At 40.7% G+C, this 144,179-nt stretch overlaps 6 protein-coding genes and 2 non-coding genes across 10 annotated transcripts; 4 read left to right on the forward strand and 4 right to left on the reverse strand.

Moving 5' to 3' along the window:
* The first annotated feature begins 11,422 nt into the window (after window positions 1-11,422).
* Stfa1 (stefin A1) lies at window positions 11,423-19,646 on the forward strand. The gene is made up of 3 exons (NM_001082543.1): window positions 11,423-11,536; window positions 14,741-14,842; window positions 19,445-19,646. Exons 1-3 carry the CDS (start codon window positions 11,471-11,473, stop codon window positions 19,568-19,570), a joined length of 294 nt encoding a protein of 97 aa, NP_001076012.1. The 5' UTR covers window positions 11,423-11,470; the 3' UTR covers window positions 19,571-19,646.
* Window positions 19,647-39,631: 19,985 nt separating this feature from the next.
* Cstdc3 (cystatin domain containing 3) lies at window positions 39,632-46,992 on the forward strand. 3 transcript variants are annotated; one of them, XR_876057.1, is made up of 3 exons: window positions 39,632-39,867; window positions 40,455-40,638; window positions 45,468-45,524. XR_876057.1 is itself a non-coding variant. In XM_156070.2 (3 exons), the coding sequence occupies exons 1-3, from the start codon at window positions 42,314-42,316 to the stop codon at window positions 46,926-46,928; spliced, it is 297 nt and encodes a 98-aa protein (XP_156070.1). In that variant the 5' UTR covers window positions 42,295-42,313; the 3' UTR covers window positions 46,929-46,992. The 3 variants fall into 3 exon arrangements, 1 of the variants encoding a protein (XP_156070.1); XM_156070.2 differs by lacking the exons at window positions 39,632-39,867; window positions 40,455-40,638 and adding exons at window positions 42,295-42,382; window positions 46,803-46,992 and having other exon boundaries at window positions 45,468-45,569; XR_876058.1 differs by lacking the exon at window positions 40,455-40,638 and having other exon boundaries at window positions 45,468-45,530.
* Window positions 46,993-55,755: 8,763 nt separating this feature from the next.
* On the forward strand, window positions 55,756-55,859 carry Gm24437. The gene has a single exon (XR_003951980.1). It is a non-coding gene; the product is annotated as a U6 spliceosomal RNA (small nuclear RNA).
* Window positions 55,860-55,939: 80 nt separating this feature from the next.
* Window positions 55,940-68,607, reverse strand: Cstdc6 (cystatin domain containing 6). The gene is made up of 3 exons (NM_001001332.2): window positions 68,506-68,607; window positions 57,196-57,297; window positions 55,940-56,122 (listed from the first exon to the last, which is right to left on the reverse strand). The coding sequence occupies exons 1-3, from the start codon at window positions 68,566-68,568 to the stop codon at window positions 55,997-55,999; spliced, it is 291 nt and encodes a 96-aa protein (NP_001001332.2). The 5' UTR covers window positions 68,569-68,607; the 3' UTR covers window positions 55,940-55,996.
* A 25,049-nt stretch (window positions 68,608-93,656) lies between these two features.
* Cstdc5 (cystatin domain containing 5) lies at window positions 93,657-101,845 on the reverse strand. The gene is made up of 3 exons (NM_001082546.1): window positions 101,711-101,845; window positions 98,487-98,588; window positions 93,657-93,860 (listed from the first exon to the last, which is right to left on the reverse strand). The coding sequence occupies exons 1-3, from the start codon at window positions 101,774-101,776 to the stop codon at window positions 93,735-93,737; spliced, it is 294 nt and encodes a 97-aa protein (NP_001076015.1). The 5' UTR covers window positions 101,777-101,845; the 3' UTR covers window positions 93,657-93,734.
* Window positions 101,846-120,464: 18,619 nt separating this feature from the next.
* Gm24218 lies at window positions 120,465-120,569 on the forward strand. Its single transcript, XR_003952063.1, has one exon. It is a non-coding gene; the product is annotated as a U6 spliceosomal RNA (small nuclear RNA).
* Window positions 120,570-120,725: 156 nt separating this feature from the next.
* Window positions 120,726-125,367, reverse strand: Gm7260 (predicted gene 7260). Its single transcript, XM_011246069.3, has 3 exons — window positions 125,284-125,367; window positions 122,253-122,354; window positions 120,726-120,848 (listed from the first exon to the last, which is right to left on the reverse strand). Exons 1-3 carry the CDS (start codon window positions 125,347-125,349, stop codon window positions 120,726-120,728), a joined length of 291 nt encoding a protein of 96 aa, XP_011244371.1. The 5' UTR covers window positions 125,350-125,367.
* A 12,853-nt stretch (window positions 125,368-138,220) lies between these two features.
* Stfa2 (stefin A2) lies at window positions 138,221-142,638 on the reverse strand. Its single transcript, NM_001082545.1, has 3 exons — window positions 142,525-142,638; window positions 139,405-139,506; window positions 138,221-138,427 (listed from the first exon to the last, which is right to left on the reverse strand). Exons 1-3 carry the CDS (start codon window positions 142,606-142,608, stop codon window positions 138,302-138,304), a joined length of 312 nt encoding a protein of 103 aa, NP_001076014.1. The 5' UTR covers window positions 142,609-142,638; the 3' UTR covers window positions 138,221-138,301.
* Window positions 142,639-144,179: the final 1,541 nt, after the last annotated feature.

A 144,179-nucleotide genomic window follows, 5' to 3' on the forward strand; every position in this document is an offset into this window, starting at 1 on the left:
TTGGTTCCAAGGACTCTGGCCAATTGGCAGAATTATATCAGCTGATACAGACTCACATACTAAGCTAAGACACATGGTGGGACAAGACCTGTGGAGTATACATGATGATTGGAGGGAGTATAAATAGGGTTCAATGAACACTGAAAGAGCCTGAGATTAGCTGGCTTGCTTGCTAGCTAAATGTTTCCTGTTCTCACATCTTTCCTGATCTTCCCTTCATTGAGAGAGGGACAGTGGAGAACTTTTCCTGGTGTTCCTGTTGGCCTGAATTCAGGGCATTTTGGCTGAGGTCTTGTTTTTCCTGTTAGGTCTGCTGCTGCTGCTGCTGCTGCCACCGCTATCCCAACACTACTGAAGTGGACTTCAGGTATATCCATAGAGTGTTTGCAAGTGGATTAAGCTGTTGCTGCAGACCTGTGAACTGTACTGCTGATGTCCTGACAATGCAGATGGAATTTGCTCCAAAGAACCATTTCTAAACAGATCCACTTTCTTTCTTTTCCACTACCTCTGGTAGGTGGTGGGACAAAAGGGAGGTTAAAGCATATAAGAACCACCATTAAAAGAAGAATATGTCACACAATAATAGTGGGAGACTTCAACACACCACTTTCATCAATGGACAGATCATGGAAACAGAAACTAAACAGGGACACAGTGAAACTAACAGAAGTTATGAAACAAATGGATTTAACAGATATCTAAAGAACATTTTATCCTAAAACAAAAGGATATACCTTCTTCTCAGTACCTCATGGTACCTTCTCCAAAACTGACCATATAATTGGTCACAAAACAGGCCTTGAAAGATACAAAAATATTGAAATGGTCCCATGCATCCTATCAGATCACCATGGACTAAGGCTGATCTTCAATATCAACATAAATAATAGAAAGCCAACATTCACGTGGAAACTGAACACTACTCTACTCAATGATACCTTGGTCAAGGAAGGAATAAAGAATGAAATTAAGGACTTTTTAGAGTTTAATGAAAATGAAGCCACAACATACCCAAACCTATGGGACACAATAAAAGCATTTCTAAGAGGAAAACCCATAGCTCTGAGTGCATCCAAAAAGAAATTAGAGAGAGCACACACTAGCAGCTTGACAACACACCTAAAAGCTTTAGAACAAAAGGAAGCAAATTCACCCAAGAGGAGTAGACGGTACAAAATAACGGCAGGAAATAATCAAGCTCAGGTGCAAAATCAACCAAGTGGAAACAAGAAGAATTATTCAAAGAATCAACCAAACGAGGAGCTGATTCTTTGAGAAAATCAACAAGATAGATAAACCCTTAGCCAGACTCACTAGAGGGCACAGGGACAGCATCCTAATTAACAAAATCAGAAATGAAAAGGGAGACATAAGAACAGATCCTGAAGAAATCCAAAACACCATCAGATCCTTCTACAAAAGGGTATACACAAAACTGGAAAACCTGGATGAAATGGACAAATTTCTAGATAGATACCAGGTACCAAAGTTAAATCAGGATCAGATTAATAATCTAAACAGTCCTATATCTCCTAAAGAAATAGAAGCAGTCATTAATAGTCTCCCAACCAAAAAAAGCCCAGGACTGCCGCAGACCTTCTAGGTCCCAGTGTCTGCGTGGAACGGGGTCTCTCGATGCGGGTGGGCAAAGCGTGGATGGATGACAGACAGACATACACGCAGGAGAGTTTGTGTGGAATCTGAATGTAATTTTTCAAATCGAACATCAGACTTTTTATGCAGAAGACAACAAGGTAGTTGGGTGACATACCCACAAGGTACAAATGAGGTAACCGGATGCTTAATGACTCTTACACAGAACAGAGGAAATGAAAATGCAAAGACTTGCAGGAACTGGGCAATAAAATAACTGAGACAGAGTCAGCCCTATCTAAGGTCAGCTATAGTCTTAGAAGCCAGGTGTGAGAACTTTTCACTCCTAGGGCAAGGGCTTTCACACCCAAGTCATGGTTCTAACTAGGGAGTTCCGTTCTAGCTAACCATCTCATGAATAATGCAATACTCTAAAACCACAGCTGGATCTACTTCCTAAACCATTGTAAATTCCTGTATATAGGTGTAACTCAGCTATAATTCTAAATATCTATTCTGGTTTCTCCTACGGTCAGAAACTTCTTTCTTCCTTAGTGATGGTAAATTCCTGTGAAGGGCAGTGACCTAACTTTTACTCAAAGAGATAGTGTAATACCAGGGGCAATACTGAATTCCAAGCCCAAGGTCTTGCTAAGGACGAACTAGGACTGTTGGAACACTGGCGGACGGCTTTAGCTATGTCAGAATTCAATCTTAAAAGGCACTTATGATAGGAAAATAAATGAAAGAGAGCACGTGGATCCATACACTAGACTAACGCGGGAATGGAACGCGGGAATGAAAAATTACTGTATGGGTAGGGAGCGCTAGACTCCAGGAGGAGAGCTTCCTTGAAACTCTTTTGCCTCATGAGTGACTTTTAAGCCTCTCGGCTTATCCAGTTGACTCGACCAGAGAGCGTAGCACAGGACCAGATGGGTTTAGTGCAGAGTTCTATCAGACCTTCAAAGACAATCTAATTCCAGTTCTTCACAAACTATTCCACAAAATAGAAGCAGAAGGTACTCTACCCAACTCATTCTATGAAGCCACAATTACTCTGATACCTAAACCACAGAAAGACCCAAAAAGATAGAGAACTTCAGACCAATTTCCCTTATGAATATCAATGCAAAAATACTCAATAAAATTCTCGCTAACCGAATCCAAGAACACATCAAAACAATCATCCATACTGATCAAGTAGGTTTCATTCCAGGGATGCAGGGATGGTTCAATATACGGAAATCCATCAACGTAATCCAGTATATAAACAAACTCAAAGACAAAAACCACATGATCATCTCGTTAGATGCAGAGAAAGCATTTGACAAGATCCAACACCCATTCATGATAAAAGTCTTGGAAAGATCAGGAATTCAAGGCCCATACCTAAACATGATAAAAGCAATCTACAGCAAACCAGCAGCCAACATCAAAGTAAATTGTGGGAAGCTGGAAGCAATCCCACTAAAATCAGGGACTAGACAAGGCTGCCCAGTTTCTCCATACCTACTCAACATAGTACTTGAAGTCCTAGCCAGAGCAAATCGACAACAAAAGGAGATCAAGGGGATACAAATTGGAAAGGAAGAAGTCAAAATATCACTTTTTGCAGGTGATATGATAGTATATATAAGTGACCCTAAAAATTCCACCAGAGAACTCCTAAGCCTGATAAACAGCTTCAATGAAGTAGCTGGATATAAAATTAACTCAAACAAGTCAATGGCCTTTCTGTACACAAAGGATAAACAGGCTGAGAAAGAAATTAGGGAAACAACACCCTTCTCAATAGTCACAAATAATATAAAATACCTTGGCGTGACTCTAACTAAGGAAGTGAAAGATCTGTATGATAAGAACTTCAAATCTCTGAAGAAAGAAATTTAAGAAGATCTCAGAAGATGGAAAGGTCTCCCATGCTCATGGATTGGCAGGATCAATATAGTAAAAATGGCTATCTTGCCAAAAGCAATTTACAGATTCAATGCAATCCCCATCAAAATTCCAACTCAATTCTTCAACGAATTAGAAAGGGCAATCGGCAGATTCATCTAGAATAACAAAAAACCTAGGATAGCAAAAACTCTTATGAATGATAAAAGAACCTCTGATCGAATCACCATGCCTAACCTAAAGCTGTACTACAGAGCAATTGTGATTAAAAAAAAAAAAAAAAAAAAAAAAACAAACCTGCACGGTACTGGTATAGCAACAGACAAGTCGATCAATGGAAAAGAACTGAAGACCCAGAAATGAACCTACACACCTAAGGCCACTTGATCTTTGACAAGGGAGCTAAAACCATCCAGTGGAAAAAAAGACAGCATTTTCAACAAATGGTGCTGGCGGTTATCATGTAGAAGAATGGGAATTGATCCATTCCTATCTCCTTGTACTAAGGTCAAATCTAAGTAGATCAAGGAACTCCACATAAAACCAGAGACAGTGAAACTTATAGAGGAGAAAGTGACGAAAAGCCTCAAAGATATGGGCACAGGGGAAAAATTCCTGAATAGAACAGCAATGGCTTGTGCTGTAAAATCGAGAATCAACAAATAGGGCCTCATAAAATTGCAAAGCTTCTGTAAGGCAAAAGACACTGTCAATAAGACAAAAAGGCCACCAACAGATTGGGAAAGGATCTTTACCTATCCTAAATCAGATAGGGGACTAATATCCAATATATATAAAAGAACTCAAGAAGGTGAACTCCAGAAAATCATATAACCCCACTAAAAAATGGGACTCAGAGCTAAACAAAGAATTCTCACCTGAGGAATACCAAATGGCTGAGAAGCGACTGAAGAAATGTTCAGCATCCTTAATCATCAGGGAAATGCAAATCAAAACAACCCCGAGATTCCACCTCACACCAGTCAGAATGGCTAAGATCAAAAACTCAGGTGACAGCAGGTGCTGGCAAGAATGTGGAGAGAGGAACACTCCTCCATTGTTGGTGGGATTGCAAGCTTGTACAACCAGTCTGGAAATTAGTCTGGTGGTGCCTCAGAAAATTGGACATAGTACTACTGGAGGATCCTGCAATACCTCTCCTGGGCATATATCCAGAAGATGTTCCAACTGGTAAGAAGGACACATACTCCACTATGTTCATAGCAGCCTTATTTATAATAGCCAGAAGCTGGAAAGAACCCAGATTCCCCTCAACAGAGGAATGGATACAGAAAATGTGGTACGTTTACACAATGGAGTACTATCAGCTATTAAAAAGAATGAATTTATGAAATTCCTAGGCAAATGAATGGACCTGGAGGGCATCATCCTGAGTGAGGTAACCCAATCACATGATATGTACTCACTGATAAGTGGATATTATCCCAGAAACTTAGAATACCCAAGATACAAGATACAATTTGCAAAACAAATGAAACTCAAGAAGAACGAAGACTAAAGAGTAGACACTTTGCCCCTTCTTAGAATTGGGAACAAAACACCCATGGAAGGAGTTACAGAGACAAAGTTTGGAGCTGAGACAAAAGGATAGACCAGTAGAGACTGCCATATCTGGGGATCCATCCCATAATCAGCCTCCAAATGCTGACACCATTGCATACACTAGCAAGATTTTGCTGAAAGGACCCTGATATAGCTGTCTCTTGTAAGACTATGCCAGGGCCTAGCAAACACATAAGTGGATGCTCACAGTCAGCTATTGGATGGATCACAGGGCCCCCAATGGAGGAGCTAGAGAAAGTACCCAAGGAGCTAAGAGAATCGGCAACCCTATAGGTGGAACAACAATATGAACTAACCAGTAACCCCCGGAGCTCGTGTCTCTAGCTGAATATGTATCAGAACATGGCCTAGTTGGCCATCATTGGAAAGAGAGGCCCCTTGGTCTTGCAAACTTTATATGCCTCAGTACAGGGGAACGCCAGGGCCAAAAAGTGGGAGTGGGTGGGTAGGGGAATGGTGGGGGTATGGTGGACTTTTGGGATAGCATTGAAAATGTAAATGAAGAAAATACCTAAAAAAAAAAAAGATTATTGTGCTGCAACATCTTTAAATGAAGAGGGGAAGTCATAGGGCATTGTACAACAACAACAAAAAGAATATGAAAAATTAAAGTTATACCCATGCCCCTCTCACAGCAGCTACATATTGCTATTCATTCTCCTGGTTGCCAAGGCTTCTCTCCTATCACACATATACCTGATCCTGTCCCCACTTCTTTCTTGATTACCTTTACTGGGTCTGTCAGTGTGTCATGGGTGTTCTTTACATTTTGGCTAATATCCACTTATCAGTAAATACATACCATGCATGTCCTTTTGAGTTACCTCGCTTAGGATGATATTTCCTTGTTCTATCATTTGCCTGAAAAATTCATGGTGTCTTTGTTTTTAATAGCAGAATAGCATTCCATTGTGTAAATGAAGCACATGTTCTGTATCCATTCATCAGTTGAGGGGCATCTAGGTTCCTTCCAGTTTCAGGGTATCATGAATAAGGCTGCTACAAACACAGTGGAACACAACTGACATGTTTTTTCCTTACCTAATAAAGATAATATCTGAGGGTCATCCCAACATTTATAAAGTATGAAATGACTTTCAGTTTCTGAATACAGTGTGGGATAATTAAATCAAGCAAGTTAATTCATTCATCATTTCAAAAATTCAATATTTTAAATGAGATGATGGATAAGAACCCAAGGAGGAGAGTTTCTGTCTTGCAGTGTCACGTGCAAAGAGTCTAAATGAAGAAGAGTTTGACCTGTCTTCTAAGAATTGAATGAGGCCAACATCCAGCATGCACCAACTGGGAAACTACATTGAGATGAGGTTAGGAAAAGGCTGAGCATCAAGACTTAATTGTGCATTGTATGAGGTTGGGTTTTGTTCTCTCTCTCTCTTTCTCTCTCTCTCTCTCTCTCTCTCTCTCTCTCTCTCTCTCTCTCTCTCTCTCTCTCTCTCTCTCTCTCTGTCGCTTGCTTGCTCTTCCCTATCTCTCCACGTCTCTCTCCTCTCATTTCTCTTCTTAAATTAATAAGAAAATTCTGATGTGAACTATCCAGAAGTATATTATCCAGTTTGTATTTACAAAGTCACCCTGACTACTGTGAGAATAACATATGGCTCATGATAATTTTTAACAAGAAGGGGCAATGTTGGCTGATGGATCATATTGGGCAATAAGAAGTTAAGTAGAACCCTCTCTCTGACTTCTGCACTGAGCAGCTCACTGGATGTCTGCCAGTGACTTTAACCAGGCAGGAGGAGACTCCAGTGAGGACCGTGCATCAGTCAGAGTGCTCAGGGGGACAAGACCCGTGGGATGCAAATAGACACAGGAAAGACTTCATTGAGTCAGCCTTATTAAAGCTGCAACCTCAGCTGAATCACACCTGAGAGGCTGGAAAGTCGGAGGCTGCCTGGTTCTTGAGAATGACTGCCTAGGCTGTTAGAGTATTCCCACGGCAGCTGAACTCCTTGCTGGAGAGGCCAGCAAGTGAGTCTACAAGGCCTCACCCAGGAGCTCTGGCTGATGTGGAACTCACTATGTAGATCAGGCTCTCATTGAACTCACAGAGCTCCACAGACCCTCAAGCCCTGAGATTAGAGGCCAGTGACATCACTCCTGCCTGACAACCTTTGAATGTCAACATCTAGTTTTCTGTAGCTGGCCATAAAATAAAGACAATAGGTGCAGGAAGAGACAGTTCCTTTCTGGCACCAAACACACGAAAGGTCCCTGGAGATCTTCTTGTCTTTAGTTCATGGTGGAAGCCTGGAAATGTTGGCTCTGACTTCAACAGAGTAAATCAACTCAGAGGCAGAGGGAAGGCAAAGAGATCAGAAGGCAAGCTTCCTTCCTTCTGCCAAACTCTTCTTATCCAGACCCCCGCAAAAAGCTGCTCCAACAGTTGGGGTGGTGGCTCTGCCCTCAGAGGTTAAGGCAGTAGGTACAGTTCTTCAGGGAAGGCTCTCTACTCAGCTGATTCCAATTGTTATCAATCCAGAATTTTCTACATTTGTAGAATTACTACATTCCAAATTGATATTAAAACCAGTCGAAATAGGAGTCAGTTAACATGCAAGGGGATACCAAGGCTACAGCTATGACCAAACACAGAAAATACTTCATAATCAAAGCCACAGTTTTGTCTGGCCCAGATTTTAATGGCCTGAAACCCAAGTCACATGTTTTGTGAGTGCAAAATCTGGCCTCTTGTCTTACCCCATTGATCCCTCCACCTCCCCCCCCCCCCTCTCTCTCTCATGTGTGTGTGTGTCTGTGTCTGTGTGTTTGTGCGTGTGTATTTTGTTCTCTCTGTCTCTCTCTAAAAGAAACGGTGAGTATGTATATTCTCTAACTCTCCCCTCCCATCCCCCACTATATCGTAAAACCATTCTTTTCTTACTGTGATGTCCATTCCAATTAGCACTGGCTGCAAGAAGGCTGACTGATCCTGTTGGCTTGGTATTATGTAGGTGACCACAGCTGCAGTAAGTACTTGTATATGATGGCCTTGTCAGTGAGTACTTGCGTATGTGGGCTTGTCACACAAAGAAGACAGTGTGGCATAGTCCCCCATCTCATTCCCAATTGATTTTCATATCTTATCATACTCAACACCTCCCTGTGCTCTGCCAACATCAAGAGCAAACATGTCTTGGCTCTTCCTGCACTTGTTGTCTTTATTGTATGGACAACTACAGAGAAATAGCTGTTGAACATTCAAATTTGTCAGCCTGAAATGGGTACTTGCCTTTAATCTCAGCGCATGTAGGTATAAGCACATGGAGGTTTATGAGTTCAAGGCTAACCTGATCCACATAGTGAGTTCCACACTAGCCAGAGCTTCTCAGTGAAACACTGTCTCAAAACAAAACAAAACAAAACAAAACAAAACAACAACAACAACAAAACCAGAATTATTATTTTAAAGAAAAGTGTGTCAAAGAAGCATATTTCAAAGTTTTGACTCAGTGCAAAATGAAGCATTTAATGAATATCATGTAGGGGCATGCAACAGGGTAAGATTCATCCTCTTCTTTCTAGGGTTCACACTCCTATGACAAAAGGCAGCAAACACACACAAACAAAGTGGAATAGGTTTATGTAATCAAAGATTTAAATGACACAGGAAACTTTGGAAATGACCCGAATACCCAAGAACAGCTGCCCATTTTTCATATTTTTATTTGATCAAAAATGGACAGTTAACTGTAGATGTGATTGGACAGGGAGGTTTATGGCCTACTGGTGAAAGACTGGCTAAAGAGAACCAGCAAGGCTGGTCAGGCTGGTCTGCTCAGATTTTTGGTCTATCTGTGAGAAGGCCCATCTCTATGGTATTAGTCAGAACCCCTCCTAAAATGAAGATTTTTATGACCTACTACCAGGCAAGGCTGGTTAAACTTCTGCTCACAATCATCAGCATGGAAGGGCAGGCAGGGGAAGTTTGAAAAGGGTTTCTAGGCTTTATGGTTGTCTTCAAGGGATCAGGTACGGTTCTATGATCCACCATGGCAAGGAATATTTTTTCTTGGGCAAACTAAGGATTGAAACTAGTACCTTGAGCAAGCTTCACGATGAAATGTACAGCTGAGCTATATCCCCAAACTTAAACTGCCATTTACTGAGTCTGGACATCAGCAAAGAACAAAAACAAACCATTTAAAATTGGCAGACGTAAGTACTAGGCATAGAGTCACATGCTAATAATCCCAGAATTTGAGAGGCAGATTCAAGAAGATTATGAATTCAAGGTCAAGATGGGGAATATGGGGGTTCAAGGAAATATTATGCTACATAATAGCAAAGCTCTCTCTCTAATTAAATCGGTTATTAGAAATCTGGTTGACTATCATAATGGGTAGATAATTTTGCCCACCTGACAGGATTTGGTTAGAAAGACCTTGGATACAAACCTCACTGTAGATTATTTGATTTGGGGTCTATTGAGATGGGAAGACCCATTTTATATAAAGGTGACACTATACCATTGTCCTACACTAAATAAAAAGAAAATGAGCTGAGAGCCAGCACTTATCCTTCTCTGCTTCCTGACACCAGACACATGAGACCAGTTGCCTCATGCCTTCCCACCATGAAAACCTACCTTGGAAATCATGAAACAAAGTTCCTGCTGTTACTGAAGTCCTGGCCTCTCAGTGCTTGAAGGTCAATGTTTATGAGACGACAGCTAGTAGGGAAGAGGCCAGGATTTACCCAAAAAGCACTGCTTGGGCAAATGACAGCAGAGGGGGTCTCATCCACAAAGTTCCATCTTGGTCAACTCATAGGGTATAAAGAGGTTGTATAGGGGAAAGCACAGAGCAGAAAAGGAAGCATGCAGTGTGTCTGCATCATTCAGGGCACATAGCTATGTTTCCTTCTTCTCCAAAGCATCAGAACATATCAACAGACAGCGGCCCCTCACGCCAAGTCCTTTTTTGCTTCTTTTAAGACAGCTGTATTCCTTTTTTGTAAGTCAAAATTCACAGGAGTTTACAAAACTCACCCAGTGAGGCTGTATCAGTTTATGCACAGGATTTTAAAAAAAAAAAAGGCCTAATATTCTGATGTTATATAAAGATTACCAGACATTCTGGGTTCTATACATCTAAAGAAAGGTGATTTAGCAGGATTATTTTCTGACAGTCTTAGTCCAACAGTAAGAAAGGGCTTCAGTTGGTTTTAGATATGAGTATTTCCGTTTAATTTTTAGAACTGTTTAAATAAGGAAGAATGCAATAAAATAACAGACATCTATGTCTCTGTAACTCAGAACTGAGCATGTCTACCCCCTTTCTCTGTGGTGAAATCACCCCAGTGGGCAGGGATGGGTGAGCAGCAAGCCTCTGTCCCTCTGCTGTGCCCTGTTCCCTGTTATCCTTAGAACTTCCCTCTTGACACCCAGCAATTCTTCTAATGAGAAGCTTTACTTTATACATGGGTGAGATATTACCTGACAAGCTACCTACTGACTGTAAACCCATTACTTAGGAAGCAGAGGCAGAAGGATCAGACATTTAAGGCCATGTCTGTAATCCCAGTGCTCTGCACACGAAGTCAGAAGAGTCTGAAGTTCAAAGTTCATCGTGTGTTTGAGGACAGCCTGGGCTATAGTGTGAATTCTAATCCAGCCTGGTTTACATGCAAGCCTTTCTAAAAAAGGAAAATCAGAAGGCTTTGTGGGGCACATCTTTTATCCCAGCACTTGGAGGCAAGGACAGGGACTTCTCTGTGAGTTTGAGGCTAACCTAATCACAGTGTGAGGCTGAAGACATCCAGGGCTATCCAGAGAAACCTTATCTCAAAAAACAAAACCAAACAACAACAAAGCAAAAAGATAAAACAAGAGAATCAAAAGCAGCAGAAGAAACGATAGCGTTTGCCATCTTATTCTTCATGTTTGTGGAAAAACATATTAAAAACTGCAAGTAAAAATCACCATAGACAGTTTTATTATCCCTATAAAGTTGGGAAGATCCTGTGCAACCAGCCTTGATATTATTAGGTATTTTCTTTAAAGATCTCTTTAAGCGTTAACTTATTTAGAAACACAGGTTATTCGTGCCCTTGCTCATATGACACAATATGATGGCATTATTGGCACAGAGACTGCAGGGAGGAGCCATGCTTACCACACCTGAGTCTGGGCACACATGCTTCCTCATGTCCCCCACCACATTTACCCCCAACTCCACTCAGCATTTCCTGTAATGGATGCAGTAAGACTTGCCTAAGGCCACACTCATTTCCCCATTCCCTCAGATAATGTGGAGATAAGACACTAGAGGAGGAGCTTTCGGATACCTTTAAAACCCTGAGTCTCAGTGCTTTGCAGGATCATTTCTTCTCAGTGTCCAAGCCAGCAAAGAAGCAACGCATCAAGATGAGTCTTGGAGGTGTTTCAGAGGCAAGCCGTGCCACACCAGAAATCCAGATGATTGCTAACAAGGTGAGTGGATGTACTTCAGGAAAAGATGTGATTCCAAATCAAACTTCCAAAATTTGATTTATAAGTTGGCCCTGCATTAAGACTGTGGGAAATGACAGAAATCAGAAATACATGATTCTTTTCAGACATTTATACAGATAAACAATGAACAATGCACGTCAGAGAAATTTTTTTTTTTTAGAAAATTTATTATTATTATTATTTATTATATGTAATTACACTGTAGCTGTCTTCAGACACTCCAGAAGAGGGAGTCAGATCTCGTTACGGATGGTTGTGAGCCACCATGTGGTTGCTGGGATTTGAACTCCGGACCTTTGGAAGAGCAGTCGGGTGCTCTTACCCACTGAGCCATCTCACCAGCCCCATCAGAGAAATTTTTAACAACCCAAAAATAAAATCAGCCTAATCACACTTTATACTGGAGCCTCAGTTTCCCCAAGAGCTGAAGGAGAATTCATGCTGGATCATCTCTACACCTCACACGTCTGATCCCAGGAGCTCTAATGACTGATGAAATTTTCCAGTCACTCTAGTTGAAGCTGATATATGGAGGCTCCTAAGGTTGTTAAGGAACTCTGGGCTGATTCCAGGATGCTACACCCACCAAACTATCACAGGCAAAATAGAACTCAATGTTTCTAGCAAGTTCATACATGTTGCTTAACTATCATCTCTATAAAAAGATGTATCATGTCACCTGTTTTCGAAAGAATTATGAAGGAAGGTTTGCAATCTGTCACTTTGTTTTCTTACATCATGTATTTGTCATTTCTGAAACTGAAACATCCTGGAGGACCAAATCAGTGTGGTTTGTTATTTGCTTATGTGTTTGTGTGTTTGTTTGAGATTTGGTCTTGCTAGATGGTCTAGCATGTAGGTAACTCAGGGTAGCCTCAAACACAAGGCATTCCTGCTACCTCAACTTCTCAAGTGCTGAGATTACAGGCATGTGCCACCATGCTAGGCACCATCAGATTTTATACGAGTAGAATAGATGGGAGCCTTCATGCTTAGGGCACTGAACATTCTGGGAGGGGGGGAGTGATGACAGGGCTAAAATTCAGTGACTAGATATTTGAGGGTAAACAGTTTTCAGTCATAGGTTTATTTCAATAAATATCTTGGAGCATTTTATTTTTGAGGAAGGTTAAATCTTTAAATCTTCATTAGAATCCTCACATCAAGTTGGTGTTCTCAACATTAAATGTGCACATGAGTTACCTGTTGTTGTAGGCAGAAAGCAGATCTGACTAAAGAGGACTCATTTTCTTCCAAGGTCTCTGGAAGTGTAGGCAATCCTATCCATGATTTCACTTTTCTGTAGGACCAGATATAGCAAGCATCCTGGAAGGACTGAGGGAGATGTGGCCTCAAAATAGGATGACAATGAACAGTTATCCATTTCACCTGTGAGAAGAAAGAGCTAAAAGGACTAATATTTACCGTACATAAAAAGTGTTTCAAAAACAAATATGCACACATGAGTCACAGTTAACATTTCTGTTCAGTGAAATAAAAATCTTCCTGGTCCAGGAACCAGGGTTGTAGGGGATAGACAGGAAAATATAGTTATCTGAAATAAATCATTTACAGCAGATTTTATTGATTTTATTAATAATTGGTCATCTGGTTATCTAGAGAAATTATTCTTTTGAAGCAGGTGTCTTCCTATTTTTCACAGTAGTCCAAACCTCACAAGTTCCACTACTTCTTTAGCCTCTTGCCTCCCAAGTGCCAAGCACTACTGGAGGGTGACATTTTTTGAACATGATACTCTCATTAGTTTTTTGAGAATTTCATAGATACATCAAACATATTTTGATCACACAATTTTTAATTTAGGAAGCAACTAGAAGGGCTTATCTTGATAATTATACCATCTGTGGATGACATCTTCAATAACAATATTTAATAGAAGAGTGTTCATATAGATCTAGAGAAGCAGATTGAAACATAGGTATTAATAAGGTCACCTCACCTGGGAAGGAGCTTTGCTGTTTTAAAAGCATTGGTTTCTGTCCCACCTCTCAGTTGATCTTCAGCATCCTCAGAAAGGCAAGGATGGATCCTATCCTAGTTTTAGATGATGAAACCAAGACTTAAAATGCTTAAGAGTCACCCAGAGGAGACACTAACTGCCCTTTCCCATTGGACATCCTTAGTACACTGTGGAGCTCTGCAGGAATGAGGGGAGAGAATGCACCAAATTTGTCTTCTCTGTGGAAACCAGGGCCTCAGGCTTAAAGCACCATGGGAGATGCATAGTTAAGAACCATTCCATAGGGACATTTCCTGAGTCACTCCTAGGTATTGAGCATCTGGCTATAAACTGTAGAAGCTACATAAGGCTGAAAGAAAAGGCCTATATTACCCCCAAATTAACAGTGTAGAAGAAATCAAAATATCCAGGAAATATAAAATAAGTCTTAATTAAGTACTGTTTCATGCACACCAGTTTAAGACCTAAAAGAACATTAGACACTGCTGCTAACTCCCTTACTGTCAGTTAAACAGGTTCAGGGTGGTGGCTCAGCTCCCAGATGTCACTTATCTGTCCTGTCTTGCAGGAGACAACGCCCACTAAAGTGTTGAGAGGCAGGGAAGCAGGTGGTAAACTGTGTATTTTTAGGAAGCATTTTCTCAATCACAGCAACCATTCCCCTAAAAAGAACATGACAGCTCATATATTATGAAACATACTTATTAAATCAGGAAATTCAGTCTACCCCTCTGAGATTATGGTCTGTTGGGTCCCCACACAGTATCAGGCCAGAGGGAGCTACTGTATCTCTAGAATGATCTGACGGATCCAGAGAAAATCTCCATTATGTGCTGTTTACTTTGTATTTACTGATCAAATAGAGACATGCTTATTAGGCCCTTCATTGCAAATCATAACTGTAAAGTGAAGTGTGTGTGTGTGTGTGTGTGTGTGTGTGTGTGTGTGTGTGTGTGTGTGTTTTAATTGCTGAGAGAGGATTCAATCGGGAGCCCCAACTAGCCTGGAACTTTCTATCTACCCAAACTGCTCTTGAATGAAATTCTCCTGCCTCAGTCTTTCAGTGTCTGAGATTAGAGGTTAGAGGTTTGAGCAGCCAACCCAGGCTCCTCAGCATCTCTAAGGACTCTCAGCAGTATGAGGTTCCTAGTTTTGTGAAGCTGATAACCTGAGTCAACACAGCCTTACTTTCTCCTCATAAGGTCAGACCTCAGCTTGAAGCAAAAACCAATAAGAAATATGAAAAATTCGAAGCCGTTGAGTATAAAACTCAAGTCGTCGCTGGAGAAAATATCTTCATTAAGGTAGACACCACCCTCCCTCAAGCACTGATGCAGTTGTTTCCTGTAGCCCAACTGTACCTTCATTTCTACCACTGGTCTTTAATTACGCCACTTGTAAGTGGAAACTCCCAAATCCATCTGATGACAGGATATTTTACCTTGTGTCTCTTTGTGAGTACAGAAAGCTTTCTTATGTGGTTCCTAATTTCTAGAACCCTGTAGAATATAGTGGTGTAACAGCTCAGACATTGGTTTGCTGCCAAGGCTGTTTATTCTGTAAGCTAGATGTTGAGGCTAACATTTCAGTGTATGGGAATTGGCCAGTGTCTTAGAGCATTTTCCAACTCAAAACTTCCTAACTTGATGTGTGATCCAATTACATGCACTTAAAGAAGAACTTCAATCATTAGTTGAAAGAATAATTCAAGCCACTTCCATCTTTTAAATAAATAGTCATTAGTGTAATTTAAATGATATTTTAAATTATTTTTCATACATGAGTGTTCTGTCCATATGTATGCATGCATGGCAGAAGAGGGCATTATAAATGGCTGTGAACCCGCATGTGGTTGCTGGGATTTGAACTAGGGACCTCTGGAAGAGCAGTCAGTAGCCTTAACTACTGAGCAATCTCTCCAGCCCCCAAATCATTCTTTTCATAGCTCAAGCAGGTCTAACTGATGGCACTCCAGCAACAGTATAAAGCCATACTTATAGCATTTTATAAATACATTTTAGGACCTGGAGAAATGACTCAACTGTCAAAAATGAATGCAGATTTTGCTGAAACCCCAAGCTCAGTGTCCAGCACCCACATCAGGTTGCTCACAATCAGCTGTAACCCAGCTGTATACCTCTGATCTCTGAGGGCACCTGCTCCTATGTGAGCATAGCCATACACAGACACACAGCCATACACACAGCTTTTCTTATGTTAAAACAGATTTTATATGAAAAATCAAATTAAATGGTTTTCTGACATTCTTGTGATATCAAGGGAAATAATTCCAAAACTCAACTGTGGATAATAAATTATAGCTGTATTTATCTCTATGTATTAAATAATATCAATCCTGATTACAAAGATAACAGAGAGTCAAGTGCCTTTACCTCCTCTGCTTTGTCATCGGACCAAGGCACAGTGGCATTTGTTTCTTTTTTAAAAATAGTTACTTAAACTATATGTTTTTAATGTGTTCCGTTTTTTTGGCTTTTTTTTTTTTTTTTTTTTTTTTTAATGACATGAGCTGAACTAGCCAGCTCAACATGAGCCACTCTCAAAGCTGGGTTGTATATGAGGACTGGACCAGCTCAGTTCAATCTAATTTGAGTTCCTGATATGTTTGAGGCCCAAAAAAGCACGTGAGCTAACCCCAGCTGTGTCCTCAGAAGGGACTGGTCCCTTCCATGATCTTTACACCTGAGAAAAAAATTGGGGGGGGGGGGAGGGAATGATTGTATTCAAAGACAGGAAAATTTCCACCAAAATTGGGATCATTTTGATAACTTTGATTATCTAAATATGAACATTTCATATCAACTCCCTCACATATTTCATTAATACAAAAAATCATCAGAAAATAATGTTGGTAATTTTTTCCTTTGACCACTCTATTTCAATGTGATTTCTTGCTCCTCGGCCTGAGTCCCACCCCTCACCCCTGGTTCTCTCCTTTACCCTCCTTCTGCTATTAAGCCTTAGTTTCCTCCTTCCTTCCTCCAGGCTGGCTATTGACCCCATTGCTCTCAGTCAGTCTCTAGATCTCATTTGTTACTGGTAGGGTTTTCTGTCTTGAATCCCCACTGAGAGAATGGTAGAGGACCACAGGCTTCAATGTTAAGTTGTCCCGGGGTTGACCTTTGTTCCACCTCTCCTGCTTGTTCAATCTGTTCATACTTGTTCCAAATCTACGTGATCCCAAGATCTTCTGTAAACCTAATAACCCTGTACCCTGAACAGAAAGGATAGTGGGCTTAGGATATGCCAAGTCCTGTCCTACAAGCAGGCCACACCCCTCTTCAACCAATCCTCACACACACAAAATAAAATCCATGAAACAAACCTAAGCCACTTTTACCTTGTTACCACTCAGAAAATTGATCTCTGGAAATGTAAATGACTCTGGAAGTTCACACTAATGCAAGCACAAGCACAAAGCCCAGATTTCCCTCTGGAGTAATGACTGTGCTGGCTCTGGGAATATCAACCAAGTTTGCTAAAGAGGAGCTCTTTTCCAAGTAGGAAACAAATGCTTTTAAAAAGATCCACTGTAGAGTGAGGAGAATACAAACGCTGAGCATGGGACACACCTGTAATCCCATTCCTCTGAAGAAACGACAGGATTCCCAAGTCTAAGGCTAGCCTGGGCTACACAGACAGATCCTGCCTCAAATTAAAGCAGACCAACAAGAGAAATAAAATGATGTACATGTTGGCACCTAACAGATCTGGGTGCCAATTTGGGCTCTGCCACATAGTCACTGAGAGCTTTATGGGGGAAAAAAATTACAACTCAATGTTTTTGGCTTGTGGTGCTTAGGGTGTTTCAGTTGCAGTTTGTTTTGTTGTTGTTGTTTGTTTGTTTTGGTTTGGTTTGTTTTGGTTTGGTTTTGGTTGTTGTTTTGACTCAGAATATCATGTGTCTCAGGAGGTCCTGGAACTCAAACTCCATATATAATTGAAAAATGACCTTGAATTTCTGCTCCTTTTGCCTCTAATTCCCGAGTGCTGACATTATAGGCACTCAACACCACTGGGCATATGTGTTGCTGGTAGACCAAACCCAAGGCTTCATGCAAGTTAGGAAAACACTCTACTAAGTAAGCCGTATCTCCAGCTCCAGGAAAATAGTATCTTTAAATCTGTTTCTGGCATCATTCTGACATTGGTAGTGTAACATATTTTTTCCAGACATACAGGAAGAAATCAGTGTGATCACACACATTTTGTATGATGCTTACAAACACTTTTATCATACTGACATAAACTAATTGTAAACTGTGGTCAGTAGCATTTTAATATTAAGGTAGGAAGGATATCAGAACACAATGTCTACTGTAGAACACAAAATTTTTATTGTTCTAATAAAGAAAAAAGTAGCAGTTCTTATTGGGATGGTATAGGATCCAGGTTCATGACCAAACTAACACTGGGAGTGTTACCCTGATGGTGCCCAGGCCTCTTTATTTTTACTTTAGAAAAGGAGGCAGCCTTGTGGGCATTCATAAAGTAGGTTTGCAACACAGCAGAGATATGGGGACCATACAGTCCATATTTTCTAAAGCAAATCTGAGTTTCTTTTCCCTTATCAAACTATATGACAATTTTTCTCCCAACTTAGAAGTCAGTAAAGAGAATCACCAGAAATACAGGCATTCCTGTGCTCCTTTCTAGGCATCATGAAAAGAAAATATAAGTCTGGAATGTAATCTGTGCCAAGATTTTAATGAAAAGTCTAATAGATTAAATCTAGATGGATAGATAGATTAGTGGATAGGAGTGCTGGCTGTTCTTGCAGAGGACTTAGGTTTAGGTCTTAGCACCCACGTGGTAGCTGACAAGGAACTCTGACTCCAGTTCTAGGGGATTTAACCCCTCTTCTTTTTTTTTTTTTTTCTTCTTTTTTCTTTTTCTCATATTTCTTTTTTTTTTCCTTTTTTCTTTTTTATTAGGTATTTTCCTCATTTACATTTCCCATGCTATCCCAAAAGTCCCCCATACCCTCCCCCCAACACCCCTACCCACCCATTCCCACTTTTTGGCCCTGGCGTTCTGTACTGGGGCATATAAAGTTTGCAAGTCCAATGGGCCTCTCTTTCCAGTGATGGCCGACTAGGCCATCTTTTGATACATATGCAGCTATATACATCTTTTGATACATATCAAGCTGGGGTACTGGTTAGTTCATAATGTTGTTCCACCTATAGGGTTGCAGTTCCATTTAGCTCCTTGGGTATTTTCTCTAGCTCTTCCATTGGGGGCCCTGTGATCCATCCAATAACTGACTGTGAGCATCCACTTATGTGTTTGCTAGGCCTCGGCGTAGTCTCGTTAGAGACAGCTATATCAGGGTCCTTTCAGCAAAATCTTGCTAGTGTATGCAATGGTGTCAGCATTTGGAGGCTGATTATAGGATGGATCCCCGGATATGGCAGTCTCTAGATGGTCCATCCTTTCGTCTCAGCTCCAATCTTTGTCTCTGTAACTCCTTCCATGGGTGTTTTGTTCCCAATTCTAAGAAGGGGCAAAGAGTCCACACTTGGATCTTCCTTCTTGAGTTTCATTAACCCCTCTTCTTAAGGCTTCAGGAATTGCATGCATGTGATGTCCTTATATGTAAGCAGGCAAATCATTTATATAAATAAATTGAATAAAATATTTTTTTATAAAAGGTTTTAAAAATAAATCTCAGAAATATGTTTTCTACTATATAGTTAGCTGCACATTTTCCCAAAGTACAAGTTGACAAAATTTCAGTTCATTGGTGCTGCCTTGGCCCAAAAGTGTTGTTTCAAGAGAGCTTTGCGTATCACAAGAAAGTTGATCTGTTATATAATTGAGGTCCACGTGAATAATCTTTCTTTCTTTGCTTCTTTCTTCTTTTCTTCTTTTCTGTCTTTCAGATGGATGTAGGTCATGGTTGTTTCATTCACATAAAAGTCTTCAATGGACCTACTGGAAAAGATAATTATGAACTTCATGGTTACCAGACTGACAAAACCATGGATGAAGAGCTGACCTACTTCTAAGCAGCAAATTCTAAAGTGATCTGATTCCTCTCAGTGGAAAGAGATTCAGCCATGAATAAAGAAATATTCCTCAACTAACTGTTTGTCTCCCTCATTACTCAGTATTGTATTGACATTTACTTCCTAGACAATTGTTTTTAAACATAGAATGTTTCATGAATTTGTGTGTCATCTTTGGGCAACAGCCATGGAAATCTCCGTATCATTTCAGTTTTTAATATACATGCTGCCATACAGAGCACAGTGTTCATGGTTCAGAGTTGATATTCTACAAAAAATACTGGAAGCCTTAGAAAACCTACGGCTCAGTTGCAATTGCATAAAGGATCTTTTCACCCCTTCCTCACTGCAAGTGCATTGATGGCTGTCAGGGAAGCTCACTCCTTGGTCCCTTTAGTTGCCCAGAACCCAGCATGTCATCTGTGCCTTCATATTTGAAAATTAAATTTGTATTTTACAAGTCTTGTTTTGATACAACCATAACTGATAAGTAAGCTGCTCTTTCCCCTCCCCTAGGCTTCCTGTGCACTTGAGAGTCAATTCAGAGTTTTCCATCACCTACAAATGCTTCCTGGTGCTCAGTAGTGCAAGTAGTAGTGTACACTTCCCATAAGGATATTCTCTTGTACAGCCAAAACCCAACAAGCAAGAGCAGGAAATGAGCACTGATGGCACAATGACATCTAAGTCTCCCGGTGCCACTGAAGCTTCTCTAGTTGCAAGATTGTCCTTTATTACAGAGGTCCAGTTCAGAGTCATGCATTCCACCTAATTTCTGTTTTCTTTTAACATACTTTTTAATTAATTAATTAGTTAATTAATTAATTTGTGTGGGTGTGGATGTGGATGTGGATGTGGTTTGTATAGACAACTACAGAGAACTAGATATTGACATTCTAAGGTTGTTAGCCAGGTATGGTGGTGCTTGCCTTTCATCTCAGCACTTGAGAGGCAGAAGCATGCGGAGCTCTGTGTGTTCAAGGCTAGCCTGATCAACATAGTGATTTCAACACTAGCCAGAACTTCTCAGTGAAACACTGCCTCAAAAAAAGAAACAAAAATAGTTAAAGAAAAGTGTGTCTCAGAAGCATATTTTAAACCTTTGCCTCAGTGCAAAACAAATCATTATAATGACTGTCCAGAGGCATGTATGAGGATAAGACTCATCCTCTTCTTTCTAAGGTTCACACTCCTGTAACAACAGACAGCACAGAAAGTAAAAGTGGGATGGGTTTATGTGATCAAAGTTTTGAATGACACAGAACACTTTGGAAATGGAGTCCCAAATATTTAAGAGTAGTTGTCCATCTTTAATGATTTTAATTGTCCAAAAATGAAAGGCTTACTGCAGATCTGACTGGACAGGGAGGTTTATGACCTACTGGTGAAAGATTGGGTAGGAGAACTGGCAAGGCAAGTCTGTTTCAAATATTGGTCTATTTGTGTAGAGGTCCATCTCTGTGGTACTGGGCAGAACCCCTCCTAGAATGAATATTGTATGACCTCCTACAAGGTAAGTGTACTGGCTAGTTTTGTGTCAACTTGACACAGCTGGAGTTATCACAGAGAAAGGAGCTTCAGTTGAGGAAATGCCTCCATGAGATCCAACTGTAAGGCATTTTCTCAATTAGTGATCAAGGGGGAAAGGCCCCTTGTGGGTGGTGCCATCTCTGGGCTGGTAGTCCTGGTTCTATAAGAGAGCAGGCTGAGCAAGCCAGGTGAAGCAATCCAGTAAGAACATCCCTCCATGGCTTCTGCATCAGCTCCTGCTTTCTGACCTGCTTGAGTTCCAGTCCTGACTTCCTTTGGTGATGAATAGCAGTATGGAAGTGTAAGCCAAATAAACCCTTTCCTCCCCAACTTGCTTCTTGGTCATGATGTTTGTGCAGGAATAGAAACCCTGACTAAGACAGTAAGGAAGGTCAAATCCTAAACTAAAGGGCAGGGGAAGTTTTGAACAAGGTTTCTAGGTTTTATGGCTGTCTTCAAGGGATTGGGTAGGATTCTATGATCTGCTTTGTGAAAGACTATTTCTTTCTTGCTGACACTAGGGATTGAACTTAGTGTCTTGAGCAAGCTTGGCAAAGAGCTCTACCACTGAACTATATTCCTATCCTTAAAGTATCGCTTACTGATTCTGAACATCAGGAAAAACAAGCCAGTTAAAGTTGGAAGATGTTAGCCCTGAACACAGAGGCACTTGCTTATAATACCAGAATTAGAGAGACAGATTCAAGAGGATTTGAGAGAAAGATGAATGAGTTCAAGATCAAGATGGACTACATGAGGAGATCAAGGAAAGCCTGAGTGTGCTACAGAAAGGCAAAGTTCTGTCTCCAGTGCAATCATCTATTGTAGTCTCCCCTCCCCCAGCCTGAAACCTGCTTGCTCAGGGGTGGAGCTTTCTGCTCAATAGTTCTGCCATGCCCACTGCTGGAACCTGCCGCTTTGCTGTTCGGAGCCGTGCACGTGGTCACCCTGCTATTGGACCTCAAGATTAATTGGCGGGAATCGGGCCCCCTTCCCCTGCTTTATAACTGCGTGCAGAACAGTAAAATTGAGCTTTGATCAGAATGCCTGTCTTAGCTGCATTTCTTTATCTCGCCACCTAGCCCCTTGTCTCTTCCAGGTTTCCAAAATGCCTTTCCAGGCTAGAACCCAGGTTGTGGTCCGCTGGCTGGACACAACAATCTATTAGAACTCTGGTTGACCATCATGATAGTTAATCCTGTCAACATGACAGGATTTGGTTAGAAAGACCTTGGATACAAATATCTGCACCTCACTGAAGAATGTTTGATAGGCTCTCAAGCAAAGTCCCTTTTCTTCTTTTTAGACAACCTTATTTCTTTCCTGTAAGTCAAACCTCACAGAAATGTACAAAACTGACAAAGTGTGTCCATTGATGTACAAGATTAAAAGAAGCCTAGATTCTGATGTTATATACAGATTATCAGATACTGTAGGTTCTGTAAATCTAAAGACGGGTGATTTAAAAGTTGTTGCTGGGTTTATTTTAACACAATTTCAGCCCCCTGGTAAGAATTTTAGTTGTTTTAGATATGCATATTTCATTTTACCTTGTTTTTAGAATTATTTAAAAACAGAAGAACACAATAAAATAACAGACATCTATGTCTCTGTCACTTAGAACTCAACATGTCTAAGTGACCACCCCCTTTTCCTCCGGTGGCATCACACCAGTGGGCAGGAATGGGTGAGCAGCATGCCTCAGTCCTTTTACTGTGCTCTGCTCCCTTGCACTTCCCTCTTGACACCCAACACTTCTTTAAAGAGAAGCCTTATGTTTTAAAAGGTTGGTCTATTGACTGAAAAGTTACCTAAATACTGCAACCCCATCACTTGGAAAGCAGTGTCAGAGGATATAAGGACACAACTGTAATCCAGCAGGAAAGTAAAAATTTCAATGTTTATAGTGAGTTTCAGGCAAGCCTGGGCTACAGAGCCAGATCATCCTGGGCTAATTTCAATCCCCTCTAAAGAGGAAGAGAGAGAGAGAGAGAGAGAGAGAGAGAGAGAGAGAGAGAACGAACACTGGACCTGGTGGCATACATCATTAATCCACTTCTGTGGGCCAGAGGCAGGCAGCTATCTGGGAGTTCAGCCTGGTCTACACAATCAGTTCCAAGACAGTCCATGGTTGTATACACAGAAATCCTGTCTCAAAAAATAGGTAAAAACATAAATAAATATAAAAATAAGAGATAGTATGGGTGGGGAAACTACAGCAGTAGAAGAAATGAAGGTGTTTGCCACTTTCTTCATGTTTGGGGATAAACATTTTAGAAAGTAAAATCCTTTGTAGACAGTTTTATTAACTTTTTAAAATTGGGCTGATTCTAAACAACCAGCCGTGACATTACTCAGTATTCTGTGTAAAGAACTCTCCGAGGTTTACCATATTTAGAAACTCAGGTTGTGCATGTCCTTCCTCCTATGACACAATATGATGACATTATTAGCACAGAGAGTGCAGGGAGGAACCATGCTCACCACACCTGAGTCCGGAGCACACAAGCTTGCTCACTTTCCCCAACTCATTTCCCCCAAACCCACTCAGCATTTCCCCTCAGGGATGCAGTAAAACTTGAAGGAGGCCACACTCATTTCCCCAGTTTCTCTGATACTGTGGAGACAAGACGTTAGAGGATTTCATGGGACTATTTAAACTCTGAGTCTCTGTGCTTGCCAGATCATTTTCTCTCAGTATCATGACCAACCAAGTGTCAACTCACTAGAATGGTAAAGAGAACCATCCTAGAGGATAAGAACAGTTTTCTTTGTTGTCTGTTTGTTGCTTTGTGTGTTTCTTTGAGACTTGGTCATGGATTATATGGTCTAGAGTGTAGGTAACTCAGGTTAGCCTCAAACAAAGCCACATCTCCTGCCTCAACTTCTCAAGTGCTGGGATTACAGGCATGTGCCACCAAGCTAGGCACCACCGGATTTTATGTGATTAGAACAGATGGGAACCTTTATGCTTAGGGTACTGAACATTCTAGAGGGGGTCACAGGCCTAAACCTCAATGACTAAATATTTAAAGGTAAATAGTTCTCACTCATAGGTTTATTTCAGTAAATATTTTGGAGCATTTTATTTTTGAGGAATATTAAATCTTTATACCTTCATTAGAATCCTCACATCAAGGTGATGTTGTCAACCTTAAATGTGCACATGAGTTACCTGTTGCCCTAGATAAAATATTGATCTGACTGAGGAGAGATAGACTGGGCTGCATGTCAATGTTTCTTCCAGGTCCTCAGAGCTACAGACTCACCTACTCATGATTTCACTATCCTGTAGGACCTTATATATCTGGCCTGAGAGAGATGGGAGTACTAATGGGATACTAAGGAAAAGTCCTCTACTTCTCTTTCAGAAGAACAAGATGACAGGACTAAATAAAATAATGTGTACAAAAATGATTTCAAGCTGGGCAGTGGTGGCACATGCATTTAATCCCAGCACTTGGGAGGCAGAGGCAGGCAGATTTCTGAGTTCAAGGTCAACCTAGTCTACAGAGTGAGTTCCAGGACAGCCAGGGCTACACAGAGAAACCCCGTCTTGAAACCCACCCCCAAAAAACATGATTTCAAAAACAAATACACACAGATGAGGCATAGTTGATATTAATGATGAGTGAATAAAACAAACCCAGTAAGGGAGAGACAGAAAAATACAGTTATTTGATGCCATGGGCAAATCCAGTTGGGGTCCCTCAACCTGGGGAGAATCAGGGTTCCAGTACTCAGGTGGGCAAGGAGTAGGCAAGTGACAAAAAGAGGAACACAAGAGAATCCTGAATCTGAGTGAGCATCAGACTTATATAGTTATTACAAAAGAAAACAAGGAAGCTAGGTGATACATCAGCCAAGATACATTGAGGTCATCTGATGCATAATGACTCTTTATACAAAACAGAAAAATGCATGCATAAAAGTGGCAGGAACCAGTCACTGATTACAACTGAAATAAAATCAGCCCTATCTAAAATTAGCGTATTCTTAGGAGCCAGGTGTGAGGGCTTCATTCTCTAGGTGCAAGGGCTTCACACCCTAGCCACAATTCTAGTCTATTGTATAACCCACCAACAGGGGTCCCTTAGTAAACACCTAATTCTTCTGGGCTTTGAGAAAGTGTGCACCAGGGAGGTACCATTTTTGTTAACCTTTCCATGAATAACACAATACTTCTTAAACCACAACCCACCTCCTTCCTAGACCACTATAAATTTCTGCATATCAGAGTGACTATTCAAAGTGTTTGTGGGGAACTTCCATTTACCAGAAGAGCCCACCAACTTTCTTCTATTATGTAATGTAGAGTGCCATACATAACTGTAATGAGAATTCTAAGTTTACTTTGTTGAACTTGCCCTGAGATTTCTAACTCTTATCCAGTAAACTGCAATGCCTGATTTCTTTAACTATCTCTTTCAACACTGGAGGCATTTTGTTTGAATAAGTAACATTCTTATGAAATTTTAAGCCCAAGGTTGGCTCAACAATTGACTAACATGTTGTGACACCAGTGGAGGCCAGGAAACAACATCCAATCTAACTTGGCTATTTTTCAAATCATTCCTTGGGGGCACTTATAATAAGACAATATTGAAAGAAAGCACACCAAACCCTTTACCGACTATCACAAGGACAAATCTGGACCACATCCATGTTACAGGACGCTAAGGACCACCACGAGACCAATTTCTGTGAAAATTTTTGTTTCAGTACTGTGACCAAGCTTTTGGGCTTATCAGACTCCACTGGAGTGGGTGTGGCAATTTGAAATAAAGATGTTACTGCAGATTTTAACAATTTTTAAAAATAGTTGATCATCTGGTTATCTAGAATAAGTATTCTTTGGTACAGGGGTCTTTTTGCTTCTAGCCTCCCAAATAACAAGGACTACAGTAATTTGTCATCCTTCCTGGCTAGGATAAATTTTTTTGTCACTTAATAAATATTTTAGTAATCTAAGTTCTAACAGCTATTACAGAATTTAAAATTGCAAAACACTGAAGTTCTACATCTTTTATTCAATAGTAGAAAGTAGTTAATTTTTTTTTTTTCATTTTCATGAGGACAACATTTAATTGAGGCTAGTTTACAGTTTCAGAGGTTCAATCCATAATAATCAAGGTGGGAACATGGCAGCATCTGAAGGTTGTCCGAAGAATGTTGACTTCCAGGCAGATAGGATGAGGATCTTTTTTTTTTTAATTGATGATTATATTATCTTATACCTAATGTTTCCAAAATTTGACTAGAAAAATTGCAGAAATTATCAATAATTTAGCAAATTGTTATGATACATGATTGACTTAAAAATTTATCAGTCTTAATACATATGAGTAACCAGCATGCTGAGAAAGAGATCATGGGCACACTCCTCTTCCCAGTTTCTCAAATAAAATAAAATATTTATAATATACAAAAGAGGTTAAAAAAAAACTCTACAATGAAAATTCTAAATGTGTGAAGAAAGAGATTAAGAAACATACTAGAATTTGAAGACCTCCCAAGCTTATAGCTTGTTAGAATTAACATTGTGAAAAAAGACCTTCCTACCAAAACAATTTACTGATTCAATGAAATCACAAACAACATCCTCATCTCATTCTTCACATAAATAGAAAGAAAATCCTCAATTTGATATGGAACAACAAAAGACCCAGAGTAGCCAATTAGTCCTAGATAAGTGTTTGTTTATATGCATTCTGCTCGTTCTAAGTGCAACTGTCTAAGACCCCAACTTTTATACATTTGTTTCTCTTGTATCATTGACTTTTTAGTCAGTTGTACTTTCAATTGTCCATTGTACACATTTGTCTTCTTCTTCCACAGTTAGGAATCTCAGAACTCACTCTTAACTTTTATGAATATTAATCTATCCAACCAAAAAATGGGTATTGGTTGTATATGATTGTCTTAGAAAGGGTGAAGGAGTTGGAGTAGAAACAAATGCAATCTTTATGGGTGCCTTGAAAACCTGGTGTAATTTGATAACTATAAATTGTTATATGATGTTCCTATTTGGGTTTTCTTCTCTAGATTTTCAGTTTCTGACAAAGAAGCTCCAGTGTGTTTACTTTAGTCAATTCCAGGGTAGATACCACAGATATTCCAAATTAGTTTGAGAAACATGGGTAACTTGATTACTGCCCTCTTTCCAACCAAGGACTGCAAGTCTTGGAGGACATTATATACTCAGGGTTCCAAAATCACTTGAGACCTGGAATGTTTTGACTAGAATCTGTAGCACCTAAATGCAGATTGATATCATGACCTTTCCATTTGAACAAATGTTTTTTAGAGGGGTCATTTGGCATATTGAGGTGAATAGTCTGGAGTATTTGGTTGTGTTTTCATTTCTTCAGATTGCTTATGTTACTGGTACTGTGTTCATGTGAATCCCATCTTTCTTGGCTTCTTCTTAAACATATTTATTTGTTATAACAATGCATCTCTTGATAAATCAAAGTTTCTTTTCATATAAATCATAGTTGTGTGTATTATTCTAGTTGAAAGTAGATTTTGTTTGATATTAGAATGGCTACTCCAGCTAGTTTCTTGGGACCATTTGCTTGGAAAATTGTTTTCCAACCTTTTATTCTGAGGTAGTGTCTGTCTTTGTCACTAAGGTGAATTTCTTGTATGCTGCAAAATGTGGGGTCCTGCTTACGTATCCAGTCTGTTAGTCTATGTCCTTTTATTGGAAAGTGGAGTCCATTGATGTTAAGACATATTAAGGAAAAGTGATTGTTACTTCCTGTTGTTTTTGTTGTTAGAAATGGAATTGTGTTTGTGTGGCTATCTTCTTTTGGAATTTTCTAGGGTATAGTTTCCCTCCTTGTGTTGGTGTTTTCCACCTATTATCCTTTGTAGGCCTGGATTTGTGGAAAGATATTGTTTAAATTTGGTTTTGTGATAGAATATCTTTTCTCCATCTATGGTAATTGAGAGTTTTGCTGGGTACAGTAGCATGGGCTGGCATTTGTGTTCTCTTAGGGTCTTTATGATATCTGCACAGGGTATTCTGGCTTTCATAGTCTCTGATGAGAAGTCTGGTGTAATTCTGATAGGTCTGCCTTTATATGTTACTTGACCTTTTTCCCTTACCACTTTTAATATTCTTTCTTTGTTTAGTGCATTTGGTGTTTTGATTATTATGTGATGGGAGGAATTTCTTTTCTGGTCCAGTCTATTTGGAGTTCTGTAAGCTTCTTGTATGTTCATCTCCTTCTTTAGGTTAGGGAAGTTTTCTTTTATAATTTTGTTAAAGATATATACTGGTTCTTTAAGTTGGGAATCTCACTCACTTCTATACCTATTATCCTTAGGTTTGGTCTTCTCATTGTGTCCTGGATTTCCTGGATGTTTTGGATTAGGAGCTTTTCACCTTTTGCATTTTCTTTGACTTTTGGGTCAATGTGTTCTATGGTATCTTCTGCCCCTGAGATTCTCTCTTCTATCTCTTGTATTCTGTTGGTGATGCTTGCATCTAGGACTCCTGATCTCTTTCCTAGGTTTTCTAACTCCAGGGCGTCTCTCTTTGTGATTTCTTTATTGTTTCTATTTCCATTTTTAGATCTTGGATGGTTTTGTTCATTTCCTTTACCTGTTTGATTGTGTTTTCCTATAATTCTTTAAGGGCTTTTTGTGTTTCGTTTTTAAGGGCTTCAACCTGTTTACCTGTGTTCTCCTGTATTTCTTTAAGGAAGTTATTTATGTCCTTCTTAAAGTCCACTATCATCATCATGAGAAGTGATTTTAGATCTGAATCTTGCTTTTCCGTGTGATGGTGTATCCAGGACTCACTACGTTGGAGGAATTGGGTTCTGATGATGCCAATAACCTTGGTTTTTATTGCTCATATTCTTACTCTTGCCTCTTGCCATCTGGTTATCACTAGTGCTACCTGCCCTTGCTATATATGACTAGAGCCTGTCCTTCCTGTGATCCTGGTTGTGTCAGAACTCCTCACAGTCCAGCTCTCTCTCTCTCTCTCTGATCCCGTGATTCTGGGATCCTCTGGTCCTGAGATGCTGGGTATGTCAGAGCTCCTGGGAGTCAAGCTGGGTCTGTGACCCTGAGATTCTGGTGTGACCAAAGTTTTGGGATCCTGGGCATGTTAGAGTGCCTGGGAGTGGAGCTTCCTCTGGGTGTTATGGGTGCAGAGCTCGGGTCCAAGGTCTGCTCAGGGCTCTGGCCCAGACTGGAAGGAACCCTTGCCACTGTTTGGGTGTGGTTCCTGCAGCCCTGGATCCTGCTGTTCCCAGTTATTCCTGGTATGGTTGGGATAAATGTTTTGTCTTCCTCACCTCTGAGGTTCTTTGAGGATATCATACATACATAAAACATATTTTGAGCATATAAATTTTAAGGTAGGAAGCTATGGGAAGGCCTTATCTTACTATTGACATCATCTGAGGATCACATGTTCAGTAATAAAATTAATTTAGAATTGCGTTCTTGAAGCTCCAGAGAAGCAGAATGAGACATAGATATTAACAAGGTCATCTTAGCCCAGGAAGGAGCTTTGCTGTTTTAAAATCCTTCATTTCTGTCCCATCCCTCAGTTGATCTTCTAAGCCCCTAGCCAGGCAAGGATGCATTCCATCCTATTTTGAGAAGACAAATCCAAGATTCAAAATTCTTAAGAGTCACCCAGATAAAAAACTAACCTGCCCTTTCCCACTGCACAATTTTAGCACCCTGGGAAGCTTTGCAGAATAAGGGGAGAGAAATCATCAAACTTGCCATTTTGAGGAAGCCAGGTCCTCAGACTTAAATTACCATGAGAGATGCATAACCAAGAACCAGTTCACAGGGACATTTTCTGAGTCTCTCCTTAGGTGTCAAGCATCAGGCTACACACTGTAGGAGCTACATAAAGGGCTGAAAGGAATGGCCTCTGTTCTTTCAAAATTAATAGTGTAGAGGAAATCAAGATAGCTAGGGAATGTTATAAAATAAAACTTAATTTGTTATTAGACGCGTTCTCACGCCCGGCCAGGAAGAACACCACAGACCAGAATCTTCTGCGGCAAAACTTTATTGCTTACATCTTCAGGAGCAAGAGTGTAAGAAGCAAGAGCGAGAGAAAACGAAACCCCGTCCCTATTAAGGAGAATTTTCCTTCGCCTAGGACGTGTCACTCCCTGATTGGCTGCAGCCCATCGGCCGAGTTGACGTCACGAGGAAGGCAGAGCACATGGAGTGAAGAACCACCCTCGGCACATGCGCAGATTATTTGTTTACCACTTAGAACACAGCTGTCAGCGCCATCTTGTAACGGCGAATGTGGGCGCGGCTCCCAACATCTCCCCCTTTCCTTTTAATAAGAGCAAATAGGCCACCCATATTAATGAGAGTGGAGATAGAGGTCAAATCCCCAGTGTGTAGGTAAAGGAGCCATGTACAGGATTAGCTCTTAGGCTCACAGGCTTTTACCCAGAGCAACCCTGACCTGCTCCCGTGTCGTTTTGCCTGGGGGAAGGGAACTAGGACACTGAACCTTCATGAAAGATGACATGTCTCCCTAGAATAGGCTCATATATGCCGCAGAGCCTTTCCATTGCAGTGCTTAGCCGTGCAACTCTCTCGGGCTGCTGAAGCACACTCACTCTATCCCGTGCAATGAGTCTAGCCTCGTGAGATGTAAGAGCTGAGTGGCCAGCGACCTATTGCCTAAGCATAGATAACCATATATCAGGGGGAGCTCCATGTTCTAGTCCTGCAAGCGCCTGGGCAATAACCACCTTGTCTCTCCTAGTTTGGGCCTTAAGCTTACAGACCAATCAAAGAAGCAACACTAATCCACAGCAAAGTGTATCTCCAAATAATATTAATCCCACCCATTTTTTAAAGAAAGAAAATGCTGAGGAGATCCAATTGGGTAATCCTTTGGTCAGCGACAGGTCCAAGCGCGTGGAGTTGACCTGAAGTCTCAATTCCCGAAGGATCTGTTCAAATTCAGCCATCCAATTCTGTAACATATACTGAAAAAGACTTTTTGACAATTTAGCTGCCCTAGTAAATTTAACATACTGAATGGAAATAACACACAATCCCGGAAACTTTTGTTCACATCCCTGCTGAGTTATTTGTCATAATACATCTAGTTGTTTCTGGACAAGATCTATGAGTTGATTAACCAGCATGAGACCTCTCTGTATCTAGACATTAGTTGAGGCCTGTTTATCTATGACTGTAGTCACCGAGGCTGACAAAGTGTTAATGGTGTCAGTCGTCTGGACCTGTCCAGACAGAGCCAAGGCTGTCTGAATTAAGGCCAAACCCAGTTCCCAGTTAGTGGTAAAAAAGCAAGAGAATACTTGAGCATTATACATCACCGTCATTGGGAGTGGAAATATCGACATTATCCCCCAACGCTGCTCTCTCATTGGACAAAATAAGGCCCAAATGCTGCATAATATCCCTTCCCCAGAGGTTAACCGGGAGTGGGAGCACATAAGGTATGAATTTCCCTTGCTGTCCTTCAGAGGATTCCCACGTCAAGGCAATGGAGCTTATAGTGGGACATGATTGATAACCTAGGCCCTGTAATGAATGAGATGACTCTGTGGTGGGCCATGCTTTGGGCCACCAATGTGTAGAGATTATACTTTTATCTGCTCCGGTATCAAGGATGCCTTCAAACTCTTTTCCATTAATCTTAAGGCGGAGCTTAGGTCTATCATTTAAAGATACAACCAAATAGGCAGAATCATTTCCTGAGGAGCCCATTTTCTTTATCTCAGGTCCTGCAGATTTCTCCCTGGTATTATCAGGGAGGAGCAGCAGCTGAGCTATCCTATCTCCTTTACTAATAGAAAAAACGCCCTTAGGGCTTGAGCACAGGACCTGTATTTCAGGGGAATGTTGACAATCCATAACTCCAGGGTGGACTACTAAGCCCTGCAAGGTGAGTGAACCCCGGCCGAGAATAAGGCCCATGGTTCCCGGGGGCAAGGATGGTATAGGCTCCACTGGCACCGGCTGAATACTCATTTGAGGCATTAATAGGAAGTCGGAGGCGGCACGCAGGTCCACCCTTGTGGGTCTTCCTGGGTCGCCTCTCTGACTGCTTCCTGGGTCCTGACAAACCGGTTCCCATATCTTTGAGGGCCCTGGGACCGAGGGCCCGATGACCCGTTTTTTGGCACATAAGCTGATTGACTATCAGGTGGGGGAAGGACTCTGCCCTTTATATCCCTCACAGAGCGACACTGGTCAGCTCTATGATAACCCTTGCCACACTTAGAGCAAAGAGTGAGAGTCCCTCCCTGTTTATCTGGAGCTCTGCAATCTTTCTTAAAATGCCCAGGCTTTCCGCAGTTAAAACATGTCCTCTGATTATTTCTGCCCATGGAGCGGTTCTGAGATTGGAGGATGGCGGCCGCTAAGCCTGCATTGGTGAGAGGTCCCCCAAGCTCTCGACAGACCCTGAGCCAGTCTTGTAAGCCTTTGTTCTTTCTTGGGGCTATGGCCGCTCGGCACTCCTTTGTGGCTTGCTCATAGATTAGCTGTTCTATCAGAGGCGCAGCTTGCTCTGACTCTCCAAAAATACGCTCTGCTGCCTCTGTCATTCTGGCCACAAAATCTGAGAAGGATTCCTGAGGTCCCTGGATTATCTTTGTTAACTGACCAGTGGTTTCACCTGCTCGGGAGAGCGCCTTCCAGGCCCTAATAGCCGTGGAAGAAATCTGGGCATAAGCTCCCCAATGGTAGTTTGTCTGATCAGCAGAATAAGCTCCCTGACCCGTTAACAAGTCAAAAGTCCAATCTCTCTGCTCTGGAGTCAAAGCAGCTGCGTTTGCTCGGGCCTGCGCTTGTGCAGTTTCATGCCAAAGAGCTCTCCATTCCATATATTTGCCCATACTAGGGAGAGCGGCTTTTACAACCGTTTGCCAGTCAGCAGGAGTTAGTGCCATGCCGGCGAGCCTGTCTAACTGCACCAAGGTAAAATTAGCATTGGTTCCGTATTTACGGACCGACTCGGCAATTTCTTTAATTTGTAAGTATTCTACCGGAGCGTGGACACGCCCACCCTCGGCTCCTTCAAAGACTGGAAATGCCTGTTGTATTTTCCTTTGTTCCTCTCTGGGAATGAATGAGTCTGCGCACTGCCTCTCTGCGCAGGGCTGACGCACTACGCAGGGCGGGGACTCCGCATAGGGCGGACCTTGAAGCCGACTGCCCTGAGGCCAATCAGCAAACTGGCCTTCGCCAGCCGCTTTTGGCTTCCTTAACTGATTAGCTAGCACTTTACCTGGCTGGTACCCTTTTTTCTCATAATGAGCTGCTTCTTCCTCCCAGTCTGTTTCTTCAGAGGAGAATTCTTCATCTGCTTCAGAGCTACTAAGAGCTGGCTCCCCGAGCCCATCCAGCGATGAGCACAGGCTCCTTTTCCTAGAGACCTCCGCTAATTGATCTTTCTTCTTTTCCCTTTTTCCTCTTTTTCTTCTAATCTCTCTCCAGGTATTCCTACCTAACCTTAACTTTTCCTCGGGTTCAAGACCCTTGGAAAGGCCTGTATACTTATTTTGTGTACCATATTTTCTCTTTGCTCCTACTCTCTCTCCCCGCTTTACTTCTGATAGATTGTCCTGAATTTCATCTAGAATCCGCCCTGCCTTAACCACTTGATAACATGTGAAAAGGAACAAAAGGGCTTCTAACACTAGAAAAAATTCAAGGCCAAACATTTTCCACTTTACTTCTGATAGACTGTCTTGAATTTCCTTAGAAAGTTCAAGATCAGACTTACCTCGTAAAGCTGTACTCACTGGTACTCTCGTTCCCCAGCTGAAAAGTTCTGAATTCATACAGTTGAATCCTTCTTAACAGTCTGCTTTACGGGAACCTTTATTACCGCGACCCGCAGTTCTGGTTCTGGAATGAGGGATCTTCCTTGCGCCAGTCCCGAGTTTTTTCTCGTCCCGGAATTCGGCACCAATTGTTATTAGACGCGTTCTCACGCCCGGCCAGGAAGAACACCACAGACCAGAATCTTCTGCGGCAAAACTTTATTGCTTACATCTTCAGGAGCAAGAGTGTAAGAAGCAAGAGCGAGAGAAAACGAAACCCCGTCCCTATTAAGGAGAATTTTCCTTCGCCTAGGACGTGTCACTCCCTGATTGGCTGCAGCCCATCGGCCGAGTTGACGTCACGAGGAAGGCAGAGCACATGGAGTGAAGAACCACCCTCGGCACATGCGCAGATTATTTGTTTACCACTTAGAACACAGCTGTCAGCGCCATCTTGTAACGGCGAATGTGGGCGCGGCTCCCAACATTAATTAAGCACTGTTTCATGATCACAGGTTTAAGACCAAAAAGGACATTTGGCACTGCTGCCAACCCCTTTACTGTCAGGTGAGCAGGTACAGGGGTGGTGGCTCAACTCCCAGATTTCACTCATTTGTCCTGTGTTGCAGGAGAAATCCTGAGGGGACAACTTCCACTAAAGCATTGGGAAGCAGAGAAACCAACAGCAAACTGTGTACTTTTAGGAAGCATTTTCTCAATCACAGCAATCATTCTTCAAAGAACATAACAGGGCAGATCTTACAGAAAGCCCTTGTTAAGTCAGTCTATTTTATCAAGATTATGGTCTATTGGGTCCTCACACAGAGTCAGGCTAGAGGGCATTATTGTACCACTAGCATGATCTGAAGGAGCCCAGAAGAAAATCTCTACTGTCATTTACTTTGTATTTACTGATCAAATGTAGATGTACCTATTGTGCCCCTTCATTGCAAATCATGACTATATTGTTGTTTGCCTTGTTTTGTTTGTTTGTATGTATGTATGTATGTGTGCGTGTCTGTGTGTCTTTGTGTGTATGTTTTGTGTTTTCAGGAAGGATTCAATAGGTAGTCCCAACTAGCCTGGATCTTTCTATGTACCTCAAACTGTTCTAGAATAACCTTCTCCTGCCTCAGTCTTCCAAGTTCTGGGATTAGAGGTTAGGAACTTGAGCATTCAGCCAAGTCTCATTAGTGTCTCAGAGGAATCTCAGCAGGATGAGGTTCCCAGATCTGTAACTCAGGCAAACTGAGTTAACACAGTCCTAACATCATCTCCTACTTTCTTCTCCTAAGGTCAGATCACTGCTTGAAGAGACAAACCCATGAGAAATATGATAAATTCTAGGCCGTTGAGTATAAATCTCAAATCATTGCTGGACAAAATTACTTCATTAAAGTTAGATGCTGACCTCCCTGGACCACACTGATGTGACTGTTTCCTGTTGCCCCAACTGTAGCTTCATTTCTACCAATGGTCTTTAACTAAGACACTTGCAAGTGTTAAGACCCCCTTTCGGGGACCCCCACTCTAGTCTTGGGTGAGAGAGAGCACCCAAAAATCCTTCTTGCTGTAAGCACATGATGCAGTTTAATGTCGGAGCTCCGGGTCGAAATGTATCTCACGCAGGAGACAGCGGATTCAACCCTGAGGCTCAAAAGCTAGGGGTTCTTATGGGGTAAAGGGCTTAGGGGTGGGGAATTCAGCATAGTGACACATGGTTGGCTTATTCATACATCAGCAGAAAAATTACATGTACGTGCAGGTCAGGGTGTCAGCAGCAAAAGAATACATGTAGGTCAGGGTGTCAGAGTTCTGTGAGTTGGATGTTTATCAATGTTAGCAGAGTACCTGGTCAATTTATGACTTTCAACTGCATCAAAGGGAAATGGGCAGAGGGAGGTGCCGGGCCAGATGGTTGTTGACTCAGTTCAGATAGCCCTGTTATATCCTCACATTCCTCTTTATCTTTATAGTCAAGCTGTTCCCAGGAATGCTTTAACTACAGGGCATGCTCGGGTTTGTTCCTGTTTGTTCTCAGCCTCAGGCAGCCTCTAGGCTCACAAACAACCAGCAATTTCTGAGTCCTTTATATGACTTACAGGTCTTGAAATTTCATCTTTCTTTCACAAGGGGAAGACCCCAAATTCATTAGATGACAGGATAGTTATCTTGTTTTACCTTGTGAATACTGAAGTCTTTCTTCAGACCTATGATAATTGAAATGAGACTCTAAAGGGTATCAATGCCCTCTGCTATATATTTTTACATTATTAACACAGAAAATATTTTCAGTTATTGATCTTGCCAATTCTCTCTTTTCTTTGAAGACTTTATTAAATTCAAGTTTAAAATTTCTCTCTATATTTGTCAATACTCAGTTTCTTTCCTTTTTTCAACATCTATGTATGTTTACTAAACATTTCTTATTTCTCTTTTATTGCTTCAAGACATAACATTTACTTCAGTACTTAAGCTCCTCTAAACTGTTCTTTGTGTACTGTCCACTCTGAGCATACATTACTGACTCTGAGATTTGGGATTTCAGCTTCTCCCACTCTAGCTGATACCTCCCTTCATGTTCCTGTGCCTCAATTCTCTCCTCTGGGTCCTGTGTCTGGAATTCATGGCTTTAGCCTGCATCTCATGCCCCACACTGGTGCACAGAATATTGCAGGGCTTTCCTGGGACACTGTTTGAGGTTTCATAAAAACATGGTGACATCTACAGTTTAAGGCTGTTGGCCTTTTGTTGGGGCAGCCTCACAGGTAACCGCTAACTTAACAACTACATTGTTAACCTCTAACTTAACATTCTACATGTTTCTAGTGGCACACTTCCTATCTCTGTCCTTTCTCCTTTTAGTCTTCCTTTTGCATCTGCCAGTATTTCTGCCCAGAAGTTCTGCCTGTCCTACTGCCCCAGCTTAAGATGCCAGCACTTTTTTTTTTTTTTTTTTTTGCCAAAAGTCACACTCCTTACTCAACCAATTGCCTTTGGAGTCCACTTGACCTTCTCTACTACCTGCCTTTCAGTTTTGAACAACTGAGAAGGTGACAAACATATACATATCCTCCTAGGCTGGCATCAATGCAATTAACAATTGAAAACACAGGAACACACTCTTTGTTTCTTGTTTTCATTTTTTCTTTTGTTTTTATTCTTTTTTAATTAATAAATTATTTTATTTACTTTAAACCCAAATATTGCCTCCACTTCTGGGTCATCCCTTGCAGAGTTTTTCCCCCTAACTCTACCCCCTTCACCTCAGAGAGAGTGGCCCTACCTTGCTTTTCCCCACCATGGGGCATCAAGTCTCTCTACAGGTGAGGGCCATTCTCTCTCACTGAGGCCAGATGTGGCATCCCTGGGGCCTTGGACCAGCCCTTGTATACTCTTTGGTTGAGGCTCAGTCTCTGGGAGCACCCAGCATCCAGTTTAGTTGACACTGTTGGTCTTTCTGTGGGGTTGACATTCCTTCAGTTATGTCAATCCTTCCCCCAACTCTTCCATAGGGGTCCTCGACCTCTGTCCCATGTTTACCTCTTTGTATATGCTCCTGTCTTGATCAGCTGCTGGGTAGAGCCTCTCTGAGTACATACATACTAGGCTCCTGTCTACAAGTACAACATAGCATCAGTAATAGTGTAAGGGACTGCCCATTGAATAGATCTCAAGTTAGACCAGTCACTGATTGGTCATTCCTTCAGTGTCTGCTTCACTTCTCCCCTGTATTTTTTTTTTTAGACAGGAGCAATTTTGAGTCAACATTTTGTGGATAGTTTGGAATCTCCATCCCTCCACTGGGGATCCTGTCTGGCTACTGGTGGTAATCTCAAGTTTCATATCCTCAAAGTTTGGCATTTTGGCTAAGGTTACCTACACTGAATCCTGGGAGCCTGCCTCATCCCAGGTCTATGGGTCTTCCTAGAGATCCCCCCAAACAACCCCCCACCCCTACCCTAACTCCTAACCCCCAACCTCCAACCTCCAATCCCAGCAGTTGGATATTTTTATTCATTCTCCTGGCCCTCTGGACCTGTCTCCTGTCTCTCCTCATACCTGAACCTGCCCTTCCTTTCCCCACTCTTTCCCATCTTCCACCAATATCCTTCCCACTGTGTGTCTCCCATGACTAATTTGTTCCACCTTCTAAATGGGATTTAAATATCTTCACTTTGGCCTTCCTTCCTGTTTACATTCTTTGTATCTGTTGGTTGTATCATGGGTATTCTGTACTTTTTGGCTAATATCCACTTATCAGTGAGTACATACCATGCATGTCTTTTGGGGTCTGGCTTACTTCACTCTGAATGATATTTTCTAGGTTCACCAATTTATCTGCAAAATTCATGATATCCTTGTTTTTAGTAGCTGAATAGTAGTCTCTTGTGTTAATGAACAACTGTTTATATATGCATTCTTTTCTTTACAGACATCTACATTCCTTCCAGTTTCTGGCTTTTATGAATAAGGCTGCTATGAACATAGTGGAGCTTAATGGGCACGTTTTTTCAAAGCCAATAAATACAATATTTGTGGGCCATCCCCAAAATATATGAAGCAGAAACTGGTTTTCAGGTTCTGAATACTGTATGGAATAATTAAATCAATCAAGTTAATCCTTCTATCCCTTTATATATTTAACATTTATAATGAGATGATGAAGAACCAAGGAGAAGGGTTTCTGTCTTGTAATGTCAAGTGCACAGACTCTCAATGGAGAGGAGCCTGAGATATCTCATTTGAATTGAGTGAGGCTAGCATTTAGTATTCACCAACTGGGAAACCACATCGAGATAAGGTTATTCCAAGGCTGAGCATCAAGGCTTAATAGTGCATTGTATGAAGTTGGATTTTGTGTTCTCATTCTCTCTCTCTCTCTCTCTCTCTCTCTCTCTCTCTCTCTCTCTCTCTCTCTCTCTCCTTAAATCAGTGAGAATAACATCATTCATATTGTGTTTACTAAAGGTCACCCTGACTACCTTGAGAACAAAGGGCACCTGTTTATTTTTAACAAGAAAGGTCAATTTTGTCTGATGGATCATATTTGGATATGAGGTAAAGTATGATCCTCAGACTTCTGCATTGAGCAGTTAACTGGATGACTGCCACTTCCCTTAACTAGGTAGGAGGATACTCCAGTAGGGAGTGTGTATGAGTCAAAGTTCTCAAAGGTACAGGAGCCAGTGGGATGCAAATATACAAAGTAAAGACTTCGTTGAGTCACTTCATTAAAACTGCAACATCAGTTGAATCACATCTGAGAGTCTGAAAGCTCAGAACCAACTGGCTACTGGGTTCTTGAAATTGGCAAACTACAGAGAAATTGATGTTGACATTCAAAAGTTGTCAGTCATATATGGTGGCCCTGGCCTTTAATCTCATTGCTTTAGAGCCAGAGAACTGTGGAGTTCTGTGAGTTCAAGGATAGACTCATCTACATAGTGAGTTCCACACCAGTCAGAGATTCTAGTGAAACACTGTCACATTAATAAGGAAAAAAAAAAAACTTAAAAAAAAAGTGTGTCAAAGAAGCATATTTCAAACTTTTGACACAGTGCAAAATGATTCATTATAATGAATGTCATGTAGAGGTATGCAAGAGGGTAAGACTCATCCTCTTCTTTCTAAGTTTCACACTTCTATGGCAACAGACAGCAGAACAAACAAAGGTGGGGCAGGATTATGTAATCAAAAATTTAAATGACAGAGGACACTGGAAATGAAGTCCCAAATACCCAAGAGCTCCCCATTTTTAACAATTTTATTTGACCCAAAATGGACAGCTAACTGCAGATGTGACTGGACAAGCAAGTTCGTGACCTACTAGTGAAAGACTAGGTATAAGAACCAGCAATGTTGGTCTCTTCAGATTCTTGGCTTATCAGTGCGGAGGTCCATCTTTACAGTACTTGGCAGTACCCTTCCTAGAATGAACATTTTCTGACCTACTACAAGGTAAGGCTGGTTAAACGAGCTGCTCATGGTCAAGACCTACATGAATGGGAAGAGGAAGTTTTGACCAATGTTTCTAGGTTTTATGTTCAAGAGAAGAGTTTTATGATCCACCTTGGGAAAGGCTATTTTTCTTGGTGATACTAGGGATTGAACCTTGTGCCTTGAGTAAGCTTGGCAAAGAGCCAACACTGAGCTACATTCCCACTGTCTCATTTTCTGAGTCTCAACATCAGCAAAGAAAGTTACAGGAACAAGCCATGTAAAGTTGGCAGATGTTAGCACCGGGCGCAGAGGCACACGCTTATGATACCAGAATCTGAGAGGCCGATGTAAAAGCTCATGAGTTCAAAGTACATGGGGTGTTCAAGGAAAGCCTGTGCCTCGTAATAACAAAGTTCTGTCTCCAACAAAATCATTTATTAGAATGCTGGTTGACAATTATGATTATTAATCCTGCAAATTTGATGGGTTATGGTTAGAAAGTCCTTGGATACAAATCTTCACCTCAGTGAAGCACATTTGATATTGGGTCAACCGAGGTAGAAGGACCAATTTTATATATAGGTGACATTACACCATTGTCCTAGACTGAACACAAATGGGAAAATGAGCTGAGAGCCAGCACTTGTCACTCTGCCTCCTGACACCAGATACATGAGACCAGCTGCCTCTCAACTACCGCCATGCCTTTCCCACCATGACAAACGTACTGCGGATTCATGAGCCAAAGTTCCTGTTGTCACTGAAGTCCTGGCCTCTCAGTGCTTGAAGGTAAATGTTTATGAGATGAGAGCTACTAGGGAGGAGTCCAGAGTTTAACCAAGGAGCATCGCTTGGGCACATGACAGCAGAGGGGGTCTCATCCACAAATTTCTTTGTTGGGCAACTCATAGGGTACAAAGAGGTTGTATAGGGGAAAGCACAGAGCACAAAAGGTCTGCATCATTCAGGGCACATAGCTATGTTTCCTTCTTCTCCAAAGCCTCAGAACATATCAACAGACAGATCTTCAAGCCAAGTCCCCTTTCTTCTTTTTAGAAGGCCTTATTCCTTTTCTGTAAGTCAAACCTCACAGGATTTTACAAAACTGACCCAGTGAGGCTGTGCCAGTTGATACATAGTATTAAAAGAATAAGCCTAAAATTCTGATGTTATACAAAGATTACCAGACACTGTGGGTTCTGTACTTGTAAAGAAAGGTAATTCAGCAGGTTTCTTTCTTTTTTTTAACAAGATTCTCTCAGTACCCTCGTAAAAAGTATTTTGGTTGTTTTTAGATATGTGTATTTCACTTTTATCTTAATGTGTATAGTTGTTTAAATACAGAAGAACACAATAAGATAACATATCTATGGATCTGTCTCTCAGAACTGACCAGCCCTATCTCTCTCTCTTGGAATCACCCCAGTGGGCAGGTATCATTGAGTAGCAAATCTCTGTGCCATATTACCTGTTATTCCAAGCATGTCACTCTTGATACACTGCAATTCCTCTAAATACTAGCCTTACCTTTTACATGGTTGGGATATTACATGAAAAGTTACTTACTGGCTGTAATCCCATCACTTGGGAAGCAGAGACAGAAGGATCAGACATTCAAGGCCATTCCTGTAATCCCAGATCTCTGCAGGTAGAGGCAGAAGAGAACAAAGTTCAAGGTTCATAGTGAGTTCCAGGACACGTTGGACTACATGCAATGCCTTCTAAAAAAAAATGTATATATATAAAATTATCTGCATCCGGCATGCTGGTGCATGTCTTTAATCCAAGCTCTTGGAAAGCAGAGACGGGGATCTTTGTGAGGTTGTAGCCAACCTGGAAAGAATGTAAATTCCAGGATAACTCAGAGCTGTTTCACAAAGAAACCAAGTTTCAAACAAACAAACAAACAACAACAACAAAACAACCCCCCAAAACAAACAAACAAACCAAAAATCTAAAACAAGAGAATGAACAGCAGCAGAAGAAATGAAGGTGTTTGCTATTTTATTCTTCATAAAGAAAAAAATAATATTTTTATGGTGATAAATATTTTTGAAACTATAAGTAAAATCCATCGTAGACAGTTTTATTATTTTTATAAAGCTGGGTGGATCCTAAGCAACCAGCCTTGATATTAAGTATTCTCTTTAAAGAACTTTTCAAGGTTTAACGTATTTAGAAAGTCTGGTCATACATGTCTTTCCTCAGATGACACAACAGGATGACACTCTGACACACAAGCTTGCTCACGTCCCTCACCACATTTCCCTTCAACTCCACTCAGCATTTCCTCTACGGGATGTAGTAAGACTTGCCTAAGGCTACACTCATTTCCTCAGTTCCTCTGATACTGTGGAGATAAGACATTAGAGGAGGAGTTTACAGATACCTTTAAAACCCTGAGTCTTAGTGCTTGCAGGATCATTTCTTCTAAGCATCCTGCCTAGCAAAGAAGCAACTCATCATGATGATGCTTGGAGGTACTTCAGAGGCCAAACCTGCCATATTAGAAATCCAGGAGATTGCTGACAAAGTGAGTCGATGTACTTCAGGAAAAGATGTGATCCCAAACCAAACTTCCAACATTGGATTTACAAGTTGGCCCTGTGTTAAGAGTATGGGAAATGACAGAAACCATGAATACATGATTTTGTTCAGACATTTATACAGATAAAAGTGGAACATTGAGCCTTTTAGAGAAATTTTAAGACCCCAAGAGTAAAATCGACCAAGCCACACTCTTTACTGCAGCCTCAGTTTCCCCAGTAGCTGAAGGTGAATTCGTGCTGGATCATCTCTACACCTCACATGTCTGATCCCAGGAGCTCTAATGACTGATGGAATTTTCCAATCACTCTAGTTGAAGCTGATATATGGAGGCTCCTAAGGTCGTTAAGGAACTCTGAGCTGATTCCATGATTCTACATCCATCAATCCATCACATTCAAAATACAACTAAAAGTTTCTAGCAAGTTAATACATGCTGCTTAACTATCATCTATATAAAAAGATGTATCATGTTGCCTGTTTTACAAAGGAGAAATGCATGCAAATTTTGGAGGGAGGTTTGCAATCTGTCAGCTTCTTTTCTTACAGCACATTGCTTTTAACCTTGAAAGCAAATCATCCTGGAGAACAAGATCTGTTTTGTCTTTTTGTTTGTTTGTTTGTGTGTTTGTTTGAGACTTGGTCTTGCTAGATGGTCTAGCATGCAGGTAACTCAGGCTAGCCTCAAACTCAAGGCATACCTGCTGACTCAACTTCTCAAGTGCTTGGATTAAGGTCATGTGCCACCATGCTAGGCACCATCAGATTTTATGTGAATAGAACAGATGGGAACCTTCATACTTAAGGCACTGAACATTCTAGAGGGGGTCGCAGTCCTAAAATTCAATGACTGCGTATTTAAGGCTAAACAGTTCTCACTCATAGGTTTATTTCAATAAATATCTTGGAGCATTTTACTTTCGAGGAAAATTAAATCTTTTAAATCTTCATTAGAATTCTCACATCAAGTTGGTGTTCTCATGAATCACTTGTTGTTGCTCCAGGCAAAATACTGATCTGACTGAAGAGGGTCAGATAGGCCTGCATGTCCGAAGTTCTTCCAAGGTCTCTGGAAGTGTGGGCACTCCTACCCCTGACTTTACTTTCCTGTATATATATCGACCAGATATATTGAGCATCCTAGAAGGTTTGGAGGAGATGGGTCCTTAAAATAGGATGTCAAGGAAAAGTTCTCCATTTCACTTTAAGAAGAAAGAGCTAAAAGGACCAACTAAAATAATGTACATAAAATTATTTCAAAAAAATATGCAAAAAGGAGGCATAGTTGATACTTATGTTGACTGAAATAAAAATCCCCCTGAGATGTCCCAGGACCAAGTCTGTAGGGGGATAGACAGGGAAATTCCGTTATTTGAAATGAAGACATTACAGCAGATTTTCATGATTTTTAATTGTTGATTATCTGGTTATCTAGATTAAGTTTTCTTTTGAAAAGAGGATTTTGCTATTTCTCAGAGTGGTCCAAATCTCACATGAGCAAGTAATCTTTTTGCTTCTAGTCTCCCAAATAACAAGAACTATAGGAGTGTGTCATCCTGCCTGGTTAGGGTAATTTTTGAACATGATATTCTCATTAGTTCCTTGAGGATTTTATACATACATAAAATATATTTTGATGATATAGTATTAAGTTAGGAAGCTACTGGAAAGGGTTTTCTTGATAATGACACAATCTATAGACCACATCTTCAGTAATAAAATTAATCTAGAAATATATTCTTGCAGTTCCAGAGAAGCAGAATGAGACATAGATATTTAAGGAAGTCACCTCACAAGGGAAGAAGCTTTGTTGTTGTCAAATCCATGATCTCTGTTCCACCTCTCAGTTGATTTTCAAAGCTCCCAGGCAGGCAAGGAGGCATTCCAACTTATTTTTAGAGGACGAAACCAAGTCTCAAGATGCTTAAGACTCAGTCAGATAAGAAACTACCCAGTTCTTTTTCACTGCACAGCCTCAGCACCCTGGGGGAGCTTTGAAGGTATCAGAGCAAGGGAAATGTGGCAAATACGCCTTGTTTTTGGAAGCCAGGGCCTCAGGCTTAAATTGCCATGAGGGATACCTTGCCAAGAAGCAGTTTACAGGGACATTTCCTAAGTTTCCCTTAGGTGTCCAGCATCTGACTACAAACTGTAGAAACTACATAAAGGCTGAAAGAAATAGCCCCTACTCCCCCAAATTGAACAGTGCAGAGGAAATCAATCTATCTAGGAAATGTTATAGAGTAAAAGTGAGTTTCTCACTGTTTCATGATCACAGGTTTAAGATCAAAAGGGACTTTAAGCACTGCTGCCAACCCCTTTACTGTCAGGTGAGCAGGAACAGAGGTGGTGGCTCAGCTCCCAGATGTCACTTATCTGGACATCTGGGAGAAAGCCTGAGGGGGAAACTCCCACTAAAGTATTGGAAGGCAGAGAAACCAACAGTAAGCTGTATTTTTAGGAAGCATTTTCTCACTCACAGCAATAATTCTCCCTCCAGAGAACACCACAGCATAGATACTACTGAAAGTCCTTGTTAGGTCAGGAAATTCAGTCTATTCCTCCAAGATGATGGTCTGTTGGGTCTCCATACAGTATCTGGCCAGAGTGAGTTATTGTATCCCTAGAACAATCTGAGGGAGCCCCAAGAAAATCTCCACTATGTGTTGTTTATTTTGTATTTTCTGATCAAATATAGACATACCTAATGTGGCCTTTTATTGCAAATCATGACTATATAGTTTTTCGTTTTAATTTGTATTTGTGTGTGTGTGTGTGTGTGTGTGTGTGTGTGTGTGTGTGTGTGTGTGTGTGTGTATGTGTGTGTGTGTTAGGGCAGGATTCATTCCATAGCCTCAACAAGCCTAGATCTTTTTGTATAACCCAAGCTGCTCTTGAAGAACATTCTTCTGCCTCAGTCTTCCAAGTTCTGAAATTAGAGGTTAGAGGCCTGAGCAGCCAACCCAAGCTCATCAGTATCTCTGAGGACTCTCAGCAGGATGAGATTCCCAGATTTGTGAATGAGTCAGCACAGCCCTAACTAATGTCATCTCCTACTTTCTCCTCATCAGGTCAGACCACTGCTTGAAGAGAAAACCAATGAGAAATATGAAAAATTTGAAGCCGTTGAATATAAATCTCAAATTGTCGCTGGACAAAATTACTTTATTAAGGTTAGACACCAACCTCCCTCAAGCATTTATGTGAATGTTTCTTGTTGCCCCAACTGTACCTTCATTTCTACCACTGGTCTTTAATTAAGACACTTGCAAGTAAAAGATCCCCAAATCCATTGGATGACAGGATATTTATTTTATGAATACAGATAGCTTTTTTAAGACCTACAATAAGAAGTCAATGTGATCTGTCTCTGTCTCTCTCTCTCTCTGTGTCTCTCTGTCTCTGTCTCTCTCTCACACACACATGCATAAGTACACATATGTGCATGCACTTATATACCCATAATGCCAAAAATAATGGTAGACTTTGTTTAGTAGCACTTGAAGATTAAGAGCACAATACCTTCTCTAGAATACAAAACTTTTATTGTTCTGATAAAGAACAAAGTGATAATTCTTATCCTGATGGTCCCAGGTTCACGCCAAAAACAAACAAACAAAAACAATAAAAAACTAAAACCCAAAACCAAAACCAAAAACCACTGAGAGTGATACCTGATGGTGCCTAGGCTTCTTTGCTTTTATTTTACAAAGGAGGCAGCCTGATGGGCATTCACAAAATTGGTTACAGCACAGCAGAGTTATGGGAAACATACAGTCCATATTCAAATGGAATTCTAAAGCACATCTGAGGTTCTTTTCTTTCATCAAACTAGTTGCAAATTTTTCTCCCAACTTAGAAGTCAGAAAACAGAATCACCAAAAACACAGTTCTAGGCATCATGAAAATAAAATGTACCTCTGAAATGTAATCTGTGCCAAAATTTTAATGAAAAGTACAATAAAGTAAGTCAAGATGGAGAAATGGATGAGTGAGTAGGAACTCTGGCTGTTCTTACAGAAGACATGGGTTTGGATCTCAGCACCTACTGGAAGCTCACACCTACCTCTGAGTCCAGTTCAAAGGGATTTGATACCCTCTTCTTGTGTTCTCAGGCACTTCATGCATGTGATGTACATAAATAGAAATAAATTGAATAAAATCTTCTTCTAAAAGATATTAAAAATACATCTAGGAAATATATTTTTGGCCATACTGTCAGCTGCTCTTTTTCGTAGTATAAGGGATGGGAGTTCAGTTTATCTGTGCTAGCTCGGCCAGAAGAGTTGTTTCAGATGATCTTAGAACATCAAGTCTTGACAAGAAGGGAGATCTGTAGTACAATGGATATCCATGTGAATAATCTTATTTCTTTGTTCCCTTGTTTTTTCTTTTATGTCTTTCAGGTGGATGTAGGGCATGGTCGTTTCCTTCACATAAGACTCTTCCAAGGGATTTCTGAAGAAGATGACTGGGAACTTGATGATTACCAGGTTAATAAAACCAAGAATGATGAGCTGACCTACTTCTAAGCAGCAAATTTTAAAGTCAACTGAAACCCCTCTCATTGTAAAGAGATGTGGCCATCAATAAAGAAGCATTCTTGAAATAACTGTTTCCCTCCATCATTACTTAGTATTGTGTTGACCTTTATTTCCTAGACAATTATTTTAAAATATGGAATATTTCATGAATTTGCATGTCGTCCTTGGCACAGGCCATGGTAATCTCTTGATTGTTCCAATTTTTAACCTACATGGTGCCAAAAAGAGCACAGTGTGCATGGCTATGATACCAACAATGGTACCATGAATGAATAATACCAACTGGAAACCTTATAAAAACTATGTGATCTGTCTCTGTCTCTGTCTCTCTCTCTGTGTCTCTCTGTCTCTGTCTCTCTCTCACACACACATGCATAAGTACACATATGTGCATGCACTTATATACCCATAATGCCAAAAATAATGGTAGATTGCAACTGTGTAAAAGATCTTCTCATCCCTCCCTCACTGCAGGTGCAGTGGTGGCTGTCAGGGAAGCTCACTCCTTGATCTCTTCATTTGCCCAGAGCCTAGCATGTTATCTGTGCCTTCATAATTTGAAATCAAATTTGTTATTTTTCTAGTCATGTTTTGAAACAATCATAACTGATAAAGAAGCTGCCCTCTACCCCTTCCCTATGTTTCTCTAGAACTTCAGAGTCAATTGCAGTGATTTCCCATCACCAACAAATAGTTCTTGGTACTCACTAGTGCAAATACCCATTAAACACTTTTATTGAATAATTTATATGCCATAAATTCCATGCAGTTCAGATATTTCAAGTGTTCTCTTCAGGGATGTTTAGCACATTCACAGATGCATGCAAATCTCACCATGTCAAGTTCACAATCTTTTCCTTTCCACACCCAACTAAGAGCTGTCAATCTTCTAACTTCCTCCCTCTCCCCTTACCCCTCACTGCTAAGAAGCCACTGCTTCCTTCTGTCTCCATTTGCCTATTCTCTACACTACATACCTGCCACAGATCCTCTTTGGTTCCTGTCTGCGTAGAACAGGTCTCTGGTTGCAGATGGACAAGGAGTCGGCGAATGAATGACAGGCTCAACACAGGAGATTGTGTAGAATCTGAATATATTGTCACAAAGTGAACACCAGTCAGAAAACAAAGGGGTAGGATGTCACAGCAGGCAAAGTACATTGAAGTTACCTGACACAAAACAAAGGAATGACTTCAAAAGGACTTACAGGAACCAGGTAATATTTACAGTAAAGATAAAACTGCCCTGCCTAGGGTCAGCTAATGACAGCTAAGGATTTCACACCCTAGTCACAATTTGTGCTATTCCCTTGAGCCTTGTGAAAGCTAGCACCAGGGGGTTCTGATCTAGCAGACCTTCTCATGAATAATGCAATACCACAACCCCCCTATTTCCTAGGCCCTGATAAATTCGTGTATAAGTGTAACTTGGCTGTTCTTTTAAGTATCTGTGGAGAATCTCCATTTGTCAGAAGAATTCACCAACTTGCTTCTAATATGCAATGTAGCCTGCTATACCTGGCTGTAGTGAAGATTCCTGTCTCAGTGGGATTCCCTAACTTTTACATGGTAAACCCACTTATTAGCTAGGCCATTGTGTATCCCTTGTTTGGGTAAGACTGGCTACTGTCCCAAGTAAACACTCTGCAGACCAGCCCTGAGCTATTCCGACTCCATTCTTTGTAATGCCTAATTAGTTTCACCATTTCTACTAGAAGTAAATTTGAATGTTACTGAATAGATAACCTTCTTACTGAATTCCTAACTGAATTCCAAGTTTGTTGGCTTCAAGGATTTTCTGGGACGTTGGAACACTGGCGAAGGCTTAGCTATGCCAGAATTCAATCTTAAAAGGCACTTATAATAAAATAATACTAAAAGAGAGCACATGGATCCATACACCAGACTAACACGGGGATAGGGTATGAGAATGCCAAGGTCCCAGGAGGTTTGAGTTTCTCTGAAACTCTTTGACTCGTGAGTGCTTCCAGGCCTCTCGGCCTGCCAAGAAGACTACACTGGAGTGTGTGTAGCACATGCCTATATATCTGTGAATACATACATATGGAATCATTTCTTTGATCAGTTGTAGTTGTTATTTTTTTCTATGAACAATTTTAAATATTCATTAATGTAATATCATTTTATACCTTTTTATACTTAGTAGGGCACTTTTCGTATCGTACTATGCAAATACATATGTAATTAATATATTTGTATAATATGTTTGGTTAGGTTTTTTTTTGTTTTGTTTTTTTCTTTTTTTTTTTTTTTGAGATAAATGGCTGCTATACGTAGCCCAGATTAGTCTTCAATTCAATATATAGCCCCGGTTGACTTCTAACTCATGGTCCTCCCATCTCAGCCCCATGAGCACAAGATTACAGACACGTTTTACTTTCCCTCGCTCACATTTTCATAATCTTATTATATTTGAAAATTATAAATATGTATTTATTATTGCAGGGCTTTCATGGGATCCCACTTGAGGTTTATAAAGACATAGAGAAATCTATAGTCTTCTCTGCATCTGCCTGCATCCTGCCCAGACATTCTGCCAATTCTCCTGCCCAAGCCACCAGCCCTGTATTATGCAAAAAGCCACATACCTTACTTGAGAGTAAGTCAGTTGGCTTTGGGGACAGTTTGCTTTTCTTTTTGGAGCAGTTGAGGATGTGGCAAATATTTATGTATCCTTCTAAACTGATGCTGAGTTAATTAACAATGGAAAGCACAGGAACACACTTTCTCATAGCTGGTGAATATAATATGTGAGGGTCATCTCAACCTCTCCCCCATTTAGTAAAAAAGGGCTTTGTCTCTAATAACAGTAATTTATATACAATTAGAACAACTATGAGAACTATTAGGCCAAGAATTACTTTCACAGTGTTTAATCTATTCATATTTGGCAATTTTGGAGCAAATATTTCAGTATCTATGTGATATATTTCATTCCTTTTATATATCGTAACTAATTTTCCTATGACTATTTATGCATTACAACCTCTACCCTTTACAACTTGCGTTTACTGATATTAAAACACCTTTTTAGACCCTAAAACACTTCCTTAGATCCTTTACAATTTAAGCCTTTATATCTTTTAACCTTTACAAATTTTATATCTCTTTTGTTAGTTTTTTTTTTTTTTTCAGTCTGCTAACAAGGAAAACTGTAAACCTCTAACTAACTGGTCTTCAACCTTATCAGAGCCCTGAGGGTAAATCTTACCTGAGTAAAGAAGTACAGAGCAAGCAGCCTCCAAACCTGTAGAGCTGACAGAGACTTACTGGATAGAGGCTACCTGGATAGTCAGCTAAAGTTCCTCTGTTTTGTGGGGCATCAATCTTTAGACACCAGGCTCAGAAGATCTGACAGACTTTTTTTTTCCCCAGCAGGAACTTGGGTGGACTGTCCCATCTTGTCTAGGCAAAGTGGGACAATCAATTTCCCAGTGTTTTGGTCGTCCAATATTGGGAGCTATTAAGACAACACAATTGTCCTGATCTCTGAATTGGGCCTCCCCCCCCACCCCCAGAAGAAAAGAGGGTCAAAAGTGGGCCACCGACGCACCGGTCTGAGAACAATTACAGATTGTTCCAGCCCTAAGTCAGTGCTGGATGTCCTGACCTCAAGATGTACCCTGATACCGCCAAGTTCCTGCTTCCCCTTGTAACTGCCTAAAGAATGTCCAATTCTATTGCCCCACCCCTCCCGCTGATAAGTACCTGTACTTCCCCTTTTGCTTGTGCAATTCTACTGCCCCATCCTTCCTGCTGAAAGGCACTTCCCCTTTTGCTTGTGCATTTAAACCTTGGGCCTGGCTAATACAGTGGAACCTTGATATTACTCAGAATGTTTCCCTGTCGTGCTCTACACAAGGTTCTCGTCTCTCTCTATCCCCCAATTTGGTTCTTAGGAGAAGGTCCCCTTGAGGCCCTCGAATGACTGGACCTGCTGGACAGGTCAGTCCACAGTTTGAATGGCATACTGTCAGCAGTCAACATAAGGGACAGTTTATTGTACAGGGGCCAGATTTACCACATTTGAAACAAACTCCAGGTGGAGATTTGCTGTACCCATCATCTCCATGGGAGGAGATTAGGGTTGCTGACAGGAGCTGACATGTCTGTCACAAAACAAAAACAAAACCAAAAAACCCTTTTTAATTAAAACATTCTAAATGTCATATTCTTCAGATCTCTGAAGTATTTGAGGACCATCTCTCTATCTAAAGTATACCTAATTAGACAAACCTGTTTCTATCTAGTTACTTATTTTGGCTTAACTCTGAAAAAATATGCAGAAAGCTAAATAAAGCCTACTTTTTCAATCAACTACATTAGTACCAACCATGAATATTAGTTCTGAATGCCTTAGAGACTACAGCTGTTTATAGGTGAGTGACAGCTAACATGTATTTCTTTTTTCTTTTCTTTTTTCTTTTTTATTAGATATTTTCTTTATTTACATTTCAAATGTTATTCCGAAAGTTCCCTATACCCTCCCCCCACCCTGCTCCTCTACCGACCTACTCTGATTTCTTGGCCCTGGCGTTCCCCTGTACTGGGGCATATAAAGTTTGCAAGACCAAGGGGCCTCTCTTCCAAATGATGGCCAACTAGGTCATCTTCTGCAACATATGTAGCTAGAGACACGAGCTCTGGGGGTACTGGTTAGTTCATATCATTTTCCACCTATCGGGTTGCAGACCCCTTTTTCTACCTCACTAAAAGGACCCTGATATAGCTGACTTGTGTGAGGCTATGCCAGTGCCTGGCAAATACAGAACTGGATGCTCACAGTCATCTATTGGATGGAACACAGGGCCCCCAATGGAGGAGCTAGAGAACATGTATTTCTTAATTATCTTTAAAACCTTATGGTAGTAGCTTTCATAAGACTAGGACTTTAAATTACATTTAAATGAGTTGCATTCAAGTTATAGGCACATATATCTTTAAACAAGAGTTGAATCATATATACATTAAGGTGTAGCAAACACAATGTTGAATTTCTATCATCATAAAAAAACCCATACCAATCTGAAATATTTGAGATTTGTTGTCCCTTTCTTAGTGCAAAAGGAGATACAATAATCTATCCGTCTTTTCCTAGCTTGGTGGCCTGGAGCTACCTCATTTTATAAAAGTAAAGTGATATGGCCCCTACTGACTTGACTTGGAGCCTCCCCACCATGATGGCGCCATGGTTCAGTCTGCTAAGGGTGCATGGGAAGAGCTAAGGACTTCTTTTATAAGCCACTGGACCTTTGTTAGGCTCACTGCTTTGGTTTGGAAGGCAGGGATTTTCTCTTTGGGCTTGCAGGAACAACAGAGAAGCATCTGGCAGGACACAAATAAAACAGTATTCTAGAAAAGAGAGCTAAGAGACCTCCTTAGGTTTGGAGAACCTCAAGAGAAAGGTAAACTAGCTCCATAGAATGATAGAAAGATTTCTAAGGAGCTACAAGTTATAGTTGTAGGTTCAGGCTTGTAAATAGATGTTTTGTATATAGTTAAGAAAATAAAGATAGCTTGTTGTAAGGTTTGAAATAAATTAACTCGTGCGTAGTTAATCCAATTATGGAATGTAGCCAATTAATATCTCCTAGCAATTTTGAAAAATCATTAAGAATTTTTAATTGATTTCTTCTGATCTATACTTTCTGTGGCTGGATTTTCTGAAGATCTATCTTATGTCCTAGATTATTGATATAATCCCCTCTTTGTAATTTTTCAGGAACAATTTTTGATCCCCAACAAGGCAAAATTATATTTACTTCAACAAACATTTTTTTGTAAAGTATCTGCATTAGAATCACCCATCATGATATTATCCATATAGTGATAAATTATAAATTGAGAAAATTGTTTACAAATTATTGTAATGGCTGCTGTACAAAATATTGACACAAAGGAGGCTGTTTAACATTTCTTGTGGCAAAACTTTCTACTTGTACTTTAAAAAAAAATTATTGATTTTATTTATATGAGTACACTGTACCTATCCTCAGACAGACCAAAAGAGGGCATCAGATCATATTACAGATGTTTTTCATTCCATCATGTTGTTGGAAATTAAATTCAGGACCTCTGGAAGAGCAATCAGTTCTTTTAACCACTGACCCATCTTTCCAGAGCCCACATGTCTGCCATATATGTCTTTAATATTCCTATCTGACCTTCTGGTCCTATTCACTTAACCCATTTTAGACTCTGTTTCACCTGAGATCTTGCCCCAAGACTGTGTAGATACATTTGAAGTGGCCAAGTTGGACTCTAAAAGTCTTGTGATATTACTGTTACATCTAGTCCAGTATGCACTAGCCTTCGATCTTAGTTCCTTTTAATTGTAAGTTCAACTTTGGTCTCTAATCATTTTATATCACTTTGCCAAATATGTGCTTCCTGTACTTTTAAAATCTCTTGTTCTCACAGTCTCAGGTACTGCAGGATCTTCAGTTTTGTGCAAACATGGCAAATTCCAAGAACCATACCACACACAAGTGGTCCTGCAAATGACACAGAATTGGCATCAAGAATCCCTGGTCACAAAGGTCCAAATATTAAGGGGGTTGACTCCAAGTTCCTGAGGTACATGTATATGCTTTGCCAAGAATCACAACAAGAAAGGCCTGAAGAAGATGCAGGCCTACAATACAAAGGAAGTGAGTACATGCACAGAGGGTTTCAGGACCCTTGTGGAGCTGAAGGTCATCATGCCTAAGATGCCAAAGGGCCCCAGCCACAGACTCAGCTGTCTGATTTTCATTGCTCAACCCAAACCTGAGTAGTGGATTAGTAGCTACATGGCCAAGGGGCAAAGGTTCTGCCAACCAAGATCCAAGGTTCAAACAAGGCAGAGGCCACAACTCCAGCTTAGTCTCAGGCTTCAGCTCCAGCTCAGGTTCTCAAAGGTGTGCAGACCCCTGTGAAGGCCCCATAGAAAAGGCTCCTGCCAATGTGAATACAGATGGTCTACTCTGACATACCTACACACAGTTTGCAAATGACCAGTGTCCTATGCTGTTTTAACAAATAAACTTGAGACAAAATATGATTTTTAAAAAAATTCTCTTGTTCTATCCATCAGAGCAGTTAAATGTAGAACAACACTGTCTGTCATTATGTAAGGGTTGAATGATACCCTGGACTCAAATAGTATGTAAAAGCAACGAGTGTTTTATTCTGCAGAAGTCCAGCCTGGGGGCTCCCATTTCAATATGAGACAACCAAATGAGCTCACAGGCTCAATTTAAAGCACATTAGGGAAATTTAGGGTAGGTTTATTTAATCTTGCTCCATCTCTAAGGGACATTCCAGAACCATTAACCAGGGGTGGGGGCTGGGATCTGTTGCTGGGGGAGGTCTGGAACCTTCTGCTGAAACGTTAACCTCACTAAGGTCAGGTGGAAGGGCAACTTCTGATGGCAGGGAAGTTTCTGACTAGCTGCCTGAAGCCCTTTTTCTAGTAACTAAATTACATGGACTTGCCTGGATTGAACAGTTCTTGTGCCTAGTGTCCTGAACTGACAATGTGAGGTGCAAACTGAGTGACAATTCTACTAGCTCAGCGAGATATCTTTATTTTCTTAACTATATACAAAACATCTATTTACAAGCCTGAACCTACAACTATAACTTGTAGCTCCTTAGAAATCTTTCTATCATTTTATGGAGCTAGTTTACCTTTCACTTGAGGTTCTCCAAACCTAAGGGGGTCTCTTAGCTCTCTTTTCTAGAATACTGTTTTATTTGTGTCCTGCCAGATGCTTCTCTGTTGTTCCTGCAAGCCCAAAGAGAAAATCCCTGCCTTCCAAACCAAAGCAGTGAGCCTAACAAAGGTCCAGTGGCTTATAAAAGAAGTCCTTAGCTCTTCCCATGCACCCTTAGCAGACTGAACCATGGCGCCATCATGGTGGGGAGGCTCCAAGTCAAGTCAGTAGGGGCCATATCACTTTACTTTTATAAAATGAGGTAGCTCCAGGCCACCAAGCTAGGAAAAGACGGATAGATTATTGTATCTCCTTTTGCACTAAGAAAGGGACAACAAATCTCAAATATTTCAGATTGGTATGGGTTTTTTTATGATGATAGAAATTCAACATTGTGTTTGCTACACCTTAATGTATATATGATTCAACTCTTGTTTAAAGATATATGTGCCTATAACTTGAATGCAACTCATTTAAATGTAATTTAAAGCCCTACTCTTTTGAAAGCTACTATCATAAACTGTTCTGAACCATAAAGAAAATATGTTAGTGGTCAGTCACCTATAAATGGTCATATCATTTAAAGTGTTCAGAATTAGTAATCATGATAGGTGCTAATGTAGTTGATTGCAGGAGTAGGCTTTATTTATTTATTACAACAACATAGAAAGATCAAGTGACACCTGGGAGTAGATATCAGTGTGCCATCAGTGTTCATTTCCTGGTCTTAATTGTTGGGTTTTGGCTATGCAAGAGACTGACCTGGTGGGAAGTGCACATTGCTATTTGCAATACTGAGCACTAGGAAGCATTTGCTTGTGAGGGGAAATCACTGCCAGTGACTCTTAAGTGCAAGGAAGCATGGGGGAGAGGGGAGGAGAGATAAAATGCCAAAATCATTTTCAAACATGAAGGCACAGATGAAATGCTGGGTTCCAGGCAGACGAAGGGACCAAGGAGTGAGCTTCCCTGACAGCCATCAATGCACTTGCGGTGAGGAAGGGGTGAAAAGATCCTTTATGCAATTGCAACTGAGCCGTAGGTTTTCTAAGGCTTCCAGTATTTTTTGTAGAATATCAACTCTGAACCATGAACACTGTGCTCTGTATGGCAGCATGTATATTAAAAACTGAATGATACAGAGATTTCCATGGCTGTTGCCCAAAGATGACACACAAATTCATGAAACATTCCATGTTTAAAAACAATTGTCTAGGAAGTAAATGTCAACCCAATACTGAGTAATGAGGGAGACAAACAGTTAGTTGAGGAATATTTCTTTATTCATGGCTGAATCTCTTTCCACTGAGAGGAATCAGATCACTTTAGAATTTGCTGCTTAGAAGTAGGTCAACTCGTCATCCTTGGCTTTGTCAGTCTGGTAACCATGAAGTTCATAATTATCTTTTCCAGTAGGTCCACTGAAGACTTTTATGTGAATGAAACAACCATGACCTACATCCATCTGAAAGACATAAAAGAAGAAAAGAAGAAAGAAACAAAGAAAGAAGGAAAGGAAGAGGCAAAGTTTTTGAATTGTTTCTCTTGATATCACAAGAATGTCAGAAAACCATTTAATTTGATTTTTCATATAAAATCTGTTTTAACATAAGAAAAGTTGTGTGTATGGCTGTGTGCCTATGTATGGCTATGCTCACATAGGAACAGGTGCCCTCAGAGACCAGAGGTATCAGATCTTTACAACTAGGGTTACAGCTGATTGTGAGCAACCTGATGTGGGTGCTGGACACTGAGCTTGGGGTTTCTGCAAAATCTGCATTCACTTTTGAGAGTTGAGTCATTTCTCCAGCTCCTAAAATGTATTTATAAAATACTATAAGTATGGCTTTATACTGTTGCTGGAATGCCATCAGTTGGACCTACTTGAGCTATGAAAGAATGATTTGGGGGCTGGAAAGATCACTCAGTAGTTAAGGCTACTGACTGCTCTTCCAGAGGTCCCTAGTTCAAATCCCAGCAACCACATGTGGGCTCACAGCCATTTATAATGGGACCTGATGCCCTCTTCTGCCATGCATGCATACATATGGACAGAACACTCATGTATAAAAAATAATTTAAAATATCATTTAAATTACATTAATAACTACTCATTTAAAAGATAGAAGTAACTTGAATTATTCTTTCACTAATGATTGAAGTTCTTCTTTAAGTGCATGTAATTTGATCACACATCAAGTTAGGAAGTTTTGAGTTGGAAAATGCTCTAAGACACTGGCCAATTCCCATACACTGAAATGTTAGCCTCCACATCTAGCCTACAGAATAAGCAGCCTTGGCAGCAAACCAATGTCTGAGCTGTTATACCACTATATTCTACAGGGTTCTAGAAATTAGGAACCACATAAGAAAGCTTTCTGTACTCACAAAGAGACACAAGGTAAAATATCCTGTCATCAGATGGATTTGGGAGTTCCCACTTACAAGTGGCGTAATTAAAGACCAGTGGTAGAAATGAAGGTACAGTTGGGCTACAGGAAACAACTGCATCAGTGCTTGAGGGAGGTTGGTGTCTACCTTAATGAAGATATTTTCTCCAGCGACGGCTTGAGTTTTATACTCAACGGCTTCGAATTTTTCATATTTCTTATTGGTTTTTGCTTCAAGCTGAGATCTGACCTTATGAGGAGAAAGTAAGGGATGATGTTAGGGCTGTGTTGACTCAGGTTATCAGCTTCACAAAACTAGGAACCTCATACTGCTGAGAATCCTTAGAGATGCTGAGGAGCCTGGGTTGGCTGCTCAAACCTCTAACCTCTAATCTCAGACATTGAAAGACTGAGGCAGGAGAATTTCATTAAAGAGCAGTTTGGGTAGAAAGTTCCAGGCTAGTTGGGGCTACTGATTGAATGATTGAATCCTCTCAACAATTAAAACACACACACACAGACACACACACACACACACACACACAGACACATACACACACACACACACACACACACACAGACAGACACACACACAGACACACACAGACACACACACACAGACACACACAGACACACACACACACACACACACACACACAGACACACACAGACACACACACAGACACACATATACAGAGACACACACAGACAGACACACACAGACAGACACACAGACACAGACACACACACACAGACACACACACACAGATAAACACACACACACACACACACACACACACACACACACACACACACACACTCTTTATAGTCATGATTTGCAATGAAGGGCCCAATAAGTATGTCTATATTTGATCAGTAAATACAAAGTAAACAGCACATAATGGAGATATTCTCTGGATCTGTCAGATCATTCTAGAGATACAGTAGCTCCCTGTGGCCTGACACTGTGTGGGGACCCAAGAGACTATAACCTCAGAGGGGTAGACTGAATTTCCTGATTTAATAAGTATGTTTCATAATATATGAGCTGTCATGTTCTTTTTAGGGGAATGGTTGCTGTGATTGAGAAAATGCTTCCTAAAAATACACAGTTTACCACGTGCTTCCCTGCCTCTCAACACTTTAGTGGGCGTTGTCTCCTGCAAGACAGGACAGATAAGTGACATCTGGGAGCTGAGCCACCACCCTGTACCTGTTTAACTGACAGTAAGGGAGTTAGCAGCAGTGTCTAATGTTCTTTTAGGTCTTAAACTGGTGTGCATGAAACAGTACTTAATTAAGACTTATTTTATATTTCCTGGATATTTTGATTTCTTCTACACTGTTAATTTGGGGGTAATATAGGCCTTTTCTTTCAGCTTTATGTAGCTTCTACAGTTTATAGCCAGATGCTCAATACCTAGGAGTGACTCAGGAAATGTCCCTATGGAATGGTTCTTAACTATGCATCTCCCATGGTGCTTTAAGCCTGAGGCCCTGGCTTCCACAGAGAAGGCAGATTTGGTGCATTCTCTCCCCTCATTCCTGCAGAGCTCCACAGTGTACTGAAGATGTTCAACGGGAAAGTGTTGGGAGCCGCGCCCACATTCGCCGTTACAAGATGGCGCTGACAGCTGTGTTCTAAGTGGTAAACAAATAATCTGCGCATGTGCCAAGGGTATCTTATGACTACTTGTGCTCTGCCTTCCCCGTGACGTCAACTCGGCCGATGGGCTGCAGCCAATCAGGGAGTGACACGTCCGAGGCGAAGGAGAATGCTCCTTAAGAGGGACGGGGTTTCGTCTTCTCTCTCTCTTGCTTCTTGCGCTCTTGCTTCTTGCTCTCTTGCTTCCTGCACCCTGGCTCCTGAAGATGTAAGAAATAAAGCTTTGCCGCAGAAGATTCTGGTCTGTGGTGTTCTTCCTGGCCGGTCGTGAGAACGCGTCTAATAACAATTGGTGCCGAATTCCGGGACGAGAAAAAACTCGGGACTGGCGCAAGGAAGATCCCTCATTCCAGAACCAGAACTGCGGGTCGCGGTAATAAAGGTTCCCGTAAAGCAGACTGTTAAGAAGGATTCAACTGTATGAATTCAGAACTTTTCAGCTGGGGAACGAGAGTACCAGTGAGTATAGCTTTACGAGGTAAGCCTGGTCTTGAACTTTCTAACGAAATTCAAGACAGTCTATCAGAAGTAAAGTGGAAAATGGCTTTACAAGTTATGTTTGGCCTTGAATTTTTTCTAGTGTTAGAAGCCCTTTTGTTCCTTTTCACATGTTATCAAGTGGTTAAGGCAGGGAGGATTCTAGATGAAATTCAGGACAAGCTATCAGAAGTAAAGCGGGGAGAGAGAGTAGGAGCAAAGAGAAAATATGGTACACAAAATAAGTATACAGGCCTTTCCAAGGGTCTTGAACCCGAGGAAAAGTTAAGGTTAGGTAGGAATACCTGGAGAGAGATTAGAAGAAAAAGAGGAAAAAGGGAAAAGAAGAAAGATCAATTAGCGGAGGTCTCTAGGAAAAGGAGCCTGTGCTCATCGCTGGATGGGCTCGGGGAGCCAGCTCTTAGTAGCTCTGAAGCAGGTGAAGAATCCTCCTCTGAGGAAACAGACTGGGAGGAAGAAGCAGCCCATTACCAGCCAGCTAATTGGTCAAGAAAAAAGCCAAAAGCGGCTGGCGAAGGCCAGTTTGCTGATTGGCCTCAGGGCAGTCGGCTTCAAGGTCCGCCCTATGCGGAGTCCCCGCCCTGCGTAGTGCGTCAGCAATGCGCAGAGAGGCAGTGCGCAGAGAGGCAGTGCGCAGACTCATTCATTCCCAGAGAGGAACAAAGGAAAATACAACAGGCATTTCCGGTCTTTGAAGGAGCCGAGGGTGGGCGTGTCCACGCTCCGGTAGAATACTTACAAATTAAAGAAATTGCCGAGTCGGTCCGTAAATACGGAACCAATGCTAATTTTACCTTGGTGCAGTTAGACAGGCTCGCTGGCATGGCACTAACTCCTGCTGACTGGCAAACGGTTGTAAAAGCCGCTCTCCCTAGTATGGGCAAATATATGGAATGGAGAGCGCTTTGGCACGAAGCTGCACAAGCGCAGGCCCGAGCAAACGCAGCTGCTTTGACTCCAGAGCAGAGAGATTGGACTTTTGACTTGTTAACGGGTCAGGGAGCTTATTCTGCTGATCAGACAAACTACCATTGGGGAGCTTATGCCCAGATTTCTTCCACGGCTATTAGGGCCTGGAAGGCGCTCTCTCGAGCAGGTGAAACCACTGGGCAGTTAACAAAGATAATCCAGGGACCTCAGGAATCCTTCTCAGATTTTGTGGCCAGAATGACAGAGGCAGCAGAGCGTATTTTTGGAGAGTCAGAGCAAGCTGCGCCTCTGATAGAACAGCTAATCTATGAGCAAGCCACAAAGGAGTGCCGAGCGGCCATAGCCCCAAGAAAGAACAAAGGCTTACAAGACTGGCTCAGGGTCTGTCGAGAGCTTGGGGGACCTCTCACCAATGCAGGCTTAGCGGCCGCCATCCTCCAATCTCAGAACCGCTCCATGAGCAGAAATGATCAGAGGACATGTTTTAATTGCGGAAAGCCTGGGCATTTTAAGAAAGATTGCAGAGCTCCAGATAAACAGGGAGGGACTCTCACTCTTTGCTCTAAGTGTGGCAAGGGTTATCATAGAGCTGACCAGTGTCGCTCTGTGAGGGATATAAAGGGCAGAATTCTTCCCCCACCTGATAGTCAATCAACTGATGTGCCAAAAAACGGGTCATCGGGCCCTCGGTCCCAGGGCCCTCAAAGATATGGGAACCGGTTTGTCAGGACCCAGGAAGCAGTCAGAGAGGCGACCCAGGAAGACCCACAAGGGTGGACCTGCGTGCCGCCTCCGACTTCCTATTAATGCCTCAAATGAGTATTCAGCCGGTGCCGGTGGAGCCTATACCATCCTTGCCCCCGGGAACCATGGGCCTTATTCTCGGCCGGGGTTCACTCACCTTGCAGGGCTTAGTAGTCCACCCTGGAGTTATGGATTGTCAACATTCCCCTGAAATACAGGTCCTGTGCTCAAGCCCTAAAGGCGTTTTTTCTATTAGTAAAGGAGATAGGATAGCTCAGCTGCTGCTCCTCCCTGATAATACCAGGGAAAAATCTGCAGGACCTGAGATAAAGAAAATGGGCTCCTCAGGAAATGATTCTGCCTATTTGGTTGTATCTTTAAATGATAGACCTAAGCTCCGCCTTAAGATCAACGGAAAAGAGTTTGAAGGCATCCTTGATACCGGAGCAGATAAAAGTATAATCTCTACACATTGGTGGCCCAAAGCATGGCCCACCACAGAGTCATCTCATTCATTACAGGGCCTAGGATATCAATCATGTCCCACTATAAGCTCCATTGCCTTGACGTGGGAATCCTCTGAAGGACAGCAAGGGAAATTCATACCTTATGTGCTCCCACTCCCGGTTAACCTCTGGGGAAGGGATATTATGCAGCATTTGGGCCTTATTTTGTCCAATGAAAACGCCCCATCGGGAGGGTATTCAGCTAAAGCAAAAAATATCATGGCAAAGATGGGTTATAAAGAAGGAAAAGGGTTAGGACATCAAGAACAGGGAAGGATAGAGCCTATCTTACCTAATGGAAACCAAGACAGACAGGGTCTGGGTTTTCCATAGCGGCCATTGGGGCAGCACGACCCATACCATGGAAAACAGGGGACCCAGTGTGGGTTCCTCAATGGCACCTATCCTCTGAAAAACTAGAAGCTGTGATTCAACTGGTAGAGGAACAATTAAAATTAGGCCATATTGAACCCTCTACCTCACCTTGGAATACTCCAATTTTTGTAATTAAGAAAAAGTCAGGAAAGTGGAGACTGCTCCATGACCTCAGAGCCATTAATGAGCAAATGAACTTATTTGGCCCAGTACAGAGGGGTCTCCCTGTACTTTCCGCCTTACCACGTGGCTGGAATTTAATTATTATAGATATTAAAGATTGTTTCTTTTCTATACCTTTGTGTCCAAGGGATAGGCCCAGATTTGCCTTTACCATCCCCTCTATTAATCACATGGAACCTGATAAGAGGTATCAATGGAAGGTCTTACCACAGGGAATGTCCAATAGTCCTACTATGTGTCAACTTTATGTACAAGAAGCTCTTTTGCCAGTGAGGGAACAATTCCCCTCTTTAATTTTGCTCCTTTACATGGATGACATCCTCCTGTGCCATAAAGACCTTACCATGCTACAAAAGGCATATCCTTTTCTACTTAAAACTTTAAGTCAGTGGGGTTTACAGATAGCCACAGAAAAGGTCCAAATTTCTGATACAGGACAATTCTTGGGCTCTGTGGTGTCCCCAGATAAGATTGTGCCCCAAAAGGTAGAGATAAGAAGAGATCACCTCCATACCTTAAATGATTTTCAAAAGCTGTTGGGAGATATTAATTGGCTTAGACCTTTTTTAAAGATTCCTTCCGCTGAGTTAAGGCCTTTGTTTAGTATTTTAGAAGGAGATCCTCATATCTCCTCCCCTAGGACTCTTACTCTAGCTGCTAACCAGGCCTTACAAAAAGTGGAAAAGGCCTTACAGAATGCACAATTACAACGTATTGAGGATTCGCAACCTTTCAGTTTGTGTGTCTTTAAGACAGCACAATTGCCAACTGCAGTTTTGTGGCAGAATGGGCCATTGTTGTGGATCCATCCAAACGTATCCCCAGCTAAAATAATAGATTGGTATCCTGATGCAATTGCACAGCTTGCCCTTAAAGGCCTAAAAGCAGCAATCACCCACTTTGGGCAAAGTCCATATCTTTTAATTGTACCTTATACCGCTGCACAGGTTCAAACCTTGGCAGCCACATCTAATGATTGGGCAGTTTTAGTTACCTCCTTTTCAGGAAAAATAGATAACCATTATCCAAAGCATCCAATCTTACAGTTTGCCCAAAATCAATCTGTTGTGTTTCCACAAATAACAGTAAGAAACCCACTTAAAAATGGGATTGTGGTATATACTGATGGATCAAAAACTGGCATAGGTGCCTATGTGGCTAATGGTAAAGTGGTATCCAAACAATATAATGAAAATTCACCTCAAGTGGTAGAATGTTTAGTGGTCTTAGAAGTTTTAAAAACCTTTTTAGAACCCCTTAATATTGTGTCAGATTCCTGTTATGTGGTTAATGCAGTAAATCTTTTAGAAGTGGCTGGAGTGATTAAGCCTTCCAGTAGAGTTGCCAATATTTTTCAGCAGATACAATTAGTTTTGTTATCTAGAAGATCTCCTGTTTATATTACTCATGTTAGAGCCCATTCAGGCCTACCTGGCCCCATGGCTCTGGGAAATGATTTGGCAGATAAGGCCACTAAAGTGGTGGCTGCTGCCCTATCATCCCCGGTAGAGGCTGCAAGAAATTTTCATAACAATTTTCATGTGACGGCTGAAACATTACGCAGTCGTTTCTCCCTGACAAGAAAAGAAGCCCGTGACATTGTTACTCAATGTCAAAGCTGCTGTGAGTTCTTGCCAGTTCCTCATGTGGGAATTAACCCACGCGGTATTCGACCTCTACAGGTCTGGCAAATGGATGTTACACATGTTTCTTCCTTTGGAAAACTTCAATATCTCCATGTGTCCATTGACACATGTTCTGGCATCATGTTTGCCTCTCCGTTAACCGGAGAAAAAGCCTCACATGTGATTCAACATTGTCTTGAGGCATGGAGTGCTTGGGGGAAACCCAGACTCCTTAAGACTGATAATGGACCAGCTTATACGTCTCAAAAATTTCAGCAGTTCTGCCGTCAGATGGACGTAACCCACCTGACTGGACTTCCATACAACCCTCAAGGACAGGGTATTGTTGAGCGTGCGCATCGCACCCTCAAAGCCTATCTTATAAAACAGAAGAGGGGAACTTTTGAGGAGACTGTACCCCGAGCACCAAGAGTGTCTGTGTCTTTGGCACTCTTTACACTCAATTTTTTAAATATTGATGCTCATGGCCATACTGCGGCTGAACGTCATTGTTCAGAGCCAGATAGGCCCAATGAGATGGTTAAATGGAAAAATGTCCTTGATAATAAATGGTATGGCCCGGATCCTATTTTGATAAGATCCAGGGGAGCTGTCTGTGTTTTCCCACAGAATGAAGACAACCCATTTTGGGTACCAGAAAGACTCACCCGAAAAATCCAGACTGACCAAGGGAATACTAATGTCCCTCGTCTTGGTGATGTCCAGGGCGTCAATAATAAAGAGAGAGCAGCGTTGGGGGATAATGTCGACATTTCCACTCCCAATGACGGTGATGTATAATGCTCAAGTATTCTCCTGCTTTTTTACCACTAACTAGGAACTGGGTTTGGCCTTAATTCAGACAGCCTTGGCTCTGTCTGGACAGGTCCAGATGACTGACACCATTAACACTTTGTCAGCCTCAGTGACTACAGTCATAGATGAACAGGCCTCAGCTAATGTCAAGATACAGAGAGGTCTCATGCTGGTTAATCAACTCATAGATCTTGTCTAGGAACAACTAGATGTATTATGGCAAATAGCTCAGCTGGGGTGTAAACAAAAGTTTCCGGGATTGTGTGTTACTTCCATTCAGTATGTTAAATTTACTAGGGCAGCTAATTTGTCAAAAAGTCTTTTTCAGTATATGTTACAGAATTGGACGGCTGAATTTGAACAGATCCTTCGGGATTTGAGACTTCAGGTCAACTCCACGCGCTTGGACCTGTCGCTGACCAAAAGATTACCCAATTGGATCTCCTCAGCATTTTCTTTCTTTAAAAAATGGGTGGGATTAATATTATTTGGAGATACACTTTGCTGTGGATTAGTGTTGCTTCTTTGGTTGGTCTGTAAGCTTAAGGCCCAAACTAGGAGAGACAAGGTGGTTATTGCCCAGGCGCTTGCAGGACTAGAACATGGAGCTTCCCCCTGATATATGATATATCTATGCTTAGGCAATAGGTCGCTGGCCACTCAGCTCTTACATCTCACGAGGCTAGACTCATTGCACGGGATAGAGTGAGTGTGCTTCAGCAGCCCGAGAGAGTTGCAAGGCTAAGCACTGCAATGGAAAGGCTCTGCGGCATATATGAGCCTATTCTAGGGAGACATGTCATCTTTCATGAAGGTTCAGTGTCCTAGTTCCCTTCCCCCAGGCAAAACGACACGGGAGCAGGTCAGGGTTGCTCTGGGTAAAAGCCTGTGAGTCTAAGAGCTAATCCTGTACATGGCTCCTTTACCTACACACTGGGGATTTGACCTCTATCTCCACTCTCATTAATATGGGTGGCCTATTTGCTCTTATTAAAAGGATAGGGGGAGATGTTGGGAGCCGCGCCCACATTCGCCGTTACAAGATGGCGCTGACAGCTGTGTTCTAAGTGGTAAACAAATAATCTGCGCATGTGCCAAGGGTATCTTATGACTACTTGTGCTCTGCCTTCCCCGTGACGTCAACTCGGCCGATGGGCTGCAGCCAATCAGGGAGTGACACGTCCGAGGCGAAGGAGAATGCTCCTTAAGAGGGACGGGGTTTCGTCTTCTCTCTCTCTTGCTTCTTGCGCTCTTGCTTCTTGCTCTCTTGCTTCCTGCACCCTGGCTCCTGAAGATGTAAGAAATAAAGCTTTGCCGCAGAAGATTCTGGTCTGTGGTGTTCTTCCTGGCCGGTCGTGAGAACGCGTCTAATAACAGGAAAGGGCAGTTAGTGTCTCCTCTGGGTGACTCTTAAGCATTTTAAGTCTTGGTTTCATCATCTAAAAGTAGGATAGGATGCATCCTTGTCTTTCTGGGGACACTGAAGTTCAACTGAGAGGTGGGACAGAAACCAAGGCTTTTAAAACAGCAAAGCTCCTTCCCAGGTGAGGTGACCTTATTAATACCTATGTTTCAATCTGCTTCTCTAGATCTATATGAACACACTTCTATTAAATATTGTTATTGAAGATGTCATCCACAGATGGTATAATTATCAAGATAAGCCCTTCTAGTTGCTTCCTAAATTAAAAATTGTGTGATCAAAATATGTTTTATGTATTTATGAAATTCTCAAAAAACTAATGAGAGTATCATGTTCAAAAATTATTCTTGCCAGGCAGGATGTCACCCTCCAGTAGTGCTTGGCATTTGGGAGGCTAGAGGCTAAAGAAGTAGTGGAACTTGTGAGGTTTGGACTACTGTGAGAAATAGGAAGTCTCCTGCTTCAAAAGAATAATTTCTCTAGATAACCAGATGACCAACTATTAATAAAATCAATAAAATCTGCTGTAAATGATTTATTTCAGATAACTATATTTTCCTGTCTATCCCCTACAACCCTGGTTCCTGGAGCAGGAAGATTTTTATTTCACTGAACAGAAATGTTAACTGTGACTCACGTGTGCATATTTGTTTTTGAAACTCCTTTTATGTATGATATTTTAGTTAGTCCTTTTAGCTCTTTCTTCTTACAGGTGAAATGGATAACTTCTCCTTGGCATCCTATTTTAAGGCCCCATCTCCCTCAATCCTTCCAGGATGCTTGCTATATCTGGTCCTACAGAAAAGTGAAGTCATGGAGAGGAGTGCCCATACTTCCAGAGACCTTGGAAGAAAATGAGTCCTCTTTAGTCAGATCTGCTTTCTGCCTACAGCAACAGGTGACTCATGTGCACATTCAATGTTGAGAACACCAACGATGTGAGGATTCTAATGAAGATTTAAAGATTTAAAGTTCCTCAAAAATATATCTATGACTGAAAACTGTTTACCGTTAAATATTTAGTCACTGAATTTTAGCCCTGTCATCCCCTCCAGAATGTTCAGTGCCCTAAGCATGAAGACTCCCATCAGTTCTAGTCACATCAAATCTGATGGTGTGCCGCAGGCCCTCTGGTCTCCTGTGCCTGCGTAGAAAAGAATCTCTAGAGTAGATGGGCAAATTAGGATGTAGTGACAAGCAGTCAAACACGCTAGAATGGTGTTGGATCTGAATGTAATGTTCTGGTTGAGCTTTAGACTTATATTACAACGAATTATCAGAGGATACAAATCACAAAAAGACAAGATACACTGAAATTCACCAGTTACAGCAGAAAGGAATTTGCAGGGACTAATTAAATGTTTACATTAGGGATAACAAGCCCTGCCTAGGATCAGCCTAAAAGCATCAGGGGGTTGTTAATTCTTGATAGGCCTTAAGAGTAGTGTGTTATCAGGAGCTCTAAATTCTTAGGTCTAGTAAAACTTATCCTGTCTGGAGAGTTCCCCCTTATCAGGGTAGTATATCAACTTATACTTGACATGGAATGTAGCCTGTAGTAAAAGATTTCTATCTCAGTGAGACTTTTAGTCTCTATCTACAGACAGCTGAGTAAATGACAGATGTTAAATTGTTTTATGGTAGGGCTAAATTAGTTACTGAATAGGTTAAGCTCCTTGCTGCTATCTGGAATCTAAGAACACTGGAAAAAGGTTTTAGCTATGTTAAAATACAATCTTAAAAGGCATTTACTATAAGGTAATACTATATAGAGTGCACGTGGATCCATACACTAGACTAACGTGGATTTGGAAAATTAATTTTATGGGTTAGGGGAATAGCCAAAGATCCGGGAGTAAGTTTCCTTGAAACTCTTTCCTCATGAGAAAGCTTTCAGACTTTCATCTGACAAGCTGACTCCACCGGAGTCCCGTGACAATGGTGCCTAGCATGGTGGCACATGCCGGTAATTTCAGCACTTGAGAAGTTGAGGCAGCAGGAATACCTTGAGTTTCAGGCTAGCTTGGGTTACCTGCAGGCTAGACCAAGTCTCAAACAAACACACAAACACATAAGCAAATAACAAACCACACTGATCTGGTCCTCCAGGATGTTTCAGTTTCAGAAACAAAAACAACATGATGTAAGAAAATAAAGTGACAGATTGCAAACCTACCTTCATAATTCTCCTTTTGAAAACAGGCAACACGATACATCTTTTTATACAGATGATAGTTAAGTAACATCTATGAACCTGCTAGAAACATTGAGTTCTATTTTGCCTGTGATAGTTTGGTGGGTGTAGCATCCTGGAATCAGCTCAGAGTTCCTTAACAACCTTAGGAGCCTCCATATATCAGCTTCAACTAGAGTGACTGGAAAATTCCATCAGTCATTAGAGCTTCTGGGATCAGACATGTGAGATGTAGAGATGATCCAGCATGAATTCACCTTCAGCTAATGGAGAAACTGAGGCTTCAGTAAAGAGTGTGACTTGGCCAATTTTACTCTTGGAGTCTTAAAATTTCTCTGAAATGCATTATGTTCTACTTTTATCTATATAAATGTCTGAACAAAATCATGTATTTTGGTTCCTGTCATTCCCCAAGCTCTTAACACAGGGCCAAAGTATAAATCAAATTTTGGAAGTTTGGTTTGGGATCACATTTTTTCCTGAAGTACATCCACTCACCTTGTCAGCAATCTTCTGGATTTCTGGTGTGGCAGGTTTGGCCTCTGAAACACCTCCGTACATAGTCTTGATGACTTGTTTCTTTGCTGGCTTGGACACTGAGAAGAAATGATCCTACAAGCACTGAGACTCAGGGTTTTAAAGGTATCTGTAAGTTCCTCCTCTAGTGTCTTATCTCCACATTATCTGAGGGAATGGGGAAATGAATGTGGCCTTAGGCAAGTCTTACTGCATCCCTTACAGGAAATGCTGAGTGGAGTTGGAGGTAAATGTGGTAGGGGACGTGAGCAAGCATGTGTGCCCAGACTCAGGTGTGGTGAGCATGGCTCCTCCCTACACTCTTTGTACCAATAATGCCATCATATTGTGTCATATGAGCAAGGGCACGAATAACCTGTGTTTCTAAATATGGTAACACTTAATGAGTTCTTTAAAGAGAATACCTAATAATATTAAGGCTGGTTGCACAGGATCCACCCAACTTCATAGAGATAATAAAATTGTCTATGGTGGGTTTTTACTTGCAGTTTCTAATATGTTTCTCCCCAAACATGAAGAATAAGATGGCAAACACTCTCATTTATTCTGCTGCTTTTCATTGTCTTGTTTTTTGTTTTTGTTTTGTTGTTGTTTTGTTTTGTTTTTTGAGACATGGTTACTCCCAATATACCCCATCTTGACCTTGAATTCATAATCCTCTTGCATCTGCCTCTCAAATTCTGGGATTTTTTTAGCATGTGCCTCTGTGCCTAGTGCTTACATCTGCCAATTTTAAATGGTTTATTCTTGTAAATTTCTTTGCTGATGTTCAGACATAGTAAATGGCAGTTGAAGTTTGGGGATGTAGCTCAGTTGTAGGATTTCATGACAGCTATAAAGCTTAGAAACTCTATTTAAACTTCCCCTGCCTGTCCTTCCATGTTTATGACTTTGAGCAGATAGTGTAACCAGCCTTGCCTGGTAGTAGGTCATAAAAATCTTCATTCTAGGAGGGGTTCTGGCCAGTACCACAGAGATGGGCCTTCTCACAAATAGTCCAAGAATCTGAGCAGACCAGCCTTGCTGGTTCTCTTACCCAGTCTTTCACCAATAGACCATGAACCTCCCTGTCCAATCACATCTGCAGTTAATGGTCCATTTTTGGTCAAATAAAAATATGAAAAATGGGTACCTGTTTTTGGGTATTTGGGTCATTATTTCCAAACTCTTCTGTGTCATTTAAGTCTTTGATTACATAAACCTGTTTCACCTTCATGTGTGTTTGTGTGCAGCCTTTTGTCATAGGAGTGTGAACCTTAGAAAGAAGAGGATGAGTCTTACCCTGTTGCATGCCCCTACATGATATTCATTAAATGATTCATTTTGCACTGAGTCAAAACTTTGAAATATGCCTCTTTGACACACCTTTCTTTAAAATAATATTTCTTTCTTTCTGTTTTTCTTTCTTTCTTTCTTTCTTTCTTTCTTTTTTTTGGGACAGTGTTTCACTGAGAAGCTCTGGCTAGTGTGGAACTCACTTTGTGGATCAGGTTAGCCTTGAACTCACAGACCTCCATGTTCCTCTACCTACATGTGCTGAGATTAAAGGCAAGTACCCATTTCAGGCTGACAAATTTGAATGTTCAACAGCTATTTCTCTGTAGTTGTCCATACAAGAAAGACAAGAAGTGCAGGAAGAGCCAAGACATGTTTGCTCCTGAGATTGGTAGAGCATGGGGAAGAGTTTGAGAATAATGAAATACTGAATGTGAAACTCAATGCGGAATGAGATGGAGAGCTATGCCATACTGTCTTCTTAGTATGACAAGGCCACATATGCAAGAACTCACTGACAAGGCCACCATATACAAGTACTCTGCAGCTGTGGTCACCTACATAATACCAAGCCAACAGGATCAGTCAGCCTTCTTGCAGCCAGTGCTAATTGGAATGGGCATCACAGTAGGAAGAAAATGGTTTTAAGATGTAGTGGGGGAGTAGGAGGGGAGAGGTAGTAGAATATACACAATCACCACTGTTTTAGAGAGAGACAGAGAACACAATATACACTCAGAAACACAGAGATACATATAGCACACACACACACACACACACACACACACACAGAGAGAGAGAGAGAGAGAGAGAGAGAGAGAGAGAGAGAGAGAGAGAAAGGTGGAGGTATCAGAGGGATAAGACAAGGGGCCAGATTTTGCACTCACAAAATATGTGACTTGGGTTTCAGGCCATTAAAATCTGGGCAAGACAAAACTGTGGCTTTGAATATGAAGTATTTTCTGTGTTTGGTCACAGCTGTAGCCTTGGCATCCCCTTGCATGTTAACTGACTATTTTGACTGGTTTTAATATCAATTTGGAATGTAGTAATTCTAGAAATGTAGAAAATTCTGGATTGATAACAATTGGAATCAGCTGAGTAGAGAGCCTTCTTTATTGCCTTAACCACAGAGGGCAGAGCCACTACTCCAGCTGTTGGCAGCAGCTTTTTGCAGGGGTCTGGATAAAAAGAGTTTGGCAGAAGGAAGGAAGCTTGCCTTCTGATCTCTTCGCCTTCCCTCTGCCTCTGAGTTGATTTACTCTGTTGAAGTCAGAGCCAACATTTCCAGGCTTCCACCATGAACTGAATAAGACAAGATCTCCAGGGACCTTCCGTGTGTTTGGTGCCAGAGAGGAACGGTCTCTTCCTGCACCTATTGTCTTTACTGAATGGCCAGCTACAGAAAACTAGATGTTGACATTCAAAGGTTGTCAGGCAGTAGTGATGGCACTGGCCTCTAATCTCAGGGCTTGAGGGTCTGTGGAGCTCTGTGAGTTCAATGAGAGCCTGATCTACATAGTGAGTTCTACACCAGCCAGAGCTACTGGGTGAGGCCTTGTGGACTCACTTGCTGGCCTCTCCAGCAAGGAGTTCCAGCTGCTGTGGGAATACTCTAACAGCCTAGGCAGTCATCCTCAAGAACCAGGCAGCCTCTGGCTTACCAGCCTCTCAGGTGTGATTCAGCTGAGGTTGCAGCTTTAATAAGGCTGACTCAATGAAATCTTTCCTGTGTCTATTTGCATCCCACTGGGTCTTGTCCCCCTGAGCACTCTGACTGATGCACGGTCCTCACTGGAGTCTCCTCCTGCCTGCTTAAAGGCTCTGGCAGCCATCCAGCGAGCTACTCAGTGCAGATGCCTGAGGGTTCTACTTCACTTCTTATTGCCCAATATGATCCATCAGTCAACATTGCCCCTTCTTGTTAAAAATTATCAGGAGCTCTATTACTACTACCACTACTGTGTTATTCTCACAGTAGCCAGGGTGACTTTGTAAACACAAACTGGTTGATATTATACTTAAGGATAATTCACATCAGATCTTTCTATTGATTTAAAAAGAGAAATGAGAGGAGAGAGGAGAGAGGAGAGAGCGAGAGAGAGCGAGAGAGAGCGAGAGAGAGCAAGAGAGAGAGAGAGCAAGAGAGAGAGAGAGAGAGAGAGAGAGCACAAAACCCAACCTCATACAATACACAAGCCTTGATGCTCAGCCTTTTCCTAACCTCATCTCAATGTAGTTTCCCAGTTGCTGGATGCTAGATTTTTGCCTCATTCATGTCTTAGAAGACAGGTCAAACTCTTCTCCATTTAGACTCTTTGCATGTGACACTGCAAAATAGAAACCCTCCTCCTTGGGTTCTTATCCATCATCTCATTAAAAATATTGAATTCTTGAAATGATGGATGGATTAACTTGCTTGATTTAATTATCCCACAATGTATTCAGAACCTGAAAGTCATTTTATACTTCATAAATTGTTGGGATGACCTTCAGATATTGTCTTTATTAGGTAAGGAAAAAACATGTCAGTTGTGTTCCACTGTGTTTGTAGCAGCCTTATTCATGATACCCTGAAACTGGAAGCAACCTAGATGCTCCTCAACTGATGAATGGATACAGAACATGTGGTTCACTTACACAATGGAATGCTATTCTGCTGTTAAAAACAAAGACACCATGAATTTTTCAGGCAAATGATGTAACTAGGAAATATCATCCTAAGTGAGGTAACTCAGACCCAAAAGGACATGCATGGTATGTATTCACTGATAAGTGGATGTTAGCCAAAATGTAGAGAATGCCCATGACACACTGACAGACCCAGTAAAGTTAAACAAAAAGGAAGTGGTGGCAGGATCAGGTATAGGTGTGACAGGAGAGAGGCCTGGGCAGGTAGGAGAGTGAATAGAAATACGTAGCTGCTGTGAGTGGGGCATGGGTGTAACTTTAATTTTTCATAGTCTTCTTTTAATGATGGTTCTTATATGCTTTAACCTCCCTTTTGGCCCACCACCTACCACGGTAGTGGAAAAGAAAGAAAGTGGATCTGTTTAGAAATGGTTCATTTGGAGCAAATTCCATCTGCATTGTCAGGACATCAGCAGTTCAGTTTACAGGTCTGCAGCAACAGCTTAGTCCACTTGCAAACACTCTATGGATATACCTGAAGTCCAGTTCAGTAGTGTCGGGATAGCGGCAGCAGCAGCAGAACTAACAGGAAAAAGGAGGCCTCAGCCAAAATGCCCTGAATTCAGGCCAACAGAAACTCCAGGAAAAGTTCTCCACTGTGCCTCTCTCAATGAAGCAAAGATGAGCAAAGATGTGAGACCAGGAAACATTTAGCTAGCAAGCAAGCCAACCTCAGGCTCTTTTAGTGTTCACTGAATCCTATTTGTACTCCCTCCAAACATCATGTGCACTCCACAGGTCTTGTCCCACCATGTGTCTTGCCTCAGCAAGTGAGTCCGTATCAGCTGATATGACTCTGCCAATCGGCCAGAGTTCATGGAACCAAAAGAAGCCACCAGCATACCAGTAGAATATTTTTATTTTTGGTGCATTTATCCTATGTAATCTAGACAAAATGAGCTCAACTATTGAAGGCAGACCAATGCATGTGTGTCATCAGTAAAGAACCCTTCATCACATAACCTTTCCCATGCTTGCTTTGTCAGAACATCTTTTTACCTGTGTCTGCTTCAGCAGAACAATCTTTCATGTGTCTGCTTTACCAAAATGTCGTTTCAATGTCTCTGATTTAGGAAAACACTTTTTCATGTGTTTGCCCCAGCAAAACAGCATCCATCACAATTCAAAGAACCCTTAAGTTTCCACTTGAGGTGGGGTATTGGGGAAAATGTTTACGAAGTACCAAAAACCTAGGATGTGGGAGGCACCCAGGGCTCCATGTGGATGACCTTAATCAAAATGCCTAACAGTGGAGATATTGAAACTGAATCAATCTTCTTTGGTAGCCATACGGGAGCCCTATGGAGGGAGGAATAGGGATACCAAATGATCTACAAAATTTTTGAACCCAAATTGCTCCTGTCTAAAAGAAATAAAGCATCAAAAATGGAGCAGAGACTGAAGTAATGTCTGCCCAGTGACTGGCTCAACTTGAGATCTATCTAATGGGCAATTCCTGACACTATAACTGATGCTATGTTTTACTTGTGGACAGAAGCCTAGCATGGCTGTCCTCTGAGAGGCTCTTTCTAGCAGCTGACTCAGACAGATGCAGGTACCCACAGGAAAGCATGGGAAATAGGCTGGGAACTCCTATGGAAGAATTAGGGGAAGGATTGAAGGAACTGAAAGGGATGTCAATCATAAAGGAGACCAACAGTGTCAACTAACCTGGACCCCTGGGGACTCCCAGAGACTGAGCCACTATCTAAAAACCACACACTGGCTGGTCTGAGGCCCCATGCACATATGTAGCAGAGAGTTGCCTTGTCTGGCCTCAGTGGCAGAGGATGCACCTAATCCTATAGAAATTTGATGAGACAGGTTGGGCGGATACCCAAGGTGGTGCCACCCTCTCACAGGTGATGGGGAGGGTAGATGGGCAGAAGATGTCTGCAAGGAGGGACTGGGTAATGGGAGCAACATTTGGGATGAAAATAAATAAAATGATTAACTAATTTGGAAAGAATAAAAACAAAAACCAAGAAAACCAAGAAAAAAATGACACAGACAGACAGAGCCAGAGAGAGAGAGAGAGAGAGAGTATATCCCTGTGTTTTGATTGAGTTGATACCAGGCTAACAAAATATGTAAATGTTTGTCACTTTCTCACTTGTTCAAAAATGAACGGCAAGCCTCCAAAGTGTCATGTAGCCTCCAAAGCCAACTGGTTCAGTATGGGTGGGAATTTTTCCATAATAAAGAGTTGACATCTTAAACTAGGGCAGTAGAACAGGCAGAACTTCTGTGCAGGCAAAGCTACTGACACATGCAGAAGAAAGACTGAAGGGAGACAGGAGAGAGTAGGAAGTGTATAATGAGAACCTCTTGGAGAAATGCAGTGGTGGAGAAGATGTATGTTTTGAAGCAGTAAAAGAGAAATAAGAAGAAATGTTATTAAAATGTGCATAGATGCTGAAAAGAGGAAAGAAAATGAGTATTGACAGTCATAGAAAGAAAATTTAAACTTGAATATAATCAAGTCTCCAAAGAAAAGAGAGAATTAGCAAGATTCAAAAAAGAAAGTATTTTCTGTGTTGTGTTAAAAATGGAATAACACTATAGCAGAGGGCATCTGTACCCTGTATAGTTTCATTTTAATTATCACCATAGAACTAATTATATTGGTTGCAATTTTCTCTGTCTTCTCTAAGTGACATCAGAGAATAGAAGAAAAAAATCCCCTTGTCCTTCTCCCTCAAATTAGTTTCATTATCATTCCTTTAGTAGCTAGCCAGGGTAGGGAAATGTTGGTTTGCATGTAATTTTAAATACATGTTTCCACCTTTGTTTGAGACCATGCAGCCAGCACCCTGGCCTCTCCTGGCTTAGCTCCAAGATCAGCTCCTTAGCAGAGGCTGCAGACCCTAGGTGCCCTGAGGCCTTACATGACTGTTGCTTTCTTCTAATTCCAATGCATGGAGGCAAAAGCCCCTTCCTTCTCTTTCCCTGCACCTCCTTTCTCCTTCTGGGACCAGGAAGTCCTACCTGTCCCTTGTGCCCAGCTATTGGCCAAATCAAGAATCATTAGGGAACCAGACTTGAGTATCAGCCCCTTCCCCTACAGAGAAAACTAGATACCTTTTAATATTACCATTATACAGGACTATTAGAAAAACTACAATAATTTTTCCAGCTACCATAAAACAGTTACCTCCAGAAGTGTAATCCACAGGTTATGATGAATTTGCCCGGCAATCCATAGAGATGCTAGATCTATGGAGATTTAAATAGTTGATTGTAGCTTATAATATGTACTAGCCGTATAATAAACAAATTCTAAATAATTAAGCTATGAGAAATCATGCAATTCCAAAAGATTGGAAAGATTTAATAACAGCTATCTTAGAAGCTGGCCCTCAGATATAGGGACTGGTATGGTAGAGAGTAGAGGCTGTTGCTATGGAGTCACATAATAAGACTGGAAGTATTAATATTGTCAAGGATCAGTTGCTAGGTGAAAATGAATATGCTGAGTTTCAAATGCAGATTCTGTGTGATGATGTCTCCTTAGGGCAATGTCATACAGTAGGCTTAAATGCTTGGAAGAAGGATGAACTTCAATGAAGACAATCTGAACCATTTACCAAGATAACTTCAACTATAAATAGAGCAATATTGGTTCCTGATGCAAGAGAGTATTAATTGAATCTTTAGCTTTTAAGAATGCTAATGCTGAATGGAAAAATGCTATTAGACTTTTAAGGCCAGATCCACACCTATGTATGAATGCAATTAAACTACTGTGGGTATTTCATCTAATGAGACCACTGCTGCTGTGATGGAACATGCAATTACTAAAAGTAGGAGGAGAGCTCAGAATGTCCAATGCATTGGCTGTGGAAGATGAGGTTATGTCCTAAATATGTAGACAATTAGTTCCATAGGATAATATTTTCTCTGATGACAATCTAGAGAGAGAGCTTCCTGAAGTAAGTAAAAATTGTGGAAAGTGTAGACACTGGACTCAGATCATGCAGAGATACACAAGACAATTCCTTGCAACCATGAATTACTGCCTAAGGGGCTTTGCTCAGGTCTCACCAAAAAGCAATGTGAGCCATTTGTTCCATGTCACCCAAGGAGAGCCTATTCTAGAGACCAACTAGAAAAATTAGTGCCTTATATGACAGACAGTGCTGTTCTACTCTCATGGATAGAACAAGACATTTTGAAGGTACAGGAAGTACATGTTTTGTTAAAGTACTATAAATGATTAGAGACTAAAATTAAAATTACAATTAGATGGAATTGATATTGAAAGCCTAGTGGATATTGAAGCAGGTAAAACAAAAATTTCACTAGGTTCTTGAAATCCAACTTTGTCACTTCAAAATGTATATACAAAGCTCCTGAGACAATATCTTAGATGAAACCTAGTCTAAAATGGGTTAAATGTATAGGACTAGAATTTTAGATCGGAAGATTAAGGCCATATGAGGTAAACATGTGGAGTAAACATGAGAGATGGCTCAGCAGTTAGAGCACTGACTGCTCTTCCAAAGGTCCTGAGTTTAATTCCTGGCAATCACATGGTAGCTCACATCCACCTGTAATGGGATCCAATACCATCTTCTGGTGTGTCTGAAGACAGCTTCACTGTACTCATACAAATAAAATCAATAAATTTAAAGAAAAAAAAGTACAGGTGGAAAGTCTTACCACAAGGAATATTGAACAATCCCAGTTTTTGGTCAATATTTTGTACAGCAGCCATTACAAATAATGTGTAAACAGTTTCTTCAAACCAATTTATCACTATATGGATGATATGTTGATGGGTAGTTCTAATACAAATACCTTAGAAAAAAAATATTTGTTGAAGCACAGATAATTTTGTCTTATTGGGTAGTTTAAAGCTGAAAAATACAAGGAGGAGATTCTGTAATCAATCTAGGACATAAGATAGGTCTTCAAAAACCCAGCCACAAACGGTACAGATAAGACATCAGTCACAAAAGCTTTTTAAAGTTTTAAAGTTTTTTAAAAGTTGCTAGTATATATTAATTGGCTACAGCCCATAACTGGATTAACTACTTGAGTTAAGTAATTTATTTCAAACCTTACAAGGTGATTCAACCTTAAATAGTCTGATAATCACATAAAGTATCTAATATCTCTACCAATAGAGACACTGGAGATATAAACGGAGTTATAATAATGATAGCTCAGCAAGGTAACTTTATTTTCTTAACTATACAAAAAATATCTGTTCACAAGTCTGATCCTATAACTAAACTGCTATTCCTTTAGAAATCCTTCTATCTGTGCCATTCTCTGGTGCTGCTCTACCTTTCCTTTCAGCTCCTCCAAACCTAAGAGGGATCCTTAGCCCTCTTTACTAGAATACTGTTCTGCCTGTGTCCTGCCAGAGGCTTCTCTGTTGTTCCTGCAAGCACAAAGAGAAAATCCCTGCCTTCAAAACCAAAATAACAAGCTCATATAAGAAGTCTCTTGTTCCTCCCTTCTACCCTTGTCCAGCTGAATCATGTCATTGCCATGGTGGGGAGACTCCAATCCAAGTCAGTAGGGGCTATACCATTTCACCTTTACAGTGGGGTTGCTCCAGGCCATCCAGCTGGGAAAAGATGGGTAAATTATTGAATCTCCTTTTAGACTAAGAAAGGAACAACAGCTCTCAAATATTTTAGATTGGTATGGGATTTTGTGTAATGATAGAAATTTATGCTTATGTTTGCTACACCATAATGTATAGATGATTCAACACTTGCTTAAAGATATATATGCCTATAACTTGAATACAACTCATTTAAAAATGTAATTGAATGTCCTAAGCTTATGAAACTACTATCATAAATGGTGAAGGATAATTAAGAAATGCAGGTTAGTGTTCAGTCAATAATGATATCTTTTTATGCATTCAGAACTAGTAGTTATGCTAGATACTAATGTAGTTAATTGAAAGAGTAGGCTTTATTTAGCCACATATATGTTTCAAAGTTCAGACAAAACAAGTAACTAAAAACCAGACAAGTTTGTCTAATTAGATATGCTGTTGATAGATAGATGGTCTTCAAATATCTCAGAGACCCCCAGAATGTCATTTAGGAAATTTTAAATTAAAAAAAAAAAGGGATTTTGACAAACAGACTTGTCTGCTCAAGTTAGCCTCATCAATCTCTTCCAATGAAGATGGTTGGTTGCAGTAGAATCTCCATCTGGTTTGTTTCAAATGTGGTACAGCTGGCCACAGGGCTATGACTGGCCCTTAGGTTGACTGCTGACAGTAGACGGTCCAAAATGTGGACAAGCAGGACACTGGGAAGTCGATTGCCATACTTTGCTTAGACAAGATGGGACAGCCAACCTAAGATCCAGCATCGACCCCTCCCCCCCCAATAATGTCAGTCAAAACATCGGGGCCTGGTAGCTGAAGATGGATGCCCCACCAACATAGAGGAGTGACTTAGGTGACTGTCCAGATAGCCAGTAAGTCTATGTCTCTTTTACAGGTTTGGAAGCTGCTTGTTCTGTGCTTCCTGTTAACTCAGGTTCGCTTTACCTTCCTTAGCTTGCTAATGGGATTGAAGATTAGACAGTCTTTACTAAGTGTCTTAATCAGGGTTTATATTCCTGCACAAACATCATGACCAAGAAGCAAGTTGGGGAGGAAAGGGTTTATTCGGCTTACACTTCCATACTGCTGTTCATCACCAAGGAAGTCAGGACTGGAACTCAAGCAGGTCAGGAAGCAGGAGCTGATGCAGAGGCCATGGAGGAATGCTCCTTACTGGCTTGCTTCCCCTGGCTTGCTCAGCCTGCTCTCTTATAGAACCCAAGACTACCAGCAGAGAGATGGTCCCACCTACAAGGGGCCTTTCCCCCTTGTTCACTAATTGAGATAATGCCTTACAGTTGGATCTCATAAAGGCATTTCCTCAACTGAAGCTCCTTTTCTGTGATAACTACAGCTGTGTCAAGTTGACACAAAACTAGCCAGTACACTAAGCTTTACAGTTTTCATTGTTACAATATTCAAATATGATAAAAACACAAAAGAGGTATAAGATTCATAACAACAGTTAATGGGCATGAAAGCTTAAGTTGTAAAGGATCTAAGGAAGTGTTTCAAGATCTAAGAAGATACTTTATGGTTGGTAAACTCATGATGTAAGGGTTAGAGGTTATAACACTTAAATGATGATAAGAAAATGATTTAAGATATATAAAAGCAATGAAATATTTCTGATAGATACTGAAATACTTTCTCCAAAGTTGCCAAATAGATTATATACTGTGAAAAATAATTCTGACCCCGATAGTTCTCATAGTTGTTCTTATATTATATACTTCATTGTTATTACAAAGCTTTTTCTTGATCTAAAGGGGGGAAATGTTGTGAAAACCCACACTTATTGGATTTATAAGTTATGAGAAAGTGTGTCCCTTAGCTTATAATTATTAATTGAACCAAAGCCAAGCTAGCAGGATATATAAATGTTTGTCACATCCTCACCTGCTCCAAAAAAAAAAAAAAAAAGAGAAGCAACCCTGGAGAAGGTCACATAGCCCTCAACGCCAACTGGTAGTATAAGGAATGTGGCTTCTTACATCATAGAGAGCTGATGGCTTGAAGGTGGGAAAGGAGAATGGCCATAATATTTGGGGAGGAAGAGATACAGACAGATGCAAAGAGGACTAGACAGACACAGAAGGAAGATGGTAGGGATATAGGACAGAGCTTGGAAGTAGACAGTGAGAACCACATGGATAGACACAATGATGGAGAATTTGTTTTAGGCTAGCTGAGAGACTGTCCAGCCAAAGGCCATCTGTCTGAAACTATATAGATTTCTCCATGCAGTAATAAATATATAATTATAAATTTAAAATATGATAAGATTATGAAAATGTGGGCCAGGCAAAGTGATGCATGTCTTGTAGGGGTCTATGATTTGCCAAAAAATGATACCCCAGGCTTAAATAGTATGTAAATGCCAAGAATGTTGTATTTTGTAGAAGTGTAGCATGTTGAGTCTTCCATTACTAAGAGAGAACCCAAAAGTGAGCTGTCAGGCCTGACTTAAAGCACACTAGGGCAATTTGGGTGTAGGTGACCTCTATCTTAATGGGTTGAGTCTATCACTAGGGACATCTTAGAACCATTTACAGGGCATATTGGCTAGAAACAGTTATTGAGGAAGTCTGTAAACTATTGTTGACCTATTGTCCTTGTCTCAGGCCAGATTACAGGATAGCTTCTGTTGGCAGAGCAGTTTCTGACTAGCTGGAACAATGAAAGTTTTCTGTTCTACAGTAGACATTGTGCTCTGATATCACTTCCTACCCTAATCTTCAAATGCTACTACCCAAAGTATACCATTATATATGGTACTACAGGGTTATAAGTGTATTCACACATGTGTGCTTCTGCATGTATGTATGTGTGGTCACACTGACTTCTTAACATAGGTCTGAAGAAAGATTTCCATATTCACAAGGTAAAATAAGAGAACTCTCCTGTCATCTAATGTATTTGTGGTCTTCCTTTTGCAAGTGTCTTAGTTAAAGACCATTGGTAGAAATGAAACTACGGGAAAGAATCACATCAGTGCGGTTAGGGAGGTTAAGCATCAAACCTTAATGAAGTAATTTTGTCTAGCAATGACTTGAGATTTATACTCAACGGCCTAGAACTTATCATAATCCTCATTGGTTTTTCTCTTCAAGCAGTGGTCTGACCTTATGAGAAGAATGAGATGATGTTAGGGTGGTATTGACTCAGTTTACCTGAGTTACAAATCTGGGATCCTTATCCTGGTGAGAGTCCCCAGAGTTACTGATGATCCTGGGCTGGCTGCTCAAGCCTCTAGCCTCTAATCACAGAGCTTGGAAGACTGAGGCAGGAGAATGTTATTCAAGTACAGTTTGAGGTATATAGAAAGATCCAGGCTAGTTTGGGCTACCTATTGAATCCTGCCTCAAAACACAAAACATGAAACACACACACACACACACACACACACACACACACACACACACACACACACACATGTACACACAAATAAAAACAAAGAAAAAACAATATAGTCATGATTTGCAATGTAATGTGCCAATAGTTACATCTACCTTTGTTCAGTTTACAAGGTAAACAACACTTAGTGGAGATTTCCTCTGGGCTCCTTCAGATAATTCTAGGGATACAATAACCTCCTCTGGCCTGAGGAGACCAGACCAGAGACCTGGGAACCCAACAGACCATAATCTTGGAGAAATAGACTGAGTTCCCTGACTTAACAAGGGCTTTCTGTAGTATCTGCCCTGTGGTGTTCTTTGAAGGGGAATGATTGCTGTGATTGAGAAAATGCTTCCTAAAACTAAAAGTAAACAGACAGTAAACTGTCTCTTTCTCTGCTCTGTCCTACAACACAGGACAAATGAGTGACAACTGGGAGCTGAGCCACCACCCTGTACTTGCTTACCTGACAGTAAAGGATTTGACAACAGTGGCTAATGACCTTTTTGATATTAAACCTAAGATCATGAAATAGTGAATAAGTTTTACTCTATAAATATCTTTTACTCTAAATATCTTGATTTCCTCTACACTATTAATTTTGGGAAAACAGAGGCCAATTCTTTCAGCCTTTTATGTAGCTTTTTTTGTAGCCTGATGCTTGACAGCCAGAAGGGACTCAGAAAATACCCCTATAAAATGGTTCTTGGCTATGCATCTCTCATGGTAATTTAAGTCTGAGAACCTGGCTTCCTCAGAGAAGTCAAGTTTGCTGCATTTCCTCCCCTCCTTCCTTCAGAGCTCTCCAGGGTGCAGAGGCTGTTGCAGTGGGAAAGGACAGGTTAGCTTTTTCTCTGGGTGACTCTTAAGAATTTTGAGACTTTGTAACTCCTTCCAAGGGTGTTTTGTTCCCACTTCTAAGGAGGGGCATAGTGTCCACACTTCAGTCTTCATTTTTCTTGAGTTTCATGTGTTTAGGAAATTGTATCTTATATCTTGGGTATCCTAGGTTTGGGGCTAATATCCACTTATCAGTGAGTACATATTGTGTGAGTTCCTTTGTGAATGTGTTACCTCACTCAGGATGATGCCCTCCAGGTCCATCCATTTGGCTAGGAATTTCATAAATTCATTCTTTTTAATAGCTGAGTAGTACTCCATTGTGTAGATGTACCACATTTTCTGTATCCATTCCTCTGTTGAGGGGCGTCTGGGTTCTTTCCAGCTTCTGGCTATTATAAATAAGGCTGCTATGAACATAGTGGAGCATGTGTCCTTCTTACCAGTTGGGGCATCTTCTGGATATATGCTCAGGAGAAGTATTGCTGGATCCTCCGGTAGTACTATGTCCAATTTTCTGAGGAACCGCCAGACTGATTTCCAGAGTGGTTGTACAAGCCTGCAATCCCACCAACAATGGAGGAGTGTTCCTCTTTCTCCACATCCACGCCAGCATCTGCTGTCATCTGAATTTTTGATCTTAGCCATTCTGACTGGTGTGAGGTGGAATCTCAGGGTTGTTTTGATTTGCATTTCCCTGATGATTAAGGATGTTGAACATTTTTTCAGGTGCTTCTCTGCCATTCGGTATTCCTCAGGTGAGAATTCTTTGTTCAGTTCTGAGCCCCATTTTTTAATGGGGTTATTTGATTTTCTGAAGTCCACCTTCTTGAGTTCTTTATATATGTTGGATATTAGTCCCCTATCTGATTTAGGATAGGTAAAGATCCTTTCCCAATCTGTTGGTGGTCTTTTTGTCTTATTGACGGTGTCTTTTGCCTTGCAGAAACTTTGGAGTTTCATTAGGTCCCATTTGTCAATTCTCGATCTTTCAGCACAAGCCATTGCTGTTCTGTTCAGGAATTTTTCCCCTGTGCCCATATCTTCAAGGCTTTTCCCCACTTTCTCCTCTATAAGTTTCAGTGTCTCTGGTTTTAAGTGAAGTTCCTTGATCCACTTAGATTTGACCTTAGTACAAGGAGATAAGTATGGATCGATTCGCATTCTTCTACATGATAACAACCAGTTGTGCTAGCACCAATTGTTGAAAATGCTGTCTTTCTTCCACTGGATGGTTTTAGCTCCCTTGTCGAAGATCAAGTGACCATAGGTGTGTGGGTTCATTTCTGGGTCTTCAATTCTATTCCATTGGTCTACTTGTCTGTGGAAGGAGTTACAGAGACTAAGTTTGGAGCTGAGATGAAAGGATGGACCATGTAGAGACTGCCATATCCAGGGATCCACCCCATAATCAGCATCCAAATGCTGACACCATTGCATACACTAGCAAGATTTTATCGAAAGGACCCAGATGTAGCTGTCTCTTGTGAGACTATGCCGGGGCCTAGCAAACACAGAAGTGGATGCTCACAGTCAGCTAATGGATGGATCACAGGGCTCCCAAAGGAGGAGCTAGAGAAAGTACCCAAGGAGCTAAAGGGATCTGCAACCCTATAGGTGGAACAACATTATGAACTAACCAGTACCCCGGAGCTCTTGACTCTAGCTGCATATGTATCAAAAGATGGCCTAGTCGGCCATCACTGGAAAGAGAGGCCCATTGGACATGCAAACTTTATATGCCCCAGTACAGGGGAACGCCAGGGCCAAAAAGGGGGAGTGGGTGGGTAGGGGAGTGGGGGTGGGTGGGTATGGGGGACTTTTGGTATAGCACTAGAAATGTAAATGAGCTAAATACCTAATAAAAAATTAAAAAAAAAAAGAATTTTGAGACTTGGTTTCATCCTCTAAAAATAGAATGGAATGCATCCTTGCCTGCTTGGGGGCGTAGAAGACCAACTTAGGGGTGGTATAGGAATCAAGGATTTTAAAACAGAAAAGCCCCATCCTGGGCTAAGATGACGTTGTTAATATTTATGTCTCATTCTGCTTCTCTGGAGCTGCAAGAACACAATTCTAAATTAATTTTATTACTGAACATGTGATCCTCAGATGGTGTCAATAGTAAGATAAGGTCTTCCCATAGTTTCTTACCTTAAAATTTATATGCTCAAAATATGTTTTATGTATGTATAAAATCCTCAAAGAACTAATGAGAATATCATGTTCAAAATTTATCCTAGCCCATGGGATCAGAGGTGTTGAGAACACAACATCTGTCCCAACCATACCAGGAGTAATTGGGACCAGCAGGATCCAGAAATGTGGGAACCACACCTGACCAGTGGCACAGGTTCCTTCCAGTTTGGGCCAGAACCCTCAGCAGACATGGGCCTGAACTCTGCAGCCAGTGTCACAACAACCACCGGAAGCTCCAATCCCAGGTGCTCTAACATGCCCAGGATCATAGGATCAGAGGTGAAGAGGACACAACATATGTCCCAACACTAACAGGATCAACTGGGACCAGCGGGATCCAGGGATGCAGGAACCCCACCCGACCAGTGGCAAGGGTTCTTTCCAGTCTGGGCCAGAGCCCTAAGCAGACCTTGGAACTGAACTCTGCAGCCAGTCCAATAACACCCAGAGGAAGCTTCACTCCCAGGTGCTCTAACACACCCAGGATCATAGGATCCCAGGATCCAAAGAACTTGGTCACACCAGGATCTCAGAGTCTTAGAGGCAGGTTGACTCCCAAGGACTCTGACATACCCAGCATCTCAGTACCATAGGATCCCAGAAACACAGGATCACAGAGACAGCTGGACTCTGAAGAGTTCTGATGCAACCAGGATCAGAGGAAGGACAGGCTCCAGTCGGATATAATGAGGACAGGTAGCACTAGTGATAACCAGATGGCGAGAGGCAAGCATAAGAACATAAGCAACATAAACCAAGGTTACTTGGAATCATCCCAACATAGAAAGGCCTGCATACACTATCACACAGGAAAAGCAAGAATCAGATCTAAAATAACTTCTCATGATGTTAATAGAGGACTTTAAGAAGAACATAAACAACCCCCTTAAAGATATAAAAAAAGAACACAGGTAAACAAGTAGAAGCCCTTAAAGAAGAAACAATAAAATTCCTTAAAGAATTACAGGAAAACACAATCAAAGAGGGGAAGGAAATGAACAAAATCATCCAAGATCTAAAAATGGAAATAAAAAAATAAAGAAATCACAAAGGGAAGCAACACTGGAGTTAGAAAACCTAGGAAAGAGATGAGGAGTCATAGATGCAAGCATCACCAACAGAATACAAGAGATAGAAGAGAGAATCTCAGGGGCAGAAGATACCATAGAAAACATTGACCCAAAAGTCAAAGAAAATGCAAAATGTATAAAGCTCCTAACCCAAAACATCCAGGAAATCCAGGACACAATGAGAAGACCAACCTAAGGATAATAGGTATAGACGTGATTGAAGATTCCCAACCTAAAGGGTCAGTAAATATCTTCAACAAAATTATAGAAGAAAACTTACCTAACCTAAAGATTGAGATGCCCATAAACATACAAGAAGCCTACAGAACTCCAAATAGACTGGACCAGAAAAGAAATTCCTCCTGTTACATAGTAGTCAAAACACCAAATGCAGAAAACAAAGAAAGAATATTAAAAGCAGTAAGGGAAAAAGGTCAAGTAACATATAAAGGCAGACATATCAGAATTACACCAAACTTCTCACCAGAGACTATGAAACACAGAAGATTCTGGGAAGATCTTGTACAGACCCTAAAAGAACACAAATGCCAGTCCAGGCTACCCAGAAAATCCCTCAATTAACATAAATGGAGAAAACAAGATATTCCATGACAAAACCAAATTTACACAATATCTTTCCATAAGTCCAGCCCTACAAAGGATAATAGATGGAAAACACCAACACAAGGAGGGAAACTACACCCTAGAAAATCCCAAAAGAAGATAGCCACACAAACATAATTCCACCTCTAACAACAACAACAACAAAAATATAACAGGAAGTAACAATCACTTTTTCTTATTATCTCTTAACATCAATAGACTCGATTCCCCAATTAAAAGACATAGACTAACAGACTGGATACATAAACAGGACCCAGCATTTTGCTGCATACAGGACTACACCTTAGTGACAAAGACAGACACTACCTCAGAGTAAAAGGTTGGAAAACAATTTTCCAAGCAAATGGTCCAAAGAAACTAGCTGGAGTAGCCATTCTAATATCAAACAAAATCAACTTTCAACTAAAATAACACACACAACTATGATTTATATGAAAAGAAACTTTGATTTATCAAGAGATGCATGGTTATAACAAATAAATATGTTTAAGAAAAAGCCAAGAAGGATGGGATCTATATGAACACAGTACCAGCAACATAAGCAACCTGAAGAAATGAATACACAACCAAATACTCCAGACTATTCACCTCAATATGCCAAATGACCCTTCCATAAAATGTTTGTTCAAGTGGAAAAAACCATGATATCAATCTGCATTTAGATGCTGCAAAATCTAGTCAAAGCATTCCAGGTCTCAGTAATTTTGGAACCCTGAGTATATAATGCCCTCCAAGACTTTTGCAGTCCTTGGTTGGAATTAGGGCAGCCTTCAAGTTACCAATGCTTCCCAAACTAATTTGGAATATCTATGGTATCTACCCTGGAATTGACTAAAGTAAACACACATTGGAGCCTCTTTGTCAGATGCTGAAAATCTTCAGAAGAAAACCAAATAGCAACATCACATAAGAATTTATAGTTACTGAATTACACCAGATTTTCAAAGCACTCATAAAGATTGCATTTGTTTCTACTCCAACTCCTTCACCGTTTCTAAGGCAATCATATACAACCAATACCCATTCTATGATTGCATATATTAATACTCAGAGAAATTAAGAGTGAGTTCTGAGATTCCTAACTGTGGAAGAAGAGGACAAATGGGTATAATGGAGGATTGAAAGTACAGCTGACTTAAAAAAAATCAAAGACACAAGAGAAACGGATGTATAAAAATTGGGGTCTTAGACAGAGGCACTTAGCACTTAAAATGAGCAGAATGCATATAAACAAACTCATCTAGGACTAGTTGGCTATTCTGGGTCTTTTGTTGATCCGCGCCAAATTGAGGATTTTCTTTCTATTTATATGAAGAATGAGATGAGGATGTTGTTTGTGATTTTACTGAATCAGTAAATCGTTTTGGTAGGAAGGTCTTTTTTCACAATGTTAATTCTAACAAGCTATAAGCTTGGGAGGTCTTCAAATTCTATATGTTTTCTTAATCTCTTTCTTCACACATTTAAAATTTTCATTGTAGAGGGGTGTTTTTTTTTAACCTCTTTTGTTATATATATTCTAAATAATTTATTTTATTTGAAAAACTGGGAAGAGGAGTGTGTTCTGATCTCTTTCTCAGCATGATTGTTACTCATATGTATTAAGACTGGTAAATTTTGTATGTCAATCATCTATCATAACACTTTGCTGAAATTATTAATAATTTCTGCAATTTTTCTAGTCAAATTTTGGGAACAGTGGGTTTAAGATCATATAATCTTCAATTTAAAAAAAATTCCTCATCCTATTTGCCTGGAAGTCACATTCTTCAGGCAACCTTCAGATAAATGTAGAACTCCCAGCTCTGTCTGGACCATGCTTTCACAGATGCTGCCATGCTCCCACCTTGATTATTATGGATTGAACCTCTGAACCGGTAAGCCAGCCCCAATTAAATGTTGTCCTTATTAAAAAAAAATTAACTACTTTTTACTATTAGATTAAAGATGTAGAACTTCAGTGTTTTACAATTTTAAATTCTGTAATAGCTGTTAGAACTTAGATTATTAAACATTTAATAAGTGACAAAAAATTGATCCTAGCCAGGAAGGATGACACATTACTGCAGTCCTTGTTATTTTGGAGGCTAGAAGCAAAAAGACCCCTGTTTCAAAGAATACTTATTCTAGATAACCACATGATCAACTATTTAAAAAAAAAAACAACATTCAAATTGGCAGTAACATCTTTATTTCAAATAAATGCATTTTCCTGTCTCTCCCTTACTGCCATGATTTCCAGAACATCTCAGGGTTTGTTTGTTTGTTTGTTTGTTTTTTAACTCATCATAAATATCAACTATGCCTCATCTGTGTGTATTTGTTTTTGAAAAAATTTCTATGCACAGTATTTTAGTTAGTCCTGTTCTTCTGAAAGAGAAGTGGAGGACTTTTCCTTAGTATTCTATTTTAACCCACATCTCCCCCATGCCGGATATATCAGGTCCTACAGGAGAGTGAAATCATGGGTAGGTGAGTCTGCAGCTCTGGAGCTCCTGGAAGAAACATGAACGTGCAGGCCAGTCTGGCTCTCCTCAGTCAGATCAGTGTTTTAGCTAAGACAACAGGTCACTCATTTGCACATTTAAAGTTGATAACATCAACTTGATGTGAGGATTCTAATGAAGATTTAAAGATTTAATATTCTCAAAAATAAAATGCTCCAAAGTATTTATTGAAATAAACCTATGAGTGAGAACTATTTACCCTTAAATGTTTAGTCATTGAAGTTTAGGCCTGTGACCCCCTCTAAAATGTTCAGTACACTAAGCATGAAGGCTCCAATCTGTTCTACTCACATAAAATCTGAAGGTGCCTAGCATGGTGGCACATGCCTGTAATCCCAGCACTTGAGAAATTTAAGCAGGAGGCTTGTTTGAGGCTAGCCTGAGTTACCTACACTCTAGACCATCTATTCATAAGTCTCAAAGAAACACACAAACAAAGCAACAAACAAACAAACAAAAAGAAAACTGTTCTTGTCCTACAAGAGATGATTCTCTTTCAAGGATGAAAACAATTTGATGTAAAAAAAAATAGGTTGACAGGTTGCAAACTTCCCTCCAAAATTTTTATGCATTTCTCTTTTGTAAAACCTGTAACAGAATACATCTTTTTATATACATGATAGTTGAGCATGATGTTAATAACTTGCTAGAATCATTGAGTTGTATATTGACTGTGATGGTTTGGTGGGCATTGCATCCTGGAATCAGCTCAGAGACTCTTAACAACTTTAGGTACCTCCATATATCAGCTTCAATTAGTGGGACTGGAAAATTCCATCAGTCATTAGAGCTCCTGGGATCAGACATGTGAGGTGTAGAGATGATCCAGCATGAATTCTCCTTCAGCTACTGGGGAAACTGAGGCTCCAGTAAAGAGCGTGGCTTGGTCAATTTTAAAACTTGGGATGTTAAAATTTCTCTGAAGGCTTAATGTCCCACTTTTAATTGTATTAATTGTCTGAATTAAATCCATATATATCTGCTTTCTGTGATTTCCAACACTTAACTGGGGGACAAATCATGAGTCAAAATTATGAAAATTTGATTGGAGATCAAGCTTTCCCTGAAGTGCACTGACTCACCTGGATTTCTGTTATGGCAGGCCTGACCTCTGGCAAGCTTCCCTTTACCATTCTGGTGATTTGCTACTGTGTTGGGCATGATGCTAAGAGGAAATCAGCTGGCAAGCACAGAGACTCAGAGTTTTAAATATGCCCCTGAACTCGTCCTCTATAATGTCTTATCTCCACAGTATGTGAAGGAATGGAGAAATGAGTGTGGCCTCAGGCAAGTCTTACTGCATCCCTGAGGGGAAAAGCTGAGTGGAGTTGGGGGGAAATGAGTTGGGGGAAGTGAGCAAGCTTGTGTGCCCAGGACTCAGGTGTGGTGAGCATGGTTCCTCCCTGCACTCTCTGTGCTAATAATGTCATCATATTGTGCCATAGGAGGAAGGACATGCACAACCTGAGTTTCTAATATGGTAAACCTCGGAGAATTTTTAAAGAGAATACTTAATAATGTCAAGGCTGGTTGTTTAGAATCCTCCCAATTTGGAAAAGTTAATAAAACTGTCTACAGAGGATTTTTACTTGCACTTTCTAAAATGTTTATTCCCAAACATGAAGAAAGTGGCAAACACCTTCATTTCTTCTACTGCTGTAGTTTCCCCACCCATACTATCTCTTATTTTTATATTTATTTATGTTTTTACCTATTTTTTGAGACAGGATTTCTGTGTATACAACCATGGACTGTCTTGGAACTGATTGTGTAGACCAGGCTGAACTCCCAGATAGCTGCCTGCCTCTGGTCGACAGAAGTGGATTAATGATGTATGCCACCAGGTCCAGTGTTTTCTCTCTCTCTCTCTCTCTCTCTCTCTCTCTCTCTCTCTCTCTCTTCCTCTTTAGAGGGGATTGAAATTAGCCCAGGATGATCTGGCTCTGTAGCCCAGGCTTGCCTGAAACTCACTATAAACATTGAAATTTTTACTTTCCTGCTGGATTACAGTTGTGTCCTTATATCCTCTGACACTGCTTTCCAAGTGATGGGGTTGCAGTATTTAGGTAACTTTTCAGTCAATAGACCAACCTTTTAAAACATAAGGCTTCTCTTTAAAGAAGTGTTGGGTGTCAAGAGGGAAGTGCAAGGGAGCAGAGCACAGTAAAAAGACTGAGGCATGCTGCTCACCCATTCCTGCCCACTGGTGTGATGCCACCAGAGGAAAAGGGGTGGTCACTTAGACATGTTGAGTTCTAAGTGACAGAGACATAGATGTCTGTTATTTTATTGTGTTCTTCTGTTTTTAAATAATTCTAAAAACAAGGTAAAATGAAATATGCATATCTAAAACAACTAAAATTCTTACCAGGGGGCTGAAATTGTGTTAAAATAAACCCAGCAACAACTTTTAAATCACCCGTCTTTAGATTTACAGAACCTACAGTATCTGATAATCTGTATATAACATCAGAATCTAGGCTTCTTTTAATCTTGTACATCAATGGACACACTTTGTCAGTTTTGTACATTTCTGTGAGGTTTGACTTACAGGAAAGAAATAAGGTTGTCTAAAAAGAAGAAAAGGGACTTTGCTTGAGAGCCTATCAAACATTCTTCAGTGAGGTGCAGATATTTGTATCCAAGGTCTTTCTAACCAAATCCTGTCATGTTGACAGGATTAACTATCATGATGGTCAACCAGAGTTCTAATAGATTGTTGTGTCCAGCCAGCGGACCACAACCTGGGTTCTAGCCTGGAAAGGCATTTTGGAAACCTGGAAGAGAAGAGGGGCTAGGTGGCGAGATAAAGAAATGCAGCTAAGACAGGCATTCTGATCAAAGCTCAATTTTACTGTTCCGAAAGCAGTTATAAAGCAGGGGAAGGGGCCCGATTCCCGCCAATTAATCTTGGGGTCCAATAGCAGGGTGACCCCGTGCACGGCTCCGAACAGCAAAGCGGCAGGTTCCAGCAGTGGGCATGGCAGAACTATTGAGCGGGAAGCTCCACCCCTGAGCAAGCAGGTTTCAGGCTGGGGGAGGGGAGACTACAATAGATGATTGCACTGGAGACAGAACTTTGCCTTTCTGTAGCACACTCAGGCTTTCCTTGATCTCCTCATGTAGTCCATCTTGATCTTGAACTCATTCATCTTTCTCTCAAATCCTCTTGAATCTGTCTCTCTAATTCTGGTATTATAAGCAAGTGCCTCTGTGTTCAGGGCTAACATCTTCCAACTTTAACTGGCTTGTTTTTCCTGATGTTCAGAATTAGTAAGCAATACTTTAAGGTTAGGAATATAGTTCAGTGGTAGAGCTCTCTGCCAAGCTTGCTCAAGACACTAAGTTCAATCCCTAGTGTCATCAAGAAAGAAATAGTCTTTCACAAAGCAGATCATAGAATCCTACCCAATCCCTTGAAGACAGCCATAAAACCTAGAAACCTTGTTCAAAACTTCCCCTGCCCTTTTGTTTAGGATTTGACCTTCCTTGCCTTGTAGGAGCTCATACAATCTTCATTCTAGGAGGGGTTCTGCCCAGTCCCACAGAGATGGACCTCTACACAGATAGACCAATATTTGAAACAGACTTGCCTTGCCAGTTCTCCTACACAATCTTTCACCAGTAGGTCATAAACCTCCCTGTCCAGTCAAATCTGCAGTAAGCCTTTCATTTTTGGACAATTAAAATCATTAAAGATGGACAACTACTCTTAAATATTTGGGACTCCATTTCCAAAGTGTCCTCTGTCATTTAAAACTTTGATCACATAAACCCATCCCACTTTTATTTTTTGTGCTGTCTGTTGTTACAGGAGTGTGAACCTTAGAAAGAAGAGGATGAGTCTTATCCTCATACATGCCTCTGGACAGTCATTATAATGATTTGTTTTGCACTGAGGCAAAGGTTTAAAATATGCTTCTGAGACACACTTTTCTTTAACTATTTTTGTTTCTTTTTTTTGAGGCAGTGTTTCACTGAGAAGTTCTGGCTAGTGTTGAAATCACTATGTTGATCAGGCTAGCCTTGAACACACAGAGCTCCGCATGCCTCTGCCTCTCAAGTACTGAGATGAAAGGCAAGCACCACCGTACCTGGCTAACAACCTTAGATTGTCCATATCTAGTTCTCTGTAGTTGTCCATACAAACCACATCCACATCCACACCCACACAAATTAATTAATTAACTAGTTAATTAATTAATTAAAAAGTATGTTAAAAGAAGACAGAAATTAAGTGGAATACATGACTCTGAACTGGACCTCTGTAATAAAGGACAATATTGCAACAACTAGAGAAGCTTCAGTGGCACTGGGAGACTAGATGTCATTGTGCCATCAGTGCTCATTTCCTGCTCTTGATTGTTGGGTTTTGGCTGTACAAGAGAATATCCTTATGGGAAGTGTACACTACTACTTGCACTACTGAGCACCAGGAAGCATTTGTAGGTGATGGAAAACTCTGAATTGACTCTCAAGTGCACAGGAAGCCTAGGGGAGGGGAAAGAGCAGCTTACTTATCAGTTATGGTTGTATCAAAACAAGACTTGTAAAATACAAATTTAATTTTCAAATATGAAGGCACAGATGACATGCTGGGTTCTGGGCAACTAAAGGGACCAAGGAGTGAGCTTCCCTGACAGCCATCAATGCACTTGCAGTGAGGAAGGGGTGAAAAGATCCTTTATGCAATTGCAACTGAGCCGTAGGTTTTCTAAGGCTTCCAGTATTTTTTGTAGAATATCAACTCTGAACCATGAACACTGTGCTCTGTATGGCAACATGTATATTAAAAACTGAAATGATACGGAGATTTCCATGGCTGTTGCCCAAAGATGACACACAAATTCATGAAACATTCTATGTTTAAAAACAATTGTCTAGGAAGTAAATGTCAACCCAATACTGAGTAATGAGGGAGACAAACAGTTAGTTGAGGAATATTTCTTTATTCATGGCTGAATCTCTTTCCACTGAGAGGAATCAGGTCACTTTAGAATTTGCTGCTTAGAAGTAGGTCAGCTCATCATCCTTGGTTTTGTCAGTCTGGTAACCATGAAGTTCATAATTATCTTTTCCAGTAGGTCCATTGAAGACTTTTATGTGAATGAAACAACCATGACCTACATCCATCTGAAAGACAGAAAAGAAGAAAAGAAGAAAGAAGCAAAGAAAGAAAGATTATTCACGTGGACCTCAATTATATAACAGATCAACTTTCTTGTGATATGCAAAGCTCTCTTGAAACAACACTTTTGGGCCAAGGCAGCACCAATGAACTGAAATTTTGTCAACTTGTACTTTGGGAAAATGTGCAGCTAAGTATATAGTAGAAAACATATTTCTGAGATTTATTTTTAAAACCTTTTATAAAAAATATTTTATTCAATTTATTTATATAAATGATTTGCCTGCTTACATATAAGGACATCACATGCATGCAATTCCTGAAGCCTTAAGAAGAGGGGTTAATGAAACTCAAGAAGGAAGACCCAAGTGTGGACTCTTTGCCCCTTCTTAGAATTGGGAACAAAACACCCATGGAAGGAGTTACAGAGACAAAGATTGGAGCTGAGACGAAAGGATGGGCCATCTAGAGACTGCCATATCCGGGGATCCATCCTATAATCAGCCTCCAAATGCTGACACCATTGCATACACTAGCAAGATTTTGCTGAAAGGACCCTGATATAGCTGTCTCTAATGAGACTACGCCGAAGCCTAGCAAACACATAAGTGGATGCTCACCGTCAGTTATTGGATGGATCACAGGGCCCCCAATGGAGGAGCTAGAGAAAATACCCAAGGAGCTAAATGGAACTGCAACCCTATAGGTGGAACAACATTATGAACTAACCAGTACCCCAGCTTGATATGTATCAAAAGATGTATATAGCTGCATATGTATCAAAAGATGGCCTAGTCGGCCATCACTGGAAAGAGAGGCCCATTGGACTTGCAAACTTTATATGCCCCAGTACAGGGGAACACCAGGGCCAAAAAGTGGGAATGGGTGGGTAGGGGTGTTGGGGGGAGGGTATGGGGGACTTTTGGGATAGCATGGGAAATGTAAATGAGGAAAATACCTAATAAAAAAGAAAAAAGGAAAAAAAAGAAATATGAGAAAAAGAAAAAAGAAGAAAAAAAAAAAAGAAGAGGGGTTACATCCCCTAGAACTGGAATCAGAGTTCCTTGTCAGCTACCACGTGGGTGCTAAGACCTAAACCTAAGTCCTCTGCAAGAACAGCCAGCACTCCTATCCACTAATCTATCTACCCATCTAGATTTAATCTATTAGACTTTTCATTAAAATCTTGGCACAGATTACATTCCAGACTTATATTTTCTTTTCATGATGCCTAGAAAGGAGCACAGGAATGCCTGTATTTCTGGTGATTCTCTTTACTGACTTCTAAGTTGGGAGAAAAATTGTCATATAGTTTGATAAGGGAAAAGAAACTCAGATTTGCTTTAGAAAATATGGACTGTATGGTCCCCATATCTCTGCTGTGTTGCAAACCTACTTTATGAATGCCCACAAGGCTGCCTCCTTTTCTAAAGTAAAAATAAAGAGGCCTAGGCACCATCAGGGTAACACTCCCAGTGGTAGTTCGGTCATGAACCTGGGTCCTACACCATCCCGATAAGAACTGCCACTTTTTTCTTTATTAGAACAATAAAAATTTTGTGTTCTACAGTAGACATTGTGTTCTGATATCCCTTCCTACCTTAATATTAAAATGCTACTGACCACAGTTTACAATTAGTTTATGTCAGTATGATAAAAGTGTTTGTAAGCATCATACAAAATGTGTTTGTATGTGCATGCACATATGTGTGCACGTGTGTGATCACACTGATTTCTTCCTGTATGTCTGAAAAAAATCTGTTACACTACCAATGTCAGAATGATGCCAGAAACAGATTTAAAGATACTATTTTCCTGGAGCTGGGGATGCAGTTTACTTAGCAGAGTGCTTTCCTAACTTGCATGAAGCCTTAGGTTTGGTCTACCAGCAACACATATACCCAGTGGTGTGTGCCTATAATGTCAGCACTCAGGGATTAGAGGCAAAAGGAGCAGAAAGTCAAGGTCATTTTTCAATTATATATGGAGTTTGAGTTCCAGGACCTCGTGAGATACATGAGATTCTGAGTCAAAACAACAACCAAAAACAAAACAAAACAAAACAAACGAACAACAACAACAAAACAAACTGCAACCGAAACACCCTAAGCACTACAAACCAAAAACATTGAGTTGTAATTTTTTCCCCCATAAAGCTCTCAGTGATTATGTGGCAGAGCCCAAATTGGCACCCAGATCTGTTAGGTGCCAACATGTACATCATTTTGTTTCTCTTGTGGGTCTGCTTTAATTTGAGGCAGGATCTGTCTGTGTAGCCCAGGCTAGCCTTAGACTTGGGAATCCTGTCGTTTCTTCAGAGGAATGGGATTACAGGTGTGTCCCATGCTCAGCGTTTGTATTCTCATCACTCTACAGTGGATCTTTTTAAAAGCATTTGTTTCCTACTTGGAAAACAGCTCCTCTTTAGCAAACTTGGTTGATATTTCCAGAGCCAGCACAGTCATTACTCCAGAGGGAAATCTGGACTTTGTGCTTGTGCTTGCATTAGTGTGAACTTCCAGAGTCATTTACATTTCCAGAGATCAATTTTCAGGTTGGTAACAAGGTAAAAGTGGCTTAGGTTTGTTTCATGGATTTTATTTTGTGTGTGTGAGGATTGGTTGAAGAGGGGTGTGGCCTGCTTGTAGGACAGGACTTGGCACATCCTAAGCCCACTATCCTTTCTGTTCAGGGTACAGGGTTATTAGGTTTACAGAAGATCTTGGGATCACATAGATTTGGAACAAGTATGAACAGATTGAACAAGCAGGAGAGGTGGAACAAAGGTCAACCCCGGGACAACTTAACATTGAAGCTTGTGGTCCTCTACCATTCTCTCAGTGGGGATTCAAGACAGACAGAAAACCCTACCAGTAACAAATGAGATCTAGAGACTGACTGAGAGCAATGAGGTCAATAGCCAGCCTGGAGGAAGGAAGGAGGAAACTAAGGCTTAATTGCAGCAGGAGGGTAAAGGAGAGAACCAGGGGTGAGGGGTGGGACTCAGGCCAAGGAGCAAGAAATCACATTGAAATAGAGTGGTCAAAGGAAAAAATTACCAACATTATTTTCTGATGATTTTTGTATTAATGAAATATGTGAGGGAGTTGATATGAAATGTTCATATTTAGATAATCAAAGTTATCAAAATAATCCCAATTTTGGTAGAAATTTTCCTGTCTTTGAATACAATCATTTCCCCCCCGCCCCCCAATTTTCTTCTCAGATGTAAAGTTCATGGAAGGGACCAGTCCCTTCTGAGGACACAGCTGGGGTTAGCTCACATGTTTCTTTGGGCCTCGAACATATCAGGAACTCAAATTTGATTGAACTGAGCTGGTCCAGTCCTCATATACAACCCAGCTTTGAGAGTGGCTCATGTTGAGCTGGCTAGTTCAGCTCATGTCATTAAAAAAAAAAAAGCCAAAAAACCAAACACATTAAAAACATATAGTTTAAGTAACTATTTTTAAAAAAGATACAAATGCCACCGTGCCTTGGTCCAAGGACAAAGCAGAGGAGGTAAAGGCACTTGACTCTCTGTTATCTTTGTAATCAGGATTGATATTATTTAATACATAGAGATAAATACAGCTCCAATTTATTATCCACAGTTGAGTTTTGGAATTGTTTCCCTTGATATCACAAGAATGTCAGAAAACCATTTAATTTGATTTTTCATATAAAATCTGTTTTAACATAAGAAAAGCTGTGTGTATGGCTGTGTGTCTGTGTATGGCTATGCTCACATAGGAGCAGGTGCCCTCAGAGACCAGAGGTATCAGATCTTTACAGCTGGGTTACAGCTGATTGTGAGCAACCTGATGTGGGTGCTGGACACTGAGCTTGGGGTTTCAGCAAAATCTGCATTCATTTTTGACAGTTGAGTCGTTTCTCCAGCTCCTAAAATGTATTTATAAAATACTATAAGTATGGCTTTATACTGTTGCTGGAGTGCCATCAGTTGTACCTGCTTGAGCTATGAAAAGAATGATTTGGGGGCTGGAGAGATTGCTCAGTAGTTAAGGCTACTGACTGCTCTTCCAGAGGTCCCTAGTTCAAATCCCAGCAACCACATGTGGGCTCACAGCCATTTATAATGGGACCTGATGCCCTCTTCTGCCATGCATGCATACATATGGACAGAACACTCATGTATAAAAAATAATTTAAAATATCATTTAAATTACATTAATAACTACTCATTTAAAAGATGGAAGTGGCTTGAATTATTCTTTCAACTAATGATTGAAGTTCTTCTTTAAGTGCATGTAATTGGATCACACATCAAGTTAGGAAGTTTTGAGTTGGAAAATGCTCTAAGACACTGGCCAATTTCCATACACTGAAATGTTAGCCTCAACATCTAGCCTACAGAATAAGCAGCCTTGGCAGCAAACCAATGTCTGAGCTGTTACACCACTATATTCTACAGGGTTCTAGAAATTAGGAACCACATAAGAAAGCTTTCTGTATTCACAAAGAGACACAAGGTAAAATATCCTGTCATCAGATGGATTTGGGAGTTCCCACTTACAAGTGGCTTAATTAAAGACCGGTGGTAGAAATGAAGGTACAGTTGGGGCAACAGGAAACAACTGCATCAGTGCTTAAGGGAGGTTGGTGTCTACCTTAATGAAGATATTTTCTCCAGCGACGGCTTGAGTTTTATACTCAACGGCTTCGAATTTTTCATATTTCTTATTGGTTTTTGCTTCAAGCTGAGGTCTGACCTTATGAGGAGAAAGTAAGGGATGATGTTAGGGCTGTGTTGACTCAGGTTATCAGCTTCACAAAACTAGGAACCTCATACTGTTGAGAGTCCTTAGAAATGCTGAGGAGCCTGGGTTGGCTGCTCAAACCTCTAACCTCTAATCTCAGACACTGAAAGACTGAGGCAGGAGAATTTCATTAAAGAGCAGTTTGGGTAGATAGAAAGTTCCAGGCTAGTTGGGGCTACTGATTGAATCCTCTCTCAACAATTAAAACACACACACACACACACACACACACACACACACACACACACACACAAAGACACAGACACACACAGACACACACACAAAGACACACAGACACACACAGACACACACACACAGACACACACAGACAGACACACACACACACAGACACACACACACACACACTCTTTATAGTCATGATTTGCAATGAAAGGCCCAATAAGTATGTCTCTATTTGATCAGTAAATACAAAGTAAACAGCACATAATGGAGATATTCTCTGAATCCGTCAGATCATTCTAGAAATACAGTAGCTCCCTGTGGCCTGACACTGTGTGGGGACCCAAGAGACCATAACCTCCGAGGGGTAGACTAAATTTCCTGATTTAATAAGTATGTTTCATAATATATGAGCTGTCATGTTCTTTTTAGAGGAATGATTGCTGTAACTGAGAAAATGCTTCCTAAAAATACACAGTTTACCACGTGCTTCCCTGCCTCTCAACACTTTAGTGGGCATTGTCTCCTGCAAGACAGGACAGATGAGTGACATCTGGGAGCCGAGCCACCACCCTGTACCTGTTTAACTGACAGTAAGGGAGTTAGCAGCAGTGTCTAATGTTCTTTTAGGTCTTAAACTGGTGTGCATGAAACAGTGCTTAATTATGGCTTATTTTATAATATTCCCTGGATATTTTGATTTCTTCTAAACAGTTAATTTGGGGGTAATATAGGCCTTTTCTTTCAGCCTTATGCAGCTTCTACAGTTTATAGCCAGATGCTCAATACCTAGGAATACTCAGGAAATGTCCCTATGGAACGGTTCTTAACTATGCATCTCCCATGGTGCTTTAAGCCTGAGGCCCTGACTTCCACAGAGAAGGCAAATTTGGTGCATTCTCTCCCCTCATTCCTACAGAGCTCCACAGTGTACTGAGGATGTCCAATGGGAAAGGGCAGTTAGTGTCTCCTCTGGGTGACTCTTAAGCATTTTAAGTCTTGGTTTCATCATCTAAAAGTAGGATAGGATGCATCCTTGCCTTTCTGGGGACACTGAAGATCAACTGAGAGGTGGGACAGAAACCAAGGCTTTTAAAACAGCAAAGCTCCTTCCCAGGTGAGGTGACCTTATTAATACCTATGTTTCAATCTGCTTCTCTAGAGTATATGAACACACTTCTATTAAATATTGTTATTGAAGATGTCATCCACAGATGGTATAATTATCAAGATAAGCCCTTCTAGTAGCGTCCTAAATTAAAAATTATGTGATCAAAATATGTTTTATGTATCTATGAAATTCTCAAAAAACTAATGAGAGTATCATGTTCAAAAGTTATTCTTGCCAGGCAGGATGTGACCCTCCAGTAGTGCTTGGCACTTGGGAGGCTAGAGGCTAAAGAATAACTGGAACTTGTGAGGTTTGACTACTGTGAGAAATAGCAAGACACCTGCTTCAAAAGAATAATTTCTCTAGGTAACCAGATGACCAACTATTAATAAAATCAATAAAATCTGCTGTAAATGATTTATTTCAGATAACTATATTTTCCTGTCTATCCCCTACAACCCTGGTTCCTGGACCAGGAAGATTTTTATTTCGCTGAACAGAAATGTTAACTGTGACTCATGTGTGCATATTTGTTTTTGAAACACTTTTTATGTACAGTAAATATTAGTCCTTTTAGCTCTTTCTTCTCACAGGTGAAATGGATAACTGTTCATTGTCATCCTATTTTGAGGCCACATCTCCCTCAGTCCTTCCAGGATGCTTGCTGTATCTGGTCCTACAGAAAAGTGAAATCATGGATAGGATTGCCTACACTTCCAGAGACCTTGGAAGAAAATGAGTCCTCTTTAGTCAGATCTGCTTTCTGCCTACAACAACAGGTAACTCATGTGCACATTTAATGTTGAGAACACCAACTTGATGTGAGGATTCTAATGAAGATTTAAAGATTTAACCTTCCTCAAAAATAAAATACTCCAAGATATTTATTGAAATAAACCTATGACTGAAAACTGTTTACCCTCAAATATCTAGTCATTGAATTTTAGGCCTCCCCCCACCCCCGAATGTTCAGTGCCCTAACCTTGAAGGCTCCCATCTATTCTACTCACATAAAATCTGATGGTGCCTAGCATGGTGGCACATGCCTGTAATCTCAGCACTTGAGAAGTTGAGGCAGCATGAATGCCTTGTGTTTGAGGCTTGCCTGAGTTACCTGCATGCTAGACCATCTAGCAAGACCAAATATTAAACAAACACACAAACACATAAGCAAATAACAAACCACACTGATCTGGTCCTCCAGGAAGATTCAGTTTCAGAAAGGACAACAACATGACGTAAGAAAATAAAGTGACAGATTGCAAACCTACCTTCATACTTCTCCTTTCGAAAACAGGCAACACGATACATCTTTTTATACAGATGATAGTTAAGTAACATGTATGAACCTGCTAGAAACATTGAGTTCTATATTGACTGTGATGGTTTGGTGGGTGTAGCATCCTGGAATCAGCTCAGAGTTCCTTAACAACCTTAGGAGCCTCCATATATCAGCTTCAACTAGAGTGACTGGAAAATTCCATCAGTCCTTAGAGCTCCTGGGATCAGACGTGTGAGGTATAGAGATGATCCAGTATGAATTCACCTTCAGCTACTGGGGAAACTGAGGCTCCAGTAAAAAGTGTGATTAGGTTGATTTTATTTTTGGGTTTTTAAAAATTTCTCTGAAGTGCATTGTTCATTATCTGTATAAATGTCTGAACAGAATCATGTATTTCTGATTTCTGTCATTTCCCACAGTCTTAACGCAGGGCCAACTTATAAATCAAATGTTGGAAGTTTGGTTTGGGATCACATCTTTTCCTGAAGTACATCGACTCACCTTGTCAGCAATCTTCTGGATTTCTGGTGTGGCACGGCTTGCCTCTGAAACACCTCCGAGACTCATCTTGATGAGTTGCTTCTTTGCTGGCTTGGACACTGAGAAGAAATGATCCTGCAAAGCACTGAGACTCGGGGTTTTAAAGGTATCTGTAAACTCCTCCTCTAGTGTCTTATCTCCGAAATATCTGAGGGAATGGGGAAATGAGTGTGGCCTTAGGCAAGTCTTACTGCATCCCTTACAGGAAATGCTGAGTGGAGTTGGGGGTAAATGTGGTGGGGGACGTGAGCAAGCATGTGTGCCCAGGACTCAGGTGTGGTAAGCATGGCTCCTCCCTGCAGTCTCTGTGCCAATAATGCCATCATATTGTGTCATATGAGGAAGGGCACGAATAACCTGTGTTTCTAAATAAGTTAACGCTTAAAGAGATCTTTAAAGAAAATACCTAATAATATCAAGGCTGGTTGCACAGGATCTTCCCAACTTTATAGGGATAATAAAACTGTCTATGGTGATTTTTACTTGCAGTTTTTAATATGTTTTTCCACAAACATGAAGAATAAGATGGCAAACACTCTCATTTCTTCTGCTGCTTTTGATTCTCTTGTTTTATCTTTTTGCTTTGTTGTTGTTTGGTTTTGTTTTTTGAGACAAGGTTTCTCTGGATAGCCCTGGATGTCTTCAGCCTCACACTGTGATTAGGCTAGCCTCAAACTCACAGAGAAGTCCCTGTCCTTGCCTCCAAGTGCTGGGATAAAAGATGTGCCCCACAAAGCCTTGTGATTTTCCTTTTTTAGAAAGGCTCTCATGTAAACCAGGCTGGATTAGAATTCACACTATAGCCCAGGCTGTCCTCAAACACACGATGAACTTTGAACTTCAGACTCTTCTGACTTCGTGTGCAGAGCACTGGGATTACAGACATGGCCTTAAATGTCTGATCCTTCTGCCTCTGCTTCCTAAGTAATGGGTTTACAGTCAGTAGGTAACTTATCAGGTAATATCTCACCCATGTATAAAGTAAAGCTTCTCATTAGAAGAATTGCTGGGTGTCAAGAGGGAAGTTCTATGGATAACAGGGAACAGGGCACAGCAGAGGGACAGAGGCTTGCTGCTCACCCATCCCTGCCCACTGGGGTGATTTCACCACAGAGAAAAAGCGGTAGACATGATCAGTTCTGAGTGACAGAGACATAGATGTCTGGTATTTTATTGCATTCTTCCTTATTTAAACAATTCTAAAAATTAAACAGAAATACTCATATCTAAAACCAACTGAAGACCTTTCTTAGTGTTGGACTAAGACTCTGTCAGAAAATAATCCTGCTAAATCACCTTTCTTTAGATGTATAGAACCCAGAATATATGGTAATCTTTATATAACATCAGAATATTAGGCCTTTTTTTTTTAATCCTGTGCATAAACTGATACAGCCTCACTGGGTGAGTTTTGTAAACTCCTGTGAAGTTTGACTTACAAAAAAGGAATACAGCTGTCTTAAAAGAAGCAAAAAAGGACCTCGCTTGAGGGGCCGCTGTCTGTTGATATGTTCTGATGCTTTGGAGAAGAAGGAAACATAGCTATGTGCCCTGAATGATGCAGACACACTGCATGCTTCCTTTTCTGCTCTGTGCTTTCCCCTATACAACCTCTTTATACCCTATGAGTTGACCAAGATGGAACTTTGTGGATGAGACCCCCTCTGCTGTCATTTGCCCAAGCAGTGCTTTTTGGGTAAATCCTGGCCTCTTCCCTACTAGCTGTCGTCTCATAAACATTGACCTTCAAGCACTGAGAGGCCAGGACTTCAGTAACAGCAGGAACTTTGTTTCATGATTTCCAAGGTAGGTTTTCATGGTGGGAAGGCATGAGGCAACTGGTCTCATGTGTCTGGTGTCAGGAAGCAGAGAAGGATAAGTGCTGGCTCTCAGCTCATTTTCTTTTTATTTAGTGTAGGACAATGGTATAGTGTCACCTTTATATAAAATGGGTCTTCCCATCTCAATAGACTCCCAATCAAATAATCTACAGTGAGGTTTGTATCCAAGGTCTTTCTAACCAAATCCTGTCAGGTGGGCAAAATTATCTACCCATTATGATAGTCAACCAGATTTCTAATAACCGATTTAATTAGAGAGAGAGCTTTGCTATTATGTAGCATAATATTTCCTTGAACCCCCATATTCCCCATCTTGACCTTGAATTCATAATCTTCTTGAATATGCCTCTCAAATTCTGGGATTATTAGCATGTGACTCTATGCCTAGTACTTACGTCTGCCAATTTTAAATGGTTTGTTTTTGTTCTTTGCTGATGTCCAGACTCAGTAAATGGCAGTTTAAGTTTGGGGATGTAGCTCAGCTGTACATTTCATCGTGAAGTTTGCTCAAGGTACTAGTTTCAATCCTTAGTTTGCCCAAGAAAAAATATTCCTTGCCATGGTGGATCATAGAACCCTACCTGATCCCTTGAAGACAACCATAAAGCCTAGAAACCCTTTTCAAACTTCCCCTGCCTGCCCTTCCATGCTGATGATTGTGAGCAGAAGTTTAACCAGCCTTGCCTGGTAGTAGGTTATAAAAATCTTCATTCTAGGAGGGGTTCTGACTAATACCATAGAGATGGGCCTTCTCACAGATAGACCAAAAATCTGAGCAGACCAGCCTTGCTGGTTCTCTTTAGCCAGTCTTTCACCAGTAGGCCATGAACCTCCCTGTCCAATCACATCTACAGTTAACTGTCCATTTTTGATCAAATAAAAATATGAAAAATGGGCAGCTGTTCTTGGGTATTCGGGTCATTTCCAAAGTTTCCTGTGTCATTTAAATCTTTGATTACATAAACCTATTCCACTTTGTTTGTGTGTGTTTGCTGCCTTTTGTCATAGGAGTGTGAACCCTAGAAAGAAGAGGATGAGTCTTACCCTGTTGAATGCCCCTACATGATATTCATTAAATGCTTCATTTTGCACTGAGTCAAAACTTTGAAATATGCTTCTTTGACACACTTTTCTTTAAAATAATAATTCTGGTTTTGTTGTTGTTGTTGTTTTGTTTTGTTTTGTTTTGAGACAGTGTTTCACTGAGAAGCTCTGGCTAGTGTGGAACTCACTATGTGGATCAGGTTAGCCTTGAACTCACAAACCTCCATGTACTTATACCTACATGCGCTGAGATTAAAGGCAAGTACCCATTTCAGGCTGACAAATTTGAATGTTCAACAGCTATTTCTCTGTAGTTGTCCATACAATAAAGACAACAAGTGCAGGAAGAGCCAAGACATGTTTGCTCTTGATGTTGGCAGAGCACAGGGAGGTGTTGAGTATGATAAGATATGAAAATCAATTGGGAATGAGATGGGGGACTATGCCACACTGTCTTCTTTGTGTGACAAGCCCACATACGCAAGTACTCACTGACAAGGCTATCATATACAAGTACTTACTGCAGCTGTGGTCACCTACATAATACCAAGCCAACAGGATCAGTCAGCCTTCTTGCAGCCAGTGCTAATTGGAATGGACATCACAGTAAGAAAAGAATGGTTTTATGATATAGTGGGGAATGGGAGGGGAGAGTTAGAGAATATACATACTCACTGTTTCTTTTAGAGAGAGACAGAGAGAACAAAATACACATGCACAAACACACAGACACAGACACACACACATGAGAGAGAGAGAGAGAGAGAGAGAGAGAGAGAGAGAGAGAGAGAGAGAAAGAGAGAGAGAGAGAGAGAGAGAGAGGTGGAGGGATCAATGGGGTAAGACAAGAGGCCAGATTTTGCACTCACAAAACATGTGACTTGGGTTTCAGGCCATTAAAATCTGGGCCAGACAAAACTGTGGCTTTGATTATGAAGTATTTTCTGTGTTTGGTCATAGCTGTAGCCTTGGTATCCCCTTGCATGTTAACTGACTCCTATTTCGACTGGTTTTAATATCAATTTGGAATGTAGTAATTCTACAAATGTAGAAAATTCTGGATTGATAACAATTGGAATCAGCTGAGTAGAGAGCCTTCCCTGAAGAACTGTACCTATTGCCTTAACCTCTGAGGGCAGAGCCACCACCCCAACTGTTGGAGCAGCTTTTTGCGGGGGTCTGGATAAGAAGAGTTTGGCAGAAGGAAGGAAGCTTGCCTTCTGATCTCTTTGCCTTTCCTCTGCCTCTGAGTTGATTTACTCTGTTGAAGTCAGAGCCAACATTTCCAGGCTTCCACCATGAACTAAAGACAAGAAGATCTCCAGGGACCTTTCGTGTGTTTGGTGCCAGAAAGGAACTGTCTCTTCCTGCACCTATTGTCTTTATTTTATGGCCAGCTACAGAAAACTAGATGTTGACATTCAAAGGTTGTCAGGCAGGAGTGATGTCACTGGCCTCTAATCTCAGGGCTTGAGGGTCTGTGGAGCTCTGTGAGTTCAATGAGAGCCTGATCTACATAGTGAGTTCCACATCAGCCAGAGCTCCTGGGTGAGGCCTTGTAGACTCACTTGCTGGCCTCTCCAGCAAGGAGTTCAGCTGCCGTGGGAATACTCTAACAGCCTAGGCAGTCATTCTCAAGAACCAGGCAGCCTCCGACTTTCCAGCCTCTCAGGTGTGATTCAGCTGAGGTTGCAGCTTTAATAAGGCTGACTCAATGAAGTCTTTCCTGTGTCTATTTGCATCCCACGGGTCTTGTCCCCCTGAGCACTCTGACTGATGCACGGTCCTCACTGGAGTCTCCTCCTGCCTGGTTAAAGTCACTGGCAGACATCCAGTGAGCTGCTCAGTGCAGAAGTCAGAGAGAGGGTTCTACTTAACTTCTTATTGCCCAATATGATCCATCAGCCAACATTGCCCCTTCTTGTTAAAAATTATCATGAGCCATATGTTATTCTCACAGTAGTCAGGGTGACTTTGTAAATACAAACTGGATAATATACTTCTGGATAGTTCACATCAGAATTTTCTTATTAATTTAAGAAGAGAAACGAGAGGAGAGAGATGTGGAGAGATAGGGAAGAGCAAGCAAGCGACAGAGAGAGAGAGAGAGAGAGAGAGAGAGAGAGAGAGAGAGAGAGAGAGAGAACAAAACCCAACCTCATACAATGCACAATTAAGTCTTGATGCTTAGCCTTTTCCTAACCTCATCTCAATGTAGTTTCCCAGTTGGTGCATGCTGCATGTTGGCCTCATTCAATTCTTAGAAGACAGGTCAAACTCTTCTTCATTTAGACTCTTTGCACGTGACACTGCAAGACAGAAACTCTCCTCCTTGGGTTCTTAACCATCATCTCATTAAAAATATTGAATTTTTGAAGTGATGAATGAATTAACTTGCTTGATTTAATTATCCCACACTGTATTCAGAAACTGAAAGTCATTTCATACTTTATAAATGTTGGGATGACCCTCAGATATTATCTTTATTAGGTAAGGAAAAAACGTGTCAGTTGTGTTCCACCGTGTTTGTAGCAGCCTTATTCATAATAGCCAGAAACTGGAAGCAACCTAGATGCCCCTCAACTGATGAATGGATACAGAACATGTGCTTCATTTACACAATAGAATGCTATTCTGCTATTAAAAACAAAGACAGCATGAATTTTTCAGGCAAATGATAGAACAAGGAAATATCATCCTAAGCGAGGTAACTCAAAAGGACATGCATGGTATGTATTTACTGATAAGTGGATATTAGCCAAAATGTAGAGAACACCCATGACACACTGACAGACCCAGTAAAGGTAATCAAGAAGGAAGTGGGGACAGGATCAGGTATAGGTGTGATAGGAGAGAAGCCTTGGCAACTAGGAGAATGAATAGCAATATGTAGCTGCTGTGAGAGAAGCATGGGTATAACTTTAATTTTTCATATTCTTTTTGTTGTTGTTGTACAATGCCCTATGACTTCCCCTCTTCATTTAAAGATGTTGCAGCACAATAATCTTTTTTTTTTTTTTAGGTATTTTCTTCACTTACATTTTCAATGCTATCCCAAAAGTCCCCCATACCCCCGCCATTTCCCTACCCACCCACTCCCACTTCTTGGCCCTGGCGTTCCCCTGTACTGAGACATATAAAGTTTGCAAGACCAAGGGGCCTTTCTTTCCAATGATGGCCAACTAGGCCATCTTCTGATACATATTCAGCTAGAGACACGAGCTCCGGGGGTTACTGGTTAGTTCATATTGTTGTTCCACCTATAGGGTTGCCAATCCTCTTAGCTCCTTGGGTACTTTCTCTAGCTCCTCCATTGGGGGCCCTGTGATCCATCCAATAGCTGACTGTGAGCATCCACTTCTGTGTTTGCTAGGCCCCAGCATAGTCTTACAAGAGACAGCTATATCAGGGTCCTTTCAGCAAAATCTTGCTAGTGTATGCAATGGTGTCAGCATTTGGAGGCTGATTATGGGATGGATCCCCAGATATGGCAGTCTCTACTGGTCTATCCTTTCGTCTCAGCTCCAAACTTTATCTCTGTAACTCCTTCCATGGGTGTTTTGTTCCCAATTCTAAGAAGGGGCAAAGTGTCCACTCTTTAGTCTTCGTTCTTCTTGAGTTTCATTTGTTTTGCAAATTGTATCTTGGGTATTCTAAGTTTCTGGGATAATATCCACTTATCAGTGAGTACATATCATGTGATTGGGTTACCTCACTCAGGATGATGCCCTCCAGGTCCATCCATTTGCCTAGGAATTTCATAAATTCACTCTTTTTAATAGCTGATAGTACTCCATTGTGTAAACGTACCACATTTTCTGTATCCATTCCTCTGTTGAGGGGCATCTGAGTACTTTCCAGCTTCTGGCTATTATAAATAAGGCTGCTATGAACATTGTGGAGCATGTGTCCTTCTTACCAGTTGGAACATCTGGATATATGCCCAGGAGAGGTATTGCGGGATCCTCCAGTAGTACTATGTCCAATTTTCTGAGGCACCACCAGACTAATTTCCAGACTGGTTGTACAAGCTTGCAATCCCACCAACAATGGAGGAGTGTTCCTCTCTCTCCACATTCTTGCCAGCATCTGCTGTCACCTGAGTTTTTGATCTTAGCCATTCTGACTGGTGTGAGGTGGAATCTCGGGGTTGTTTTGATTTGCATTTCCCTGATGATTAAGGATGCTGAACATTTCTTCAGGCGCTTCTCAGCCATTCGGTATTCCTCAGGTGAGAATTCTTTGTTTAGCTCTGAGTCTCATTTTTTAGTGGGGTTATATGATTTTCTGGAGTTCACCTTCTTGAGTTCTTTTATATATATTGGATATTAGTCCCCTATCTGATTTAGGATAGGTAAAGATCCTTTCCCAATCTGTTGGTGGCCTTTTTGTCTTATTGACTGTGTCTTTTGCCTTACAGAAGCTTTGCAATTTTATGAGGCCCTATTTGTTGATTCTCGATTTTACAGCACAAGACATTGCTGTTCTATTCAGGAATTTTTCCCCTGTGCCCATATCTTTGAGGCTTTTCGTCACTTTCTCCTCTATAAGTTTCACTGTCTCTGGTTTTATGTGGAGTTCCTTGATCCACTTAGATTTGACCTTAGTACAAGGAGATAGGAATGGATCAATTCCCATTCTCCTACATGATAACCGCCAGCACCATTTGTTGAAAATGCTGTCTTTTTTTCCACTGGATGGTTTTAGCTCCCTTGTCAAAGATCAAGTGACCATAGGTTTCTAGGTTCATTTCTGGGTCTTCAATTCTTTTCCATTGATCGACTTGTCTGTTTTCCATTGATCGACTTGCTATACCAGTACCGTGCAGGTTTTTTTTTGTTTTTTTTTTTTTTTTATCACAATTGCTCTATAGTACAGCTTTAGGTTAGACATGGTGATTCGATCAGAGGTTCTTTTATCATTCATAAGAGTTTTTGCTATCCTAGGTTTTTTGTTATTCCAGATGAATCTGCTGATTGCCCTTTCTAATTCGTTGAAGAATTGAGTTGGAATTTTGATGGGGATTGCATTGAATCTGTAGATTGCTTTTGGCAAAATAGCCATTTTTACTATATTGATCCTGCCAATCCATGAGCATGGGAGACCTTTCCATCTTCTGAGATCTTCTTTAATTTCTTTCTTCAGAGATTTGAAGTTCTTATCATACAGATCTTTCACTTCCTTAGTTAGAGTCACGCCAAGGTATTTTATATTATTTGTGACTATTGAGAAGGGTGTTGTTTCCCTAATTTCTTTCTCAGCCTGTTTATCCTTTGTGTACAGAAAGGCCATTGACTTGTTTGAGTTAATTTTATATCCAGCTACTTCATTGAACCTGTTTATCAGGTTTAGGAGTTCTCTGGTGGAATTTTTAGGGTCACTTATATATACTATCATATCACCTGCAAAAAGTGATATTTTGACTTCTTCCTTTCTAATTTGTATCCCCTTGATCTCCTTTTGTTGTCGATTTGCTCTGGCTAGGACTTCAAGTACTATGTTGAGTAGGTATGGAGAAAGTGGGCAGCCTTGTCTAGTCCCTGATTTTAGTGGGATTGCTTCCAGCTTCCCACAATTTACTTTGATGTTGGCTGCTGGTTTGCTGTAGATTGCTTTTATCATGTTTAGGTATGGGCCTTGAATTCCTGATCTTCCCAAGACTTTTATCATGAATGGGTGTTGGATCTTGTCAAATGCTTTCTCTGCATCTAACGAGATGATCATGTGGTTTTTGTCTTTGAGTTTGTTTATATACTGGATTATGTTGATGGATTTCCGTATATTGAACCATCCCTGCATCCCTGGAATGAAACCTACTTGATCAGTATGGATGATTGTTTTGATGTGTTCTTGGATTCGGTTAGCGAGAATTTTATTGAGTATTTTTGCATTGATATTCATAAGGGAAATTGGTCTGAAGTTCTCTATCTTTTTGGGTCTTTCTGTGGTTTAGGTATCAGAGTAATTGTGGCTTCATAGAATGAGTTGGGTAGAGTACCTTCTGCTTCTATTTTGTGGAATAGTTTGTGAAGAACTGGAATTAGATTGTCTTTGAAGGTCTGATAGAACTCTGCACTAAACCCATCTGGTCCTGGGCTTTTTTTGGTTGGGAGACTATTAATGACTGCTTCTATTTCTTTAGGGGATATAGGACTGTTTAGATTATTAATCTGATCCTGATTTAACTTTGGTACCTGGTATCTATCTAGAAATTTGTCCATTTCATCCAGGTTTTCCAGTTTTGAGTATACCCTTTTGTAGAAGGATCTGATGGTGTTTTGGATTTCTTCAGGATCTGTTCTTATGTCTCCCTTTTCATTTCTGATTTTGTTAATTAGGATGCTGTCCCTGTGCCCTCTAGTGAGTCTGGCTAAGGGTTTATCTATCTTGTTGATTTTCTCAAAGAATCAGCTCCTCGTTTGGTTGATTCTTTGAATAATTCTTGTTTCCACTTGGTTGATTTTGCACCTGAGCTTGATTATTTCCTGCAGTTATTTCGTACTGTCTACTCCTCTTGGGTGAATTTGCTTCCTTTTGTTCTAAAGCTTTTAGGTGTGTTGTCAAGCTGCTAGTGTGTGCTCTCTCTAGTTTCTTTTTGGATGCACTCAGAGCTATAGGTTTTCCTCTTAGAAATGCTTTTATTGTGTCCCATAGGTTTGGGTATGTTGTGGCTTCATTTTCATTAAACTCTAAAAAGTCCTTAATTTCATTCTTTATTCCTTCCTTGACAAAGGTATCATTGAGTAGAGTAGTGTTCAGTTTCCACGTGAATGTTGGCTTTCTATTATTTATGTTGATATTGAAGATCAGCCTTAGTCCATGGTGATCTGATAGGATGCATGGGACCATTTCAATATTTTTGTATCTTTTGAGGCCTGTTTTGTGACCAATTATATGGTCAGTTTTGGAGAAGGTACCATGAGGTGCTGAGAAGAAGGTATATCCTTTTGTTTTAGGATAAAATGTTCTTTAGATATCTGTTAAATCCATTTGTTTCATAACTTCTGTTAGTTTCACTGTGTCCCTGTTTAGTTTCTGTTTCCATGATCTGTCGATTGATGAAAGTGGTGTGTTGAAGTCTCCCACTATTATTGTGTGACATATTCTTCTTTTAATGGTGGTTCTTATATGCTTTAACCTCTCTTTTGTCCCACCACCTACCAGAGGTAGTGGAAAAGAAAGAAAGTGGATCTGTTTAGAAATGGTTCTTTGGAGCAAATTCCATCTGCATTGTCAGGACATCAGCAGTTCAGTTCACAGGTCTGCAGCAACAGCTTAATCCACTTGCAAACACTCTATGGATATACCTGAAGTCCAGTTCAGTAGTGTTGGGATAGCGGTGGCAGCAGCAGCAGCAGCAGCAGCAGCAGCAGCAGCAGCAGCAGCAGCAGCAGCAGACCTAACAGGAAAAACAAGACCTCAGCCAAAATGCCCTGAATTCAGGCCAACAGGAACACCAGGAAAAGTTCTCCACTGTCCCTCTCTCAATGAAGGGAAGATCAGGAAAGATGTGAGAACAGGAAACATTTAGCTAGCAAGCAAGCCAGCCAATCTCAGGCTCTTTCAGTGTTCATTGAACCCCATTTATACTCCCTCCAATCATCATGTATACTCCACAGGTCTTGTCCCACCATGTGTCTTAGCTCAGCAGGTGAGTCTGTATCAGCTGATATGACTCTGCCAATCGGCCAGAGTCCTTGGAACCAACAAGAAGCTACCAGCATACCAGCAGAATTGTTTTATTTTTGGTGCATTTCTCTCTATGTAATCTAGACAAAATGAGCTCAGCTATTTAAGGCAGACTAATACATGTGTGCCATTAGCAAAGAATCCTTCATCACATAACCTTTCACATGCTTGCTTTGTCAGAACATCTTTTTCCCTGTGTCTGCTTCAGCAAAACAATCCTTCATGTGTCTGCTTTAGCAAAATGTCCTTTCAATGTCTCTGATTTAGGAAAACACTCCTTCATGTGTTTACCCTAGTAAAACAGCATCCATCACGTTTCAAAGAACCCTTAAGTTTCCACTTCAGGTGGGGGGTGGGGAAAATCTTTAGGAAGTCCCAGAAACCTGGGATATGGAGGCACCCAGGACTCAATGAGGGTGACGTTAGTCAAAATGCCCAACAGTGGAGATATGGAAACTGCATCGACCCTCTTTGGTAGCCAGACAGGAGCCCTATGGAGGAATGGGGATACCAACCCATCTACAACGTTTTTGACCCCAAATTGCTCCTTTCTAAAAGAAATAAAGAAATGGAGTGGAGCAGAGACTGAAGTAATGTCTGCCCAGTGACTGGCTCAACTTGAGATCTATCTAATGGGCAATCCCTGACACTATTATTGATGCATGTTTTACTTGCAGACAGGAGCCTAGCATGGCTGTCCTCTGAGAGGCTCTTCCCAGCAACTGTCTGAGACAGATGCAGATACCCACAGCCAAGCATGGGAAATAGGTTGGCAACTCCTATGGAAGAGTTAGGGGAAGGATTGAAGGAACTGAAGGGGATGCCAATCCCAAGGGAGACCAACAGTGTCAACTAACCTGGAGCCTTGGGAACTCCCAGAGACTGAGCCACTATCTAAAGACCACACGCTGGCTGGACTGAGAGGCCCCATGCACATATGTAGCAGGGAGTTGCCTTGTCTGACCTCAGTGGCAGAGGATGCACCTAATCCTGTAGAAACTTGATGAGACAGGTTGGGCAGATACCCAAGATGGTACCACCCTCTCAGAGGTGATTGGGAAGGGAGATGGGCAGAAGATGTCTGCAAGGAGGGACTGGGTAATGGGAGCAACATTTGGGATGCAAATAAATGATTAACTAATTTGGAAAGAATAAAAAAAAAAAAAAAAACAAGAAGAACAAACCGAGAAAAAAAATGAAACAAACAAAAATGAGAGAAAGATAGATAGATAGACAGACAGACAGACAGACAGGTAGGTAGAAAGAAAGGAAGGAAGAAAGAGTGCATCCCTGTGTTTTCAATTGTTGATTGAGTTGATACCAAGCTAACAGAATATGTAAATGTTTGTCACTTTCTCACTGGTTCAAAAATGAAAGGCAAACCTCCAAAGTGTCATGTAGCCTCCAAAGCCAACTGGTTCAGTATGGGTGGGACTTTTTCCATAATAAAGAGTTGACATCTTAAACTAGGGCAGTAGAACAGGCAGAACTTCTGTGCAGGCAAAGCTACTGACACATGCAAAAGAAAGACTGAAGGGAGACAGGAGAGAGTAGGAAGTGTATAATGAGAACCTCTTGGAGAAATGCAGTGGTGGAGAAGATGGGGTAAGTTAGAGGCTTGCTGAGAGACCAACCCAGTAAAAGGCCAGCAGCCTTAAACTGTATGTTACCATGTCTTTATGAAACCTCGAACAGTGTCCCGGGAAAGCCCTGTAATATTCTGTGCACCAGTGTGGGGCATGAGATGCAGGCTAAAGCCATGGATTCCAGACACAGGACCCAGAGGACAGAATCCAGGCACAGGAGTATGAGGAGAGGCATCAGCTGGAGTGGGAGAAGCTGAAATCCCAGACCTCAGAGTCAGTAATGTGTGCTCAGAAAGGAGCAGTCCATTTTCAGGGGACAGTTTAGAGAAGCTTCAATACTGAAATAAATATTATGTTTTGAAACAATAAAAGAGAAATAAGAAGAAATGTTATTAAAATATGCATAGATTCTGCAAAAAGGAAAGAAACTGAGTATTGACTGTCATAGAAAGAAAATTTAAACTTGAATATAATAAAGTCTCCAAAGAAAAGAGAATTAGCAACATTCAAAAAAGAAAATATTTTCTGTGTTATAAATGGAAAACACTGTAGCAGAGGGCATCTGTATCCTGTGTAGTTTAGTTTTAATTATCACCATAGAACTAATTATATTGTTTGCAATTTTCTCTCTCTTCTCTAAGTGACATCAGAGTATGAAGAAAAAAATCCCATTCTTCTCCCTCAAATTAGTGTCAGTCTCATTCCTTTCATAGCTAGCCAGGCTAGACAAATGTTGGTTTGCATGTAATTTTAAAAAACACACTTCCACCTTTGGCTGAGACAGTGCAGCCCACACTTTGGCCTCTTCTGGCTTAGCTCTGAGATCAGCTCTTTAGTGGAAGATGCAGGCCTTAGCTGCCCCGAGTCCTTACATGACTGTTGCTTTCTTGTCATCCCAATGCATGGAAGCAAAAGCCCCTTCTCTTTCCCTGCATCTCCTTTCTCCTCCTGGGACCTGGAAGTCCCACCTGTCCCTTGTGCCCAGCCACTGGCTTCCAGCCTCCTTTATTGACCAAATCAAGAACCATTAGGGAACCAGGCTTTAGTATCAGTACATCCCCCTACAGAGAAAAACTAGATTACCATTATACAGGACTATTAGAAAAACTACAATAATTTCTCCAGCTACCTTAAAACAGTTACCTCCAGAAGAGTAACCCACAGGTTATGATGAATTTGCATGGCAACCTATAGAGATGCTAGATCTATGGAGTTTTAAAGAGATGATTGTAGCTCATATCATGTACTAGCCGTATGTGAAACAAATTCTAAATAGTTAAGTCATGGGAAATCATACAATTCGTAAAGATTGGAAAGATTTAATAACAGCTATCTTAGAAGCTGGCCCTCAAATATAGTGACTGGTATGGTAGAGATTAGAGACTGTTGCTATGGAGCCACAGTATAAGACTGGAAGGGTTAATATTGTCAAGGATCAGTTGCTAGGTGAAAATGAATATGCTGAGTTTCAAATGCAGATTCTGTGTGATGATGTCTCCTTAGAGCAATGTCATATATTAGGCTTAAATGCTTAGAAGAAGGATGAACTTCAATGAAGACAATCTGAACCATTTACCAAGATAACTTCAACTATAAATAGAGCAATATTGGTTCCTGATGCAAGAGAAGTATTAATTGAATCTTTAGCTTTTAAGAATGCTAATGCTGAATGGAAAAATGCTATTAGACTTTTAAGGCCAGATCCACACCTATGTATGAATGCAATTAAACTACTGTGGGTATTGGAAACTAATGTGATCAATGTTGCTATGATGGAACATGCAATTACCAAAAGTAGGAGAGCACAGAATGTCCAATGCATTGGCTATGGAAGACCAGGTTATGTCCTAAATATGTAGGCAATCAGTTCCATAGGATAATATTTTCTCTGATGAAAATCTAGGGAGAAAGCTTCCTGAGATAAGTAAAAATTGTGGAAAGTACAGACCCAGGACTCAGGTCATGAAGTGATACACAAGGCAATCCCTTGCAACCATGAATTACTGCCTAAGGGGCTTTGCTCAGGTCTCACCAAAAAACAAGGTGAGCCATTTGATTCATGTTAGCCCAGGAGAGCCTGTTCTAGAGAGCAACTAGAACAATTAGTGCCTGATATGACAGAGAGTGCTGTTCTACATTTAACTATGCTCATGGATAGAAAAAGAGATTTTGAAGGTACAGGAAGCACATGTTTGTTAAAGTGCTATAAATGATTAGAGACCAAAATTGAAATTGCAATTAGATGGAATTGACATTGAAAGCCTAGTGGATATTGGAGGAGGTACAACAAAAATTTCACAAGGCTCTTGAAATACAACTTTGCCACTTCAAAAGTTATGTACAAAGCTCCTGAGACAATGTCTTAGATGAAACAACAGAGTTTAAAATGGGTTAATTAATAGGAATCAAAGTTCAGATAGGAATTTAAGGCCATATGTGGCAAACATGTGGGCTCTTAAGAGATGGCTCAGCAGTTAAGAGCACTGACTGCTCTTCCAGAGGTCCTGAATTCAATTCCTGGCAATCACATAGTAGCTCACATCCACCTGTAATAGGATCTGATGCACTGTTCTGGTATGCCTGAAGACAGCTTCAGTGTACTCATATAAATAAAATAAATAAAGATTAAAGGAAAAAAGGTACAGGTGGAAAGTCTTGCCACAAGGAATATTGAACAATCCCAGTTTTTTGTCAATATTTTGTACAGCAGCCATTACAAATAATGTGTAAACAGTTTCCTCAGTCTATAATTTACAACTATATGGATGATATGTTGATGGGTAATTCTAATACAGATACCTTAGGAAAAAATATTTGTTGAAGCACAGATAATTTTGCCTTGTTGGGTAGTTTAAAGCTGAAAAGTACAAAAAGGAGATTCTGTAATCAATCTAGGACATAAGGTAGGTCTTCAAAACCCCGGCCACAAAAGGTACAGATAAGAAGACATCAATCACAAAAGCTTAATGCTTTTCAAAAATTGCTAGTATATCTTAATTGTCTACAGCCCATAACTCAATTAACTACTCGAGTTAAGTAATTTATTTTAAATATTACAAGGTGATTCAACCTTAAATGGTTCCATGACCACATAAATCATCTAATATCTCTACCAATAGAAACACTGGAGATATAAACCGAGTTACCATCCTGCCAGCACAACAAGGTAACTTTCTTAACTTTATAAAACAATATCTATTTTCAAGTCAGAGTTTTAAATATGTCCCTGAAATCCTCCTCTATAATGTATTATTTCCACAGTATCAGAGGAACTGGGGAAATGAGTGTGGCCTCAGGCAAGTCATACTGCATCTCTGAGGGGAAATGCTGAGTGGAGTTGGGGGGAAATGAGTTGGGGGAAGTTAGCAAGCTTGTGTGTCCACACTCAGGTGTGGTGAGCATGGTTCCTCCATGCAATCTCTGTGCTAATAATGTCATCATATTGTGCCATAGGAGGAAGGACATGCACAACCTGAGTTTCTAAATATGGTAAACCTCAGAGAATTTTTTAAAGAGAATATTTAATAATGTCAAGGCTGGTTGCTTAGAATCCAATAATAACTTTTATTAAAAGTTAATAAAACTGTCTACAAAGGATTTTTACTTGCACTTTCTAAAATGTTTATTCCCAAACATGAAGAAAGTAGCAAACACCTTAATTTCTTCTACTGCCGTAGTTTCCTCACCCATACTCTCTCTTATTTTTATATGTATTTATGTACTTACTTATTTTTTGGGACAGGAGTTCTGTGTATAGCAACCATTGGCTATCTTGGCACTGGTTGTGTAGACCAGGCTGAACTCCTTAATATCTGCCTGCCTCTGCCTTGCAATACTGGAATTAATGACATGTGCCTCCAGGTCCAGTGATTTTTTTTTTTTTTTCGTTAGAGGGGATTGAAATTAGACCAAGATGACCTGGAACTCACTCTGTAGCTCAGGCTTTCCTGAAACTCAATATGAACCTTGAAGTTCCTACTTTCCTGCCTGGATTACAGGCATGTTCTTAAATCCTTCTGACACTGCTTCCCAAGTGAGGGGATTACAGTCTTCAGGTAACTTATCAGGTAATATCCCAATCATGTAAAAGGTAAGGCTTCTCGTTAGAAAAAGTGTTGAGTGCCAAGGGGGAAGTGCTAGGGATAACAGGGTACAGGGCACAGCAGAGGGACAGAAGCTTGCTGCTCACCCATCCCTGCCCACTGGGGTGATTTCACCAGAGAGAAAGGGGATAGACATGTTCAGTTCTGAGTGACAGAGATGTAGATATCTGTTATTTTATTGTGTTCTTCTGTATTTAAATCATTCTAAAAACAAGATAAAATGAAATATGCGTATCTAAAAAACAACCAAAATCCTTTCAGGGGGCTGAAATTGTGTCTGAAAACAACAGTAACAACAACAACAACTTCTAAATTACCCTTCTTTAGATTTACAGAACCCACAGTGTCTGGTAATCTGTATATCACATCAGAATCTTAGGTTTCTTCTTTTAATCCTGTACATCAAAGGACACACTCAGTTAGTGTTGTACACTTCTGTGAGGTTTGACTTACAGAAAAGAAATAAAGTTGTCTAAAAAGAAGGAAAGGGAACTTTGCTTGAGAGCCTGATGTCAAACGTTCGTCAGTGAGGTGCAGAGGTCTATTCTTTATAACCAAATCCTGCCATGTTAGCAGGCTTAACTATCATGATGGTCAACCAGAGTTCTAATAGATGATTGCATTGGAGACAGAATTTTGCCTTTATGTAGTAGACACAAGCTTTCCGTGAACACCTCATGTAGTCCACGTTGATCTGAACTCAGTCCTTCTCTCAAATCGCCTTGAATCTGTCTCTCTAACTCTGGGATTATAATCATGTGCCTCTGTGTTCAGGGCTAACATCTTCCAATTTTAAATGGCTTGTTCTTCCTGATGTTCGGAATCAGTAAATGATACTTTAAGGTTAGGGATATAGCTTAGTGGTAGAACTCTTTGCCAAGCTTGCTCAAGACACTAGGTTAAATTCCTAGTGCCAACAGGAAAAAATTAATCTTTCACAAAGCAGAACATAGAACCATATCCATTCCCTTGAAGACAGCCATAAAACCTAGAAACTTTGTTCAAAACTTCCCCTGCTCTTTAGTTTAGGATTTGACCTTCCTTGCCTTGTAGGAGGTCATACAATCTTCATTCTAGGAGAGATTCTGCCCAGTACCACAGAGATAGGCTTCTACACAGATAAAACAAGAATCAAAACAGACTAGCCTTGTTGGTTATCCTACCCAACCTTTCAACAGTAGGCCATAAACCTCCCTGTCCAGTCACATCTCCAGTAAGCTGTTCATTTTTGGACAATTAAAAACATTAAAGATGGACAGCTCTTCTTAAGTATTTGGGACTCCATTTCCAAAATGTTCTGTGTCATTTAAAAGTTTGACCACATAAACCCATCCTACTTTTACTTTCTGTGCTGTCTGTTATTACAGGAGTGTGAACCTTAGAAAGAAGAGGATGAGTCTTATCTTCATACATGCCCCTGGACAGTCATTATAATGATTCATTTTGCCATGAGGCAAAGTTTTGTAATATGCTTCTGTGACACACTTTTCTTTATCTTTTTTTTTTTTTAGACAGTATTTCATTGAGAAGTTCTGACTAGTGTTGAAATCACTATGTTGATCAGGCTACCCTTGAACACACAGAGCTGCACATACCTCTGCCTCTCAAGTGCTGAGATGAAAGGCAAGCACCACCATACCTGGCTAACAACCTTAGAATGTCCATATCTAGTTCTCTGTTGTTGTACACACACACACACACACACACACATGAAGGAAGGAAGAAAGAAAGAAAGAAAGAAAGAAAGAAAGAAAGAAAGAAAGAAAGAGAAAGAAAGAGAGAAAGAAAGAGAGAAAGAAAGAAAGAAAGGAAGGAAGGAAGGAAGGAAGGAAGGAAGAAAGAAAGAAAGAAAGAAAGAAAGAAAGAAAGAAAGAAAGAAGGAAAGAGAAAGAAAGTTAAAAAGAAGACAAAAATTAAGTGGAATGCATGACTCTGCACTGGACCTCTGTAATAAAGGACAATATTGCAACAACTAGAGAAGCTTCAGTGGCACTGGGAGACTAGATGTCATTGTGCCATCAGTGCTCATTTCCTGCTCTTGATTGTTGGGTTTTGGCTGTATAAGAGAATATCCTTATGGGAAGTGTGCACTACTACTTGCACCAATGAGCACCAGGAGGCACTGTAGGTAGTGGAAAACTTTGCAATTGACTCTCTTGTGCACAGGAAGCCTAGGGGAGGGGAAAGAGCAGCTTACTTATCAGATATGGTTGTTTCAAAACAAGACTTGTAAAACACAAATTTAATTTTCAAATATGAAAGCACAGATGACATGCTGGGTCCTGGGAAACCGAAGGGACCAAGGAGTGAGCTTCCCTGACAGCCACCAGTGCACCTGCAGTGAGGAAGGGGTGAGAAGATCCTTTATGCAGTTGCAACTGAGCCGTAGGTTTTCTAAAGTTTCCAGTTGGTATCATTCATTGTGGAGTTTCTACTCTGAGCTATGAACACTGTGCTTTCTCTGGCAGCATGTAGGTTAAAAATTGGAATGGCACAGAGGTTAGCATGGCCCTTGACCAAAGATGACATGCAAATTGATGAAATATTCCATATTTTAAAGTAATTGTCTAGGAAAAAAGGGTCAACACAATACTGAGTAACAATGGAGGAAAACAGTTATTCCAAGAATGCTTCTTAATTGATGGTCGCATCTCTTTACAATGCGAGGGATGAGATCACATTGGAATTTGCTGCTTAGAAGTAGGACAGCTCATTATTCTTGTTTTGTTTGTTTGTTTGTTTGTTTTGTCGGGTAACCACTAAGTTCCAAAACATTTTCTCCAGAAATCCCTCTGAAGACCTTTATGTGGGGGAAACAACCAGCACCAACATCCATCTGAAAGACTTAAAAGAAAAAAAGAAGAAAGAAAGCGAGAGAGAGAGAGAGAGAGAGAGAGAGAGAGAGAGAGAGAGAGAGAGAGAGAGAGAGAGAGAGAGAGGAAAATAGGAAAGAAGTTAGTTCACATGGATCTCAATTGTATGGCAACTCTTTCTTGTCCAGATGAGATGTGCCGAGCTCTCCTGAAACAACACCTCTTGCCCAAGACAGCACCAGTGAACTGACCGCCCATCAACCCTTACTTTAACAGAGAGAAGAGCTAACAGGATGACAGAAAACATACATCCTAGATGTATTTTTTTTAATACTCTTTGAAAAGATTTTGTTCAATGTTTTTGTATAAATGTTTTGCCTGCTTGTACTTATGTGAATTACATGTGTGCAATGCCTGAAGATGTCAGAACAGGGTGGTACATCCCCTCGACCTGGACTCAGAGATGGTTGTGAGCTGCCATGTGGGTGCTGAGACCCAAACCTAAGTCCTCTGCAAGAACAGCCAGCACTCCTACCAAATTATCCATTTCTCCATCTGGATTTATTTTTTTTTTTTTACTTTATATTTAAATCTTGGCAAAGATTATATTCCAGAGTTACATTTTATTTTTATGATGCCTGCAACAGGAGCAGAGGGTAGCCCATGTTTTTGATGATTCATTTGCTTGAGTTCTAAGTTGGGACAAAGATTTACCATAAAGTTTGATAAGGGAAAAGAAACTAAGATTAGATTTGGAAAATATGGACTATATAGTCCCTATATGTCTGCTGTGTTACAATCTACTTTGTGACGACCCACCAGGCTGCCTCCTTTGTAAAGTTTAAAAAAAAAGAAGAAAGAAAAAAAGGAAAGAAAGAAAGAAAGAAAGAAAGAAAGAAAGAAAGAAAGAAAGAAAGAAAGAAAGAAATTAAGAAAAAAGAATTCTAAGAACCGTCAGGGTAATAGACCCAGTGGTTTTTTTTTGTTGTTTTTGCTTGGTTTTGTTTTATTTTGTTTGGGATGGGCCGTGATCCTGGGACCTAGACTATCCTGATTAAGAATTGCCACTTTGTTCTTTATCAGAACAATAAAAGTTTTGTGTTCTACAGTTGACATTGTGTTCTGATATTTAATCTTCAAATGCCACTAACCAAAGCACACTATTGTATATGGCACTATGGATCTGTAAATGCATGCACATATCTGTGCTTCTTCATGAGTGTGTGTTTGTGTGTGTGTGTGTTTGTATGATCACCATGATTTTTTAACATACAGTTGAAAAAAGCTTTGTATATTCACAAGGTAAAACAAGGTCCAACCAATGGATTTTGGCAGGGGGAGTCTTCCACTTGCAAGTGTATTAATTAAAGACAAGTGGTAGAAATGAAGCTACAATCACAACAGTGCTAAAGAGGTCAGTGTCTAACCTTAATGAAGTAATTTTGTCTTTGGATGACTTGAGATTTATACTTGATGGCTTTGAAATTTTCATATTTCTCATTGGTTATCTCTTCAAGCAGTGGCCTGACCTTATGAGGAGAAAGTAAGAGATGATGTTAGGGCTGTGTTGACTCAGGTTATCTGCGCCACAAATCTGGGAACCTCATCCTACTGATGAGCATGGGTTGTCTGTTCATGCCTCTAGCCTCTAATCCTAGAACTTGGAAGACTGAGGCAGGAGAAGGTTATTCAAGAGGAGCTTGAGATTTATAGAAAATTTCAGGTAAGCTGAGGCTACCTATTGAATACTGCCTCAAAAATCAACACACACACACATACAAAATAGTCATGATTTGCAATGAAGGGCCCCAAAAGGTACATCTATGTTTGATCAGGAAATACAAGTAAACATTTAGTGGAGATTGTTCTCTGGGCTCCTTCAGATCATTCTAAGGATACAGTAACCTGATCTCGCCTGACACTGTGTGGGGACCCAACAGACCATAATCTTGGAGGAATAGACTGAATTTCCTGACTTAACAAGGGCTTTCCATTGTATGGGATCCATGGCATTTTTCTCTTGAGTGGGGATTATTGCTGTGATTCAGAAAATTATTCCTAAAAGTACAGTTTACTGTTTCTCTGCCTCCCAAACTTTAGTGGCAGGTGTCCCCTCAGGCTGTCTCCTGCAAGACAGGACAGATGAGTAACATCTGGGAACTGAGCCACCACCCTGTACCTGCACACCTGACAGTAAAGGGGTTGGCAGCAGTGCCTAATGTCCTTTTTGGTATTAAACCTGTGATCCATATCAGTGCTTAATTAAGTTTTATTTTATAACATTCCCTATATATCTTGATTTCCTCTACCCTATTAATTTTGGGAGAACAGAGGCCATTTCTTTCAGGCCTTTATGTAGCTCTTATAGTTTGTAGCCTGATGTTTGACACCTGTTGTGTGCCGTCCAGCGGCTTGCAAGGAATGGGGTATGGCTGAAGTGGCAGACTCAAGCTGAAAGAAAGGGAACTAGACGGACAAGAGAAAGAACGGAGCTAAGACAACAAGGCTCTGATCAAAGCCCAATTTTACTATTCGGTGCACTGGGTTATGAAGAAGGGGGAGGGGGCTCATTCCTGCCAAATCATCCTTGGAGTCCAGTTGCAGGTGATCACTTGTTTGGCTCCGGAAAAGCTAGGCGGCAGGTAGCAGCAGGTAGCAGCAGTGGGAGTGGCAGAACTATAGGGTGGCAGGTGGCAGGCTCCACCCCCCACCCCCACCCCCATGCTCTCTTAGTGCTAACAGTGAAACTTGATCAGCCTGGTTTCAGGCTGAGGGGGAGAGGTTACAGACACCTATGAGATACCTGGGAAATGTCCCTATGAAATGGTTCTTGGCTATGCATCTCACTGGGTAATATAAGCTCGAGAATCTCACTTCTACAGAGGCAGAAAGTTTACTGCATTCCCTGCCCTGATTCCTGCAGAGCTCCCTGAAGATGTGATCTATATATGGTGTAATTATCAAGATAATCCCTTCCAGTAGTTTCCAAACTTAAGTTTATATGATCAAAGTATGTTTTTATGTATGTAGGAAATCCTCAAAGATCTAATGAGAATATCATGTTCAAAAATTACCCTAGCCAGGCAGGATGACACACTCCTATGGTACTTGTTACTTGGGAGGCTAGAGGGAAAAAGATTATTTAAATATGTGAGGTTTGGATCCCTCTGAGAAATAGAAACACTTTTATGCACATTATTTAAGTTTGTCCTTTTGGTTTTTGCCTCTTAAAGGTGAAATGGATAACCTTTCCTTGGCATCTTATGTTAAGGCCTGAGATCCTCCAAGTCTTCTAGGATGCTCAATATATCTGGTACTACAGGAAAGTCAAGTAGTGGGTAGAAGTGCCCACACTTCCAGAGACTTCGGTAGAAATGTGGACACACAGGCCTGTCTAGCCCTCTTCAGTGAGATCTGCATTTAATCTGCAGTGACAGGTGACTCATGTACACATTTAAGGTTGAGAACACAAACTTGATGAGAGGATTCTAATGAACATGTAAAGATTTAGTATTTCTCAAAAATAAAATGCTCCAAGATATTTATTGAAATAAACTTATGCATGAGACCTATTTAGCCTTAAATATTTAGTCACTAAATTTTAGGACTGTGACCCCCCTCTAGAATATTCAGTGCCCTAAACATGAAGATTCTCATCTGTTCTACTCACACAAGATCTGATGGTGCCTAGCATGGTAGCACATGCGCCTATAATCTCAGCCCTTGAGAAGCTGAGGCAGGAGGAGTGCCTTTGTTTGAGGCTAGCCTGAGTTACCTACTTGCTAGATCATCGAGCAAGACCAGGACTCAAAGAAACACACAAACAAATGAATCAAAAACAAACAAAATGGATCTTGTTCTCCAGGATGATTTGCTTTCAAGGTTGAAAGCAATGTGCTTTAAGAAAATAAGCTGACAGATTGCAACCTATCTCCATAATTTGCATACATTTCTTCTTTGTAAATCATGTAACACAATACATTATATATAGCCAATAGTTAAGCAAGGTGTATTAACTTGCTAGAAATATTGAGTTGTATTTTGACTGTGATGGTTTGGTGGGCATTGCATCCTGGAACCAGCTCAGAGATCCTTAACAATCTTGGGTGCCTTCACACATCATCTTTATCTAGTGGGACTGGAACATTCCATCAGTAATTAGAGCTCCTGGGATCAGACATGTTGAGGTGTGGAGACCATCCAGAATGAATTCACCTTTAGCTACTGAGGAAACTGAGGCTGCAGTAAAGAGTGTGGCTTGGCCAAGTTTACTCTTGGGGTGTTAAAATCTCTCTGAAAGGCTTAATGTTCCACTTTCAGCTGTATAAATGTCAGAGCAAAACCTATATATTTCTGGTTTCTGATATTTCACACACTGTTAATGTAGGGCCAAATTATGAATAAAATGTTGGAAATTTGGTTTGGGATCAAGCTTTTTCTTCAAGCACATTGATGCACCTTGTCAGCAATCTCCTGGATTTCTGGTGTGGCAGATCTGGCCCCTGACAAGCCTCCAGGCATCATTCTGATGAGTTGCTTCTTTGCTTGATAGGACACTTAGAAGAAATGATCAAACAAGCACTAAGAGTCAGGGTTTTAAAGGTATATGTAAATTCCTCCACTAATGTATTATCTCCACGGTATCAGAGGAACTGGGGAAATGAGTGTGGCCTCAGTCACATCTTACTGCATCCCCTAGAGGAAATGCTGAGTGGAGTTGGGGGGAAATGTGGTGGGGGACATGAGCAAGCATATGTCATAATGTCATCCTGTTGTGTCATCTAAGGAAGGATATATAGAACCAAAGTTTCTAAATATGTTAAATCTTGAAGACTACAATGGATTTCTACATGCAGTTTTGAAAATATTTATCCCAAAATATGAATAATAGCATGGCAAACACCTTTATTTCTTCTGCTGCTATTCTTTTTCTTGTTTTATGTTTTTGTTCTGTTTTTGTTTTGTTTGTTTGTTTTTTGACTCTCTGTTCCTCTCTGAAACACCACCTAGCTACCCTGGAATTCAGACTCCTTTCAGGCTGGCTGTAAACTCACAGAGATCCCCCTGCCTCTGCCCCCTAAGTGCTGGGATTAAAGACATGCACCACCATGCCCATTAATTACATTTTTTGGAAGAAACTTCATGTAGCCCAGGCTGTCCTGGGGCACACTGTGAACCTTGAATTTCTGGGTCTCCTGCCTCTGCCTGCAGAGGGCTAAGGTTACAGGCATGGCCTTGAATGTCTGATGCTTCTGTCTCTGCTTCCCAAGTGATGGATTTACATTCAGTAGGTGCCTTATCAGGCAATATCCGAACCATGTAAAACATAAGGCTTCTCATTAGAAGAATTGCTGGGTGTCAAGAGAGTAGAGCTAGGAATATCAGGAAGAGGGCACAGCTAAGGGACAGAGGCTTGCTGCTGACACATTCCTGCCCATTGGAATGATGCCACCAGAAAGGAAGGGTTGAAAACATGTCAGTTCAGAGGGACAGATTCATAGATATCTGTTATTCTATTGTGTTCTTCTGTATTTAAACAATTCTAAACATTAAGATGAAATTAAAATACACATATTTAAAAACAACCAAAATCCTTCTTACCAGGGTACTGAGACTGTTTTAAAGAAAAACAAAGAAAGAAGTCAAATAAATTATATTTTTTTAGAAGTACAGAACCCACACTGTCTGGTAATATAAAAAGAGAATCTTTATTAAAAGAATTATTGATTGATTTATTTATTTTATGTGCATATATATACTATAGCTGTCTTCAGACACACCAGAAGAGAGCATCAGTTCAGATTATAGATGGTTGTAAGCCACCATGAGGTTGCTGGGAATTGAACTCAGGACCTCTGGAAGAGCAGCCAGTGCTCTTAACCACTGAGCCATCTTTCCAGACCCAAAATGAGAATCTTAGGCTTCTTTTAATACTGTTTATCAACTGACACAGCCTCAGTCAGTTTTATAGATTCCTGTGATATTTGACTTACAGAAAAGGAATATGGCCTTCTAAACAGAAGCAAAGTGAACTTGGCCTGAGGGTCTGCTGTGTGTTAGTATTTTCTGATGCTTTGGTGAAGAAGGAAACATAGCTATGTGCCCTGAATGCTGCAGACACATTGCAACCTTCATTTTCTGCCCTCTGCTTCCCCTATACAACCTCTTTGTACCCTATGAGTTGGCCAAGATAGAACTTTGTGGATGAGACCCCCTCTGATTTCATGTTCCCAAGCAGTGCTCCTTGGGTAACTCCTGGACTCCTGCCTACTGGCTGTCATATCATAAACATTGACCTTCAAGCACTGAGATAGCAGGACTTTAGTAGCTATTGGAACTTTCGCTCATGATTCCATGGTAAGTCGGTCATGATGGGGAAGGCATGGTCGCAGGTGAGAGGCAGCTGGTCTCATATGTCTGGTGTCAGGAGGCAGAGTGACAAGTATTGGCTCTCAGCTCAATTTCTCCTTTTTGTTCAGTCTAAGACCATGGTGTGCTGTCACTTATATATAAAATGGTTCTTTCCACCTTTAATGACCCAATATTGAACATGCTACAGTGAAGTACATATTTGTATCCACCAAAGACTTTCTAAATGGATCCCATCTAGTTGGCAGGATTAACAGTCATTATGGTCAACCAGAGTTCCAAGAGATGATTTCATTGGAGACAGAACTTTGATATTGTGCGGCCCAAACTTTTCTTGAACTACCCATGTACCCCATCTTGACTTTGAATTCATGATCCTCTTGAATCTCTCTCTCAATTTTTGGGATTATAAACATGTCCCTCTGTACCAAGTGTTAACAAATGCCATTTCAAAATGCATTGTCCTTATAGATTTCTTTCCTGATGAAGAGACTCAGTAAATGATACATTAAGGTTGAGAATGTAGCTCAGTGATAGAACTCTTTGCCAAACTTGTTCAAGGCACTAGGTTTAATCCCTAGTACCACCAAGAGAGAAAGAGGTAAACATGGAACAGAAGTCAGGGACCCCTGTGGAAGAGTTGGGGGAAGCATTGAAGCAACTGAAGGGGATGTCAGTCCCACAGGAAGACCAACAGTGTCAACTAAACTGGACCCCTGAGAGCTCCCAAAGACTGAGCCTCAACCAAAGAGCATACAAGGGCTGATCCAAGCACCCAGACACATGTGTAGCAGAGGGATGTCTTGGCTGGCCTCAGTGGGACAGATGGGCCTCATCTTGTAGAGTTCATGCCTCCTGGTGGGGGAGTACCAAAGGGGGACATATGTTCCACTATGTTCATAGCAGCCTTATTTACAATAGCCAAGAGCTAGAAAGAACCCAGATGTCCCTCAATAGAGGAATGGATACAGAAAATGTGGTACATTTACACAATGGAGTACTACTCAGCTATTAAAAATGATGAATTCATGAAATTCTTAGGAAAATGGATAGAACTAGAAAACATCATCCTGAATGAGGTAAACTAATCCCCAAAATCAAACATTGTATGCACTCACTGATAAGTGGATATTAACCCAAAAGCTTCAAATAACCAATATACAATTCACAGACCACAGGCAGCTCATGAAGAAGGAAAACCAAAGTGTGGCTGCTTCGGTCCTTTTTAGAAGAAGAACAAAATACTCACAGGAGAAAATATGGAGATAAAGTATAGAGCAAAGACTGAAGGAAAGGCCATCCAGAGACTGCCCCAAACCCAGACACTATATACAGTTTCCAAACACAGACACTATTGTGGATGCCAAGAAGTACATGCTGAAAGGAGCCTGATATGGCTGTCTCCTAAGAAGTCCTGCCAGAGCCTTACAAATACAGAGACAGATGCTCACAACCAGCCACTGGACTGAGCGTGGGGTCCCCAATAGAGGAGTTAGAGAAAGGACTGAAGGAGTTGGAGGGGATTATAACCCCACAGGAAGAACAACAATATCAACCAGACATTCCCCCAAGTGTTCCCAGGGATTAAGCCATCAACAAGAGTACACATGGCTCCAGCTGCATACATTGCAGAGGATGATGGCCTTTGTCATGTGTCAATGAGAGCAGAGGTCTTTGGTCCTATGAAGGCTCAATACGTGCCCCAGTGTAGGGCAACTGAGGGTGGGAAGGTGGTAGTTCGTGAGTGGGTGGAGAAGCACCCTCATAGAAGCAGTGTAGCCACCAGCAGCCACCAGTTACTGGGTTCTGAAAGGAAAATTTGTGTTTGGATTGGAAAGGCATTGCGAGAAATAAGGAGCCAAGACAATGTTCTATGATCAAGGCCAATGTTTACTTATGAGTCTGAGCTTTTAAAGCAGAGGTGGGGGGGCAGGTGGGGACAATCCCCAACCATGCCAGCAACTCATTGCTTTGTCAAGATCACTGTTTTGTCAGGATTAGGTGAGGAAGACAGGTTCAGCCTCTCAGCAGGTAGTGGCATCTTGGAAGAAAGCAGCAGATATAGCAGGACAATAGACTTTACCTAGGTCAGAAGACTCCACTCTAGGTGGGCTAGCAACTGTGGCAAACCAGGTCTGAGCCAGGATGATCAAGGCTGGGGTGAGGGCACAAAGCAGAGGGAGGGAGGATGGAATAGGGAGTTTTGTGGAGTAGGGGACAGTAACTGGGAAAGGGGATAACATTTGAAATGTAAATAAACAAAATATCCAATAAAAAAAAAAAGAAAGAAAGTAACATCAGATTAAAGAATAAAGAAGATAATCTTCAGGTTTTTCACCCACAGATTAGTGTTAATCTCATTCATTTGGGAGCTAACATAGAGAAAAACTGGACAACTTTAAAATTAGCCTTACATAGGACTATTAGAAAAGCTACATTAATTTTTCCAGCTACCATAAAGCAATTACCTACAGAAGAGTAACCCACATGGTATGATGAATTTGGATGGCAGTCCTTAGGGAATGGTAGAACCAAGGAGATTTAAAGAGGTGATTATAGCATATAGCATGCCCTCACCACATGTGAAACAGGTAGTAAATGATTAAGCCATGCAAAATTGTGTAATTCCAAAAGATTTGAAAGATTTAATAACAGCTATCATTGAAGCTGGCACTCAACTACAGTGGCTAACATGTTGGACAGAAGAGGGTTTGGCTGTGAAACAATATAATAGGACTGGAGGATTAATATTCCCAAGGATCAGTTGCTAGGTGCAGGTGAATATGCTGAGTTACAAATACAGATTCTGTTTGAAGATCTCACCTTAGACCAATGTCTTACAGTAGTTTAAATGCTTGGGACAAGGCTGAAAAACTGAAGAAGATCTGAATCATTTACCAACCCAGGGGTCAGAAGGTTTTAGTGAGTTTTTGTTGTTGTTTTTTTTGTTTTGTTTGTTTTTTTACAATAACTAACTTTAACTATAAAAACAGCAATATAAGATCCATATGTAAGAGAATAATTAATTGATTCTTTAGCTTTTAAGAACAATAATGCTAAATGCAAAAAGGCTATTAGACCTTTAAAGCCCAGATATGCACCTATTTATGAATGTAGTAGAACTACTGTACATGTTGGATCTAATGTATTCTATGATGTTATAATAGGACAGGCAATTCCTAAAAGTATGAGAGCTCAGACTGTCTGAAGTTGAGGCTGTGAAAGACCAGGTTATTTCTTAATGTAGTATAGACAAACAATTCCTTAGGATATTTTCTCTGATTGCAATCCAGAGAGAAGGATTCCTGGGATATGTGAAAGTTGTGGAAAGTACAGACTCAGGACTCAGATCATGCAGAGATACACAAGGCAATCCCTTAAAATCAGGAATTGCTACCTAAGGGGCTTTGCTCAGGCCCCTACCAAAAAGCAACATGAGCCATTTGTTCCATGTTAGCCAAGGAGAGTCTCTTCTAGAGAGCAACTAGAACAATGAATGCTTGATATGACAAACAGCTCTGTTCTACAATTAACTACCCTGATGGATAGAATAAGAGATTTTAATGGTACAGGAAGCACATATTTGGCAAAATGCTGTAAGTGAGACCAAAGTTGAAATTACAATTAGATGGAATTGACATTGTAGGCCTAGTGGATAGTGGAGAAAATGTAACAATAATTTCACAAGTATGTTGAAAACCAACTTGGACATTTTAAAAAGTATGTACCCATCTCCTGGGACAATGTCTTGGGTGAAACAAAGTCTAAAATGAATTAAACATATAGGACCAGAAGGTCAGATAGGAAAATTAAGGACATATGTGGCAAACATGTGAGCTCCAGAGAGATAGGTCAATGTTTAAGGGCACTGACTGCTCTTCCAGAGGTCCTGAATTCAATTCCCAGCAACCACATGGTAGCTCACAATGATCAGTGATGGGATGCAATTCCCTCTACTGGCGGTCCTGAAGACAGCTACACTGTACTCATATAAATAACATCAATAAATATTAATAAAGAAAAGTACAGGTGGAAGGTCTTGCCACAAGGAATGTTAAACAACCCCACTTTGTGTAAATGCTTTGTTCAACAGCCATTACAGTTAATTTGTAAACAGTTTCCTCAATCTGTAATTTATCACTTAATGTATTATACCTTGATGGATAATACTAATATAGATACCTTAGAAAAAAATGTTTGTTGAAATGAAGATAATTTTGCCTTGCTGGGTAGTTAAAATTGCTCCTGAAAAAATACAAAGAGGAGATTCTATCAACAATCCAGTATATAAGATAGGTCTTCAAAAAACCCAGCCACACGAAAAAAGTACAGATGAGTAGACATCAATTAGCCAGGCGGTGGTGGCACACACCTTTAATCCCATCACTTGGGAGGCAGAGGCAGGTGGATTTCTGAGTTCAATTCCAGCCTGGTCTACAAAGTGACTTCCAGGAAAGCCAGGGCTCTACAGAGAAACCCTGTCTCGAAAACAAAAACAAAAACAAAAACAAAAAATCCAAAAGACATCAATTATAAACACTTAATGATTTTCAAAATTTGCTAATAAATATTAATTTTTACAGCCCATAATTGGATTAGCTACTCAAGAGTTATATAATTTATTTCAAATTGACACAGTGATTCAACCTTAAATAGTCTGATAACCACATAAATTTCCTAATATCTCTACCAATAGAGGCCCTGGAGGTGTAAACTTAGTAACAAACATGCTAGCTCAGCAAGGTGATTTTATGTTCCTGACTATATACAAAACATCTATGTCAAAGCCTGCTCCTGAAACTGAACTGCTATCCCTTCAGAAATCCTTCTATCTGGGTCATTCTACAGAGCTAGTCTGCCTTTCTCTTGAGGTCCTCCAAATGTAAGAGGGCTCTTAGCTCTCTTTTCTAGAATACTGTTTTACCTGTGTCCTGCCAGATGCTCCTCTGCTGGTATTGAAAGTACAAAGAGAAAATCCCTGCCTTCCAAACCAAAACAACAAGATCTAATGAAGATCCAATTATTCATAAAAGCCTCCTGCTACTCCCTTTTACCCTTGTCCTGCTGAACCATGTCACCATCATGGTGAGGAGGCTGCACCAGAAGTCAGTAGAGACCAGACCATTTCACCATTATGGTGGGGTTGCTCCAGGCCACTCAGCTGGGAATAGAAAAATAAATTATCGTATCTCCTTTTAGACTAAGAAAGGAAAAACAAGTCTCAAATATTTTAGATTGGTATGGGTTTTTATATGGTGATAGAAATTTAAGGTTATTTTTGCTGTATCATAACATATATATGGTTCAACTCTTATTTAAAGATATATGTTGTTATAACTTTAATACAATTCATTTAAAATGTAATTTAGTGTCCTAGTCTTATGAAAGCTACTATCATAAACTTACTAATAATTAAGAAATACAAGTTAGTGTTCACTCACCTATAAATAATATCTTTAATGCATTCAGAACTAGTAGTCATGGTTGACACGTTGATTGAAAGATTATTTAGCCACCTATATATGTTTTCAAAGTTAAGCCAAAACATGTAACTAGAAACAGACAAGGATGTCTAATTAGATATACTTTAGATCGATAGATGGTCCTAAAATACTTCAGAGACCTGCAGAAGATGTCATTTAGGAAGTTTTAATTAAAAAAGGCATTTTTGAAAGACAGGCATGTCAGCTCCAGTCAGTACCCCTATCTCCTCCCATGAAGATGATAGGTACTGCAGAATTTCCACCTGGAGTTTGCTTCAAATGTGGTAAAACTGGCCACTGGGCCTGCCCTTTACCTTGACTGCTGACAATACATGGTCCAAACTGTGGAAAAGCAGGACACTTGGAAGTCAATTGCTCCACTTTGCCAAGAAAGATGGGACACTCTACCCAAGTTCCCACTGGAAAAAAAAAAAAGTCTGTCAGATCTTCTGAGCCTTCTGGCTGAAGATGGATGCCCCACCAACACACAAGAGTCTTAGGTGACTGTCCAGGAAGCCAGTAAGTCTCTGTCACTTCTCCAGGTTTGGATGCTGCTTGCTCTGTGCTTCCTGTTTACTCAGGTAAGATTTATCCTTCTTGGGTCTCTAATGGGATTGAAGACCAGATAGTGAGAGCTTTTCAGTTTTCCTTGTTACAGATTCAAAAAGATAAACTCACAAAAGAGGTGTAACTTAATAGACATAAAAGCTTAAGTTATAAAGAATCTAAGGAAGTGTTTTAGGGTCTAAGGAGGTATTTAATGTTGGTGAATACAAGCTGTAAGGTTAGAGGCTGTAATGCTTAAATAGTGATGAGAAAGTGATTTAAGATATAGAAAAGGAATGAAATATTTCAGAAAGATACTGAAATATTTTCTCCCAAGTTGTCAAATACAAATGGATTAAACACTGTGAAAATAACCTATAACCTGATAGTTCTCATAGTTGCTCTTATAGTATATAATTTACTGTTATTACAGGCAAAGCCATTTCATGAACTAAAAAGGGAAATGTAAAAACCCACACATATTGTATACATCAGCTATGAGATAATGTGTCCCTGTGCTTTCAATTGTTGATTGAATCAATACCAGGTTAGGAAGATATACATGTTTGTCACATCCTCACCTATGGGGAAGGTCACATTGCCCCCAAAGCCAACTGGTAGTATAAGGAGTGTGGCTTTTTATGGCATAAAGGGTGGGTGGCTTGGAGGTTGGACATGATAATGGGCAGAATGTTTAGGCAACCAGAGATGCAGATAGACACAGAAAGAACTAGACCAGCTCAGAAGGAAGATGGAAGGGTTACAGGTCAGAGCTAGGAGGTAGCCAGTGAGAACCACATGGATAGACACAATGATGGAGAAGTTGGGTTAGGCTAGCTGAGAGACTGCCCAGCCAAAGGCCATCTGTCTGAAACTATATAGATTTCTCCATGTCTTTAAAAAACCTCAAATGTGATCCCAAGAAAGCTCTGTAAAAATGAATAGGTATAGCTCTAATTTTCAAATATAATAAGATTATGGAAATGTGGCCTAGGCAAAGTAATACATGTCCTGTACAGCTCTATGATTGGCCAAAGAGTGATACCCTGGACTTAAATAGTATATAAACGCTGGGAGTGTCTTAATTTGTAGAAGTGTAGCGTGTTGGAGTCTCCCATTAGTAAGACAGAGAGACCCGGAAGTGAAATCTCAAGCCTGATTTAAAGCACATTAGGGGATTTTTCTGGGTAGGTGACCTCTATCCTAATCTGTTCAGTCTATCCCTGGGACATTTTAGAACCATTACTGGAGAGTGGGGCTGAAAACTGTTGTTGGGGAAGTCTGGGAACTGTTGTTGACCTATTGTCCTTGTCTCAGGCCAGGTAACAGGGCAGCTTCTAATGGCAAGGCAGTCTCTGACTAGCTGCCTGAAGACAGTAACTGACTTATCTGGACTTGCCTGGACTTGCCCATTTCTTAGGCATAGTCTCCTGAACTACCAATTTGAAGTCTGTCACAGAATCAGCCTAGCCTTCTCATTCCCCACTGTCAGTAATGGGCCACATTGAATCCTTCAGATGTTTCTATGGGTTAGGATTGCTGTTTGAGAATAAATCTGCTCCTTGACAAACCTAACTAAAGCATTGATTATATAAGAGCCACAAGTCAAAACTAAGATATTTTTCTGTCTTGTAGTTCTTTCTGATTAAGGCCATGGATTTTGTGACTACTTCTGAGTGGTCAACAGAGAAACAACCTTCCTTACCTAAGGCTGTACAGAGTCTTTCCTGCTAGAGGAACAGTAAGTCTATGCCTCTTCTGTTCTATAAGACTACTTTGCCATTGGCTCCTGATTCTGGTTCCTGGAGTAGTTCCTTGATTGGGACCTGAGGACTTCATAGCCTGACTCGTGGCACAGTCTGAGGTTACCTAATCAACCAAGTGTCCTAAGTCAAATATTTTGTACCTTGACTCTCACAGCAATTCTTTCAGTTTTCAGTGACCAGGTGTGAAGCTTGGTGAGTTTGATGGATGAGTTGTCTAGCAAACTCCTCAGGTAGGATGGTACAACCTTCAGAGGTCAACAAGCATCCATCTTTTCTGTAAACTCTTGGCATTTTGCCTGTTCTCCTTTGTCCTCAGCACTATATTCATAGATAGCAGGAGTGCAAAGGGTGTCAAAGCTACCAGGATGTAGGAAGTAGAAGCTTGAGAGGCCTCCCTTTTAGCTTCATCAGCTAGTCTATACTCTCGGGCTAATTCTGCTGTCCCTTTCTTGTGCCCAGGGCAAGGAATTATGGCCACTTTGAGAAGAAGCCATAATGCCTCCAATAAAGAAAGTTTGTTGTTGTTGTTGTTTTAATTTTTTATGGTTTTTCTTTCAGCGGTCAATAATCCCATCTATTGTCAGTGCAAATGTTAGCCATGGCTCCTTTTGTCAGTTTTAAAGCCCAGATAAGAGCCTTTAGTTCAGATTTTTGTGCTGAAGTTCCCAGCTGCAAAGCAGTTGCCCAAATAACAAACTCCAAGTTCATTATCGCCACCCATGCATACCTGATTCTATCCTGGATAAAACTTCTCCCATCCATGAAGCAGATAGGTCTGCATCTGGCCAAGGTGTGTCAGTCAAATCTGGCATGATGTTCTAGATACCCCAGAACTATAGAGCAATCATGCTGCACATCTGAGGACAGGTCAGGAAGCAGGGTGGCTGGCTTTAGAGCAGATGTAGGATCACATGTGCAGAGTATTCAATGGCAGAACCTGAAAGTGCACCAGTCTGCTGTTGGAGAACCACTGGCTAAGTGGATTCTTGAGGGTCTCCTCAGTAGCATGGGTTGTCTATACCAAGTTCTAGTGCTGTGGTTATTTTGTCAACGACCTTGACTAGGAGGGCAGTAGCAGCTATGACCCAGAGGCAGGCTGGCCATCCTTGGGCCACCGGATCCATCTTTTTAGATTAAAAAAAAAAAAAAATCACAGGTCTTTTCCATGGTCCCAACCTTTGGGTGAGCACCCCCTTTGTTATCTCCTTTCTCTTGTCCATATATATCTGGAAAATTTGGAGAGTGTCCAGGAGGCCAAAGGCCTGTGCCTCTAATAAAGTCCTTCTTAGAGTCTCAAAAGTGATGTCTATCTCAGAGGTCCATTTAATTTTGTCTTCTTGGCCCCTCAAATAATGGTTTGGTTACCTCAGTGAACCCTGGTACCCAAAGTCTACAGAACCTGGCATATCCCAGAAATTTTAATACTTGTCTTCGTGTTGATGGAACTGGGATGTTAAGGATGGTTCAATCCGGTTTGCTTCCCCAGCTTTTGTTGGGGAAGTCTGGAAACTATTGTTGAGAAAGTCTTGAAACTGTTGTTGACCTATTGTTATGTTCTATGTTATGACAGGGCAGCTTCAGATGGCAAGGCAGTTTCAGACTCACTGCCTGAAGCATGGACTTTTTATTATTATTATTTTCTATTTTTAACTGCCTACACAGGGATTATATGAACTTGCCCAGTTCTTAGGCTCCTGACCTAAGAACTGTCATTTGAAGCTTGTGATGGAATTAGTCTAGCCTTCTTAGTCTGTAATCTTGTGCTCAGGGGCTGAGGCAGGAAGATCATTAGTTAGACTGAAGACTAACTGAGCTACACATGGCAGCAATCTGTCTCAAACAAACATACAAACAGCAAAGCAAACATATTATACAAATACATTAATTATATATGTATTCATAGAATATGTTACAAAAGTGCTCTACTAAGTATAAAAAGATATAATATGATGTTATATTAATGAATAAATAAAATTGTTCATAGAAAAAAGGCAATTTTAAATGATTCCATATGTGTGCATGCACAAATACATGTACATGTAGAGTTTAGAACAGGCAAATGCAGACAGAAGGAAATAGGGTCTGCTTAGCAGTGAAGGGTGAGGGGAGAGGGAGGAAGTTAGAGGACTGACAGCTCTTCCTTGTGTGTGGAAGGAAAATATTGTGAAATGACATGGTGATGTTTATACATATTTATGAATATACTAAAAGTCCTTGAACAGAGCATCTGTAATACCTGACCTGCATGGTATTTATGGAATATGAGTTGTTCAATAAAAGTATTCAAAGGGCCATTGAGATGGGCCAGTAAGGGCGTTTCTCACCAAACCTAATTACCAATTTGAGTGTTGTACCCATGTAATAGAAATGACACCAATTTCCTCAAGTTATCTTCTGACCACAACTGGGCTGTGGCACACACACACACACACACACACACACACACACACACACACACTAAATAAAATAAGATTTTTAAAAGACCAAATTAAATGGAACAATTTACTTGGACTGGACCTCAATAATAAAGGACATTATAACAACTACTTGAGAAACTAGAATGTTACCTGAGGACAAGATGTCACCAAGCCATCAGTGTTCATTTCTTGGTCTTGATTGTTGGATTTTGGCTGTGCTTTATGGGAAGTACACACTGCTCTGAGCACTAATGAGCAACAGGAAGTATTCATGATGGGAAATCGGTAACTGACTCTCAAGTACAGGGGAAGCATAGGGGAAGAGAAGAGGGCAGCTTCTTTATGTTAGGATTATTTTAAAACAAGAATTGTAAAATAAAAATTTAATTTTCAAATATTAAATCAGAGATGACATGCTGGGTCCTAGGCAAATGAAAGGATCGAGGAGTGTTTTTCCCTAACAGTGAGGAAGGGGTAATAAGATCTTTTATCGAATTGTAACCAAGCTGTAGTTATTATATGTGCTTCCCTGACAGTGAGGAAGAGGTAGTAAGATCTTTTATCTAATTGTAACCAAGCTGTAGTTATTATATGGTTTCTAGTTGGTATTGTTCATTGTGGAATTACTATTCTGAACCATGAACACTGTGCTCTGTTTGGCACCACGTATATTTAAAAAATTAGAATGATTCAGAGGTTACTAAGGCCCTTGCCAAAGTAGGACACACAAATTCATGAAACATTCCATATTTTAAAATAATTGTCTAGGAGTAAGCATCAACACAATTCTGAGTAATGATGGAGGAAAACAGTTATTTCAAAAATGCTTCTTTATTGATGGCCGCATCTCTTTACAATGGGGGTTAGGGGATCAGGTCAAGTTGGAATCTGCTGTTTAGAAGTAGGTCAGCTCATCATTCTTTGCTTTGTTAGTCTGATAACCAGTGAGTTCCAAATCGTTTTCACTGGAAATACCACTTAAGACGTTTATGTGGAGGTAGCAACCACGTCCTACATTCATCTGAAAGACATAAAAGAAGAATGAAGGGAAGAAGGAAGGAAGGAAGGAAGGAAGGAAGGAAGGAAGAAAGAGAAAGAAAGAAAGAAAGAAAGAAAGAAAGAAAGAAAGAAAGAAAGAAAGAAAGAAAGAAAGAAAGAAAGAAAGAGAGAGACAGGAGGGAGGGAGGGAGAGAAGGAGGGAGGGAGAGAAGGAGAGAGGGAGGGAGGGAGGGAGGGAGGGAGGGAGGGAGGGAGGGAGGGAGGGAGGAAGGAAGGAAGGAAGGAAGGAAGGAAGGAAGGAAGGAAGGAAGGAAGGATGTTAGTTTATTCTCGAGGATCTCCATTGTATGATTGATCTTTCTCATGAAGACTTGATGTGCCAAGCTCTGATGAAACAACACTGCTGGCCCAAGGCAGCACCTGTGAACTAAACTTCCATCCCCCTGTATGTTAGGAGAAAGAGCAGCTTAACAGTATGGCAGAAGACATATTTCCTAGATGTATTTTTACATGACATGAACCTGGGATAAGACCATCCCTATAAGAACTTGCAATTTTTTCTTTATCGGAACAATAAAGGTTTTGTGTTGTAGAATAAATACTGTGTTCTGATATCCCTTCCTGCCTTAATCTTCAAATGCTACTAACCATTTACCATTTGTAATGTTTACCATTACATATGTCACTCTGATGAGCATCGTACAAAAAGTATGTGTACATGATGCATGGACATGTACTTCTCTCTCTCTCTCTCTCTCTCTCTCTCTCTCTGTGTGTGTGTGTGTGTGTGTGTGTGTGTGTATGTGTTCACACTGACTTCTTACCTTAGGTCTGAAGAAAACTTTCTGTATTCACAAGGTAAAACAAGGTAACTATCCTGTTATCCAAGGATTTGGGTGTCTTCCAATTGCAAGTGTCTTAATTAAAGACCACTGGAAGAAATGAAGCTACATTTAGGGCAACAGGAAGCAATTGCATCAGCGATTGACGGTGTCTAACCTTAATGAAGTAATTTAGTCCTTGGACGACTTGAACTTTATACTCGATGGCTTTGAATTTTTCATATTTCTCATTGGTTTTCTCTTCAAGCAGTGGTCTGACCTTATGAGGAGAAAGTGAGAGATGATGTTAAGGCTCTGTTGACTTATCTTACCTGAATCACAAATCTGGGAACTTCATCTTGCTGAGAGTCCTCAAAGATGCTGATGAGCCTGGGCTGGCTGCTCAAGCCTCTAGTATCTAATCACAGAACTGGGACAACTGAGGAAGGAGAATATCATTCAAGAGTGTTATTCATCTTGGAATATATAGAAAGTTCCAGGCCCGTTGGGGTTGCCTATTGAATCCTGCCTCAAAGGACAAAACACACACACACACACACACAAAAACAAAGCAAAAAACAAAGTAGTCATGATTTGCAGTGAAGTACTCCAATAGGTATGTCTATTTTGATCAGTAAATACAAAGTATTTGACACATATAAACAACATGTAGTAGAGATTTTTTTCTGGGACTCATAAGATGACTCTAGGGATCTAATAACCCCCTCTGGCCTGACACTGTGTGGGGACCCAACAGACCATCATCTTGGAGGAGTAGACTGAATTTCCTGATTTAACAAGGGCTTTCTGTAATATGTTACCCATAGTGTTCTTTGAAAGGGAATTATTGCTGTGATTGATAAAATGCTTCCTAAAAATAGTTTACTTCCTGTTTCTCTCCCTCTCAACACTTTAGTGGGATTTGTCCCCTCAGGCTGTCTATTTCAAGCAGGACAGATGAGTAACATCTGGGAGCTGAGGCACCACCCTGTACCTGCTCACCTGACAGTAAAGGGGTTGGCAGCAGTGCCTAATGTCCTTTTTGGTCTTAAACCTGTGTTTGGTCATGAAACAGTGCTTAATTAATTTTTATTTTATAATATTCCCTAGATATCTTGATTTCCTCTACACTGTTAATTTCCATGCAAAAGAGGCCGTTTCTTTTAACCTTTTATGTAGCTTCTACAGGTTGTAGCCAGATGCTTAAATCCTAGGAAAGACTCAAGATATGCCCCTATAAACTGATTGTTGACCATACATCTCTCATGGTGATTCAAGCCTGGGGCCCTGGCTTCCACAAAGAAGGCAAGTTTCCTGCATGTTCTCCCTCTGATTCCTGCAAAGCTCCCCAGGATGCTGAGGCTGTGGGAAAGGACTGGATAGTTTCCAATCTGTATGACTCTTAAACATTTTGAGTCTTGGTTTCATCACTTAAATATAGGATGGAATGTATCCTTGCCTGCCTGGGGGCTTTGAAGATTAACTGAGAGGTGGGACAGAAATCAAGACTTTTAAAACAGCAGAGCTCCTTCCTGCGGTGAAGTGACTTCATCAATATCTTTGTCTCCTGCTTGTCTGATGTTGCAAGAAAATATTTCTAAATGAATTTTATCATTGAAGATTTGGTACCCAGAGGTGTCATTAGAAAGATAAGTCCTTCCAACTTAAAATGTATATGATCAAACTTTATTTTATGGATGTATGAAATCCTCAAAGAACTAATGAGAATATCAAGCTCAAAAATTATCCTAGCCAGCAGGATGACACACTTGGTAGTTCTTCTTACTTGGGAGGCTAGAGGGAAAAGGATTATCTGAACCTGTGAGGTTTAGACCAGATGGAGAAATAGCAAACCCCCCGTTTCAAACGAGCAGCTATTCTAGATAACCAAATGATCAACTATTAAAAATCATGAAAATCTTCTGTAACTCTCTATATCAAATAATTGTATGTTTCTGTCTGTTTCCCTATAGCACGGGATCCTGGAACATCTCAGGAAAATTTTTCTTAGTCAGCATAAGTATCAACTGTACTTCATCTGTGCTTACTGGTTTTGAAACACTTTTTCTACACTTTGGTATTTTAGTCCTTTTAGCTCTTTCTTCTTACAGGTAAAACAGAGTCCTCTTCCTTGACATCCTATTTTAAAGCCCTAGATCCCCAAAGCCTTTTAGGATGCCAGATATCCGGGCCTACAGGAAAGTGAAGTCAAGGGTAGGAGTGCCCACTCTCCCAGAGACCTTGGAAGAAATGTAGACACTCGGGCCCATCTAGTTCTCTTCAGTCAGATCTGACATGTGCACATTTAGGGTTGAGAACACTGACTTCATGTGAGGATTCTAACGAAGGAATAAAGACTTAATGTTCCTCAAAAATAAAATGCTCCAAGATATTTATTGAAATAAACTATGAGTGGGAACTATTTAGCCCTAAATACTTAGTTATTAATTTTAGCCTGTGACCCCTGTAGAATGTTCAGTGCCCTAAGCATGAAGGCTCCCATCTGTTCTACTCACATAAGATCTGATAGTGCCTAGCTTGGTGGCACATGCCTGTAATCCCAGCACTTGAGAAGTTGAGGCAGCAGGAGTGCCTTGGGTTTGAAGCTAGCCTGGGTTACTTGCAGGATAGTCATCTAGCAAGTCTATGTGTGAAACAAATGCAGAAACAAACAAACAAACAGACAACAATCCAAACTAATCTTGGTCTCCAGCATGACTTCGTTTCAAAGAGGAAAACATGATGGTAGAAAATCAATTGCAAACCTACCTCTATAATTTGCATGCCTTTTTCCCTTTTATAAAAAACATAATATGTTACATTTTTATTATTTAGATGATAGTTAAGCAACATGTAATAACTTGCTAGAAACATTGAGTTCTGTTTTGAATGTGATGGTTTGGTGGGCATTGCATCCTGGAATCAGTTCAGGAATCCTTAATAAACGTAAGTGCCTTCACACATAGTTTCACCTAGTGGGACTGGAAAATTCCATCAGTAATTGCAGCTTCTGGGATCAGACATGTGAAGCACAGAGACCATCCAAAATGTTGAATTCACTTTCAGGCTCTGGGGAAGGTAAGGCTGCAGTAAAGAGTATGGTTTGGCCAACTTTATCTTGAAATGTTAAAGGCACTCTGGCTTAATATTCCACATTTAGCTGTACCAAAGTTTGAACAAAACCCATATATTTCTGGTTTCTGTGATATCCCACACTCTTACTGCAATGTCAAAATGTGAATCAAATTCTGAAGGTTTGATTTGGGATCAACCTTTTTCCTGAAATACATGGACTCACCTTGTCAGCAATCTCCTGGATTTCTGATGTGGCAGGTCTGGCCTCTGACAAACCTCCAATTATTTCTATGGTGTATTCAGTCATTGCTGGGCAGGGTGCTGAGAAGAAATGATCCAGCAAGCATAGAGACTCAGGGTTTTAAAGGTTTCTGTAAGCTCCTCCTCTGTAATGTATAATAGCCAGTCTTTCTGAGGAACTGGGGGAATGAGTGTGACCTCAGGCAAGTCTTACTGCATCCCTGAGGGGAAATGCTGAGTAGAGTTGGGGGGAAATGAGTTGGTGGAAGTGAGCAAGTGGGTGTGCCCAGGACTCAGGTGTGGTGAGCATGTTTGCTCCCTGCAATCTCTGTGCCAATAATGTTACTATGTTGTGCCATAAGAGGAAGGACAAACTTAACCTGAGTTTCTAAATATGTTAATTCTTGAATAATTCTTTAAAGAGAATACTTAATAATGTCAAGACTGATTGTTAAGATCCACCCAACTTTATAAAGATAACAAAACTGTCTACAGTGGATTTTTACTTGTACTTTCAGAAATATTTATCCTGTACAGGGGAACGACAGGGCCAAGAAGTGGGAGTGGGTGGGTGGGGGAGCGTGTTGGGGACTTTTGGGACAGCATTGGAAATGTAAATGAAATAAATACCCAATAAAAAAATAAAACAAACAAAAAAAAGAAATATTTATCCCCAAACATGAAAAATAACATTATTACGAATACCTTGATTTCTTCTGCTGCTGTTGATTCTCTTGAGATTACCTTGTTGTTTTGTTTTGTTGTGTTTTTAGAATCAGGTTTCTCTGTTTAACAGCCCCTGACTGTCCCGGAACAAACTCTGTAGATCAGGCTGGTCTCAAAATCATAGAGATCTGCCTTCCTTTGCATCCCAAGAGCTGGGATTAAAGACATGGGCTACCATAAACAGTGATTATCTTTTTTTAGAAGAGCATGCATGTAGCCCAGGCTGTCCTAGAGCTCTCTAGTATAGGCTGTCCTGGAACTCACTATGAACCCTGGACTTCTGTCTCTTCTGCCTCCTCCTTTAGAGCACTGAGATTATCGGCATGGCCTTGAATGTCTGATGCTTCTGCCTCTGCTTCCTAAGTAATGGGTTTACAGTCAGTAGGTAACTTGTCAGGTAATATCTCACCCATGTAAGAGGTAAAGCTTCTCATTAGAAGAATTGCTGGGTGTCAAGAGGGAACTGCTAGGGATAACAGGGAACAGGGCACAGCAGAGGGACAGAGGCTTGCTGCTCACCCATCCCTGCCCACTGGGGTGATTCCACCTGAGAGAAAAGGGGGTAGACATGCTCAGTTCAGAGTGGCAGAGACATGGATATTTGTTATTTTATGCGTTTTGTATTTTAAACAATCTAGAAATCAAGCTAGAAGTGAAATGCACATATCTATATACAGCCAAAATCCTTCTTCCCAGGGGACTGAGACTCTGTCTTTCAAAAACAACAACAACAAAAAACAACAACAACAATAGAAAAAAAAAAACCTGCTGGATAACCTTTCTTTAGATTATAGACCCCAGTGTCTGGTAATCAGAATCTTAGGCTGCTTCTTTTAATCCTGTACATCAACTGACACAGCCTCACTCTGTCAGCTTTGTAGATTTCTATGAGGTTTGACTTACAGAAAAGAA

This window comes from Mus musculus, chromosome 16, assembly GCF_000001635.26.
Source record: "Mus musculus strain C57BL/6J chromosome 16, GRCm38.p6 C57BL/6J".
Taxonomy (NCBI): Eukaryota; Metazoa; Chordata; class Mammalia; order Rodentia; family Muridae; genus Mus; species Mus musculus.

Bases quoted from the DNA above. Each gene is read 5' to 3' on its own strand.
- Stfa1 (NM_001082543.1), top strand. From the start codon at position 11,471: ATGAGTCTTGGAGGTGTTTCAGAGGCAAGCCGTGCCACACCAGAAATC. The intron at 11,537-14,740 runs GTGAGTGGATGT...TCTCCTCATAAG, and splicing joins TCCAGATGATTGCTAACAAG to GTCAGACCTCAGCTTGAAGC. The intron at 14,843-19,444 runs GTAGACACCACC...TCTGTCTTTCAG, and splicing joins GAGAAAATATCTTCATTAAG to ATGGATGTAGGTCATGGTTG.
- Stfa2 (NM_001082545.1), bottom strand. From the start codon at position 142,608: ATGACTGAATACACCATAGAAATAATTGGAGGTTTGTCAGAGGCCAGA. The intron at 139,507-142,524 runs GTGAGTCCATGT...TCTCCTCATAAG, and splicing joins TCCAGGAGATTGCTGACAAG to GTCAGACCACTGCTTGAAGA. The intron at 138,428-139,404 runs GTTAGACACCGT...TATGTCTTTCAG, and splicing joins GACTAAATTACTTCATTAAG to ATGAATGTAGGACGTGGTTG.
- Cstdc3 (XM_156070.2), top strand. From the start codon at position 42,314: ATGATGATGCTTGGAGGTACTTCAGAGGCCAAACCTGCCATATTAGAA. The intron at 42,383-45,467 runs GTGAGTCGATGT...TCTCCTCATCAG, and splicing joins TCCAGGAGATTGCTGACAAA to GTCAGACCACTGCTTGAAGA. The intron at 45,570-46,802 runs GTTAGACACCAA...TATGTCTTTCAG, and splicing joins GACAAAATTACTTTATTAAG to GTGGATGTAGGGCATGGTCG.
- Gm7260 (XM_011246069.3), bottom strand. From the start codon at position 125,349: ATGATGCCTGGAGGCTTGTCAGGGGCCAGATCTGCCACACCAGAAATC. The intron at 122,355-125,283 runs GTGCATCAATGT...TCTCCTCATAAG, and splicing joins TCCAGGAGATTGCTGACAAG to GTCAGGCCACTGCTTGAAGA. The intron at 120,849-122,252 runs GTTAGACACTGA...TAAGTCTTTCAG, and splicing joins GACAAAATTACTTCATTAAG to ATGGATGTTGGTGCTGGTTG.
- Cstdc6 (NM_001001332.2), bottom strand. From the start codon at position 68,568: ATGTACGGAGGTGTTTCAGAGGCCAAACCTGCCACACCAGAAATCCAG. The intron at 57,298-68,505 runs GTGAGTGGATGT...TCTCCTCATAAG, and splicing joins TCCAGAAGATTGCTGACAAG to GTCAGATCTCAGCTTGAAGC. The intron at 56,123-57,195 runs GTAGACACCAAC...TATGTCTTTCAG, and splicing joins GAGAAAATATCTTCATTAAG to ATGGATGTAGGTCATGGTTG.
- Cstdc5 (NM_001082546.1), bottom strand. From the start codon at position 101,776: ATGAGTCTCGGAGGTGTTTCAGAGGCAAGCCGTGCCACACCAGAAATC. The intron at 98,589-101,710 runs GTGAGTCGATGT...TCTCCTCATAAG, and splicing joins TCCAGAAGATTGCTGACAAG to GTCAGACCTCAGCTTGAAGC. The intron at 93,861-98,486 runs GTAGACACCAAC...TCTGTCTTTCAG, and splicing joins GAGAAAATATCTTCATTAAG to ATGGATGTAGGTCATGGTTG.